Source organism: Triticum urartu, chromosome 2A (genome assembly GCF_056163025.1).
Source record: "Triticum urartu cultivar PI428250 chromosome 2A, HENAU_Tu73, whole genome shotgun sequence".
NCBI classification, from domain to species: domain Eukaryota; kingdom Viridiplantae; phylum Streptophyta; class Magnoliopsida; order Poales; family Poaceae; genus Triticum; species Triticum urartu.
Genome location: NC_141874.1, coordinates 749,861,615 through 750,005,793, shown reverse-complemented (window position 1 = coordinate 750,005,793; position 144,179 = coordinate 749,861,615). Strand labels below are relative to the sequence as shown.

Genomic DNA, 144,179 nt, shown 5'->3' with positions numbered 1-144,179 from the left:
ACTGGGCGTAGCCACACTCGGTTCAACTAAAGTTGGAGAAACTGACACCCGCTAGTCACCTGTGTGCATAGCACGGCGGGTAAAACCAGTCTCGCGTAAGCGTATGCGTAATGTCGGTCCGGGCCGCTTCATCCAACAATACCGCCGAACCAAAGTGTGACATGCTGGCAAGCAGTATGACTTATATCGCCCATAACTCACTTGTGTTCTACTCGTGCATATTACATCAACGCATAAAACCTAGGCTCGGATGCCACTGTTGGGGAACGTAGTAATTTCAAAAAAATTCCTACACACACGCAAGATCATGGTGATGCATAGCAACGCGAGGGGAGAGTGTTGTCCACGTACCCTCGTAGACCGAAAGCGGAAGCGTTAGCACAACGCGGTTGATGTAGTCGTACGTCTTCACGATCCGACCGACCAAGTACCGAACGCACGGCACCTCCGAGTTCTGCACACGTTCAACTCGATGACATCCCTCGAACTCCGATCCAGCCGAGTGTTGAGGGAGAGTTTCGTCAGCACGACAGCGTGGTGACGATGATGATGTTCTACCGACGCAGGGCTTCGCCTAAGCACCACCATGATATGATCGAGGTGGATTATGGTGGAGGAGGGCACCACACACGGCTAAGAGATCAAGAGATCAATTGTTGTGTCTTTGGGGTGCCCCTTCCCCCGTATATAAAGGAGTGGAGGAGGGGGAGGGCCGGCCCTCTCTATGGCGTGCCCTAGGGGAGTCCTACTCCCACCGGGAGTAGGATTCCCCCTTTCCTAGTAGAACTAGGAGCCCTTCCATGTAGTAGGAGTTGGAGGGAAGGAAAGGGAAGGGAAAAGGAGCAGGAAGGAAGGGGGCGCCCCCCCTCCCTAGTCCAATTCGGACCAGCCCATGGGGAGGGGTGCGGCCACCCTTTGAGGCCTTTCTCTCCTTTCCCGTATGGCCCGTTAAGGCCCAATACGAATTCCCATAACTCCCCGGTACTCCCGAAAATACCTGAATCACTCGGAACCTTTCCGATGTGCGAATATAGTCGTCCAATATATCGATCTTTACCTCTCGACCATTTCGAGACTCCTCGTCATGTCCCCGATATCACCCGGGACTCCGAACTCCTTCGGTACATCAAAACACATAAACTCATAATATAACCGTCATCGAACTTTAAGCGTGCGGACCCTACGGGTTCGAGAACTATGTAGACATGACCGAGACACTCTCCTGTCAATAACCAATAGCGGAACCTGGATGCTCATATTGGCTCCTACATATTCCACGAAGATCTTTATCGGTCAAACCGCATAACAACATACGTTGTTCCCTTTGTCATCGGTATGTTACTTGCCCGAGATTCGATCGTTGGTATCTCAATACCTAGTTCAATCTCGTTACCAGCAAGTCTCTTTACTCGTTCCGTAACACATCATCCCGCAACTAACTCATTAGTTGCAATGCTTGCAAGGCTTATAGTGATGTGCATTACCGAGTGGGCCCAGAGATACCTCTCCGACAATCGGAGTGACAAATCCTAATCTCGAAATACGGCAACCTAACAAGTACCTTCGGAGACACCTGTAGAGCACCTTTATAATCACCCAGTTACGTTGTGACGTTTGGTAGCACACAAAGTGTTCCTTCGGTAAACGGGAGTTGCATAATCTCATAGTCATAGGAACATGTATAAGTCATGAAGAAAGCAATGGCAACAAACTAAACGATCAAGTGCTATGCTAACGGAATGGGTCAAGTCAATCACATCATTTTCTAATGATGTGACCCCGTTAATCAAATGACAACTTATGCCTATGGCTAGGAAACTTAACCATCTTTGATTCAACGAGCTAGTCAAGTAGAGGCATACTAGTGACATACTGTTTGTCGATGTATTCACACATGTATTATGTTTCCGGTTAATACAATTCTAGCATGAATAATAAACATTTATCATGATATAAGGAAATAAATAATAACTTTATTATTGACTCTAGGGCATATTTCCTTCATTCCCTAGGAGGGAAGATCTTGATCGCCTCCTAAAATTTGGCTTCAACAAGGTTACTGGTAGTTAATGTGCTTGAGTATGTCGAGTGTAAAAAACCAGTGCTGAAGGGAAAGCCTCTACAAAAGGCCTGGATCAGATTCTCAGGGGTACCAGAGATACCGCATAATGAGTTCCTCATAGTATGGAGTCTGGGATCTCTGGTAGGGAAAACAGAGAAATTGGATATGCCTTTCACACACACTCATGGTATTGCCAGGTTGTTTGTCAGTGTGCTTGATGTGGAGCTTGTGCTAGATTTTATGCAATGGACTTATGAGAGCATCACTTATGATCTCGAGGTGGAGATAGAGGACTACCCTTATGAGGATGTCACTGCCACGATGAAGGATGTTGATATGACCGAGGGCGGAGATGGGGATAGGAACCAGGAGCACGATGGGTCTCGTGAGGCTCGTGATAAAACATCGGTACCTACGGGACAGACTACTCAGACCGCAGTGGTGCCGACACATAAGGAGACAGCCCCTTCGTCCGCCCCGATGGCTTCTCTTAGATTTGGTTCTTTCCAGGCGGCGTCTACGCCGAGCCGTCTTTGGGGAGACCGGGTTGATACTAAGGACATGGATGGATAACTGACTCCACCAGCTCTCTTGACCGAGTTGAGAGGACCGAGCTCTGAGGAGGGACGGTTAGAGAAGCCCTAGGGACAGGAGGTCTTTGGGTCAGCTTCTCCGGCCGCACCACGGAGGGTGTGCTCTTCTTCATAGGTTGAGGCGGTGGGGAAATGTGGGCAGGAGGCCCGCCGATCTTCTTCATCTTCACCACACTCTCTGCCTGCTCGACACTCATCACCTCAGCAGGAGGTTTCCTCCCAGATGATGGTGGGGTTCGCTTCACCGCTTGTTGATGTGGATGGCGTAGCTGGGGGTCGGCCTGAGCACTTGCCGTGGCCCCCACCACCTTCTACTGCAGCTGGGAGTATGGCAGGAGGCCATACACCAGCTAAGATCACCACCAAGGATGTGACCACCTTCGAGGGGATCCAGGACTTGAGGTCTGGTGATAGGCGCATTAGTCACCGGAATCAGGCCCAACCTGATGCAGACGACCTGCAACTAGGGTGTGCTATAAGGGCAGCCAAGCTTCGAGATGTCGAATTAACTACAGGTTATCTATAGAACCACTCCTTGGATCCGTACGTGGTCGTTACTCACTCATGCAGACTCCAGGGAGCTTAGTTATTGGGTGCAAAAGGTGGGAGACGGTAGCACGGGTCTTCAACCGATTTGGATGGCGAGCTAATAATAGGTTAGGTGGTTAGTCATCGTAGCCTATATTTTTTGCCAGCCGTGACATCTTTTTTACTTTTTATTATTTCTGGGCTCTTTTTATGAGCCAGTACCAAACTTGAGACCTTATTTCCGTACTTTTTTTTAATAAATTGGCTGCATGCATCACTCTGATGCAGAGGCCGGATGATATCCTACTTTTCAAAAAAAAATCTATCTTTCTCATAAGATTTAAATTTCAACAAAACGAATCAATGGAGTATCAATCTATTAGGTAGAACTTCAATATGTTTCTGATATAACGTTGCAGAGGATGACTATCTTACCATGATATTTCTTATAGTCTATAATATTGGAAGTTTTCATGGAATATTTTTGTCCAAATATGCAAGGTTTTTAATTTACTGGACTAAACTATTGACGAAGTGTCTTGTATGCTTATGTCTTTATCTTTGCAGGAATTTATGGACCTGAAAAAGAATACGTCAAAGCGTCACTTCCAGAGCATAGGGTGCAGGAGAAGGAGACGCGCGCGGACCTGTGGCTCGGTAATGAGTCAATTACACCATCGGTGCTTAAACTTGGCGAGAAAAATAACTTTAGTACCAAAACTTGCGGCATACATTGAACTGGTGTCACAACTTGGCTCATCGTGCAAATACGGTGCATAACTCGTTTGTATACGCACGCGACGCTAATGAAGCATGACAACATAGCGTCGGGGCCCATTGTCAGTGACCAGGCAGTAGACCAGGCGTGTGGCATGTAATTTTTGCCAAAACACCCTTGAATTTTATTTTTTCGCATAAAAAAACCTTATATGTGCGGGACCCATTGTCAGCGAAAAATCACAAATTATGTTAGATTAAAAATATTGCAAGCACCCTAAAAAAAATATTGCAAGCTCGAGGAATCAAACCGCGACCGCCCGCTAACCTAACCGCGCAGCTAACAAACACACAAGGATACACTTCATGTCCTACAAGGATACCCTGTCATTATATCGTTGCTTTTAACAACATAAACTAAGAATTTTAATTCCAACAAAAAGATGGTGTCACAACTTGGCTCATCGTGCAAATACAGTGCATAACTCGTTTGTATACACATGCGACGCTGATGAAGCATGACAACATGGCGTCAAGGCCCATTGTCAGTGACCAGGTAGTAGACCAAGCGTGTGGCATGTAATTTTTGCCAAAACACCCTTGAATTTTATTTTTTTTCGCATAAAAAACCTTATATGTGCGGGACCCATTGTCAGCGAAAATCACAAATTATGTTAGATTAAAAATATTGCAAGCACCCTAAAAAAATATTGCATGCTCGAGGAATCAAACTGCGACCGCCCGCTAACCTAACCGCGCAGCTAACAAACACACAAGGATACACTTCATGTCCTACAAGGATACCCTGTCATTATATCGTTGCTTTTAACAACATAAACTAAGAATTTTAATTCCAACAAAAAGATGTGGACATGAGAGTTAGAACACGGGACCTGCGGGACACAATCTGACGGGCATGCCACCCCAACAAAGGCAGGCATTTTGTCTTTGCATACGATTGTTACATTTTATTTTTACAACCAACCGCGGTCATGGCGAAAAATGGACTGCAGTTAGTGCGGCCTATTTTTAACATGTGTTTTGTTTTTATTTTCATTTTTAAAATTGTAAAAAATATATGTGAAACCTGGTTATAAATATTATACATATAATTGTAGATGCATATTCCTTTGAGGATCTGCAGGTGACACATTTAGCTCATATATTTTTTCCATAAATATATTTGTATTAATTTATTTTATTTTTAACACACATAAACTTTATCAAAACACATAAAAAACTTGTAAAGCAACATTAAAACAATTCAAGCATGAACTCTTTTATATCCTACATTAATATTTTATTTACAAACTTGTGAAAGTTTGAACTTGTAAGTAAATTTATTTCCATGTATATTATAAAATTAATTTAATATTCTATTTAATATGCAAACAATTTTCAAAATTATACAAACATTTGTATAATTCTTAATCTAATTTTATGGATTCTTTAAAATTAATAGGTGGCCATTTTTTGAATTAGATGAGCATCTTTTTGTGTAATTTATTGTATGTATAAATATATTGTTTATAATTAGGATTTACATATTTTTCACAAATTGTAAAAAATGAAAAAAAAAAGCACAATATGTCGTAGCTCATCTGACAAAAAGGATAACATTCCCAGTAGAGACCAAATGAATGTCGATGCAGTGACCGACTCGTCTTAAATTTTGCCCTAGGTTGAAGGTTCGAACCCCACGGCAGCATATTTTCTGAATTAATAAAATTATCAATTTATGTTGTTTAAGCAAAAGATATAAGATATGTGTATCCACCAAGCCGTCAAATGGTGTAGCCATTGGGTGGCTAGCCGAGCGACTGGATGGTCCAAATGGCCAGTTCGTTTCTTCGTCTTAATTTATGTTATTTTTTCATTTCAATATAAAATTTGTGCTACAGCTGGGTTTCGCACCTGTCAGGGGCTTTCTCGTGCAAAGAAATAAAATTCCGAGGTTGTTTTTGCAAAAACAACATCCCACACGCGCCTACTCTACACTGGGAGGTCACTGACAATGAGCCCCACGCCACACTGTCACGCCTCGTCGGCGTCGCATGCGTATTCAAACGAGTTTTGCACCGTATTTGCACTTTCTAGCCAAGTTGTGACACTAGTTCAATATATGCCACAAGTTTTGGCATTAAAGTGACTTTTCTTGCCAAGTTTAAGCACCGATGGTGTAGTTAACTCCTCGGTAATTTCTGTGAGAGCGGGGGTTGAGAGATGTGCCCCTCATATATTAGGTGGTGGACGAAGGGAGAACAAGATCTAACGGCAGGCGACCGATTTGTGTGACGCGTTGGTCGACCGGCGGCTAGCATTGCCCTTAATAGAAGCCCAAACGAACCGTGTGTATTGAGCTATGTCAACTAGATTCTAATCTTCTTGTGAACTTTGAGTTTGCTAACCACACGTCCAGGTGGTTCTTTCTAATCCTTTTTAGGCTTTATACAATGGGAGATGCTTAGGAAGGTGCTTAGAAAAATAAACTGGATTTTCCTGAAGCACCAGTGCCTATTTCTATACGAGAGACGCTTAGTTAAGCGTCTACCCTGTACAAATAAGCACCGGTGCTTAAAAATCTTGATTTATTTCTCTAAGCACCTCTCCTAAGCATCTCCCATTGTACAAGGCCTTAGGGGTCATTTGGTTGCCAGGCTCCCCCCCCTCCCCCCCCCCCCCTCTCTTGGATCCCTATGTTTTTCCAGGGTCTGAAACCTACGTGGAGATGCTTGCCGGGGAAAACTAGCGCGTCATTTGGACGACCCATTCAACGGAATGTGCTTGTCCGAAACCTGCTCTTTCCCCGGGAAGAGGTCCCACGCCTCGACTCTCGTGGAAAATCTTACCATCGTTTCCCTCGCACAATTTGAACTCGGCTGCCTTGCGCTCCCTGCCTCGCCTGTTGTCGTCCGTCCCACTCCTCTTGACCTCTTCCCCTTCCCTATACCACCAAATGAGCATCAGCAAGGAGGAGACCTCCCCTGTTGAAGACAGGGAATCATATATGCTCTTGAAATTCCCCTGACGGGATTTAGTAATTAACCTGGGCGTTCTCCCCCGGTCACGAAACAAAGCCTTATTGTGTAAAACAAGTTTATTTCCCCAAAAAATAAAAATTTCAACACATTCCTTGGAGTTTAACTAGATAGAAATTCAGAAGTGTTTTCTTCTTAGAAAAATAAAACATGTGTTTTGTTGCTAGAAGATGTGGATTTTGTTGGGACCCATGGTAATCATATGTGTTTGCCTACTGATAATTTTAAGTCGTGTGACCACGAAAAATCCAGTAGAAATCATAAATATTGGATGTTGCATTTTTACATTTTTTGCAAACACCTTTTTTCTGATTTTGCTGCATTTGCAAGAGCACGCCTTTTGTTGTAATAATGAACTTCCGTTGTTGCGCCGATGTTCCAATCTTATTGCAATCATCTAAGATTTTTTATAAAGGTCTAAGCACTCTAGAACACTCCATCAAGTTATGTTGATATTTAACAAAACCATAGATAAGGAAATGTATAAACACACTATAATTAATGTGAATCAATTTGATTCATTTGGTTGATTAGATTAGGTTTATAATAAAGTTCATTGCCAAAAATACTTTATTAAACAACTTAAACTGAATTAATAAAATAAAAATAGCTGTTGTGACAAATGCACTTTTAATTTACCATAAAAATGCATTTTTATGGATAAATATTACAAATGCATTAAAAATATGTATGTTTATATAAAAAACATGACTGCATTATTACTTTTACTAATTATACCTAAAACAATATTTAAGATAGCATAACAAAAGATGTATCAAAAAAACTTTAGACTATATTTAATTATAACATTAGCTATGCCAAAGTAAAAAAGTTTAGTATAAATAGCTAGAAGACCAGGGCCGCTAGCACGACTCGCGCTCCACGACGCACGGGAATTATGCGCTCGGGTGATGATGTCGATGGATCCATCTTTGGTTTGGCTTTGTTCTTGTTATGATACTGCTACCTGTGCTGCGCTGTGATGCGACGGAGATGTGATATGATAGAGCTACCGGTCTTGGGTTTCATTTATGATCTCGTCTTAGCCTTGATTCTTCTTGTTTCTGGATTGACTGATGATCTTTGGGTTGATCTACAATCTACCTTGTCGTTGTGCCTTGATTCATGAACTGCATTGCTAGTTTGCTATACGCTTGCTTGTTCCGTCTGGCCGCGCATGATCTCGCATTGTTGTAGCGGAAGAGCCGCCGCCGGCCTCCATGGCAACCGCTGCGACCCGCCATGGCGCTCCGGGTCTACTCATCCCGCGGCGGCATCAGAGCCTCGTCCCCGTGGCCGCGGGAGTGGCTCCTGATGATGTACGGCAAGCCGGGAGCGCGTGAGGAGAAGGTCTAGGCGGTGCTAGAGCGCGTGAGGACAAGGCCTGATTGCGGGGAGTCGACGGCGACACGTTTCGAGGTGGCCGCCGCTGGTATTTCTTAAATACCAGCAGCTCCAGTGGGTTTCAATCCAGTTAATCGCGTCAGAACACCCTATACTCCCCGCTAATCGATGCCATCAATTCCAAACACGATCGTGGATGCAGCCGCCGTTGGGTGCCCCGCTTGCCATGCGTGGTTGGAGTCGGCGGATACCTCATCTACAGATGCCCCTTCGCCGTGCCGTTCTGGGCCAACCTGCGCATCCCCACTGATGGTGCCTCCATCGGTCGGCCAGCTGCATCGCTCCCCCTGTGTATGCCCCCTTGTAACTCTCTGCTTCTTGCTCTTGTGGCAATGGCCGCTCTATGTAGCGTCCACCCCGGACGCCACAAGCCACGCACAATGGTAGCTTGTCGCCAAAACTACAAGGTTCCGCTGCATCGCTCTAAAATGTCTCCTGTCCCACGAGTCGCGCTGTCCTCTGGTGAACTCGGTCCAACCCTCGCACGGCCGTGGCGCCATTGTCGGGTGGCGGCATGAGAGGGGTGTGGGAGAGACGACCCATAACCATAACCTGTATGAGGAAATGTTACAGGTAGGCACTCATGTGGACGTGGCGTTTCGCAAAGAAGACACGTCCAAAACTACCACCAAGGCTATTTTTGTACCAAAAAAAGAAGAAAAAAACTGGCCTGTCAGCCGGGTACCTCAACTCATGATTCTACTTTGTGGCCTGTTTGTTTGGACATAAACCGAGTCTTGTGACAGCTTCACAACATTTTTAGAGTTATTATGGGACTAAAGTACAAATATTTCGCATACAAACACCAAGTACATGCAGCAATCTTATTTTTGAAAGAGATAAAAAAAGGGCAGCCCGGTGCATGTAGCTCCCGCTTGCGCAGGGTCCGGAAAAGGGTCCGACCACTTTAGATCTATAGTATGCAGCCTAAGCATGCTAAAAATTTAAAAATTCAGGCTTTTGGCAAAAATTGACAAATGTTTTGAGTGCTTGAAATTTCACCATGAAATGACATTCATGGAAGTCATGCCAAAAAAAAACCAGCGCTCCAAAATGCTTTCAAAAAAAGTATTTTTGGAGCATCAAATTTGTTATTTTTACCATAACTTCCACAAATGTCATTTCATGATAAATTTGCAAGCTCTTAAAACATATGTTTGTAAAAAATCAGAATTTTCTATTTTGTCTGTTTCTTTATAGTTCATTAGATTGTATTTGAGCTCAGGATCGGATACTCCGTGTCCGCTAGTAGTCACACAACTCATGAAGATTTTTTCTTCGAACATGAGGTTTTAGCCTCTCTCTTTTTGCGCAAAAAGCTGATAAATTTTATTAGTTAGAGAATAGGGTTACAGTCCGCAGCTATTAAAACTGCAACATCACTTCGGACATCATGTAACCACAAGTTGGTTTGATGCTCCCTCCTCGAGTATTTAGCTACGAAATCTGCAACCCTATTTTAAGTGCGACAAATCTCTTCTAGATTAAGGGCCTGTTCGGATCTCATCCACGATCCAGCTTCTCGAGAAGCCAGCAAGAAGCGACCCGAACGGTTCACCTCCGAGAATCCCGCTCCAGGAGACCGAGCGGCCCTCAGTGTAAATCCATGGAGCAGCATATACCTGGCCATACCTCGGGCCGGGCCAGGGTTTGGGCCGGGCCTAGCCAAGCCCGACACAAAAAACCTAGGCCCGAGCCCGGCCCGGCCGTCGGGCCTGTTTTCTGGGCCCGAGCCCGGCCCGAACACGTAAAAGGCCGTCGGGCTTCGGGCCGGCCCGGCCCGTCCTTCAGAAAAACATGAAAACGATGGGCCCAGGCCCGACCCAGCCCGGCCTTCGGGCTCAAAAATCTAGGCCCGAGCCCGGCACGGGAGCGGCGTCGGGCCGGGCCGGGTCGGGCCGAGCTGCTCATGGCCAGGACTAGAGCAGCAGAAGTGTAGCTTCACGTAAAGGAGGAGGATCCTGTTTTAAGTACTTGCGGGATCGTGTTTGGGAAAAGGTGAAAGGTTGGATGGAGAAACTTTTATCCTCCGCAGGGAAAGAAGTACTAATCAAGGCGGTTGCTCAAGCAATTCCAGTATATTCTATGGCATGCTTCCATCTTCCTCGAGGCCTATGCGAGAGTGTTACTTCGCTAATCAGACAATTCTGATGGGGGAGCAAACAGGGCAAGAGGAAACCTAGCTGGGTGGCTTGGGACGTGATGACATTACCAAAGAACCTTGGAGGCCATGGTTTTCGAGACATGGAGATCTTTAACTTGGCCCTCTTAGCTCGGCAGTCCTGGCGCATGTTGCAAAACCCCTTGTCTTTGAGCGCGAGGATCCTGAAAGCAGTCTACCATCCTGATACAGATATCTTCGGTGCAGCCTTGGGATCACACCCCTCGCAGATTTGGCGAGCCATTCTGGATGTCCGGGACATTATGGTCCAGGGCTTGGTGCGCAGGATCGGAGATGGGAAATCAACCAATATGTGGGAGGACATCTGGCTGCCGAGATCACAGGCGAGAAGGCCGATTGCTTCCTTGATCCCTGATCCACCGAGGAAGGTGGCGGAGCTGATCGACCATACCTCGTCCACCTGGAACGAGAACTTGGTGCGCTCGGTGTTTATACCGATAGACGCTGAGGCCATCTTACAAATTCCTCTATGCACAAGACAGATAGATGACTTTTGGGCTTGGTCCGAGGATCGAAAGGGTATTTTTTCTGTGCGTTCGGCGTATCGGATGATTCAACGGACAAAGCTGGGTCGGGAGGCATGGCTGTACGAGCAAGGAGGCTCCTCCGATTCCCAGGGTGCTGACCAAGGCTGGACTGATCTTTGGCGGATCAGGGTTCCCTCCAAGCTGAAGTTTTTCCTATGGAGGCTCACTAGAAACTCTATTCCCACAGCTGCACTTCTCCACCATAGAAACATGTCATCTTCCAGGGCTTGTTGCCTTTGCGGGGCGGTCGATACTTGGCGACATGCCTTGGTGGACTGCTCGGTCTCGAGGAGCATTTGGGCACTCTCCTAAACTGTTTTGGATAAACTGAGTACTTGCAGAGAGAAAAATCCAAAGAGGTGGTTGTTCGTAATGTATGAAGCTCTCAACTAGGAGGATTTCCTTGCTTTTATGGTCACCCTATGGGCGTTGTGGAGTTCACGAAGAAAGGCCATGTACGAGGATATTTTCCAGACACCCTTTACCATCAACAGCTTTGTTACATCATACATAGCAGAACTAAAATCTCTACAACAGCCTGGCGTGGTCGGAAGATGGCCGCCCCAACGCCGCCCAAACCATTGGATTGCATCTCCGGATGGGCTAGTTAAACTCAATGTAGACGCAGCAGTGGGACGATCGCGTGGAGTCATGGCAGCTGTTTGCAGAGATCGTGATGGTGTTTTCTTGGGAGCATCGGCGGTGGTTTTTCCCAACTTACCAGATCTTGGCATTCTGGAGACGCTTGCCATCTGGGAGGCACTGGCTTTATCTGATGATCTCTACGTTCGAAGGATCCATGTGGCATCAGATTGCAAGGTGGTCGTCGACGATATCCATCAGCATTACAAAGGGAGCTATGGTGCAATTGTGCAGGAGATTTTGCAATATAGATCGTCTTTTGAAACATGTAATATTATTCATGAGTTTAGGAGCTCGAATATCGAGACTTACAAACTGGCAAAGCACGCTTTATCTCTCGGGACTGGCCGCCATGCTTGGTTAGGCCAGCCCAACGAACTTGATTTCGTCCCTGTAAACATTGTGACGATCTAATAAAGCTTTGCAGTTTGTCTAAAAAAAACGTAAAGGAGGAGGAGAAGTTGCTAGTAATTACTGGGAAATGCCCTTCCGAAGTGCCTCGGTGCGAACCGTTTTCTTTCGCTCAAACTGTTTTCCTCGTTACGAGCAACCAAACTGGGCCACAAACTCGCTTCCTGGGCTGCCAGCCCATGATGACGGAGAGGAGGAGCTGGTGGTGGGGCGAACGCATTCTTCTCCAGTCAGAAGCTGGCGGCGGCTGGCTTCTCAGGAAGCTGGCTATTTCATGAAGCTGGACAAAATCCGAACGGACCCTAAGTTCCCGGTCTCCTCTCACCAAGTCCTTCACGTCCTCCACAATGTGTCCCGGCTCGAAAATCTATGTTGCTAGATGATAGTATCGTTACAACTTTCGTACAATCAATCTGTACCTCTTGCCTCTGCATCAGTGTAATGCACAGGGAAAGTATCTGCGGATTAGTGGCCGACGCGGACCTTGTGGAAGACTGGACGACTTAGCTGTCATGGACTCAGGCCAGCGACTGGCGTGATGCCGATCTCCTTCCTCCCCACCTCTTCTTCTCCCTCCTCTCCTCGCCCCCTCCTTGCTCCCTAGCCGATCCTCCTTGTCTCTGCTCGCCTCATCCACTCAATCCTCTCTTTGCTGCCTTCTTTCTCTGTCTCTTCCCTCTCAGATCCCGTTCCCATCTTCTCGATCCAGCCTGATCTAATCCGACGGAGGCCCTCCTGGCCAGATCCGGTTACTCCTCGCCGCCCCCGCCCCGCCCCCCCTCCCCCCCCCACACACACACAACCCACTTTCGTTACTCCCAGCCCTGTATTCCTTCTAGTTCGAGTCAAGCTACAGTAGAATATCAGGATGACTTTAGCTCCTCTTGCCAATGAGATAGAGTGGATCTTAGGAGTGGTCAGGGGGAGAAGATGGAATTTGATGCTGTAGTACATGGGAACATGACCGACTCTTTTTCTTGGGCAGCGGCGCATGGCCCTAACGCGTCTCGGGCGCCATGAAAGCCATAGCTTAGAATTGCCGAGGTATGGGCCGAGACCTCGGCAATGAACGTATGCTATTGCTGGCCAATCTGATTCGTTCTACTAAAGCTCAGGTAACCTTTGTTTCCGAAATCAAATCTTCCAAGGTTCGGTCGGTTGATCTTGTTAATAGGTTTGATGTTGCTAATAGTTTTGTTGTTCCTTCTAGAGGAGCCTCTGGAGGGCTCTGGCTTATGTGGAATGATGAACTCAATGTGTCTGTTCATAGTGTCTCCTTTCATTATATTTTAGCTAATGTAGTTCATCTAGCCTCGGGTGTTCACTTTTGTTTGATTTGTATATATGGTGACCCCTACCATAGGCAGACTAGTGCTATTTGGAGTCAAGTTTCTGCTTTTGTGTATGATAACTTGGGTAAGCCCATGATGTGTATTGGAGACCTTAATGACATCTTGTATGATACAGATGGTTGTAATGGTAGTGTTAATTATTATCGCATGTCTGCTTTTCGTTCCCTTGTTAAAAATTGTGGTTTTTTTTATATTGGTTTTAGTGGTCCTACGCACACTTGGCGTAACAAACAGCATACTGTTAATCCTATTTACAGATGTCTAGACCGATTCCTTGTCAACTCTGACTGGTGTGCGCATTATCCTAATTCTAAAGTGCTCAACTTACCTATTATTCTCAGTGATCATGCGCCCATTCTCGTTTCTACAGACGGTAATTTTCTTAAGCCGAGGCAAACTTGTAAATTTGAAAACTGGTGGTTGCTTGAAAAAGACTTTACTAGCTTTGCAAAATCTGCTTGGAATAATTGCACTTTTACCTCTTTTGCAGCAAAGTCTTCTTCTTTGGCAGGTTCTTTGAAGAAGTGGTGTAAGAAGAAAAAGCCCTTCCAGCAAGAGCTTTTGGAAATTGAGTCCAGTATTAATCAGATTCAGCAGCTTCCAATTCAGCAGCAAAATCACACTTTGGAAAGCTCTCTCACTCTTAGGTATGAACAAACTCTCTCTAAGCTCAATCAATTTTATAAACAGAGAAGTAAGAAGGGTTGGGCCACTGCTGGTGATCGTAATACTAAGTTTTTTCATCAGGCTGTGATCAAAAGAAGAAAAAGAAATACTATTTGTTCCATTAAGGATGAGAATGATGTGCTTCATTTTAAACCTAGTGCTATCACTAATACTTTTGTCAATTATTTTAGATACATCTTCTCTTCGCCAAACAATAACACTGCAAGGCCTTTTCTTAATACTCGTTTGCCTGACAACTCTTTGGATCCTACTTACTTTCTTCCAGATAAACATGAGATTTTGCAGATTCTCAAAGATATGAAGTTGAATGCTTCTCCGGGTCCAGATGGATTTAATGTTGAATTTTATCTGGCAGCATGGGATTGGATTGGCGAGGAAGTTACTCAACTTGTGACTACCTTTTATAAAACTGGTATTTTACCTCCTCATATCAATGACACTAATATTGCTCTCATTCCAAAAAGGTTAGTTCCTCAAGTTCCTATGGATTATCGTCCCATTAGCCTTTGTAATGTTGTCTACAAAATCATTGCGAAATCATTGGCTAATAGGATTAAGCCTCATCTTCCGGACTATATTGATCCGGCACAACAAGCCTTTATTGAGGGTAGAAGAATTAGCGATAACATCATTATTGCTCAAGAGATTACTCACTCATTCCCTCTAAAATCATGGAATCATCATGCTTTCATGCTCAAGATAGATCTTGCTAAAGCTTTTGATCGTCTTGAATGGAGTTTCATTGTGTCTGCTCTTGCACGTAAAGGTCTGCATGGTCATTTCATTAATTTGATTCATGCTTGCATTTCTTCTCCTACTTTCTCTATGCTTATTAATGGGCAGCCTTCTCATAAATTTAAAAGTTTCAGAGGTATTCATCAAGGCTGTCCCATGTCGCCTTATTTGTTTGTTATTGCTATCAATGAATTATCTGTTGCTCTTAATGAAGCTCTAGCTGCTCATCATCTCCAGGGTATTTCACTTGGTCCAGATTGCCCTTCTATTCATTCTCTGTTGTTTGCAGATGATCTGTTGGTTTGTGGTCAAGCCACTATGCAGGAAGCAAATTCTATGGCTCAACTCATCCATCACTTTTGTTATATTTCAGGTCAAACACCAAATTGGGCCAAATCTGCTATTCTTTTTAGTACTCATGTTAGTCAAACCACTATTCAAGAGATTAAGCAAGTTTTTCCTGTTTCTATCATGGATAACAATTTCACCCACCTTGGTCATCCGCTTATTCTTCCTGCTAAAAATAGAACTGCTGCTTACAACTTTGTTATTGATAAATTTCTGAATAAATTGCCTGCTTACAAAGCTAATATGCTCTCTCATGCTGCTAGGCTTGAGCTTATTAGGTCTGTGTTCTCTGCTATTCCTGTGTACTACATGTCTAATATTTTGTTTACCAAGAAGTTTATAGCCAAACTCACTGCTATTATAAGGAAATTTTGGTGGACAGGAATCAGAGAGAATAATTCTAACAAGAGCCTTTGTCTTAGGGCTTGGAAGGACATTTGCAATTCCAAACAGGAAGGTGGTCTTGGCATTAGGAACTTGCAAGCAATTAATGAGGGCTTACTTCTTGCAGCTGCTTGGAGGTTTGCTAAAGACCCTTCCTCCCACCTTCATCTTGTGCTCAAATCTAAATACTTCCATGATGCCTCTATTTGGACTGCTATTTCTACTACTCCAAAATCTGCTTTCTGGTCATCCATTTTAAAAATGTTGCCTAAACTGAAAGATCACTCTTTTTACCAACTCACGCAAGGGAATATCTCTCTTTGGAGTACCCCTTGGTGTTCCCTTTGGGCTTCTGTTCATGACAATCTTATTATTCAGCCTTCAGGATACATATATCCTTCTCTTGTTAAGGACCTTTGGATACCGGGTCAGAAAGTCTAGAACAATGACCTCATTAACTCTCTCTTTCAACAGCCTTTAGCCTCTGTTATCGTTCAAACTGACATTATTCACCAAGATTGCCCGGATATATTATGTTGGGATCTAACTCCTAATGGTACTTGTTCTTCCAAGTCCACTTATAAATTGTGTTTGCGGGATATTCATGCCAATCTAAGAAATACTCCTTCCCAAGTTTCTTTGCAGATGAAAAATCTTCTCAAGTTGATTTGGAAGCAAAAGTTGATGATCCCTAGAGTTCAAACTTTCGCTTGGAGACTCCTTCGGAAAGCTCTTCCCACAGGTTTGAGGGTTGCGCGCTTTTCCGTACATATTTCTCAATATTGTTGCAGATGTGGTCAGCAAGAGGATGAGGTTCACATGTTTTTTCTTTGTGACTTCGCTAGAGCTGCTTGGTTTTCTCATCCTTGGTTCATCAGAACAGATGCTTTAGTTCAGATCTATACCAATATCCATAGTATTATTCTTGCTTTACTTAATATGAACCATCCGCATGCTTCTGTTGTCAACATTCTAAATTTTATGTGGTGTCTTTGGAAAGCGAGGAATGATTATCTTTTTAATAGAAAGAAAGCTACCCCTCACCAAGTTAATATTGCTGCTACTTCTCTATCTAATGATTTCTGTGATCTGCTTAACAGTTCTTCACACCATCAGCCTCAAAACTCCAGTTGTATCTTAACCCATACTAATCAACTTCCCTTGCAGGGACAAACGCTTAAATCAGATCTTCTTATCACGGGACTGAAAGTATATACTGATGCATCTTTTAAGTGCAAAAAAATTCCAGGTTTATTGCAGGGAACAGCAGCCACTGGAGTTGGTATCTACATTTCTTTGCCGCACGATCAGAAGGAAGTCAGCGTGCAGATTCAAGCTTCCACCTCAATTACAAGTACTCCTCTGCAGGCTGAAGCGTTTGCTCTTCTCTTGGCTGCAAAAGTAGCTAAATGTCTCAACATCAGCCAGCCCACCTTCCTCACAGACTGTCTCTCTTTGGCTTCATTTGCGGCTAGTAGAAAGATTACTGAAACTGCTACCCCTTGGACTATCAGGAAAGTTTTAGCTGATTTCTTCTGCTACTCTTCAGACCTTCAAACTAGAGTGTTCCATATTTCCAGGGAAATTAATGGAATTGCTCACAACGTCGCTCATCAGGTTCTTACATCAAATGTAGAACCTGACATATGTTGTTTTGCTTCGGTTCACAGGAACATGGCTTGCCCTGTAGTTTCTCTCCTCTCTAATTTCGAGTTTGAGGGCTTTGTAATTCATGTTGTACGTTGCTATTGAGCTGAGCTGAATGGAAAGTTTGGCGCTTCGTGCGCCTTTTGTTGTTCAAAAAAAAAACAGGGAAAGTATCTAGTGCTCCCAGGCTTTGGGTGCTTCCGGTGCTCCAAATGTCCGAAAACATTTTTAAAATGTTCAAAAAATTCTGAAAAAAGTGCGGCAGATCGACGGAACATCGATGTCTCTTGCCACAAAATTTCAAATCAAAATTCGAAACATTGCTCGAAATACAAAAATGACTAATTTTTGTACATAACATAAGTTGGGCTTTAGTTTTGGCCCATTATCACATTGATGTCAAATTTGTCATTTTTGTATCTCGAGCAATGTTTCAAATTTTGATTTAAAATTTTGTGACAAGAGACATCGATGTTCCGTCGATGCGCTGCATTTTTTCAGTATTTTTTGAGCATTTTAAAAAATGATTTTCGCATCGGAGCACCGGGAGCATCCTAGGCCTGGGAGCACTAGATACTTTCCCGTAATGCACATAGCAAAATCGCCATCGATGCGCATAGCGCTATCGGCATGAAAAGGACATGTCAATTTTGCATTCTTTAACAACACGTGTCAAGTTAATTCAACATCATTGTTGTTTTATTTGACCAATGTGGTGACTGAGACACGACGTGCAGCGTCCCAGCTACACGGTGACCAATTACCTCAAGCAGCGTCGGCGGGGGCAGAGACACGTCGAGCAACAACCCGGTTATATGCTGGCCTATTACCTCAAATGAGCTCGGTGGACAGTAAAACCAGAAAAAACGAAAAAAATCAAAAAAAATTCTTAATTGTTCTTTGGGAAAACATTGACAAAAGTTTTACCTTCTCACAAAATTTCATCCTGAAATCACATTTTTGGAAGTCGTGGCAAAAAACAATTGATGCTCCAAAAGTGTTATTTTCGAAAGCATTTTGGAGTTTTGATTTTTTTTCCACGAGTGAGACAAAAAAATTTGTCGATATTTGCACCAAAAAAGTTCAGGGTTTTTTGAACATTTTTTATTTTCTATTTATCTTAGTGTGCTTGGAGCTCGCGAGCAAGATGACTTTTCAGTTAGTTCCGTTTTCACCCCCTCTTTTACCATTTTCGACAATGACTATCCCATTGAACATAATTCAATCCCTTTTACTCTATTAAATTTAACTTGATGCATATCTTGAGAATGGCGTTCTGGCTCACGGCCTCGATGGAGGCCTTTTCTTTTTAATTCAAAAACTTCAGTTTCAAAATAATCTGATTTTTTTTTGTAGAAGTAAACAATGATGTGTGGCTTATGTGTGAAAAATTTCAGGATGAAATGCGTTAAAATGCGACCTGTACAAAAAAAGACAAATTCATCGTCTGAGATGATGAATAGTATCATGTGTTAAAAAAAACCAGATTTGTCTTTTTTGCACAACCCTCGTTTCAACGTATTTCATCCTGACAATTTACATACTTGTGCACTATGCCTTCGTCTATCTCTGTATTTTTTTCAGAATTTTTTGAAATGTAAAAAATATGAATTTTGAAAATTTTCGAATTTTTGCATTTGGAGGCCTTCATGGAGCTCAGCCTCCAAAAGCAATTTTCAGTATATCTTACCCTTGTACTCCCTCTGTCCCAAAATTCGTGTCTTAGATTTGTCTAAATATGGATGTATCTAGTTACGGTTTAGTGTTAGATACATCCGTATCTAGACAAATCTAAGATAAGAATTTTGGGACGGACGGAACTTAATTTTTTAGCACGGTAACTGAACCCACCCGTCATTGGCTCATTGCACCTGTGGCCGGGAAGTCAAGGATTTTTGTCCTGCGGCTGGTTTCTCCACCTGCTGGACTGCACGCTTAGGTGGTGTTTGGTTATCTAGTCCTATGACTTTTTTTAGTCCCTAGGATTTTTTGAAAAAGACTCTCAAGGAGGTACTTCTAAGGACTTTTAGCAAAAAGTCCCAAAAAAGTCCCACCCTGTTTGGTTTGCTAGGGACTTTATTTAGTCCCAACACCAAAAAGTCCCTGGAACCAAACACCTCCTTAGTCGGTCCTACGGTTTGGCTTCACGTGCCGAACCCCGTTGGTCTCCTCCGGCCCGACGACAAAGGGACACGGTCCGAGAGCACCGACCGCTTTGTCCTATATTCCAGTAAATTCGCTAACACCCTCGTCAACCTGGTGCACTCAGCCCCTAAGAGCATTTCCCGCCGTTGGCCCCTCAAAAGGCATAAAAATTGACGTTTGGGCGCGAGCCGGTGGTAGTATCGGCGCTGGGGCGGTTGGGCATCCAGCCGTCGCCCCCAGGTCGCCCCAGACGCCGATATCGGCCCACTCCTGGCCGCTTTTCGGCCAAATTTCGGCAAAAAATTGCCCGATCTCGGCGAGGAACGGCCCATATTCAGCGTGGTTCGGTGTGTTCGGCGTTGAATTCTCAAGATAATTTTTTTATCACATTGTTCATCATAGAGAATCAAATAGTTCAACAAAATAGTGCAACAACAAATAATTCAATAGAAATTATATAGTTCAAAAAATAAAAACCCATATTTCATCACACGTCGAGCTAGGCGTCGCCCTTGATCCTCCATAGGTGCTCCACCAGATCCTGCTGTAGTTGATGATGCACCTGTGGGTCTCGGATCTCCTGACGCATACTGAGGTAGGCAGTCCGGTTGCCGGTAGCTGGTGATCAACTTCGGCTAGAGGACCCTGCCTGTAATATGGTTTAGTGTCAAACACTGGCTCTTCCTGCTCGCTCTCGATGATCATGGTGTGCAAGATGACACAGCAAGTCATGATCTCCCACATTTGATCTTTCGACCAGGTCTGAGCAGGGTACCGGACTACAGAAAATCGAGATTGGAGCACACCAAATGCCTGCTCGGCATCCTTCCTTCAAGCCTCCTGCACCTTCACAAAGTGGGACTTCTTGCCTCCTGGCACAGCGTTTGAGATAGTCTTCACAAATGTCGACCATCTCGGATAGATGCCATCAGCTAGGTAGTACCCCTTGTTGTACTGCCGCCCATTGACCTCGAAGTTCACCGGAGGAGAATGACCTTCAACAAGCTTGGCAAAGACAGGGGAGCACTGCAGCACGTTGATGTCATTGTGAGTTCCTGGCATACCAAAGAAGGAGTGCCAAATCCAGAGGTCCTGTGTGGCCACCGCCTCAAGTACCACACTGAAACCACCTTTGGTTGTATTGTACATCCCCTGCCAAGCAAATGGGCAGTTTTTCCATTTCCAGTGCATGCAGTTGATGCTTCCAAGCATCCCAGAAAATCCTCTTGCTGCATTCTGTGCTAGGATCCGAGCAGTGTCTGCCGCATTGGGTGTTCGCAAGTATTGCAGTCCAAACACTGCCACCACTGCCCGACAGAAATTGTAGAAACACTCAATGATGGTGGACACGGTCATGCGCCCATAGTCGTCGAGTGAATCACCGGGAGCTCCATATGCAAGCATCCTCATCGCTGTCGTGCACTTCTGGATTGAGGTGAATCCAAGTTTGCCAGTGCAATCCTTCTTGCACATGAAGTACTGTCGAACTCCCGGATGAAATTCACAATCCTGAGGAAAAGCTTTCGGCTCATCCGATAACGGCACCGAAATACTTTGTCTCCATGCAGTGGAGCGTCGGCGAAGTAGTCGGAGTAGAGCATGCAGTAGCCTTCGAGACGATGCCGGTTCTTTGCTTTGATCCGCCCCGGCGCCGAGCCACCTCGCCGCGGCTTTTCAGTGCTCGCCAGCAGGCCGGCGAGGGCGGCGAGGACCATCAGATGTTCCTCTTCCTGGACGTCAGCCTCGGCTTCCTCCTCCAGCAGCGCGGCGAGTGCCACCTCGTCGTCCGAGTCCATTGCCGAGGCAGGCAAATTGCCGAACACCTTGCGGGCGCAGTGGGAGCGCACCGGCCGCTACACTGCCTCTCCGTGGCCGGAACGCTGGAAAAATCGCCGAGCCGGTGGTGGAGAGGCTGCCTCGGCAAAACCTCTGCTCTTTTTCCAGCGGGGAATGGGCAATCTAGCGGTGGTGGGCGGTGGGCGGCGCCGGGATCAGCCGGTTGGCGGCTGAGCGTGCGGGGGGTGGGAGGCGAATCTGAAAAAAGGCTTGACTTTTCGCCTGACGGTGTGGGCCAGACGTGTTTTTCGTTTGCACCGGAGCCCCCGAGACACCCCCCCCCCCCCCCCCCGCGCGCGCAGTGCGCCCGGTTCGGCCTGCGATCGCCCGATCCAAAAACAGGCCGAGCCGGCAGATTTCGGCGTCCTGGAGATGCGACTGGGGCGTTTTTTCGGCGACGGTGCGTAAAAAGTCGCCTGGGGGGCTTGTTGGTGGCGCGGCTGAAGATGCTCTAATAGACGCAATTCTCTGGTGCCCATGGCGACGACGCCGGCCATGACATGGACTACGACAACAAACGGTCGGCACCAAGGCTTCTGGTGAGATCAGGTAGTTTGTACTAATAGCTCATTTTCCTATATTGATAAGAGAAATGGCTTCATGTCTTCTTCCATAGCCTGAACTATCCAACTGATAGATATCTGTACAAGTTTTCAAGTGCCATCTCACTACTTGTGGATGAGTTCAGTAATTGTATCGAACAAAAGCCTGAAGAAGAGAAGCCAACGACATCCCACTACTTGTGGATGCAACCCTGCGCGAAGCACGTGCATAGATTTATCTTGGCCATGATTGGTTCGCATGCACGTACTCCCTCCATTCCGATTTACTCGTTGTGGTTTTAATTCAAATAACGACGAGTAAATCGGAACGAAGGGAGTACATAGCTTGGTTAATTGATTCTGCGATGGGCCGAAAATACAACACACCCTAGAACCACCCTATAGTTTGAATAGTTAGGAGAGTGGTTATACCCACCGTCCATTAGCGGTCGAACCTTGGGCTTGACACCTGTGTCTCATAAGGGCAGAATATTCTTTGAGTGAAAGACAACATTCTTATCGATAGCACACCGAATTCAGTAGGATTGCCATAGGAAACGCCGTGAAACGGAGAAAACAAAATTTGATGAGGCCTGTCCAGCTGAACCCCAGGGTTCATTGGTTGACCAAACGGTCCCAACATATCCTCAATGTCACACATCGGTCGGGACCGGACGCGTGTAGAGCTAAAGTGAAGCACGAAGAATGCTTGCAAACCACGCACGAGCGTTGAGCAGAAACCAACTGCTGACAAAAACCAATTAACATGGCACACGACATATACCCTTCACTATTGGAATTTCCTTATACTCCGTGTGTCTGGCTCTTTACCGAGCGCCAAACCACGGGCACTCGGCAAACGCATATATGCCGAGAGCAACTCTCGAAAAACCACGGGTTCACGGCAACAAGGTAATGTTGCCGATAGTGCATCACGGTGAACAAAGCACAGTCGGCAAACGCAACAGACGCCGAGAGCTCCACACGGCAAAGACTAGCCACGTGGCATCTCTGTTTGCAACTGACGGTTCCGTGACTTGTTGTTATCTATACCGAGAGACATGAAAGACCACTCGGCAAACCACCTGCCATCGAAACATTCTGACCTTAGGCCACCTGTCAGTGAATCATTCAATTTGTTGAATTTTTAAAAAGAATAATATGGCACGTTTTCTTTACCGAGAGCTATCTGGTACTGCTCGGCATCCCACCATTGACTAAAACATTTCAAACCTGACCTGTGGGCCCATGTGTCCCACATGGCAGTGGTACTTTTACAGAGACACGACTGTGCTCGGAAAAGAGTGGCACTACTGGAGTGCCATTCTTTTCCGAGAGGCGCCCTCAGAAAAGAATGGCACTCGACATAGGGGGTGGGACCAGCCTGACAGGTGATCGACACATGGTTGTTTGCTATTCGTTAGCTTTGCCGAGAGTGTATCTGGCAACACATAGGCTCGGCTTAGGTCATGGGACACGCCTATCAGGTGGTCGACACATCACACATGCCAGTTTTCTATTCGTTAGGTTTGAGAGCGGCTCTCGGCAAAGTTGCGCCATGTGGCAGCCGCCATCTCTGTCTGTTGTCCGTAAGTCAGCTTTATTTTGCCGATGGGTATTGTTTGTCGAGTACCCGGCGTTTGGTTCTCGGCAAAGTTTTGTTTGCTTGAGAGGTGTTCGTCGGGTGGTCTTTGTCGAGAACAATTCTCGACAAAGACTTTGTCAAGTGTTTTAGGCCCTTTACTGAGTATTTCTGGCACTCGGTGTAGGGTTTAATTCCTGTAGTGTTTACAGGTTAGACCGGCTTGACAAAATGCACTCGGAAATAATTAAAAAAGGGTAATTTGTGATACATGTTTAATTAAATGAGATAAAACAACTAAAACATCTTAAATGGAGGAACTCTCATAAAATATGACAAAAGATAGAGTACAAAAACTAGATTCAACTCTCGCAAGAATTATGCCGATGATTGTACGAGGATGTGTGTCCTGAGATGAAGTTGTATATTTGAGTAATTATTTGAGTGCAACTAATGCAGTTGGTAATGACTCATGCATGTGTATGATGTGTGAGAGGACACCGTACGTACCCATTATTTTGCATGGTTATTAATTAATGTTCCTAAAGTGTCTGTCACTTGGGTTGGGTACGTGCCTTGGTCGCAAGGAGCCTCTCTCTAGCTCTCTCTTTAAAAAGCTCTAACTTCCAAGACACCCTTTTTTCAGCGGCGGCGCCAGGAAATGAAGACTGGGTATTCATCCAAATATATTTTTTTGTTCTAAATGTAGTATATGAACCAAACAACACAACACTTTCAACACTAGCAGTAGCTACTGGCAGAATCAATACCGACGGCAATGAGCCAATGACCATATGCCAGTACTGCTGCCATATATGCATAATAGTAACAAAATGGCATTGCGGCAATATCTCTAGCATTTAAGAAAGATTACAAACCAGCAAAGGATTTGATGTAGATCAGTAGATGTGGAACCTGTTTTCTTTGCCTTCGAAGCTCTTTCCCACAATGCAAATATGCTAACACCCTTCTTCATCTATGATACAAGGTCAGAAAAAAAAGATCAGCAATCTACCAAAACTGTTATACCCTCTGAAAATTGATAGATTAAAATATCAAAATTGCAATCCAGTAAACTAGTACTGCTAGCAACCTGGTCGTTCTAGCAAACTAGATGTACTAGCAAGTAGCAACCTGATTGTTCCAGCAAACTACATTAAAATACCAAAATTGTAATCTAGCAAACTAGTGTTTGGATCGTTCTAATCTGTACGCCATAGGAAGTTAGGAACTGACTGGGACCTAGGGCCTTAGGGGAAGAGAATTAGAGAACTAAGAGAAGACATCGACAAGGAGAATGGAACCTGGTCGCCCGTCGCCGGCTCCGTTGGCCCTTGGCCGCTGCTTGCAGTACTGGCCACACCGCCGCCGCCGCCGCTCACGCTAGGTTAGGTTGGGGAATGGATTGGGGTCGAACGAATCAATGTAACGAGGTGGTCGGCTGGGCTGTAGGCCTGTAGGCCTGTAGCCGGCATGCTGTGTGGGCTGTCGGCTTGTGGGCCATTGAATGAAGACATCTACTAATTTGTTTGGGCCAAATCTTGGGTATTCACATGAATACAGGTGAATACCCCTGGCGCCGCCGCTGCCTTTTTTATTTTTACTTCTTCTGCCTATTAGCTTTGTCGTAAGTCAAATTTTACAATGTTTGATCAAGTTTATAGAAAACTAGTCATCAAACCCGTGTGCCTGCACGGACTAGAAAAAATGTGTGTTCAAATTCAGGGCACACATATGATGATATTTTGAACGAGAAAGCTAAGTACCTGCCGACTGGTGGTTAGCGACAGGCACGCATGCTTCCATCATCCTTGGTTGTTGTCTCATTTTTTTCAAAAAATTAGCAGCAATAGGAATCGAACCCCGCACCTACAAACTCGCTACAGACTTTGACTATACCTGGTGACCATCTCAGCCAGCCGCATGTTTATGTTTGGAGGTGGGCTAATTTTGTAGATACTTGATTACCGTGAGTAGGCCACTGCTATAGTGCAGCCCTCCATCTATAGTGCAAATCTGGCAAACATAATTTATCATTTTTTTCCCTCTCCAGATCCTTTTGTTCGGCAGATCCAATTTTCTTGCTCTCCTCCCGATCCATTTTTTCCCTCTCCAGATCTTTTTTCGTTCGAGATTTTTTCACGCAAAAATTGGTGTGAACAAGAGAGGATTCAATCCTTGCACCACTAGTGAGCCAACTCAACTAGCCACCACCCGACCTACGATCCCTTTCTTGAACAAAAGAAAGTAAATGGGCTATTTAACTCAAAATTCATAGACCTGATAACTTATGTACCCCGGTCCTAAAAACTTTGTCGGCGAGGGTGGGGGTGGTGGAGTTGTTGAAACATACCACGGTAACTTCTGTGCAAATAACGTGATAACTCAAACATGGCGGACCTGATAACTTATGTACCCCGGTCTTGAAAACTTGGTCGGCGAGGGTGGGGGTGGGGCAAGTCGCTGAAACATGCCATGGTCACTTCTGTGCAAATCACATGATAACTCAAATATGGCGGACCTGATAACTTATGTACCCCGGTCCTGATTACTTGGTCGGCGAGGATGGGGTGGGGCAAGTCGCTGAAACATGCCACGGTAACTTATGTGCAAATAACATGATAACTCGTACATGGTAGACCTGATAACTTTGTCGGAGGGGTCGGGGTGGGGGTGTCGTTGAAACGTATGACGGTAACTTCTATGCAAATAACATGATAACTCACACATCATAAACATGATAAATTATGTACCAGTCCTGGTAACTTTGTCGGAGGGGTTGGCGTGGGGGAGTCGTTGAAACAAACATACCACGATAATTTCTATGCAAATAATATGATAACTCACACATCATAGACATTAAATTATGTACCCAGTCCTGGTAACTTTGTCGGTGGGGTTGGGGTTGGGGGGGAGTCATTGAAACATACCACGGTAACTTGTATGCAAATAACATGATAAGTCACACATCGTAGAAATGATAAATTATGTACCCAATCCTGATAACTTTATCGGCGGGGGTAGGGTGGGAGGAGTTGTTGAATCATACCACGATAACTCTTATGCAAATAACATGATAGCTCACACATCGCAGACTTGATAATTTATGTACCCGACCCTGGTAAATGTGGCGACTGTGGCGAGGGGGGGGGCAACCCTGGTAATTTATGTGTAAATAGCTTGTTAATAGACACATACTAAGCTAATAACTCACATACAAACGTCATTATAATTTTTTGACCTGAATTTTTTTTGTTGAAAAATATACACCCGGTAATTTCTATGTAAAAAGCATGATGATGTATACATCACAGATTTGATAACTAATATCTTACATTTTAAACACCATGGTATCTTTCATCCAAGGGAAAAAAGTTTTTTAAACATTTTCATCAGTAATTTATGTGTTAAATTACCATACTTCCTCATGCCTTAACCTTCTCGTACTGTAGTTATCAGGCTTATCATGGTATACTTATCATGTTGCTCATACCATAGTTATCACGCTGGTCATGCCAAAGTTACCAAGCCAAACTTTTTTTCCTGATATGGCAGAAATAAGAAACGTTCAAATAACATTGTTTATCTACAATAGACAACAACAAAAAGTGCCTTAGTTGGTTATTAGGCTCAATAGGTATTGCATAGACCTAGGTTCGAATCCTCTTTCAAGCACTTTTATTTTATTTTCATATTATGCGGTGAAAAACCAGAAAAAAACACTAGCGATTTACCATGGTTTTTGAGAGAAAGAAAAAAATCAGTGGAAAACGAGCGTGGAAGATAGCGAGTCGTGCGGATCTGTCGCTAACGACCAGTCGACTGGTCGTTAGCACAGTCCTAGTTTGAATGATTAGTGTTAAACATTGTGGTTAGCTATTAGGAAAAATGATTGACTTTAATAGCTCTGGTTCATTTCTTTGTATTGTTTGCATGCATACACTTTTTGAACAGTCGATTGTGTCACAAATCTGTGATATTCATTTTGTGTCATGCCTGAGAACCGCAAACTTATATAAAATATGTAATATATTAATTTTCAAAAGCTTGTGGATGTATTCGTGGGTTATACTGGCGGAAATTCAAAATTCGGTGAATGTATGTTGTGTCATTCTTTTCACAGAATTAAGATGCTCAGCTTATAGTCACGCTCAACAGATAAGATGCTCGGGTTACAGTCGTGCTCGTCACGTCTTTGCTCACAACAACAACCTGCCACTCGGTTTACATTTGCGCTCGGCGTATGTGTCCGCCGACAACTACAACCGGGCTCGGCTTATAGGGTTGCCACGTGGCACTCTCAGCTCGACCCGTGACCTAGATGTAGGCCGATAGCTCCCCACTCGATTTATGAAGTGTCGTTAACGTGGGCTGGCCGTCAGGTGCCTTATTTTTCTGCGGGCTACTCGTTTTAGGTCGACTTGTAGTGTTGTCGAGTCCTTGAAAAAGTACCCACGGCTTATGTCCATACATCGACTGGGTACATGCTGGCGGCGAGTCACCAAGTGTCACAGTCGACGTTGCCGTTGCCGAGATGAATCTAGACTTCGCCGAGCGGTTTGCACACTCGGCATAAAAGCTTTTCCTGCAACGGGAGTTTCGTACATTTTAAACTATATTTTAGGTGTTACGATTATTTAGAATTGAATAATTCATTACTATTTTTCGTGAGCATTCATTACTATTTACATAAAACATAAATGCATTTTTTGTGTGGAGTAGATACAAATATCCATGTGTTTACTGGTGATAATGAGCAGACCCATGCACCATGTTCTATCAGAAAATATGTGATATTCAAGCCAGATATAATGCATGAACAAATTTGGTTGTACAACTAAAAAATTGATAGTGTTGTATTTTTTTCTTAGATTTTTCTGTTAAACTACATCAGATTGATATCATGAGTTTTTAATAATTATTAATAATCAAATTTCTGTATTTATTTGAGGTAAATTGGGGATCTATTATATTATTAAAACGATAGAAAACGAACAGTTGAGATACTATTATATTATTAAAATGATAAAAAAATAACGGTTGAGATACAACAATAGGAAAAGAACCAAAGCAACGGTTGTGATTTGTAGGAAAAAGGTGCCAACCAAATAAATTCCACAATGTCACCAGGTGCAAGGATACTATTTGCCTCCTCTGATCAGGAAGTTATTAATATTTTGGACGTGGCTAGGGAGCGCCGCTGCGTTCGTTCGTTGTTTAGAGCACACTGCCATATATAGTAAGTATGTGTCCTTGTGTCCAGCTGCTAGACTAGAAAAGGAAATTGCTTAGCCACATCGCGCACATGGATACTGCTAGAATCAGCCTAGATCTTGTCCCCACGTGCATTTATTTGGGGTTTAAAAAGTAGTAAAAGCCATAACTTTTGATTCAAACATCGAAATTCAATTCTGTTTTCACTGTCAGGTTTCTCACAACGATTTCTTCAAAACTAGATCCCATATCAGTAGGTTTCGTCAAACTTTTTTTAGAGCAACTTTGGGTGCAATGTAGGCAACTATAGTTTTATATGAAAGCAACTTCTTCTTTTTGGCCAAGTAGGACTAACTATTAGGTTGGTTTGTGTAAAAACGAGAAAATCATAAAAAAAACTTAAGGCTTCTTTAGTGCTATTGTTGGGTTTCGTAGTAATTTCAAAAAAATTCCTACGCACACGCAAGATCATGTGATGCATAGCAACGAGAGGGGAGAGTGCTGTCTACGTACCCACGCAGACCGACTGCGAAAGTGTTGACACAACGTAGAGGAAGTAGTCGTACGTCTTCACGATCCAACCGATCAAGCACCGAAACTACGGCACCTCCGAGTTCGAGCACACGTACAGCTCGATGACGATCCCCGGACTCCAATCCAGCAAAGTGTCGGGGAAGAGTTCCGTCAGCACGACGGCGTGGTGACGATCTTGATGCACTACAGCAGCAGGGCTACGTCTAAACTCCGGTACAGTATTATCAAGGACTATGGTGGTTGGGGCACCGCACACGGCTAAGGAATAGATCATGTGGATCAACTTGTGTGTTTCTGGGGTGCCTCTGCCTCAGTATATAAAGGAGCCAAGGGGGAGGGGGCCGCCGGCCAGGAGGTGGGCGCAGGAGGAGTCCTACTCCTCCCGGGAGTAGGACTCCCCCCAATCCTAGTTGGACTAGGATTCCCCGAGGGGGAAAGAGGGAGAGGGGGGCCGGCCACCTCTCCTAGTCCTAATAGGACTAGGGGAGGGGGGAGGCGCGTGGCCACATTGGGCTGCCCCATTCTCCTTTCCACTAAAGCACATTAAGGCCCATATGGCTCCCGGGGGGTTCCGATAACCTCCCGGTACTCCGGTAAAATCCCGATTTCACCCGGAACACTTCTGATGTCCAAATATAGGCTTCCAATATATCAATCTTTATGTCTCGACCATTTCGAGACTCCTCGTCATGTCCGTGATCACATCCGGGACTCCGAACAACCTTCGGTACATCAAAAATGCATAAACTCATAATATAACTGTCATCGTAACCTTAAGCGTGTGGACCCTACAGGTTCGAAAACAATGTAGACATGACCGAGACACGTCTCCGGTCAATAACCAATAGCGGGACCTGGATGCCCATATTGGCTCCTATATATTCTACGAAGATCTTTATCGGTCAGACCGCATAACAACATACGTTGTTCCCTTTGTCATCGGTATGTTACTTGCCCGAGATTCGATCGTCGGTATTCCAATACCTAGTTCAATCTCGTTACCGGCAAGTCTCTTTACTCGTTCTGTAATACATCATCCCGCAACTAACTCATTTAGTTGCAATGCTTGCAAGGCTTAAGTGATGTGTATTACCGAGAGGGCCCAGAGATACCTCTCCGACAATCGGAGTGACAAAACCTAATCTCGAAATACGCCAACCCAACATGTACCTTTGGAGACACCTGTAGTACTCCTTTATAATCACCCAGTTACGTTGTGACGTTTGGTAGTACCCAAAGTGTTCCTCCGGTAAACGGGAGTTGCATAATCTCATAGTTATAGGAACATGTATAAGTCATGAAGAAAGCAATAGCAACATACTAAACGATCGGGTGCTAAGCTAATGGAATGGGTCATGTCAATCAGATCATTCTCTTAATGATGTGATCCCGTTAATCAAATAACAACTCATTGTTCATGGTTAGGAAACATAACCATCTTTGATTAACGAGCTAGTCAAGTAGAGGCATACTAGTGACACTTTGTTTGTCTATGTATTCACACATGTATTATGTTTCCGGTTAATACAATTCTAGCATGAATAATAAACCTCTATCATGATTATAAGGAAATAAATAATAACTTTATTATTGCCTCTAGGGCATATTTCCTTCAGTCTCCCACTTGCACTAGAGTCAATAATCTAGATTACACCGTAATGATTCTAACACCCATGGAGCCTTGGTGCTGATCATGTTTTGCTCGTGGAAGAGGCTTAGTCAACGGGTCTGCAACATTCAGATCCGTATGTATCTTGCAAATCTCTATGTCTCCCACCTGGACTAGATCCCGGATGGAATTGAAGCGTCTCTTGATGTGCTTGGTTCTCTTGTGAAATCTGGATTCCTTTGCCAAGGCAATTGCATCAGTATTGTCACAAAAGATTTTCATTGGACCCGATGCACTAGGTATGACACCTAGATCGGATATGAACTCCTTCATCCAGACTCCTTCATTTGCTGCTTCCGAAGCAGCTATGTACTCCGCTTCACATGTAGATCCCGCTACGACGCTTTGTTTAGAACTGCACCAACTGACAGCTCCACCGTTTAATGTAAACACGTATCCGGTTTGCGATTTAGAATCGTCCGGATCAGTGTCAAAGCTTGCATCAACGTAACCTTTTACGGTGAGCTCTTTGTCACCTCCCTATACGAGAAACATATCCTTAGTCCTTTTCAGGTATTTCAGGATGTTCTTGACCGCTGTCCAGTGATCCACTCCTGGATTACTTTGGTACCTCCCTGCTAGACTTATAGCAAGGCATACATCAGGTCTGGTACACAGCATTGCATACATGATAGATCCTATCGCTGATGCATAGGGAACATCTTTCATATTCTCTCTATCTTCTGCAGTGGTTGGGCATTGAGTCTTACTCAACTTCACACCTTGTAACACAGGCAAGAATCCTTTCTTTGCTTGATCCATTTTGAACTTCTTCAAAATCTTGTCAAGGTATGTGCTTTGTGAAAGTCCAATTAAGCGTCTTGATCTATCTCTATAGATCTTTATGCCTAATATGTAAGCAGCTTCACCGAGGTCTTTCATTGAAAAACTCTTATTCAAGTATCCCTTTATGCTATCCAGAAATTCTATATCATTTCCAATTAGTAATATGTCATCTACATATAATATCAGAAATGCTACAGAGCTCCCACTCACTTTCTTGTAAATACAGGCTTCTCCGAAAGTCTGTATAAAACCAAATGCTTTGATCACACTATCAAAGAGTTTATTCCAACTCTGAGAGGCTTGCACCAGTCCATAAATGGATCGCTAGAGCTTGCACACTTTGTTAGCTCCCTTTGGATCGACAAAACCTTCCGGTTGCATCATATACAACTCTTCTTCTAGAAATCCATTCAGGAATGCAGTTTTGACATCCATCTGCCAAATTTCATAATCATAAAATGCGGCAATTGCTAACATGATTCGGACAGACTTAAGCATCGCTACGGGTGAGAAGGTCTCATCGTAGTCAATCCCTTGAACTTGCCGAAAACCTTTCGCGAAAAGTCGAGCTTTGTAGACAGTGATATTACCGTCAGCGTCAGTCTTCTTCTTGAAGATCCATTTATTCTCAATTGCTTGCCGATCATCGGGCAAGTCAACCAAAGTCCACACTTTGTTCTCATACATGGATCCCATCTCAGATTTCATGGCTTCAAGCCACTTTGCGGAATCTGGGCCCACCATCGCTTCTTCATAGTTCGTAGGTTCATCATGATCTAGTAGCATGACTTCCAGAACGGGATTACCGTACCACTCTAGTGCGGATCTTGCTCTGGTTGATCTACGAGGTTCAGTAGTATCTTATTCTGAAGTTTCATGATCATTATCATTAGCTTCCTCACTAACTGGTGTAGGTGTCATAGAAACAGTTTTCTGTGATGTACTACTTTCCAATAAGGGAGCAGGTACAGTTACCTCGTCAAGTTCTACTTTCCTCCCACTCACTTCTTTCGAGAGAAACTCCTTCTCTAGAAAGTTTCCGAATTTAGCAACAAAAGTCTTGCCTTCGGATCTGTGATAGAAGGTGTATCCAATAGTTTCCTTTGGATATCCTATGAAGACACATTTCTCCGATTTGGGTTCGAGCTTATCAGGTTGAAGCTTTTTCACATAAGCATCGCAGCCCCAAACTTTCAGAAACGACAACTTTGGTTTCTTGCCAAACCACAGTTCATAAGGCGTCGTCTCAACGGATTTTGATGGTGCCCTATTTAATGTGAATGCCGCCGTCTCTAGAGCGTATCCCCAAAACGATAGCGGTAAATCAGTAAGAGACATCATAGATCGTACCATATCCAGTATAGTACGATTACGACGTTCGGACACACCATTATGCTGAGGTGTTCCGGGTGGCGTGAGTTGTGAAACTAATCCACAATTTTTCAAATGTACACCAAACTCGTAACTCAAATATTCTCCTCCATGATCAGATCGTAGAAACTTTATTTTCTTGTTACGATGATTTTCAACTTCACTCTGAAATTCTTTGAACTTTTCAAATGTTTCAGACTTGTGTTTCATTAAGTAAATATACCCATATCTGCTTAAATCATCTGTGAAGGTGAGAAAATAATGATATCCGCCACGAGCCTCAATATTCATCGGACCACATACATCTGTATGTATGATTTCCAACAAATCTGTTGCTCTCTCCATAGTACCGGAGAACGGCGTTTTGGTCATGTTGCCCATGAGGCACGGTTCGCAAGTACCAAGTGATTCATAATCAAGTGGTTCCAAAAGTCCATCAGAATGGAGTTTCTTCATGCGCTTTACACCGATATGACCTAAACGGCAGCGCCACAAATAAGTTGCACTATCATTATCAACTCTGCATCTTTTGGCTTCAACATTATGAATATGTGTGTTACTACTATCGAGACTCAACAAGAATAGACCATTCTTCAAGGGTGCATGACCATAAAAGATATTACTCATATAAATAGAACAACCATTATTCTCTGATTTAAATGAATAACCGTCTCGCATCAAACAAGATCCAGAAATAATGTTCATGCTTAACGCTGGCACCAAATAACAATTATTTAGGTCTAATACTAATCCCGAAGGTAGATGTAGAGGTAGCGTGCCGACTGCGATCACATCGACTTTGGAACCGTTTCCCACGCGCACCGTCACCTCGTCCTTAACCAATCTTCGCTTGATCCGTAGTGCCTGTTTCGAGTTGCAAATATTAGCAACAGAACCAGTATCAAATACCCAGGTGCTACTGCGAGCATTAGTAAGGTACACATCAATAACATGTATATCACATATACCTTTGTTCACCTTGCCATCCTTCTTATCCGCCAAATACTTGGGGCAGTTCCGCTTCCAGTGACCAGTCTGCTTGCAATAGAAGCACTCAGTTTCAGGCTTAGGTCCAGGTTTGGGTTTCTTCTCTTGAGTAGCAACTTGCTTGCCGTTCTTTTTGAAGTTCCCCTTCTTCTTCTTCCCTTTGCCCTTTTTCTTGAAACTAGTGGTCTTGTTGACCATCAACACTTGATGCTCCTTCTTGATTTCTACCTCCGCAGCTTTCAGCATCGCGAAGAGCTCGGGAATAGTCTTGTTCATCCCTTGCATATTATAGTTCATCACGAAGCTCTTGTAGCTTGGTGGCAGTGATTGAAGAATTCTGTCAATGACGCAATCATCTGGAAGATTAACTCCCAATTGAATCAAGTGATTATTATACCCAGACATTTTGAGTATATGCTCACTGACAGAACTGTTCTCCTCCATCTTGCAGCTATAGAACTTATTGGAGACTTCATATCTCTCAATCCGGGCATTTGCTTGAAATATTAACTTCAACTCCTGGAACATCTCATATGCTCCATGACGTTCAAAACGTCGTTGAAGTCCCGATTCTAAGCCGTAAAGCATGGCACACTGAACTATCGAGTAGTCATCAGCTTTGCTCTGCCAGACGTTCATAACATCCGGCGTTGCTCCAGCAGCAGGCCTGGCACCCAGCGGTGCTTCCAGGACGTAATTCTTCTATGCAGCAATGAGGATAATCCTCAAGTTACGGACCGAGTCCGTGTAATTGCTACCATCATCTTTCAACTTTGCTTTCTCAAGGAACGCATTAAAATTCAACGGAACAACAGCACGAGCCATCTATCTACAATCAAACATAAACAAGCAAGATGCTAATCAGGTATTAAGTTTCATGATAAATTTAAGTTTGGTTAATCAAATTAATTAAAGAACTCCCACTTAGATAGACATCCCTCTAATCTCTAAGTGATTACGTGATCCAAATCAACTAAACCATAACCGATCATCACGTGAGATGGAGTAGTTTTCAATGGTGAACATCGTTATGTTGATCATATCTACTATATGATTCACGCTCGACCTTTCGGTCTCCGTGTTCCGAGGCCATATCTGTATATGCTTGGCTCGTCAAGTATAACCTGAGTATTCCGCGTGTGCAACTGTTTTGCACCCGTTGTATTTGAACGTAGAACCTATCACACCCGATCATCACGTGGTGTCTCAGCACGAAGAACTTTCGCAACGGTGCATACTCAGGGAGAACACTTCTTGATAATTTAGTGAGAGATCATCTTATAATGCTACCGTCAATCAAAGCAAGATAAGATACATAAAAGGATAAAAATCACATGCAATCAATATAAGTGATATGATATGGCCATCATCATCTCGTGCTTGTGATCTCCATCTCCGAAGCACCGTCGTGATCACCATCGTCACCGGCGTGACACCTTGATCTCCATCGTAGCATCATTGTCGTCTCGCCAAGCTTGTGCTTCCACGACTATCACTACCGCTTAGTAATAAAGTAAAGCATTACATCGCAATTTCATTGCATACAATAAAACGACAACCATAAGGCTCCTGCCAGTTGCCGATAACTCGGTTACAGAACATGATCATCTCATACAATAAAATTCAGCATCATGTCTTGACCATATCACATCACAACATGCCCTGCAAAAACAAGTTAGACGTCTTCTACTTTGTTGTTGCAAGTTTTACGTGGCTGCTACGGCCTTAAGCAAGAACCAATCTCACCTACGCATCAAAACCACAACGATAGTTTGTCAAATAGACTCTGTTTTAACCTTCGCAAGGACCGGGCGTAGCCATACTTAGTTCAACTAAAGTTGGAGAGACAGTCGCCCGCAAGCCACCTATGTGCAAAGCACGTCAGGGGAACCGGTCTCGCGTAAGCGTACGCTTAATGTTGGTCCGGGTCGTCTCGTCCAACAATGCCGCTGAACCAAAGTATGACATGCTGGTAGGCAGTATGACTTATATCGCCCACAACTCACTTGTGTTCTACTCGTGCATATAACATCAACATAAATAACCTGGCTCGGATGCCACTGTTGGGTTTCGTAGTAATTTCAAAAAATTTCCTACGCACACGCAAGATCATGTGATGCATAGCAACGAGAGGGGAGAGTGCTGTCTACGTACCCACGCAGACCGACTGCGGAAGCGTTGACACAACGTAGAGGAAGTAGTCGTACGTCTTCACGATCCAACCGATCAAGCACCGAAACTACGGCACCTCCGAGTTCGAGCACACGTACAGCTCGATGACGATCCCCGGACTCCGATCCAGCAAAGTGTCGGGGAAGAGTTCCGTCAGCACGACGGCGTGGTGACGATCTTGATGCACTACAGCAGCAGGGCTACGGCTAAACTCCGCTACAGTATTATTGAGGACTATGGTGGTTGGGGCACCGCACACGGCTAAGGAATAGATCATGTGGATCAACTTGTGTGTTTCTGGGGTGCCTCTACCTCAGTATACAAAGGAGCCAAGGGGGAGGGGGCCGCCGGCCAGGAGGTGGGCGCAGGAGGAGTCCTACTCCTCCCGGGAGTAGGACTTCCCCCCCCCCAATCCTAGTTGGACTAGGATTCCCCGAGGGGGAAAGAGAGAGAGGGGGGGCGGCCACCTCTCCTAGTCCTAATAGGACTAGGGGAGGGAGGAGGCGCGCGGCCACATTGGGCTGCCCCTTTCTCCTTTCCACTAAAGCCCATTAAGGCCCATATGGCTCCTGGGGGGTTCCGGTAACCTCCCGGTACTCCGGTAAAATCCCGATTTCACCCGGAACACTTCCGATGTCCAAATATAGGCTTCCAATATATCAATCTTTATGTCTCGACCATTTCGAGACTCCTCGTCATGTCCGTGATCACATCCGGGACTCCGAACAACCTTCGATACATCAAAATGCATAAACTCATAATATAATTGTCATCGTAACCTTAAGCGTGCGGACCCTACGGGTTCGAGAACAATGTAGACATGACCGAGACACGTCTCCGGTCAATAACCAATAGCGGGACCTGGATGCCCATATTGGCTCCTACATATTCTACGAAGATCTTTATCGGTCAGACCGCATAACAACATACGTTGTTCCCTTTGTCATCGGTATGTTACTTGCCCGAGACTCGATCATCGGTATTCCAATACCTAGTTCAATCTCGTTACCGGCAAGTCTCTTTACTCGTTCTGTAATACATCATCCCGCAACTAACTCATTTAGTTGCAATGCTTGCAAGGCTTAAGTGATGTGTATTACCGAGAGGGCCCAGAGATACCTCTCCGACAATCGGAGTGACAAAACCTAATCTCGAAATACGCCAACCCAACATGTACCTTTGGAGACACCTGTAGTACTCCTTTATAATCACCCAGTTACGTTGTGACGTTTGGTAGTACCCAAAGTGTTCCTCCGGTAAACGGGAGTTGCATAATCTCATAGTTATAGGAACATGTATAAGTCATGAAGAAAGCAATAGCAACATACTAAACGATCGGGTGCTAAGCTAATGGAATGGGTCATGTCAATCAGATCATTCTCTTAATGATGTGATCTCGTTAATCAAATAACAACTCATTGTTCATGGTTAGGAAACATAACCATCTTTGATTAACGAGCTAGTCAAGTAGAGGCATACTAGTGACACTTTGTTTGTCTATGTATTCACACATGTATTATGTTTCCGGTTAATACAATTCTAGCATGAATAATAAACCTCTATCATGATTATAAGGAAATAAATAATAACTTTATTATTGCCTCTAGGGCATATTTCCTTCAGCTATATATAAAGCAACATCGCTACACTATGTGTATCTATGAATTTTGCTATGATTGTCCCAATTTGCGTGTCATGGCTGCTCAATTGCCTATTGTTGATGGTCAGTTGCCTAAAGTTGATATTCAATTGCCTATAAATGTTATAAATTGCCTACTATTGATGCCTAGTTACTGCTATTGGTAATTAGTTGCCTACAATTGCTGCTCTGTTGCCTAACTTTACAAAATTAGTTGCTTACAATATTATGAAGTTATTTATCATTGTTTTTATAAGTTGCCTACAAACACTCTGAAGTGGTTTAGATTCACCATCATGTTGGTCTACCATAACTAGCAATAGCAGACACAGGAGCATCACTAGTAGATGACTTCATAGTATAATAGCAATTTAGAAACAACACAAAATTAGTTGCTTACAATATTATGAAGTTATTTATCATTGTTTTTATAAGTTGCCTAAAACACTCTGAAGTGGTTTACATTCACCATCATGTTGGTCTACCATAACTAGCAATAGCAGACACGGGAGCATCACTGGTAGATGACTTCATAGTATAATAGCAATTTAGAAACAACGGCATACGAGCATGATCAATAGGCAAGTTAGAAGTACCAGTGAGGAAGTTAGGATTGACTTTTTTGAAAAGGAGGAATACACCCGACCTCTGCATCTTGATGCACACAGCCAAATTATGGACAAAATTAACTAGGACACAAAATGTAGTGAAGTTGCCTGCTTTTAGCTCTAAAGTTGCCTCTTGTAGAAGGAAAGTTGATATGACGATGATGTGATATTATCTACCTCTATTTCAAAGTTTCTATGCATTATTAGTTAGTTGCTTATTCTTGGTAATTAGTTATTTTTAATGGAGTGAAGTTGCTTCTATTTGGCATTAAAGTTGCATCATCTAGCATAAAAGTTGCTTTGAATTTTTTTAAAGAAACGTATCCATGTGGTTTCGTTTTGAAGAGCTTTTCGCGACCTGACAAGCCAACTCATGTGTGTTTTCATCATTATATCTGAAGATTTCAATGATTTTTACAGGCAACTCAACTAAAAATTAAGAATTTACATAGGTTTGTGGGCAATTGTCTGATCTGCCAACTTCTGGTTACCCCCTATGCAACTTCTTATCTAACACCCGTGACCTGGCTAGCCAACAACCGCGCACTCAGTAGTGTTGGCGTCTTAGGTCCTCTGATGGAAAACTTTCATAGTATATTAGGCAATTAGGGATCACCCGTAGACAACTTCGTAGCGACGTAGGCAACTTGGTTTCTGAGGTAGACAATTTGGAAACCATGTTAGAAAACTTCCCACTTTACAGTGAGCAACTTTCACATTATGGTAGGCGACTGAACTATGTACAACTTAGTTTTTGATGTATGCAACTTAGCAACCATGGTAACCACCTATTACACTATTGCACACAACTAAGTAGGAGGCTACTCGGCGAAATTCACTTATACATTGGTGCAATTCTTCTAGCATCAAAATTGCTCATGCTTAGAACTAAACTTGCCTCGTCTAACATCAAAGTTGCTTTTGGAAAAACATCAAAACATGTTCATATGGATCTAGTTTTGAAGAGCTTGTCACGAGGAACCCAACTGTGAAAACGGATCATAATTCCGGCACGCGGTTTGAAAGTTATAGCTTTTTGAATTTTTTTGTAGCAGAATTAATGCACGTTATGTCATCGCTGGGTTCACACGAAGGGTCGGACAAGGTGGAGAAAATCAACGTACTACAGTGAAAGAATCTTTTCATATATAGAATGGGTGGATGGGCAATTTTTCAAATCAGGGATCAGTTTGTCGCGTCGTTTGATCTTTGAACGTGCGCTCGGATCAACCGAAAAGTGCAGCTGCACTTTCTAGCATTTAGGTAATATTTTATTCTCGCGAGATTTGTCATAATATGAGCCAGACAACACAATTGTAAGGGAGTGTCTAAACCCCAAGAATCTTGCTATAGGTACGACAAATTTTGGAAGATTCTAGGACGACGGTTAAAAACAGCCACACCACACATGCGTAGGATTAACTTTGCGAGGGGTCAGACGAAAATCGGACAGTACATGTCGTCCGTGGAGCAGTTTCGAAACCACAAAGAAACAATGAGGATTACAGAATTATTTGTTTCTCCTCTTGTGTTCAGAACTTCAGATACGGACAATGATACAACCTAGAACCAAGGACGACAGCGTCGTCCACAACATGAATCTAGCAGCGGGCGAGAGCCATCCAGCAGTGCCGGCATCGGATACCTGAGCCTGACCCTCAGAAGAAGAAGCGGCCTTGCTCTTCTCTTCAAGAACGTCTCTTCTCTTTTGGAGCTGCAGCCGGCACCTCCGCACCGCTTCCCGGAGCGGCATGTGGTACAAGTGGCTGCGGACCTCGACGGTGAGGTCCGCCTCTCTCGGCACCAGGTAGAAGAAGCCGGCGTCCAGGCGGCGGTCCTTGTACCGCGTGGCTGCCTGGTGGATGGTCCTGATGAGGCCCCGGATGGTTTGCCGCTGCTTTTTGTAGGCCTTCCACTTGAACATGCCCACACTCTTGAGATGGTTGTAGACGACCGTCGCCGCCCGCAGGTCCTCCCTGAGCGCTACCTCGCGCCCTAGCGGCGTGGTCCGCAGCATGGCGGCGCCCTCGTCGTCGCATATCCTGTGCATCAGGATATGCGACGACGAGGGCGCCGCCATGCTGCGGACCACGCCGCTAGGGCGCGAGGAATCAAGACGGGGACAAGGAATCAGGATATCCTGATGCCGCGCTCGTCGTCGCATATTCATGGCGGCGCCCTCGTCGTCGCATATCCTCCTTCTCTACAATTTGAATAAGTTTTTTAACACATGGAGATGGCGAGTAGAAGCCGAGAGATGGAGAGAGAGAGCGCCATCGATCGACATGTGAACGTACCTACGGCCACCGCTGACGGTGGGGATCTCTTCCATCTCGATCGATCGCCGGCGACAAAACAAACGCGCGATGCCGGCGATGCTACCATATCATCATCAATCGAGGAAAATTATATATACGTGCACGGTGCTGATCGTATCCGAGAAGGAGCTGGACTCGTATCGGTTAATGACTCCCCAAACTCTGTTTGTCTAATGGTTTATATCCCATATTCCTATCTGAACTCGAACACCCCACCCATCCTGGCCAATAAATTTAATCGATCGGCCACCTAGCGACGGCGCCTAGTATATATATCTACTCGCGCGTATACTCCGGCGACCGATCGAGAAGAAAAGATGGACGTTGCCGTCGCCGCACCTACAACTAATTTTTACGGGCAAGACCTCGTGAGTTTTCAGTCGAAGCTTGGCATTCTCGCTCCGGCCACCTGGCTGTCTCACCCCGCCGACGAGCTTTTAATGCTCGGCATCGACGGCTTGCCTTTCAGCAAGGAGGCTGGCGACACCGACATCGCCCTCGTCGATCGGAGCTTTCTCCATGTCGGACAGGCCGTAGTATCGGCGTCGGACGTCGGCGGCCAAATCGGCGTCGTCACCGGCGTCACCACAACGCTCGACCTCGTGGACCGTGGCGGCGACGCGACAGGGGAAGTCATCGGGGGCCTGCCGCCCTCAGCTGTGCGGCGTGTCAGGGCGCTCAGCCTCGGGGATTACGTCGTGTCTGGGCAAGGGCAGTGGCTGGGCCGCGTGGTTGAGGTGTCCCTGGACGTGGACGTCGTGTTCGACGACGGCGCTATCTGCAGGGTCACGGACGCCGAGTCACCAACCATGCAGTTATGGCCGGCAGAAAGCACACCGGGTCTTCACCGTCAACAGACGAACGTCACCTTCTACCCTGGGCTGAGCGTCGCCTCCGGCGACCCCTCGGTCGTCTTCGGAGGGGCGCGGTGGCTAAGTGGCCACTGGAAGAAAAGGCATGAAGTGGGGATGGTGACCAAGGTGGAGATGGCCGGCGTCCTTGTCCACTGGATCGTGTCCGCCTACGGCCACACGGACGAGCAGTTCCTCCACGGGTCCGCTCCTCCGGCTTACCAAAAACCTGAGAACCTAATGTATTTCTGCTCCGCGTACGAGTGCAGCTGGGGAGTAGGCGACCGTTGCTTCCTCCGAGAAAGCACTGCTGCTTCCCCTAGTTCAGAAATCGATTCTCTTCATGATCCACAACACCAGATTTCACTGCAATCTGAAGAAGAAGAGGTTGAGCCGTCGCCGCCATCGTTAACTGCCGGCCTAGCAACCGCTCCAGTGGACAAGGAGGAGAGATCGTACCGCAAGCAGCTGAGGAAGCCCATGTTGATACGGTATAGGGGGCGGGCACGACGAGGCTACCAGTGGTCGGCACCGCTGCGCACCATGACCGTCTTCCGCACTCGCACCACCGTTAACGTGTTGTGGCAGGACGGCACGCGACAACACGGGGTGCCGTCGACGTCCCTCAACCCCTTCGACATGATGAACGAGCACGAGGTCTTCCCCGGGCAGTATGTCATCGACGCTCGAGATGACGACTTCACCGGGGGATCAACCGTGCGGCGTGTCGGTGTCGTCAGGAACCTAAATTCCAAGGACCACACGGCGCATGTGTCGTGGTTCAAGGCGGCGACTGGAGGGCGGGAGGTGGAACGCGACGACGAGGCCGTTAGTGTGTATGATCTAGGCAGAGACCCTGACCACTCCGTTTTCTATGGGGACGTCGTGGTTCGTACACTATCATCAAACGTGAGTGAAAATAATGCACGGCAACCACAGGTCCTCGATCTTTCATGGGTTGGTCGTGTTGTTGACTTGAGTGACGGCCACATCCATGTCAAATGGGGCGACGACACCACGTCAATGGTAAGCCATCTATTTTTCCTGATATAATTTATCATATAAGCAATGTACCAATGTTTTTTTTCAAGTATAAATTAATTTGTATAATTTTCTATGTTGCATAATCTGTATTTTATTGGTCAAATTCACACATTGATACTCATATATTTTGCATACAGGGTCACTTCATTTTATATGTCAAACTTTGACTTATAATTTTGATCAATAACATATGAGTTATATGTCATAAAAATATACGATTGGAAAGTTCTTTGAAATGTGTTTCAAATGACACATTTTTTGTGGCATATAATTTACTTTTTGTTGGTAAACTTAATGATCAAAGTTAGACATAAAAATATGATGCGGCCTTGTATATATATAGAAAACTAGATGGAGTACGGATGTTTTAGATACGATCTAATAACTGTTTTAATTCTATATATGATTTTTCAGGTATTACCCCATGAGATCACTGTTGCCAGCAAGGAACACTACAGCGAACTGCAGGCTGAAATGGGCGACTGGCTGGAGGAGGACAGCGTTGATAATCATCAAGAATCTGGTGCTGCTGATGTGGTATCTATCTAGAAACATTATGTACATAGCTATCAACTTAACTATGCATCACAAAACCGTATCTTACTAATAATGTGGCAAATAATACATCCTATATATCCAATCACAGGACAATGTTCCAACAGATACTAGGAATATCCAAGGTGCCAGGGTTGAAGACGGTGGCAGTTCTGCTAATGAATCAGATGGCCATGCCGCTACAAGAACAAACCGGTTGGGTGGTGTCATCCAGTCCATGATCCGATCGGTGGTTCAAGTGTTGGCTCGAGCCAAGTTGTTGTATCTTGTCAACCGCACATCGTCGTCAACCTCGGATTTGCCAGCTGCGGGCATGCACAATGTTGTTGAAGTGCCTACGCATGTATCCTTGGGTGGTAGTCACGTACATACTAGCATCGAGGGCGTTGTCACGGAGGTCGTCTTTCCTCCAGTGATAAGAAGCGATGAGACTGGCGACGGTGATGTCAAGTATGCGGTGAGGTCGGGAGAAGCCGCCACTGGTGATGATGACACGTTAAAATTCCCAAACTTTGACGTAGTGCAGAGTCCGCCGGACCACCATTACCTTGACACCATGGAGCAGGTACGTGCGCCAAGACAAGCTGCCCCCCCCCCCCCCCCCCCCCCCCTACTTTCACAGGTGTTTATCATTTTCCAATAGTAGTTTTCTTCATATAATTCATATATAGGATCGGATAAGAGACAAACGTTAACCAGTGCCAGCTCTTTGTTGTTTGCAAATAAATTGCAGGGCAGCAGTAACGGAGGAAAAAGCTTAGGTTAAGACGGTTCAGAAGGAGTGGAAAATACTCGAGGATAGCTTACCAGGTTGGCCTCTCTCTTGTAACCTATTGTTCCATGTAATTAACGTCCATGCATATAAATGCCCCAAGTAATAATGAACTGGCCTTGGCATCGACGATCTACATATTATGCATGCTTGCAGATACCATCTACGTGCGGGCATACGAGGACCGGATGGACCTGCTCCGGGCGGCCATGGTGGGCGCCAGCGGGACGCCGTACCAGCATGGGCTCTTCTTCTTCGACCTGCAGCTGCCGCCCTCCTACCCCGCCGTGCCACCCCAGGTGTATTATCGCTCCTTCGGCCTCCGCCTGAACCCAAACCTATACCCCTCCGGCACAGTGTGCCTCAGTCTGCTAAACACCTTCGGCGGCGAGGGCACCGAGGTCTGGTCGCCGGGGACGTCAAGCATCCTCCAGGTTGTCGTCTCCCTCCAGGCGCTCGTCCTCAACGGCCAGCCTTACTACAACGAGGCCGGCCACGAGACACTGGTCGACACGCCGGAGGGCCGCCGCAATGCACTGCCCTACAGCGAGAATGCCTTTCTGCTTACTCTCCGAACCGCGCTGCACCTGCTTCGTCAGCCGCCGCGAGGCTTCGAAGGGTTCGTCGCGGACCACTTCCGCCAGCGGGGGAGGCACGTGCTCATGGCGTGCGACGCGTACCTGCGGGGATGCATTCATGCCGATGAAGGGGCCATGGAGCTGCCTTGCTCCACTGGCTTCAGGATCGCGCTTGCCAACTTGGTGCCGAGACTCGTGGCCGCCTTCACAAACATGGGCACTCAAGGGTAGCATTTACAAACTACGTATATGTATCATTGTTTTATTATTGATTTATCTCTAGAAGGTGCGGTCTCTGACGAGGAAGACTAGAACATGGAAGACGGACTGGCCCACTTGGGACACAATGCCCTACCGCCTCCCATGACCTACACATCTTCGGAGGAGTCCGTGGCCTGTGTGTAGCCGGCGCCGGTGGACGTGAGGTTGATGATGGACGTGGACGATCCGTCACAGTCCACCTACCACCTCCAGTCCTCCACCCTCGAAAGTTGGACGGGGACGCATAGGACGCACAGCTGACGCTCTGCGTTGTGAGCGGCGCGTTGAGCGTGTGCTCCCTCATAGAGCGTCGGCTGCTCTGCAATGAAGTTTGGGTTCGTGGCGGCCATGGCGGCCCCGACCGCCTTGATTACGAGCTCGTGGTAGACTCGGCCTTTCGTCAGCCGGTGCTACTCGAGGAGGAACATGTTTTACCTCTGCTTCTCTTGCACCTGCCGGAACGCCAACATATATAGGAGTCGGAGCAGGCTGCTCCTCCTCCGCCACAACGGCGTCGTTGTGCGCCTGCGCTTACTCCATGGGCGTAAATATCTAGTGCTAGGGGAGCACCTCACATAAGGTGCTCCCAAAATTCAAAATGCACATTTAAATATTTCAAAAAAATCCAAAAACAATTGTGGATGTTAGCATCACATAAATGTACATTCCCTAAAAATTTCAAATCATAATTCAAAATACACATGGAGAAGCAAAAAAGACAAATCCAGCATGAATGTTTTGTAGAAAATTCCCCGACATTCCCGAAATGACACTTTGGTCCACATCCCATGATTTTTCCTATTCAATCTCAGATCGACGGCCGAGGTCACGTAGGAGCACCTAATGTGAGGTGCTCCAGTGACACAAGATATTCTCCCTAGTCCATGGTTAGCTCGACATACACCAGCGCGGGGTTTGGTGCTGTGTCGTCATCGGAGCCCGTACACTACTGGAAAAGGGCTTATAGGTGAACCAAAATGAGTGTGGGCGAGGCGAGGAACCCGCCACAGCAAAAACTGCCCACCAATACTAATAGTGTAGCTGTGGCAGGCAGAACTCATGAGCAGCCATAGGTATAATCTCCCGGACGGGACTTGTTTGCATAACTCAGCAGTGACGGGCTCTACCTAGCACCTGCCACAGGTAGATGACCAAGCAATGGCGAACGGTGACTAGCATCCGCCACTAGCTATCTTTGCCGGATGTCCAGTTTTGGTAGAACATAGCTGTGGCGGGTCCTATTCACCGCTCGCGAAGGGTAGGTTAAACAACAGTGGCGGGCAGTATTTTATGCTCGCCACAAAATATTTTCCCACGCGGGGATGTTGTCCACGTCACTTAGCAGTGGCGGGCCCTTACTAGCGCCCGCCAGTGATAAGATCGTGTGTAATGCTTGCTCCTGGTTGAGTATAGCTTCCCCTCCCCAATTTCTTCTTCCTCTCCCACAATGCCCTCTTCTTCTTTCTCTTACTCCTCTCATCATTGGTCATTCACCACATCTCTCTCTTCTTAATTTCATCTGATCGATCAGACACGACACCGGAGAGAGACAAGTAGACACGTTTTAGGTGATAATTCTTTTCTAAATTGTACCTCTCCATATATATGCTTAAATATGAGTAGTATGTACCATTGTATGAGCATGCATGCGTAGTTGATTGTTGGTGTGGCGCGGTGGACGTGTTGGATGATTCAACATTCGGTTGATCGCATGCTTTTGTTGAAATTTTTCAGGGAATACAAAGTGCCTAATCTCGTCGAAATGTTGATTAATTTTTGTTTCGTCTAGTTGGTGTAACTTAATATGTCCTTTTTTAGCAAAGGTCATGCCGAATTTTTATATTTTCCATATTCTTAGATCGAATAGTAATCTATTACGTTATGTATGTATGTTGCTGGTTTTGGCATCGAATGATGGATCGTAGTTGGATGTACTCCATACCACGGGCGTCCAATGATTTTGTTAATGGTTTGATGGAGTTCTTATAGTTTGCAGACGAATATGTTAGGATAAGGGATTCGGAGAAAAATATGGTGTACATGTGTTGTTTGCTAGAATGATGTTATGTACACAATTGAATCAAGAGAGTTGCATAAGCACTTGTTGGCTAGTGGTTTCATGCCCAGTTATACGACATGGAAAAGTCATGGTTAGGATGGGATGTCATGTGAAGGAGCGGAACATGATGAGGAACAAGAATGGATGATGGATGGACATGCTGAACAATCTGACGATGATGAAGATGACGAGTCCGGTGAAGAGTCTGACGAAACTAAGGAGGCCGAAGCGGAGGAGGCAATCATCTGGGGCAATTTGGCGGGAATGGTGCATGACCAATACATGCAAGAGTTGATCATGAAAGAGACTAGCACTGAGACAGCTTCTTGTACAGAGGCTACCAAACTAGCGACTCTCGTGAAGAACTCAACAACTACTTTTTACGATGGTAGCAAGGCAAAACACCTGAGTAAGTGTCACGATGAATCTTATGGACATTAAGGCACAAAGCAATAGTACGGACACTTCCGTTGATATGAAATTGAAGTATTTGCATGATGATCTGCCTAAAGGCAATGTGTTGCCAAACAATAATAATGAGGCACGAAAGGTATTGTGTCCTTCTGATATGGAGACGATAAAATACCATGCGTGCAAAAATGACTGTGTCATTTAGTACCCCAACCTAACGAGGTGTCGAACATGCAATTTTCTCCGATTCGAGTGGGGAAATAACAGTCGAGAAGACAAACAAGAAATGATAGGATTCAAAAATGACAATGATGATGACAGAGCACCCGCTAGCGTACTCCTTATAAGGTTCTGTGGTACTTTCCAATCATTCCACGCCTGAAGCATTTGTATACAAACAAGAAGCAGGCAAAGCTTATGCTTTGGCATTCTAAGAGGAAGAAGGATGACGAAGTGATTAAAGACGTTGCAGATGGTCGGCAGTGGAAAGAAATCGATGACGAGTTCCCTCATTTCAGTGGAGATGATAGGAATGTCAGGCTGAGCTAAAGCATGGACGGTAATTCGGGTCAGGTTTGCCACGGGAACTACGCATGTGTTAGGTGCATGGATGAAACTCATTCTCTATATGTTAGGGCCTCTCATAAAACAGTTTACATGGGACAAAGAAGATGGCTGAATAAAAATGATGAATGGAGAAACTGAGAAGATTTGTTTGATAACACAAAAGAAAAGCGAGGGAAGCCACGCAAGAGGAGTGGAATAGAAATCCTAGAAATGTTGAACAACTGGCAAGAGTGTCCGGAGCTTGGAAAAAAACTGAAGAGAGTGGAGCCACTCTTAAAAGTATGGAAAACACGGAGTCCATTTTGGGACTTGAAATATTGGAAGTTTTTCTCCACGCCGCATTGTATTGATGTCATGCATATCGCGAAGAATGTTTGCGAGAGTTTGGTTGCTACCATTTTAAACATCCCAGATAAGACAAAAGATACGGGGAGCTCAAGAAAAGACCTAGAAGCACTTGAAATTAGGTAGGTTTGTGGGCTGACGTGCAGGAAAACGACGTTGGCAAGGCTAAGAAAACAGTGTCAAAATTCAAATCCACTTGGGACGAAGTCACATGACGAGGAGTATGACCAATTCGACGACTACCCCGCAGAAGAAGAACGGGGCACATTTGCACTACAAGTGGATTACAAGTGGCACATTTGGCACCGCCATTTAACCACTTATTCTTTGCAGATGATAGCCTGATGTTTTCAAGAAAAATGGAGTGGGAGTATCAGGGGTGCACCAGTTGTTGGCCATCTATTGTCAAGCTACAGGTCAAGGAATCAACTATGAAAAATCTTCAATATTTTTCAATAAAGCAGTTCCTGAAAATGTAAGGGTGGAAATCAAAGGCTTGCTAAATGTCCCCACAAAACCTTGAGCAAAAAATATTGAGGGATGCCATCGGATGTGGGCTCTTCTAAAAATGGTGCTTTCAAGTATCTCAAAGACCGTTTGTGGAGCAAGGTACAAGGATGGATAGAGAAAACCATGGCAATAACAGGAAAAGAGGTACTTGTCAAAGCAGTCGCACAAGAGGTTCCTGTCTACTCCATGTCTTGTTTTAAACTTTCTAGAGATTTGTGTGAACACTTAAACATGCTGATTCGCAAGAGCACATGAAGCAACCAAAGGATATGGGAGGCCTGGGTTTTAAGGATTTTGAGCTGTTTAACTTAGCCCTGCTTGCTAGGTAGGCTTGGCGGATACTACAGAACCTAGAATCTTTTAGTTCTCGCATACTCAAGGGTGTCTACTTCCCCACAACAACAATACTTGAGCAGTGCTCGGAGGTCATCCAAGCCAAATATGAAGGGCTATTGTCGAAGGAAGGGACATTCTGAAACAAGGCTTGATACGCAGAATTGATGGTGGCTCAACCACCAACATATGGAATGATAATTGGTGGCCTAGGGACGAGATGACGCGACTGTATGGATGTTTGGTAAATAACCCTCATCAAACCGTATCAGAATTGATTGACTCGACCATGGCTAGTTGGGACATGCATCGCATCCAGAAGATAATGCTTCCCATTTATATCCCATCCGTTACCAACATACCGCTCTGTACCAGAGTTGTCTTAGACATTTGGTCTTGGAACTATGAGAAAAAACGGTCATTTCTTGGTCCGGTCAGCTTACAAAATGCTAGTCACAACAAAACAGCGGCGCGAGGACTGGCTTGAAGGAACATCAGGGACATCCAGCACAGCGCAGGAGGTGGAGCAGCGAGCTGCCTTGTTCACATCCGTCGGTCTCGGCGGGCCACCCAGCCGGTTTTTATGTCGAAGAACTGCTCTTCTTGCTCATCGGAGTGGTGCAATTTTTGCCCGGTGTCTGGCCTCGTTTAAATAGAGGGCGAATGGATGGAGCTTGCTCAGAGTTGCGTTTAATGCCGGCCCGCTCGTGAATGAGCGTGTGGATGGAGTAGGTTTCTCGGCCTCCACGCGCGTTTAATGGAGGCGTTTGAATGCGGGGAGGAGGCGTGTTCAGCCGTGCGTGCAGCGCCCTCGACCGGCGCGCCACTCAATGATGGAGTCAGTGAGAGGTTGCGTCTGTCCTGAACCACCTTCAATGTGGAGCGGTGCGCTCTACAGCGGTATGAATGCATACAATGACGACGTATGGGAAGCGCACGCGGGGCAGTAGGGGTTTTTGGTGGGCCTTGACTGTCAGAAGCGGGCATGGGATCGATCCGGACTCACGCAAAGCCCCCCATGTTTGTTTCCAGTTTGCAAGAGAAAACGCGTCTGGACCACTCAGCGGACCGGTACAGACCCGTGTTGGATGGCTTCCGTTGTCCGGACGGATACAGGATGTTTGAGGGTCTGCGTTGGAGATACCTTAGTGCTAGTGTTAGTCTGGCCTTTTCTTTTCTTTTTATTGCGGGGCGTTAGTCTGGCTATCTAAGCCGTTGTATCCGGTTCATGCGCGAGGTGTGAGAAGAAATACAAGAAAAGGCACAAGTGTGTGTGCTGCAAAATCTCTATGTGTATGTGTTTTTTCTCTTCATTGTGTACATGGCGAGAAGTGTAGGTGTGTCCACTGCGTACTCGCATGTGTGTCCGTCGATCCGTGGCTGCTCCATCAGTCTTCGGCTCGGTGGCCACGTACGGCCATGCACGTGCTGCCGGAGGACGTGGCCGGGCGGGGCGTCCGTCGAGGCCAGAGAGCTCGCAAGGCTCGTGTCCTAGCAGGCCTGGCGCGCGCCGGTGTGGCCGGACATGGACGACGGGAGCGCGACCCGGGGAGTGGGCTCCATGGAACGACCGACACGGCGTCTCCACCGCATGCCAGCCCCGCGGCCTCACTGGGCTCCTCTTGGCCATGACCATCCCACTCTGACGCCGTGCTTTCTGCTTTGTAGCAAAGCGGCTACGCATGCAGCGCAGGAGAAGTGGGAGGTAGGCACCACCTGCCATGTCGACCACGGCGTACAAGGTGGCGACGCACGCGTCGTCGTCGTCGACGAGGCGGCAGGAATAGATCGGTAGCGGTTTGGTTTGGTTTGGTTTGATTTGTTTTGTTTAGCTAGCTAGCTCAGCTCTGTTCTTCCTCGTGTCGTGTCACTCTGGAATATGTACTGCAGCGCCTGCCTTTGTCTCCCTCCCAATCAAAGAGAAGGAACTGATGCGTGTGATTAATCAGCAGAGGGACTGCATAATTACTGTTCTCCACTGAAACGATGAGTGTTGTACTGGGTGTCAAACGGTGGATCAAGAGCGGGTGCCAAACATACGAGTGGACGTCCATCAAACGGTGGATCAAGAGCGGCTGCCGGACGTGCCCTGTCACCGGCGAGAGGCTCCGCAGCGCCCAGCCGTGCGCCACATTGTCGAGCAGCTGCTCCTCAGCAACGGGACCTCGCTCCATGAACAAAAAAGCAGCATGCACCGGTGCGCGGTCGATAAGATTGCCTCGGCGTTCGTTCGGCCCTGTACCGGCCGGCGGCGTGCGTCTCGCCGCGGCATTCCTTGTTGCCAGGCTCTCAAGGTCAAGGGGCACGTCCGAGAGTTGATGTATAAACTAGCAAAGGGCACGTGCGTGGCAAAGAAAGAAAAAAAATCATAATCTTCAATGGCGATCATCACATTTTACTGCATCGCCGAGATATACTATCACTCTCAATTTCATGAAATCATGAACAATTTTTCAGACCATGAACATTTTTTTAAACTCGTACACATATTTGAGATCATAATTTTTTTTAATTCGTGAACACTTTTACAATTTTTTGAACTTCTCTTAAATTCATGAACATTTTATATTATTTGCAAATATTTATTAAAATTTTGTGAACATTCTTTTAAACAGATTTCTTGAGTCGCCGAACATTTCTAGAATCGACAAATATATTTTTTGAAATTGGTGAAATAATTTATTAAATTTACGAACATTTGTTTTGATTTAATGAACATTTTTCTATTTAATAAACATTTTTTATTTAATGAACATCTTTTGAAATGCATGAACATTTTTTGAATCAATAAACATTTTAAGAATGAATAAACTATTTTGTAAGTAACGAACAGTTTTTGAATATTTAGGATATCTTTTCATTCATAAACTTTTTTGGATTGGCAAAATTTTGTTCAATTTCATCAACATTTTATAATACACAAAAAAATGAAAATCATGAACATTTTTTGATTTTTCCGAACACTTATTTTCGAATTTTCAAACATCTTATAACTAAGGAAAACAAATATAAATCACGAATATTTTTTAATCCACAAATATTTTATTATTTATGAAAATAATATTTAAATCCTCATCTGTTTTATTTTTTGGAAGTTTTTTGAATTTCCAAATTATTTAAAGTACTAAAAAACAAAAACAAAATTAAAAAACAGCCCGCCCGGACATGCTCCAGCCCAACCGGGCAGGTTGCGTCTTCTCTCAGCACGAAGAGCGCAGTATAGGAGGTCCCTACATCATGGGCCGGGCCAGGCGGGGGTTACCCTATGTGAAACATTTTTTATCACTTATAGATGGCATTGGTGGATAATATTTTGCAACTTTGAGGGCAATTTTCGTAACGTACCGCCCAAAAGGTATTGATATTCGGTCTGTTTGGTTCGGCTGTGGATTTCTAAAAGCAGCTGTGAAAAATCTGTTGTGAAAAAACAGCTGTGGAAAATCTGATGTGAAAAATATGTAGGTCATTTGACAAACCAGCTGATACAGCTTTTTCAGATTTTGGCCCGCATCGGAATCAGATTTTGGAAAGCACGTCCTGGGCTGCTTCCGCTTTTGGTTCAGATTTTGGCAGCGGATTTCTGGAATCGGATTCTGCTGGGTTCGCCCTTTGGTTCAGATTCTGCTGCGCGACAGCGGAATCCGTCGATAAAAGCTGAACCAAACAGGGCCATTGATACATAGCTCATCTTTTCCCATGAACTTGACCTTTAAGGTGAACTGGCTGATGCGTGCAGTTCTACATAGTATCAAAACCGAGAGGTCTTGAATTTAGGACCCGACTGTGCAATTTTCACATTTTTCCCTTTAGCCTGAGCTCTTGGATAAACTGACTGGTGCGTGCAGTTCTACACCGAGGAGCAAAAGAAGGCGACGTACATGGTCCTGAAGCTGGCGAAGCGCAACGTGTACCACCGTGCGTGCCTTGTGGAGGCCAACGCTGTGCTGTGCCTCTTCCACCTCCTCTCCTCGATGGACGCGCCCGTCCAGGACAACGCCATTGCCAGCCTCCTCAACCTCTCAAAGCACATGGTCAGGCAGACCACACTCGTGGAGGCAGGCAGGCTCGGGCTCATCGTTGATGCCGTCAATGTCACGGCCAAGGTCAAGGCGCGGTAGAAGGCGGTGGCCACCCCGTTCTACCTCTCGCCGAACTGCGAGTACTAGGACCAACCGCATCCTGGAGGCCATCCCGAAGTTGGTGCACCTCATGAGGGAGGGCGCCTACCGTGGCTGCAAGAACGCACTGGTGAGCCTCCACGGGGTGCCCCACAGCGTGAGCAACATTGGGAATGCGGTGTCTGCTAGCGCCGTGAGCGTGCTCGCCAACCTCCTTTCCGACGACCGTCAGGACTTTGTGGATGGCTCCGTCGCTCTGCTCGCGACGATTGCCAAGCAGCCGGCCAGCGCGACGGCCAACCTTGCCAGCCCGGAGCTCGTCATGAGCCTCGTCAACTTCCTAGGCGCGTCGGCGTCTTGATCGGGGAAGGACCACTACTGTAGGGTAACGCGGCAGAAAACAAAAAATTTCGGATCTACACACCAGCCCAGGACCACTATGGAGACTGCATACATGGTTTGATCTTTTTCGTTACCGACTTGTAGCGCAGCGGGAAGTAGAGTCAATGACGATCGGCGGTGCAGATCCCCGAAGCTAGGATTTACAACCTCCCAACCGCGAGGATGTATACCCTCATCTGCCCCTCGGACCGCCCTCCGGGAGGTGGTCAGACAGTCCCCCCGACGGTGTCGCGGACAGCCCTTCGGGAGGACCTTTGAAACTCAGACGGTCACACGGGCAGTCCTTCGGGAGGCACTCTCGAACTAATACCGAAACTACGATCTCTCTACAGAGTTGCACACATACGGTGTCATCTATCCGGAAGGGCTTCGCCGTCCAGAACTAGTTCCTGTCGAAACCCAAACAGCCTTTCGGCTCTACGAAATTATTTCGCTGGGAGGGAGAGGGAGAGCCAGATCATGCATGGCATTTGTATGAGAGCAAGAGTGTGTCTTTAGGCAGCCCCCTCCACCCCTATTTATAGGCCAAGCCCAAGGGTGTCTTCTCCAAGAAGCCAAAGGGGATAATACCAAAAGGCCCTCAAGGTGGCTTCTCCAAGAAGCCAAGCAAAAGGCACTTTCACTATTCATGATGACATTTTTCAGCGTCCGTTCGAACTGAAAATATTTATGTGGGCTCAGAACATTTCCAGTACCCACGAAAATAATTTTCAACGCGTTCCGAACCAGTTTCGGTTTAGTGAATTTCATCTGCGAAAAGCAAACAAGAATGCGTTTTCACTACTCATGAAGACAATTTTTCGCGTCCATTAAATCCGAAAATATTTCTGTGGGTCTTAGAATAATTCCAGTACCCACTAAAATGATTTTGGATTCAATTCGAAACAATTTCAGATTAGTGAATTTCATCTGCGAAAAGCAACCAAACCAGTACCGGCAGCTCCGGAACATTTCCGGTTTTTTATCCCGAAAAATTCCCAAAAGTTTCCAGAATAATTCTGGCACCCTCCAAGAATTATCAGGCGTGTCCCGAAACCAATTTGACTTAATGGTATATCCCGAAACAACTTTTCGGTTTTACGAAACTATTTCGCTATTCTCTCTCCGGAACTCTTCCATGTCTCCAAAACTTTTTGGGCAAATTTCTCTAAGACTCCCTGTCTAGTATTCAGCAGATAGATGACCCTTAAGCATGTGACCCTATAAGTTCGGTGAAGCATAGACATGACCGGAACACTTTCTGATCAATGATCAACATCGGAGCCGTGGACACCCATATTGACCCCTATACCCACACGAATGAATATTTGAGTGAACCTCCAGTTGCAATGAGCTATTCTTGTTGCTTCACGATATGTCACAAACACCCGAGGTGAGATTTATTGCATCCCCGTGGACGAACAATTTGTCCACCATGCAAGTTACCTCGTTATCGGTTTTGTTCTCTTTTCTCGTTTCCGTGTTCCGGCATCCCTGTGATCAAATCACACTGTGTATGGCCAGACGATGATGAATATCGTAACACCGAGAGGGCCCGAGAATATCTCTCCATCGTCGGAGGAGCAAATCCCAATCTTGAGCTATCAAGTTACTTGACACACTTTTCCATGAACCTGTAAGCCGCCGTAATAACCACCCATTTATGGATGACGTTTAACAAACCCCAAAGTTCATGAAGCAAGTATGAAGAAACTCGATACTCTCATGGTCTAAGGAATTATGCAAACATTAACCATCTCTGTGTTATCAACCATAAACTTGTGACGAATGAATCTCATAGTATAACATCAATCCGAGTCGATTCAACACAAATGTTCTCTTAACATTGTGCCCTCAAAGTTGCTGGCATTGACATGCCCATGATCAAGAAAACAGAACCATCATGCAACACTTGAGCTAGTCTTAGAGGCCAGACTAAGAATACTTCTTACCGTTTATTATTCCACACGTGCATATGAGTCTTCCTCCGAGCCTCGTGTTATTGCAGACTCGAGAACCATAGCAGTTATAGCATGGAATATAAACATAATTATGAACTTGGATATAAATAATATCATTTATTATTGCCTCTAGGGAATATCTCCTGCAGACTCCCACTTGCACTAGATTTAATAATCTAGTTAATGCTAATGCACTTTACACCTATGTCATACTGGTGTAAAAAATGCTTCGCATGTGGTATAGCCTGATGTCCATCGGATCTGACAACTTCAGCTTCGTGTGTATCTCTGCATATCCTCGCATTTTCATGCTTTCACAAAATTCATATTTTGTGTGGACTTGGCTTTGTATATATGTGAATCATTGGTGGAAACCTGATTCCTCAGACTGAGTTATGGAGCAACTATCTGCAATAGTGTCCCATTGACCAAAGCCTTCTTGGAACCATACTAAGTTCATGAATGAACTATACGATTCAACATCTTTGTCTTTGTCGCTTCTAAAGCGGCAACATACTTCGCCTCTGTTATAGAATTCGCCACAGTAACTTGTTTGGAACAATTTCCAACTAAATGTACCACCATATTGTGTGTTACATAATACCCTCAATTTAAATCGAAAATCGCATGGAGAAATGATGAAGATTGTATCGATGTAACCTTTTACAACAAACTCTTCATGATCTCCGCTTGTGAGAAAACATGTCATTAGTGCTACTTTAGTACTCAATGATCCTTTTTTCACTGTTCTCCCATGATCAGTACTTTTGATCACTTTGGTATCTATACTCACAACAGTTTGGGAGTATTGGACATATCTGGTTGTTTTACATGCCATGGAATACATGATTAATCCAAACACACGAGTTTGTGGAATCTCCCTCATGTATTTTGTTCATCAGTGTTTTGGGACACCGAGTGTTGCAAAAACTCTTTCCATGTGACTTCGGCAAGAATCACTCCATGTCATTCTTAGTGCTAAACGGTTTTAGCATCTTGTCAATATGTACTTTTGCTCAGCCCTATTAGGTAAATCTATCTCCATAGATCATTATGCCTAAAGGCTATTTAGCCCAAGCACTTCATCGAAAAACTATTTTCAAATGAAGTCCTAATTCGTGTCAAGAAATTTATTTCCAATTAACAATGTGTCAAGCACACAAGGTTTTCAGAAATATTATTATGCTCCCACTTACTTTCTTGAAACCACAATCATCTTCGTTACCCATTGATGAAGTCAAACCCCTTTGACCATTCCATCAAAAACAAAGATTCCAACTCCATTTTGCTCTCTTCTGTCCATTGCTGGAACTCTGAAGCTAGCATACTTACTAGCATCCTCTGGACCGACAAAATACTTTGGATTGTATCACATACAAGTCCTAGGTTGTATTTCCCTTTCATGGAAATTCTTTTGTCATCCATGTTTCATATCTCATGTTTTGAAATATGAATTAATTGCTACTTTAACCCGAACCGACTTTAAGCATTGCTACCGTGAGACAATCTCATTGTAGTCAACTCCTTGAACTTGTTATTGCAACAAGTCGAGCTTAATGGATAAACATTTTTATCCGTATCAGTTTATAGTCCCATTACAATCCGTTAGACTCCAAGTCTTTTGGAGGGTTTATCAAGATTTAAATCTTGAATCTTTAATGGAAACTATCTCGGATTATATTGGCATTTAGCCAATTCCGGAGTCAGGGCCCATCAACTCTTCCTTGTGTATCATACGTATACTGTTGTCTAACAACAATATCTTGCTTGCGCACCTGAGAGGTCTGCACGAGCTTTGCCTACGTTGTTCAGCTGCAAGTTCGACCGAAGTCCATACATCTCATGTAGAGGCTTCCGTATCAGTAATAGTAGGAAACTCTGGAATCACTTCCAAGGTTCCTTTCCTTTGACCTGATGACGAAGATACTTGTTATCTCGACGAGTTGCACTGTCCTCCCATTTACCCTTTTACAAGAACTATTCTCTTTAAAAGCATATCGTTTTGTGACAAAAAAACCTTTGCCTCGGTATAGTGGTGGGGGAATACCCAATGACTTGGGATAACTTACAAAAAAGCACTTGTCTGATTTGGAATAGGTTTGTAACCTTTTACACAAGCCCCATGTTCCAAATGTTAAGAAAAGATATAACATGGTTGGGCGTACCATACCATGTCATCATTTCAACAGACCTGATGGAGCTCTTTTCAGTGTAAAAGTCGCAGTCTCTAAAGCATTACTCTCTAAAAGTGATAATGGCAAATTTATTTATGTCATCTTTGATCTTACCATGTCATGAATGGTTTGATTACATCTTCACAGACATTCCACTCATAGTGGTGTTCTGGGAGGTGTAAGTTATGAAACTCTTTTCACCACTCATCAGACATTCACTAAACTTGTAACTCAGATATTCCTTTCTCTAATCAAATTGTAGAAACATAATTTCCTTGTTGCAATAACTTCTACTTCATTTTTGAAAAACCTTTCGATTGATTTCAAAAGATCCAGACTTACGTCTCATCAAGCAAATATCATATATCTATTTGATTCATTTCTGAAGATAGATAAATTCACTACTTGCAACAACATTTATTGAACTACACACATCAAAATGTATGATCACCAATAAGTTTGTTGCTCGTTCCTTATGGCATGTGAACGATATTTCAGCCACTTCACTTTTCGGAGGAAAGTTGCAAGTGTCAGATGATTCAAAAACAAACGACTTCAAAATCCATCATAATGGGATTTTTCCATGCGGGTTTCTCCAATGTGACCAAATGTAGTGCCACACATGTGTGGTATTCTCATAGTCTTGCGACATTTAGCGTCAGTGTTATGGATGTAACATTTTACCATCAATATTCATAACATACATCCCATCTTGGATGGAATCATGGCCCTTCATGTTATTCATAATACTGAACAACAATTGTTCTTTTATGAACAACCCTTTTGCAATAAACATTGTGCAATGGGCTAGAGTGTAAGAAACCCTAAAATGAATTATGAAAGTAAACACAGAGGTAATATATTAATATCATTATTCATAACATACATCTCATTCATAATGAAAGTATGGCCCTTATGTTTATTCATAATACTGAACATCAAAAGTTCTCTTATGAACAACCTTCTTGCAAGATACCTTATGCAAAGGGCTAGAGTGTATAAAGCTCTAAAATGAATTATGAAAGAAAATACATAGGTAATACACCGATGGAAGGTATAGTAACTTTTACTATGTTCCCATCACGTATTAAAACCTCATTCCTGGCTAGTCGTTTTAGGCCATAGTAGCTCTTACATTGGTTCGCAACAGAATGCAATCGAGCGGGTATCTTTGTGATTAACTCACAATACCCAAAAATTAGTGATTAACATGTTTAACCATAATTCCCAAGAACTATATCTTTGACCAGCCTTCTATACATCAAAAACTTGTATGACATTCATACATGAGCTAGATATTCCAGTCATTTTTCTTTCTGCCTTTATACTTCTATAGTTTAACTTTTAGTATTTCTCCTACTCTCAAAAGAAGCACCCAACTTAAGAGTGGCTTTTAGCCCTGGACATCCTAGGGGTGAAAGTCTCACTAACACCCTTTTGGATATTCCCTTTCTCTTTAAGTGGTGGTTTTATTCACCATCGGAACATGACAGGCGTTCTTCTGGATCCCTCTCCTAACAGTCAAATGCCCAGTAAACACTTTACTAATCCTTTGCAAACAAACATTGCTTTGTTTGTATCTGGAAAAAAATTCAGTTCCATGAATATCACATAACTATCCCAAACTTTCGAAGTTTGGGCCTCATGGAAGAAAACATTTTGCACTTCAGCGTAACGAAATTCTAGATTTTGGGTCGAACAAGAGTCTCATCATCCATTGCATTTAGCGGGAGTATACGGAAAGCATGCGATAGGACAAAGTCCTTCTTGGCACTTTTGAGGACAATCCTCATATTACGTTACCAATTGTAAAGTTTTAACCAGATATTTAACAGTTTTTCAATTTTAACAGGAAAGGTGGAAACGCGAGCCATTATTCTACAACTATTTTGCAAGAAACACTTAGACAATGTTCATAATTAATTGCACTGAGAATTAAACATTTTAATTCAACAGTGCGCTCCCACTCAAATCAATATCTCTCATAATCGATTTAGAGTGATTCAAGATCCATATTTCTATTCGATGCCATTGACGGGTTCATCGCTGATGACACGAATTTCAATCGGTAGGCCAACTTGCCGATCACATCTCTATGTGATTCTTGTTCATCTTTCTATGGGCGTGTCCCGAGCTCAGGACTATCCTGCCTGAACGTCAAAGACAACCAAGTGATCTTGCTGTGAGGTCTAACCTCACCCGCCTCATTCCTCTCGATTGGTTCGTGCTCATGTGTACATGGCGCACCCCGAAAAGATACGAATTTTAGACGGTGCTACACTTGGGTGAACACTAACTACTTTGATATTTTAAGTGAGAGATCACCCTAATAAAAAGTGACTACCGCGCAATCAAGAAGGGTGCATCATAAGGGATAAACATCTCAGGCAATTCATAATGCTCCCTCTTTTTCGGTTTATAAGGCTTATCTCATTTTTTTCATTTTTCCGATTTATAAGGCTCATCTCCATCTTCTTTTAAGATTCCAAGGCTCATTAAATCTTTGCATGCAAGAATTAAAAAGGAACTCACCAATGCATGTAATGCTACTACTCATCTAGTGGTCAAGCATGCATGCACTGCAATTAATCCCAATTAATACATCAATTTAGTTTGGATAGTTTTGTAAAGGACGAGATACATTCCTCCACTCATCATACGCCTTGGTTGATGAGATTTTAGATTTGAGCCCTATAAACCGAAAAGGAGGGAGTAGCATGATATGGTATAGCCCTTTATGACGCAGAAGTCTTTCATTCCTTCGTCTTCGGCATTCGCGTCGGTGTTCACCTTCATGAAGATTTGAAGGAAATATGCCCTAGAGGCAATAATAAAGTTATTATTTATTTCCTTATATCATGATAAATGTTTATTATTCATGCTAGAATTGTATTAACCGGAAACATAATACATGTGTGAATACATAGACAAACAGAGTGTCACTAGTATGCCTCTACTTGACTAGCTCGTTAATCGAAGATCGTTATGTTTCCTAACCATGAACAAAATAGTTGTTATTTGATTAACGGGATCACATCATTAGAAGAATGATGTGATTGACATGACCCATTCCATTAGCTTAGCACCCGATCGTTTAGTATGTTGCTATTGCTTTCTTCGTGACTTATACATGTTCCTATGACTATGAGATTATGCAACTCCCGTTTGCCGGAGGAACACTTTGTGTGCTACCAAACGTCACAACATAACTGGGTGATTATAAAGGAGCTCTATAGGTGTCTCCAAAGGTACATGTTGGGTTGGCGTATTTCGAGATTAGGATTTGTCACTCCGAGGTATCTCTGGGCCCTCTCGGTAATGCACATCACACAAGCCTTGCAAGCATTGCAACTAATGAGTTAGTTGCGAGATGATGTATTACGGAAAGAGTAAAGAGACTTGCCGGTAACGAGATTGAATTAGGTATTGAGATACCGACGATCAAATCTCGAGCAAGTAACACACCGATGACAAAGGGAACAACGTATGTTGTTATGCGGTCTGACCGATAAAGATCTTCGTAGAATATGTAGGAGCCAATATGAGCATCCAGGTTCCGCTATTGGTTATTGACCGGAGATGTGTCTCGGTCATGTCTACATTGTTCTCGAACCCGTAGGGTCCACACGCTTAAGGTTTCGATGACAGTTATATTTGTTGGGGTACGTTGCAGAAAACAAAAAATTTCCTACTCGTTTCACCAAGATCCATCTAGGAGTTCATCTAGCAACGAGTCATCGGATGCATCTACATACCTTTGTAGATCGCGTGCGGAAGCGTTCAAAGAACGGTGATGATGTAGTCGAACACGACGTGATCCAAATCACCGATGACCAAGCGCCGAACGGACGGCACCTCCGTGTTCAACACACGTACGGGACAGGAGACGTCTCCTCCTTCTTGATCCAGCAAGGGGAGGAGGAGAGGTTGATGAAGATCCAGCAGCACGACGGCGTGGTGGTGGATGCAGGGCGTCACAGTAGCAGGGCTTCGCCTATACTACGAGGGAGAGACGTAACGGGGAGAGAGGGAGGCACCAAAGCTAAGGTATGAAGTCCTCCCCTCTCCTCAACTATATATAGGGGTGCCAAGGGGGGGTGGCCGGCCCTAGGAGATGGGATCTCCTAGGGGGGCGGCGGCCAAGGGGTGGGGGGCTTGCCCCCCAAGCAAGGGGGCGCCCCCCTTAGGGTTCCCCCCCAACCCTAGGCGCATGGGCCCTTGGGGGGGTGGCGCCCCAGCCCACTTTGGGCTGGGTTCCCTCCCACTTCAGCCCATGGGGCCCTCCGGGATAGGTGGCCCCACCCGGTGGACCCCCGGGACCCTCCCGGTGGTCCCGGTACAATACCGGTGACCCCGAAACTTGTCCCGATGGCCGAAACAACACTTCCTATATATAATTCTTTACCTCCGGACCATTCCGGAACTCCTCGTGACGTCCGGGATCTCATCCGGGACTCCGAACAATATTCGGGTTACTGCATATACATATCTTCACAACCCTAGCGTCACCGAACCTTAAGTGTGTAGACCCTACGGGTTCGGGAGACAAGCAGACATGACCGAGACGACTCTCCGGTCAATAACCAACAGCGGGATCTGGATACCCATGTTGGCTCCCACATGCTCCACGATGATCTCATCGGATGAACCACGATGTCGAGGATTCAATCAACCCCGTATGCAATTCCCTTTGTCAATCGATATGTTACTTGCCCGAGATTCGATCGTCGGTATCCCTATACCTCGTTCAATCTCGTTACCGGCAAGTCACTTTACTCGTACCGTAATGCATGATCCCGTGACCAGACACTTGGTCACTTTGAGCTCATTATGATGATGCATTACCGAGTGGGCCCAGTGATACCTCTCCGTCACACGGAGTGACAAATCCCAGTCTTGATTCATGTCAACCCAACAGACACTTTCGGAGATACCCGTAGTCTACCTTTATAGTCACCCAGTTACGTTGTGACGTTTGGTATACCCAAAGCACTCCTACGGTATCCGGGAGTTACACGATCTCATGGTCTAAGGAAAAGATACTTGACATTGGAAAACTCTAGCAAACGAACTATACGATCTTGTGCTATGTTTAGGATTGGGTCTTGTCCATCACATCATTCTCCTAATGATGTGATCTCGTTATCAATGACATCCAATGTCCATAGTCAGGAAACCATGACTATCTGTTGATCAACGAGCTAGTCAACTAGAGGCTTACTAGGGACATGTTGATGTCTGTTATTCACACATGTATTCGATTTCCGGATAACACAATTGTAGCATGAATAAAGACAATTATCATGAATGAGGAAATATAATAATAATGCTTTTATTATTGCCTCTAGGGCATATTTCCAACAGTCTCCCACTTGCACTAGAGTCAATAATCTAGTTACATTGTGATGAATCGAACACCCATGGAATTCTGGTGTTGATCATGTTTTGCTCTAGGGAGAGGTTTAGTCAACGGATCTGCTACATTCAGGTCCGTATGTACTTTACAAATATCTATGTCTCCATCTTGAACATTTTCACGAATGGAGTTGAAGCGACGCTTGATGTGCCTTGTCTTCTTGTGAAACCTGGGCTCCTTGGCAAGTGCAATAGCTCCAGTGTTGTCACATAAAAGTTTGATTGGCCCCGACGCATTGGGTATGACTCCTAGGTCGGTGATGAACTCCTTCACCCATATTGCTTCATGTGCTGCCTCCGAGGCTGCCATGTACTCCGCTTCACATGTAGATCCCGCCACGACACTTTGCTTGCAACTGCACCAGCTTACTGCCCCACCATTCAAAATATACACATATCCGTTTTGTGACTTAGAGTCATCCAGATCTGTGTCGAAGCTAGCGTCGACGTAACCCTTTACGACGAGCTCTTCGTCACCTCCATAAACGAGAAACATTTCCTTAGTCCTTTTCAGGTATTTCAGGATATTCTTGACCGCTGTCCAGTGTTCCTTGCCGGGATTACTTTGGTACCTTCCTACCAAACTTACGGCAAGGTTTACATCAGGTCTGGTACACAGCATGGCATACATAATAGAACCTATGGCTGATGCATAGGGGATGACGCTCATCTCTTCTATATCTTCTGCCGTGGTCGGACATTGAGCTGAGCTCAGTTTCATACCTTGTAACACAGGCAAGAACCCCTTCTTAGATTGATCCATATTGAAATTCTTCAATATCTTATCAAGGTATGTGCTTTGTGAAAGACCTATGAGGCGTCTCGATCTATCTCTATAGATTTTGATGCCTAATATATAAGCAGCTTCTCCAAGGTCCTTCATTGAAAAACTCTTATTCAAGTAGGCCTTGATGCTTTCCAAGAGTTCTATATCATTTCCCATCAATAGTATGTCATCTACATATAATATGAGAAATGCTACAGAGCTCCCACTCACTTTCTTGTAAACGCAGGCTTCTCCATAAGTCTGCGTAAACCCAAATGCTTTGATCATCTCATCAAAGCGAATGTTCCAACTCCGAGATGCTTGCACCAGCCCATAAATCGAGCGCTGGAGCTTGCACACCTTGTCAGCATTCTTAGGATCGACAAAACCTTCCGGCTGCATCATATACAATTCTTCCTTAAGGAAACCATTAAGGAATGCCGTTTTGACGTCCATTTGCCATATCTCATAATCGTAGAATGCGGCAATTGCTAACATGATTCGGACGGACTTTAGCTTCGCTACCGGTGAGAAAGTCTCATCGTAGTCAACTCCTTGAACTTGTCGATAACCCTTAGCAACAAGTCGAGCTTTATAGATGGTCACATTACCATCTGCGTCTGTCTTCTTCTTAAAGATCCATTTATTTTCTATGGCTCGCCGTTCAACGGGCAAGTCAGTCAAAGTCCATACTTCATTTTCATACATGGATCCTATCTCGGATTTCATGGCTTCTAGCCATTTGTCGGAATCCGGGCCCGCCATCGCTTCTTCATAGTTCGAAGGCTCACCGTTGTCTAACAACATGATTTCCAAGACAGGGTTGCCGTACCACTCTGGTGCGGAACGTGTCCTTGTGGACCTTCGAATTTCAGTAGGAGCTTGATCAGAAGTATCTTGATCATTATCATTAACTTCCTCTCTAGTCGGTGCAGGCACCTCAGGAACATTTTCTTGAGTTGCGCCATTTTCCGGTTCAAGAGGTAATACTTCATCAAGCTCTACCTTCCTCCCACTAACTTCTTTTGAGAGAAACTCTTTCTCTAGAAAGGACCCATTCTTGGCAACAAAGATCTTGCCTTCGGATCTGAGGTAGAAGGTGTACCCAATAGTTTCTTTTGGGTATCCTATGAAGACGCATTTTTCCGACTTGGGTTCGAGCTTTTCAGGTTGAAGTTTCTTGACATAAGCATCACAACCCCAAACTTTTAGAAACGACAGCTTAGGTTTCTTCCCAAACCATAATTCATACGGTGTCGTCTCAACGGATTTCGACGGAGCCCTATTTAAAGTGAATGCAGCAGTCTCTAAAGCATAGCCCCAAAAAGATAGCGGTAAATCGGTAAGAGACATCATAGATCGCACCATATCTAATAGAGTGCGATTATGACGTTCGGACACACCGTTACGCTGAGGTGTTCCAGGCGGCGTGAGTTGTGAAACTATTCCACATTTTCTTAAGTGTGTGCCAAATTCATGACTCAAGTATTCTCCTCCACGATCTGATCGTAGAAACTTGATTTTCCTGTCACGTTGATTTTCAACCTCACTCTGAAATTCCTTGAACTTTTCAAAGGTTTCAGACTTGTGTTTCATTAAGTAGATATACCCATATCTACTCAAGTCATCAGTGAGGGTGAGAACATAATGATAGCCACCGCGAGCCTCAATACTCATTGGACCGCACACATCAGTATGTATGATTTCCAATAAGTTGGTTGCTCGCTCCATTGTTCCTGAGAACGGAGTCTTGGTCATCTTACCCATGAGGCATGGTTCGCATGTGTCAAATGATTCATAATCAAGAGACTCTAAAAGTCCATCTGCATGGAGCTTCTTCATGCGTTTGACACCTATGTGACCAAGGCAGCAGTGCCACAAGTATGTGGGACTATCATTATCAACCTTACATCTTTTGGTACTCACATTATGAACATGTGTAGTATCACGTTCGAGATTCATAAAGAATAAACCATTCACCATAGGAGCATGACCATAAAACATATCTCTCATATAAATAGAACAACCATTATTCTCGGATTTAAATGAGTAGCCATCTCGAATTAAACGAGATCCCGATACAATGTTCATGCTCAAAGCTGGCACTAAATAACAATTATTAAGGTTTAAAACTAATCCCGAAGGTAGATATAGAGGCAGCGTGCCGACGGCGATCACATTGACCTTGGAACCATTCCCGACGCGCATCGTCACCTCGTCCTTTGTCAGTTTCCGCTTATTCCGCAGCCCCTGCTTTGAGTTACAAATGTGAGCAACTGCACCGGTATCAAATACCTAGGAGCTACTACGGACACTAGTAAGGTACACATCAATTACATGTATATCACATATACCTTTTGTTTTGCCGGCCTTCTTGTCTGCTAAGTATTTAGGGCAGTTCCGCTTCCAGTGACCGCTTCCCTTACAATAAAAGCACTCAGTCTCGGGCTTGGGTCCATTCTTTGGCTTCTTCCCGGCAGCTTGCTTGCCGGGCGCGGCAACCTCCTTGCCGTCCTTCTTGAAGTTCTTTTTACCCTTGCCTTTCTTGAACTTAGTGGTTTTATTGACAATCAACACTTGATGTTCCTTCTTGACTTCTACCTCCGCTGATTTCAGCATTGAGAACAACTCAGGAATGGTCTTTTGCATTCCCTGCATGTTGAAGTTCATCACAAAGCTCTTGTAGCTTGGTGGAAGCGACTGGAGGATTCTGTCAATGACCGCATCATCCAGGAGATTAACTCCCAGCTGAGACAAGCGGTTATGCAACCCAGACATAGTGAGTATGTGCTCACTGACAGAACTATTTCCTCCATCTTACAGCTGAAGAACTTATCAGAGACTTCATATCTCTCGATCCGAGCATGAGCTTGAAAAACCATTTTCAGCTCTTCGAACATCTCATATGCTCCATGTCTCTCAAAATGCTTTTGGAGCCCCGGCTCTAAGCTGTAAAGCATGCCGCACTGAACGAGGGAGTAGTCATCAGCACGTGTCTGCCAAGCGTTCATAACGTCTTGGTTCTGTGGGACGAGTGGATCACCTAGCGGTGCTTGTAGGACATAATCTTTCTTGGCAGCTATGAGGATGATCCTCAGGTTCCGGACCCAGTCCGTATAGTTGCTGCCATCGTCTTTCAGCTTGGTTTTCTCTAGGAACGCGTTGAAGTTGAGGACTACGTTGGCCATTTGATCTACAAGACATATTGTAAAAATATTTTAGACTAAGTTCATGATAATCAAGTTCATCTAATCAAATTATTAATGAACTCCCACTTAGATTAGACATCCCTCTAGTCATCTAAGTATTACATGATCCGAGTTAACTAGGTCGTGTCCGATCATCACTTGAGACGGACTAGTCAACATCGGTGAACATCTTCATGTTGATCGTATCTTCTATACGACTCATGCTTGACCTTTCGGTCTTCTGTGTTCCGAGGCCATGTCTGTACATGCTAGGCTCGTCAAGTCAACCTAAGTGTTTGCATGTGTAAATCTGTCTTATACCCGTTGTATGTGAACGTCTGAATAAAACACCCGATCATCACGTGGTGTTTTAAAATAGCGAACTGTCGCAACGGTGCACAGTTAGGGGGAACACTTCTTGAAATTAGTATGAGGGATCATCTTATTTACTACCGTCGTTCTAAGTAAACAAGATGCAAAACATGATAAACATCACATGTAATCAAATAATAAACGTGACATGATATGGCCAATATCACACAGCTCCTTTGATCTCCATCTTGGGGCTCCATGATCATCTTGTCACCGTCTTGACACCATGATCTCCATCATCGTGTCTCCATGAAGTTGCTCGCCAACTATTACTTCTACTACTATGGCTAACGCGTTTAGCAATAAAGTAAAGTAATTTACATGGCGTTTCTCAATGACACGCAGGTCATATAAAAGAATAAAGACAACTCCTATGGCTCCTGCCGGTTGTCATACTCATCGACATGCAAGTCGTGATTCCTATTACAATAGCATGAACATCTCATACATCACATATAGATCATTCATCATTCATCACAACTTTGGCCATATCATATCACAAACCACTTGCTGCAAAAACAAGTTAGACGTCCTCTAATTGTTGTTGCAAGTTTTACGTGGCTGAATTAGGGTTCTAGCAAGAACGTCTTCTTACCTACGTTAAAGCCACAACGTGATTTGTCAACTTCTATTTACCCTTCATAAGGACCCTGTTCATCGAATCTGCTCCAACTAAAGTGGGAGAGACAGACACCCGCCAGCCACCTTATGCAACTAGTGCATGTTAGTCGGTGGAACCGGTCTCACGTAAGCGTACGTGTAAGGTTGGTCCGGGCCGCTTCATCCCACAATACCGCTGAAGCAAGAAAAGACTAGTAGCGGCAAGAAAGTTGACAAATCTACGCCCACAACAAATTGTGTTCTACTCGCGCAAGAAGAACTACGCATAGACCTAGCTCTGATACCACTGTTGGGGTACGTTGCAGAAAACAAAAATTTTCCTACTCGTTTCACCAAGATCCATCTAGGAGTTCATCTAGCAACGAGTCATCAGATGCATCTACATACCTTTGTAGATCGCGTGCGAAAGCGTTCAAAGAACGGTGATGATGTAGTCGAACACGACGTGATCCAAATCACCGATGACCAAGCGCCGAACGGACAGCACCTCCGTGTTCAACACACGTACGGGACGGGAGACGTCTCCTCCTTCTTGATCCAGCAAGGGGAGGAGGAGAGGTTGATGAAGATCCAGCAGCACGACGGCGTGGTGGTGGATGCAGGGCGTCACAGTAGCAGGGCTTCGCCTATACTACGAGGGAGAGACGTAACGGGGAGAGAGGGAGGCGCCAAAGCTAAGGTATGAAGTCCTCCCCTCTCCTCAACTATATATAGGGGTGCCAAGGGGGGGTGGCCGGCCCTAGGAGATGGGATCTCCTAGGGGGGCGGCGGCCAAGGGGTGGGGGGCTTCCCCCCCAAGCAAGGGGTCGCCCCCCTTAGGGTTCCCCCCCAACCCTAGGCGCATGGGCCCTTGGGGGGTGGCGCCCCAGCCCACTTTGGGCTGGGTTCCCTCCCACTTCAGCCCATGGGGCCCTTCGGGATAGGTGGCCCCACCCGGTGGACCCCCGGGACCCTCCCGGTGGTCCCGGTACAATACCAGTGACCCCGAAACTTGTCCCGATGGCCGAAATAGCACTTCCTATATATAATTCTTTACCTCCGGACCATTCCGGAACTCCTCGTGATGTCCGGGATCTCATCCGGGACTCCGAACAATATTCGGGTTACTGCATATACATATCTTCACAACCCTAGCGTCACCGAACCTTAAGTGTGTAGACCCTACGGGTTCGGGAGACAAGCAGACATGACCGAGACGACTCTCCGGTCAATAACCAACAGCGGGATCTGGATACCCATGTTGGCTCCCACATGCTCCACGATGATCTCATCGGATGAACCACGATGTCGAGGATTCAATCAACCCCGTATGCAATTCCCTTTGTCAATCGATATGTTACTTGCCCGAGATTCGATCGTCGGTATCCCTATACCTCGTTCAATCTCGTTACCGGCAAGTCACTTTACTCGTACCGTAATGCATGATCCCGTGACCAGACACTTGGTCACTTTGAGCTCATTATGATGATGCATTACCGAGTGGGCCCAGTGATACCTCTCCGTCACACGGAGTGACAAATCCCAGTCTTGATTCATGTCAACCCAACAGACACTTTCGGAGATACCCGTAGTCTACCTTTATAGTCACCCAGTTACGTTGTGACGTTTGGTATACCCAAAGCACTCCTACGGTATCCGGGAGTTACACGATCTCATGGTCTAAGGAAAAGATACTTGACATTGGAAAACTCTAGCAAACGAACTATACGATCTTGTGCTATGTTTAGGATTGGGTCTTGTCCATCACATCATCTCCTAATGATGTGATCTCATTATCAATGACATCCAATGTCCATAGTCAGGAAACCATGACTATCTGTTGATCAACGAGCTAGTCAACTAGAGGCTTACTAGGGACATGTTGGTGTCTGTTATTCACACATGTATTACGATTTCCGGATAACACAATTGTAGCATGAATAAAGACAATTATCATGAATGAGGAAATATAATAATAATGCTTTTATTATTGCCTCTAGGGCATATTTCCAACAATATTATGAGTTTATGAGTTTTGATGTACCGAAGTTAGTTCGGAGTCCCGGATGTGATCACGGACATAATGAGGAGTCTCGAAATGGTCGAGACATAAAGATTGATATATTGGACAGCTATATTCAAAACCGGAAGTATTCCGGGTGATTTCGGAGAAAACTGGAGAGCCAGAGGGTTACCGGAACCCTACCGGGAGAAGTAATGGGCCATATGGGCCTTAGTGGAGAGAGAGGGGCAGCCAGGGTGGGCCGCGCGCCTCCTCCCCCCTGGTCCGAATTGGACTAGGAGAGGGGGGCGGCGCCCCCCTTTCCTTCTCCCTCCCCACTTCCTTCCCCCTCCTAGTAGGAGTCCTACTCCTACTAGGAGGAGGACTCCTCCTAGCGCGCCAATAGGGGCCGGCCGGCCTCCTCCCCTTGCTCCTTTATATACGGGGGTAGGGGGCACCCCTAGACACACAAGTTGATCCACGTGATCATATTCTTAGCCGTGTGCGGTGCCCCCTTCCACCATAATCCTCGATAATATTGTAGCGGTGCTTAGGCGAAGCCCTGCGATGGTAGTACATCAAGATCGTCACCACGCCGTCGTGCTGACGGAACTCTACCCCGACACTTTGCTGGATCGGAGTCCGGGGATCGTCATCGAGCTGAACGTGTGCTAGAACTCGGAGGTGCCGTAGTTTCGATGCTTGATCGGTCAGGCCGTGAAGACGTACGACTACATCAACCGCGTTGTGCTAACGCTTCCGCTGTCGGTCTACAAGGGAACGTAGATCACACTCTTTCCTCGTTGCTATGCATCACCATGATCTTGCGTGTGCGTAGGAAATTTTTTGAAATTACTACGTTTCCCAACAGTGGTATCAGAGCCTAGGTTTTATGTGTTGATGTTATATGCACGAGTAGAACACAAGTGAGTTGTGGGCGATATAAGTCATACTGCTTACCAGCATGTCATACTTTGGTTCGGCGGTATTGTTGGACGAAGCGGTCCGGACCGACATTACGCGTACGCTTACGCGAGACCGGTTCTCCCGACGTGCTTTGCACAAAGGTGGCTAGCGGGTGACAGTTTCTCCAACTTTAGTTGAACCGAGTGTGGCTACGCCCGGTCCTTGCGAAGGTTAAAACAGCACCAACTTGACAAACTATCGTTGTGGTTTTGATGCGTAGGTAAGATTGGTTCTTGCTTAAGCCCGTAGCAGCCACGTAAAACTTGCAACAACAAAGTAGAGGACGTCTAACTTGTTTTTGCAGGGCATGTTGTGATGTGATATGGTCAAGACATGATGCTAAATTTTATTGTATGAGATGATCATGTTTTGTAACCAAGTTATCAGCAACTGGCAGGAGCCATATGGTTGTCGCTTTATTGTATGCAATGCAATTGCGTTGTAATGCTTTACTTTATCACTAAGCGGTAGCGATAGTCGTGGAAGCATAAGATTGGCGAGACGACAATGATGCTACGATGGTGATCAAGGTGTCGCGCCGGTGACGATGGTGATCACGATGGTGCTTCGAAGATGGAGATCACAAGCACAAGATGATGATGGCCATATCATATCACTTATATTGATTGCATGTGATGTTTATCTTTTATGCATCTTATCTTGCTTTGGTTGACGGTAGCATTTTAAGATGATCTCTCACTAATTATCAAGAAGTGTTCTCCCTGAGTATGCACCGTTACGAAAGTTCTTCGTGCTGAGACACCACGTGATGATCGGGTGTGATAGGCTCTACGTTCAAATACAATGGGTGCAAAACAGTTGCACACGCGGAATACTCAGGTTATACTTGACGAGCCAAGCATATACAGATATGGCCTCGAAACACGGAGACCGAAAGGTCGAGCGTGAATCATATAGTAGATATGATCAACATAGTGATGTTCACCAATGAAACTGCTCCATCTCACATGATGATCGGACATGGTTTAGTTGATTTGGATCACGTAATCACTTAGAGGATTAGAGGGATGTCTATCTAAGTGGGAGTTCTTAAGTAATATGATTAATTGAACTTAAATTTATCATGAACTTAGTCCTGGTAGTATTTTGCAAATTATGTTGTAGATCAATAGCTCGCGTTGTTGCTTCCCTGTGTTTATTTTGATATGTTCTAGAGAAAATTGTGTTGAAAAATGTTAGTAGCAATGATGCGGATTGGATCCGTGATCTGAGGTTTATCCTCATTGCTGCACAGAAGAATTATGTCCTTGATGCACCGCTAGGTGACAGACCTATTGCAGGAGCAGATGCAGACGTTATGAACGTTTGGCTAGCTCAATATGATGACTACTTGATAGTTTAGTGCACCATGCTTAACGGCTTAGAATCGAGACTTCAAAGACGTTTTGAACGTCATGGAACATATGAGATGTTCGAGGAGTTGAAGTTAATATTTCAAGCAAATACCCGAGTTGAGAGATATGAAGTCTCCAACAAGTTCTATAGCTAAAAGATGGAGGAGAATCGCTCAACTAGTGAGCATGTTCTCAGATTGTCTGGGTACTACAATTACTTGAATCAAGTGGGAGTTAATCTTCCAGATAAAATAGTGATTGACAGAATTCTCTAGTCACCATCACCAAGTTAGTAGAACTTCGTGATGAACTATGATATGCAAGGGATAACGGAAACGATTCCCAAGCTCTTCGTAATGCTGAAATTGACGAAGGTAGAAATCGAGAAAAAACATCAAGTGTTGATGGTAGACAAGACCACTAGTTTCAAGAAAAGGGCAGAGGGAAGAAGGGGAACTTCAAGAAGAACAATAAGCAAGTTGCTGCTCAGGTGAAGAAGCCCAAGTCTGGTCCTAAGCCTAAGACTAAGTGCTTCTACTGCAAAGGGACTGGTCACTGGAAGCGGAACTACCCGAAGTGATTGGTGGATAAGAAGGATGGCAAAGTGAACATAAGTATATTTGATATACATGTTATTGATGTGTACTTTACTAGTGTTTATAGCAACCCCTCAGCATTTGATACTAGTTCAGTTGCTAAGATTAGTAACTCGAAATGGGAGTTGCAGAATAAACACAGACTAGTTAAGGGTGAAGTGACGATGTGTGTTGGAAGTGGTTCCAAGTTTGATATGATCATCATCGCACACTCCCTATAATTTCGGGATTAGTGTTGAACCTAAATAAGTGTTATTTGGTGTTTGCGTTGAGCATGAATATGATTTGATCATGTTTATTGTAATACAGTTATTCATTTAAGTAAGAGAATAAATTGTTGTTCTGTTTACATGAATAAAACCTTATATGGTTACACACCCAATGAAAATAGTTCGTTGGATCTCGATCGTAGTGATACACATAATCATAATATTGAAACCAAAAGATGCAAAGTTAATAATGATAGTGCAACTTATTTGTGGCACTGCTGTTTAGGTCATATTGGTGTAAAGCGCATGAAGAAACTCCATGCTGGTGGGCTTTTAGAATCACTTGATTATGAATCAGTTGATGCTTGCGAACCATGCCTCATGGGCAAGATGACTAAGACTCTGTTCTTCGGAACAATTGAGCGAGCAACAGATTTGTTGGAAATCATACATAATGATGTATGTGGTCTGATGAATATTGAGGCTCGCGACAGGTATCATTATTTTCTGATCTTCACATATGATTTGAGCAGATATGAGTATATCTACTTGATGAAACATAAGTCTGAAACATTTGAAAAGTTCAAAGAATTTCAGAGTGAAGTGAAAATCATCGTAACAAGAAAATAAAGTTTCTACGATCTGATCGTAGAGAAGAGTATTTGAGTTACGAGTTTGGCCTTCAGTTAAAAGCAATGTGAAATAGTTTCACTACTCACGCCACCTGGCACACCACAATGTAATGGTGTGTCCGAACGTCATAACCGTACTTTATTAGATATGGTGCGATCTATGATGTCTCTTACCGATCTACCACTATAGTTTTGGGGTTATGCATTAGAGACAGCTGCATTCACGTTAAATAGGGCACCATCTAAATCCGTTGAAACAACACCGTATGAACTATTGTTTGGCAAGAAACCTAAGTTGTCGTTTCTTAAAGTTTGAGGTTGCAATTCTTATGTGAAAAAGTTTCAACCTGATAAGCTCAAACCCAAATCGGAGAAGTGCGTCTTCATAGGATACCCAAAAGAAAATGTTGGGTACACCTTCTATCACAGATCTGAAGGCAAGATATTCGTTGCTTTGAATGGATCCTTTCTAGAGAAGGAATTTCTCTCGAAAGAAGTGAGTGGGAGGAAAGTAGAACTTGATGAGGTAACTGTACCTGCTCCCTTATTGGAAAGTAGTTCATCACAGAAATCTGTTCCTGTGACTACTAGACCGATTAGTGAGGAAGCTAATGATGATGATCATGTAACTTCAGATCAAGTTACTACCGAACCTCGTAGGTAAAACCAAAGTGAGATCCGCACCAGAGTGGTACGGTAAACCAGTTCTGGAGGTCATGTTACTTGACCATGACGAGCCTACAAACTATGAGGAAGCGATGATGAGCCCAAATTCCACAAAATGGCTTGAGGCCATGAAATCTGAGATGAGATCCATGTATGAGAGCAAAGTATGGACTTTGATTGACTTGCCCAATGATCGGCGAGCCATTGAGATTAAATGGATCTTCAAGAGGAAGACCGACGCTGATAGTAGTGTTACTATCTACAAAGCTAGAATTGTCGCAAAAAGGTTTTCGACAAGTTCAAGGTGTTGACTACGATGAGAGTTTCTCACTCGTATCTATGCTTAAGTCTGTCCGAATCATGTTAGCAATTGCCGCATTTTATGAAATCCGGCAAATGGATAAACAAAACTGCATTCCTTAATGGATTTATTTGTATATGATACAACCAGAAGGTTTTGTCAATCCTAAAGGTGCTAACAAAATGTGCAAGCTCCAAGCGATCCATCTATGAACTGGTGCAAGAATCTCGGAGTTGGAATATGCGCTTTGATGAGATGATCAAAGCATATGGTTTTATACAGACTTGCGGTGAAGCCTGTATTTACAAGAAAGTGAGTGGGAGCACTACAGAATTTCTGATAAGTATATGTGAATGACATATTGTTGATCGGAAATAATGTAGAATTATTCTGCAAAGCATAAAGGAGTGTTTTGAAAGAAGTTTTTCAAAGAAAAACCTCGGTGAAGCTGCTTACATATTGAGCATCAAGATCTATAGAGATAGATCAAGACGCTTGATAAGTTTTTTTCAATGAGTACATACCTTGACAAGATTTTGAAGTAGTTCAAAATGGAACAGTCAAAGAAAGAGTTCTTGCCTGTGTTACAAGGTGTGAAATTGAGTAAGACTCAAAACCCGACCACGGCAGAAGATAGAAAGAGAATGAAAGTCATTCCCTATGCCTCAGCCATAGGTTCTATAAAGTATGCCATGCTGTGTACCAGAACTATTGTATACCCTACACTGTTGTTGGCAAGGAAGTACAAAAGTGATCTAGGAAGTAGATCACTGGACAGCGGTCAAAATTATCCTTAGTGGAATAAGGATATGTTTCTCGATTATGGACGTGACAAAAGGTTCGTCATAAAGGGTTACGTCGATGCAAGTTTTGACACAGATCTGGATGACTCTAAGTCTCGATCTAGATACATATTGAAAGTGGGAGCAATTAGCTAGAGTAGCTCCATGCAGAGCATTGTAGACATAGAATTCGCAAAATACTTACGAATCTGTATGTGACAGACCCGTTGACTAAAATTATCTCACAAGCAAAACATGATCACACCTTAGTACTCTTTGGGTGTTAATCACATAAACGATGTGAACTAGATTACTGACTCTAGTAAACCCTTTGGGTATAGGTCACATGACGATGTGAACTATGGGTATTAATCCCATGGTGATGTGAACTATTAGTGTTGAATCACATGGTGATGTGAACTGGATTATTGACTCTAGTGCAAGTGGGAGACTGAAGGAAATATGCCCTAGAGGCAATAATAAAGTTATTATTTATTTCCTTATATCATGATAAATGTTTATTATTCATGCTAGAATTGTATTAACCGGAAACATAATACATGTGTGAATACATAGACAAACAGAGTGTCACTAGTATGCCTCTACTTGACTAGCTCGTTAATCGAAGATGGTTATGTTTCCTAACCATGAACAAAACAGTTGTTATTTGATTAACGGGATCACATCATTAGAAGAATGATGTGATTGACATGACCCATTCCATTAGCTTAGCACCCGATCGTTTAGTATGTTGCTATTGCTTTCTTCATGACTTATACATGTTCCTATGACTATGAGATTATGCAACTCCCGTTTGCCGGAGGAACACTTTGTGTGCTACCAAACGTCACAACGTAACTGGCTGATTATAAAGGAGCTCTACAGGTGTCTCCAAAGGTACATGTTGGGTTGGCGTATTTCGAGATTAGGATTTGTCACTCCGATTGTCGGAGAGGTATCTCTGGGCCCTCTCGGTAATGCACATCACACAAGCCTTGCAAGCATTGCAACTAATGAGTTAGTTGCGAGATGATGTATTACGGAACGAGTAAAGAGACTTGCCGGTAACGAGATTGAATTAGGTATTGAGATACAGACGATCAAATCTCGGGCAAGTAACATACCGATGACAAAGGGAACAACGTATGTTGTTATGCGGTCTGACCGATAAAGATCTTCGTAGAATATGTAGGAGCCAATATGAGCATCCAGGTTCCGCTATTGGTTATTGACCGGAGATGTGTCTTGGTCATGTCTACATTGTTCTCAAACCCGTAGGGTCCGCACACTTAAGGTTTCGATGATAGTTATATTATGAGTTTATGAGTTTTGATGTACCGAAGTTAGTTCGGAGTCCCGGATGTGATCACGGACATAACGAGGAGTCTCGAAATGGTCGAGACATAAAGATTGATATATTGCACGGCTATATTCGTACACCGGAAGTATTCCGGGTGATTTCGGAGAAAACCGGAGAGCCAGAGGGTTACCGGAACCCTACTGGGAGAAGTAATGGGCCATATGGGCCTTAGTGGAGAGAGAGAGGGGGGCAGCCAGGGTGGGCCGCGTGCCTCCTCCCCCCTGGTCCGAATTGGACTAGGAGAGGGGGGCGGCGCCCCCCTTTCCTTCTCCCTCCCCACTTCCTTCCCCCTCCTAGTAGGAGTCCTACTCCTACTAGGAGGAGCACTCCTCCTGGCGCGCCAATAGGGGCCGGCCGGCCTCCTCCCCTTGCTCCTTTATATACGGGGGCAGGGGCACCCCTAGACACACAAGTTGATCCACGTGATCATATTCTTAGCCGTGTGCGGTGCCCCATTCCACCATAATCCTCGATAATATTGTAGCGGTGCTTAGGCGAAGCCCTGCGACGGTAGTACATCAAGATCGTCACCACGCCGTCGTGCTGATGGAACTCTACCCCGACACTTTGCTGGATCGGAGTCCGGGGATCGTCATCGAGCTGAACGTGTGCTAGAACTCGGAGGTGTCGTAGTTTCGGTGCTTGATCGGTCGGGCCGTGAAGACGTACGACTACATCAACCGCGTTGTGCTAACGCTTCCGCTGTCGGTCTACAAGGGTACGTAGATCACACTCTTTCCTCGTTGCTATGCATCACCATGATCTTGCGTGTGCGTAGGATTTTTTTTGAAATTACTATGTTCCCCAACAAGATTGCCACCACCTTGTCGATGCACCAGATAATATTGCTATCTCTATAGCTAATAAAATAAGTGCATTACTTAAGGTTGACACGCAGGTCATTTAAGTGACAATCATATGGCTCCAGCCATCATGATGAATCATGAAACGCAGGTCATGTTAATTACATTATATAGTTATCTCATCCATAATCAAATTATTATGAGCACTGCTATACCACATCACATGCATATGCAAACCCTCCTACAAAACCAAGTTAGACGCCTCTAATCGGTTCATGCAAAAACTTGTTTTTCGTGGCTTCTAAGGCTTCGAAACAAATCGAAGCTACCAACGTCCATCATCAAGTATGATAATTCAAGTCGCTAGATTAACTTTGCGGGGTGTATGAAGCACGAGATAATAAAATCTCGAACCCCATACTAAACTTCGTCATACACATGACCCCCGTGCAGATCATATCTGCATTGCCCTTTCGTTTGCGAAACATCCATCTTTCTTTAACTATGGTGGAACCTAAAGAACTGTTAGCACTTCGTTGATCTGTCAATCAGCATACTCAGGAGCAGCATGAAAGGATGGCAGATTGCCAGAACTTTGTGAGATTCCACCATGCCGTCAAGATCAGGATTATACAAATTCAAGGGAAGCAACAAGAACATCGGGTAACAGATTTCATCAGCTACCCGCACAAATAATTTTTAGTAATAGAACTCATCTATTACCTAATTATATTGTGCAACACCCATACATCTCTATGTATTCCAGATCGCAACCTGCATATACGCATAGCACGGCTCATGATGCCACTGTAGGGTAACACAGCTGAAAACAAAAAAATTCGGACCTACGCACCAGCCCAGGACCACTATGGGGACTGCATACATGGTTTGATCTTTTTCGTTACCGACTTGTAGCACAGCAGGAAGTAGAGTCGATGAAGATCGGCGGTGCAGATCCCCGCAGCTAGGATTTACAACCTCCCAACCGCGAGGATGTATACCCTAATCTGTCCCTCGGACAGCCCTCCGGGAGGTGGTCGGACAGTCCCCCGGACGGTGTCGCGAACAGCCCTTTGGGAGGACCTTTGAAACTCGGACGGTCACACGGAGAGCCCTTCGGGAGGCACTCTCGAACTAAGACCGAAACTACGATCTCTCTATAGAGTTGCACACATACGGTGTCATCTATCTGGCAGGGCTTCGCCGTCCAGAACTAGTTCCTGCCGGAACCTAGACAATCTTTCGACTCTACGAAACTATTTCGATGGGAGGGAGAAAGAGAGCCAGATCATGCATGGCATTTGTATGAGAGCAAGAGTGTGTCTTTAGGCAGCCCCTCCACCCCTATTTATAGGCCAAGCCCAAGGGTGTCTTCTCCAAGAAGCCAAAGGGGATAATACCAAAAGGCCCTCAAGGTGGCTTCTTCAAGAAACCAAGCAAAAAGCACTTTCACTATTCACGATGACATTTTTCAGCGTCCGTTCGAACTGAAAATATTTATGTGGGCTCAGGACATTTCCAGTACCCACTAAAATAATTTTCAACGCGTTCCGAACCAATTTCGGTTTAGTGAATTTCATCTGCGAAAAGCAAACAAGAATGCGTTTTCACTATTCATGAAGACAATTTTTCGCGTCCATTAAATCCAAAAATATTTCTGTGGGTCTTAGAATAATTACATTACCCACTAAAATGATTTTGGATTCATTCCGAAACAATTTCAGATTAGTGAATTTCATCTGCAAAAAACAACCAAACCGGTATCGGCAGCTCCGGAACATTTCCGGTTTTTTATCCCGAAAAATTCCCAGAAGTTTCCAGAATAATTCTGGCACACTCCAAGAATTATCAGGCGTGTCCCGAAACCAATTTGACTTAATGGTATATCCCGAAACAACTTTTCGGTTTTATGAAACTATTTCGCTATTCTCTCTCCGGAACTCTTCCACGTCTCCGAAACTTTCTGGGCAAATTTCTCTCAGACTCCCTGTCTAGTATTCAGCAGATAGATGACCCTTAAGCATGTGACCCTATAGGTTCGGTGAAGCATAGACATGACCGGAACACTTTCTGATCAATGATCAACATCGGAGCCGTGGACACCCATATTGACCCCTATACTCACACGAATGAATATTCGAGTGAACCTCCAGTTGCAGTGGGCTATTCATGTTGCTTCGCGATATGTCACAAACACCCGAGGTGAGATTTATTGCATCCCTGTGGACGAACAATTTGTCCACCATGCAAGTTACCTCATTACCGGTTTTGTTCTCTTTTCTCGTTTTCATATTCCGGCATCCCTGTGATCAAATCACACTGTGTCTGGCCAGACGATGATGGATACCGTAACACCGAGAGGGCCCGAGAATATCTCTCCATCGTCGGAGGAGAAAATCCCAATCTTGAGCTATCAAATTACTTGACACACTTTTCCATGAACCCGTAAGCCGCAGTAATAGCCACCCATTTACGGATGACGTTTAATGATACGTCTCCAACGTATCTATAATTTTTGATTGCTCCATGCTATATTATCTACTTTTTTGGGTAATATTGGGCTTTATTTTCTACTTTTATATTATTTTTGGGACTAACCTATTAACCGGAGGCCCAGCCCAGATTTGTTGTTTTATGCCTATTTCAGTGTTTCGAAGAAAAGGAATATCAAACGGTGTCGAAACGGAACGAAATCAACTGGAGAAGTTATTTTTGGAACGAAAGCCACTGGATAGACTTGGACTCCATGTCAGGAGATACGGGAGGTGCTCACGAGGGTGGGGGCGCCCCCCTCCCCTCCTAGGGCACGCCCCCCTGCCTCGTGGGACCCCCGTAGCTCCTCCGACGTACCTCCTGCACCCATATATACCTACGTAACCTAAAACTTCCAGAACGGAGATTAGATCGGGAGTTCCGCCGCCAGAAGCCTCCGTAGCCACCGAAAACCAATCTAGACCCGTTCCAGCACCCTGCCGGAGAGGGCAATCCTTCTCCGGTGGTCATCTTCATCATCCCGGTGCTCTCCATGACGAGGAGGGAGTAGTTCTCCCTCGGGGCTGAGGGTATGTACCAGTAGCTATGTGTTTGATCTCTCTCTCTCTCTCGTGTTCTTGATTTGGCACGATTTTGATGTATCGCGAGCTTTGCTATTATAGTTGGATCTTATGTTTCTCCTCCCCCTCTTCTCTCTTGTAATGAATTGAGTTTCTCCTTTGAAGTAATCTTATCGGATTGAGTCTTTAAAGATTTGAGAACACTTGATGTATGTGTTGCCGTGCGTATCTGTGGTGATAATGGGATATCACGTGATTCACTTGATGTATGTTTTGGTGATCAACTTGCGGGTTCCGTCCATGAACCTATGCATAGGGGTTGGCACACGTTTTCGTCGTGATTCTCCGGTAGAAACTTTGGGGCACTCTTTGAGGTCCTTTGTGTTGGTTGAATAGATGAATCTGAGATTGTGTGATGCATATCGTATAATCATACCCACGGAAACTTTTCTTAAATTCATGAACATTTTATATTATTTGCAAATATTTATTAAAAATTTGTGAACATTCGCTTAAACAGATTTCTTGAATCGGCGAACATTTCTAGAATTGACAAATATATTTTTGGAAATTGGTGAAATAATTTATTAAATTTACAAAGATTTGTTTTGATTTAATGAACATTTTTCTATTTAATAAACATTTTTTATTTAATGAACATCTTTTAAAATGCATGAACATTTTTTGAATCAGCAAACATTTTAAGAATGAATAAACTATTTTGTAAGTAACGAACAGTTTTTGAATATTCAGGATATCTATTCATTCATAAACTTTTTTGGATTGGCAAAATTTTGTTCAATTTCATCAACATTTTATAATACACAAAAAAAATTGAAAATCATGAACATTTTTTGATTTTCCGAACACTTATTTTCGAATTTTCAAACATCTTATAACTAAGGAAAACAAATATAAATCACGAATATTTTTTAATCCACAAATATTTTATTATTTATGAAAATAATATTTCAAAATTCTCATTTGTTTTATTTTTTGGGAGTTTTTTGAATTTCCAAATTATTTAAAGTAAAAAAATAAAAATAAAAATAAAAAACAAATTTAAAAAACAGCCCGCCCGGACATGCTCCAGCCCAACCGGGCAGGTTGCGTCTTCTCTCAGCACGAAGAGCGCAGTATAGGAGGTCCCTACATCATGGGCCAGCCCAGCCGGGGGTTACCCTATGTGAAACATTTTTTATCACTTATAGATGGCATTAGTGGGTAATATTTTGCAACTTTGGGGGCAATTTTCGTGACGTACCGCCCAATAGGTATTGATAATACATAGCTCATCTTTCCCCATGAACTTGACCTTTAAGGTGAACTGGCTGATGCGTGCAGTTCTACATAGTATCAAAACCGAGAGGTCTTGAATTTAGGACCCGGCTGCGCAATTTTCACATTTTTTTCCATTAGCCTGAGCTCTTGGATAAACTGACTGGTGCATGCAGTTCTACACCGAGGAGCAAAAGAAGGCGACGTACATGGTCCTGAAGCTGGCGAAGCGCAACGTGTACCAGCGTGCCTTGTGGAGGCCAACGCCATGTTGTGCCTCTTCCACCTCCTTTCCTCGACGGACGCGTCCGTCCAGGACAACGCCATTGCCAGCCTCCTCAACCTCTCAAAGCACATGATCGGGCAAAGCACGCTCGTGGAGGCGGGCAGGCTCGGGCTCATCGTTGATGTCTTCAATGTCGCGGCCAAGGTCAAGGCGCGGCAGAAGGCGGTGGCCATCCCGTTCTACCTCTCGCCGAACAGCGAGTACTAGGACCAACCGCATCCTAGAGGCCATCCCGAAGTTGGTGCACCTCATGAGGGAGGGCGCCTACCGCGGCCGCAAGAACGCACTGGTGAGCCTCCACGGGGTGCTCCACAGCGCGAGCAACATTGGGAAGGCCGTGTCCGCTAGCGCCGTGAGCGTGCTCGCCAACCTCCTTTCCGACGACCGTCAGGACTTTGTGGATGGCTCTGTCGCTCTGCTCGCGACGATTGCCGAGCAGCCGGCCGGTGCGACGGCCAACCTTGCCAGCTCGGACCTCGTCAACTTCCTAGGCGCGTCGGCGTCTCGATCGGGAAGGACCACTACATGGCGTTGTTGGCCTCGATGTGCTGGCACAGAGGGGATAAGGTCATCGCCCTGATGGGAAAGATGACTAGGCTGATGTCCGCGCTATACGCGATCATCGCCCACGCCATCCCTCTGACTCACTTTGCAAAAAGAAAAACTCTAGTACATGTGTATTCCTGCTATTTAAGCCACATGTCCGGTCAACGCCACGTTGTCCCACAACAGCGCCACGTATGCTAATACGTACACAAAAACATATCAAGGATCGTATGTGAACCTCTCTAGCAAGTTTAGTGATTGTATTTTGTGTATTTTGAAGTAGAGGGACCAAAGTGAGTTCCAAAACAATTTTAGTGACCTTTTGTGAATTTTCCCATCCATAAATACTCGTTGATTCCGTGGTTGTTGTTGTTGATTCAATTAAAAATTTCGGTTAAGTCCTAAGGAAGCCCCTAAAGAAAAACAAACTGCAACCAAGCCAGAGAGCGTCCTCTGATCGGCTGCCACCTCTACGACTGTTGGCTCTCGTGTACCGTCTCCATCATATGTTGACCCAACCGATAAATGGGCCCATATGTCGGTGAGTGGGTAAAGAAACTTGGAGTGCGCCATCACTTGCTTTTTAACAGCCCACCACCCCGTCGCATCCTTTTCTCGTTCCAATCCACCTCATTCACTCTGCACTGGAGCAACAAGACGCGCAGGAGAGTCGCCGGAGGCAGAGAGCAAAATAAAATTGATAGTTTATACTAAACTTTTATATTTATTTATTTTTATTTTTATCTTACTATTGTATTAAAGAGTATAACTTTAATTTTAGTTGGTATAGTTAATCACATAATTTAGTAGGTATTGTTAATCGGTGTTCATCGTTGTGAGTTGTAATATATATGAGCGGTCACTTTGTTTATGCTAAATTTGAATTAAGTGATGTGCCATAAGTTATTTTTGAATTTATTTTGTGACAATTGAAAACAAACTACATAGTGCGCAACTACATATATGTCTGTATATGCATATGTTCATGTATACTTTATTTTCATTAAATATCATGTGAGAGGTTTCTAAAGAATAATGTCTGGTTAATATTTTAATAGTGATTTCTAGTGTATTATTAGGTTTGCATACTTATAGAACCCTGTAGAGTATAATTTGTTCCATTTGCAATGTGTTCCAAATTAGATACCGCAATAAATTCAACAAATGCATGGTACTGAAAATAATCACTGACAAATGAAGCATATCGGCAATTCAGCTATGCTTACAAAATTTATTTATTTAGTATGATCATCTAGACACTTGGTTCCATCTGGTGTATATAAGAGATTTACAAGGGTGGTGTAAATTAGATGGAGTAGGTGCCTATTTATAAAATGCTTTCGGTGAGGGCTAAGAGAAGAAAAGTTTAGACGGATTTGCCTCGCCATGGATAAAATGATAGTTCACTCATTCTCTCGAGGCCTTTGAGCACCTTGGGTGGAGTAGAAGCCATTACATGCAATTGTAATCAGTTTAGTAGATTATAGACATAATGCATGTATAACATGATCCAAACGTATACTATGTTTGTCATGAATATTTGATTGACCATTACACATGCATGTGCTTGTGTTTATGTGTCATCGCTGCTTTGAGAGATGCTACTAGTGAACCTAAGAACCCCGGTCCAATTCCCTCCGTGACAAACTCTTCAACCTACTTTCACATCTACTTCATTTTCTGCAATTTATTATTTCAAAAGTAAAAAATAACTCTGACACATTATCTGCAATTAGCAAAGCTAGTGACACAGATAACCTCACAAGAACCGTTCAGTGCACAAGTGGGTTCTTAATTTGTTCTGAGGTGCTGCTTGACTAAGGCTAGGGGTGTTGGCTTGACAGATTGATATCTTTGTCTCTCAACTGAGAGGTCGCTTGATGCAAACCCGTTCACTTGGAAGCCCAACAACTACTGCCAAGCGTGAATCCTTTGAGTAGAACCGGCTTCCTCTCCCTCCGAACCGGGGTGGGTAAAGCTCAGTACCAATGCGGGCAATCATCTTTATATCTTGCCAGCAACTGCTTGTCATGATGACTTCAAAGCTGAGCTATCGGCAGTAATGGAGGGTATGGCCCTTGCAAATCAGGGGCTCCTTACCAATCGTCGTTGAGTCTGATTACTTGCAACAGTGAATCTTTCCGTGAGAAACAACATGGGTTGATTTCGCTATGCCTACTTAGCGCATGAAATTTAACTGTTACGGAGAGGAGGCCATGACACTTGTATTACTCATAAGACATATTCCAACTTTACTAGTGATGTGGTGTAGCTATGTTAACTAGATTCTAATCCTGCTCATTGTGTAATACAATTATACAAGTTGATTTTCCCGCAAAGTAAAAAGTTCAACACCTTCCTCAGGGTCAACTAGATAGAAAGTCGGAAGTGTTTTCTTCTTAGAAAATTATAAATCATGTGTGTTGTTGCTAGAAGACGTGGACGTTGTTGGGACCCGTGGCAATCATATGTTGTTGCCTCTATATTTTAAGTGGTACGTACAGTATATGATAACGAAGGACCCAGTAGCAATCACAAGTTTCTTGTGTCCAATTGTTGCATTTGCAAGAGTGCAGCTTTGATGCTGCAATAATGAACTTCTGTTGTTGTCTGATGTTCGGATCCTATTGCAAGCATAAGCTCACCAATCACAAGACAATTAATCATCGACGAGCCAAAATTTAGACATGGCTTGCATCTCTACAAAATAGATGCGGGAAAGCTGAGTTAGATAGTGAAGTATTACCTACTGTGCCTCATGTGAAGCTAAACAGTAAAGAAACCAAAACTGCGCAATTGCAAGTGTCGATAAGATGGAAGCAAGCTCTTGGCAAAAGGAGAAGTAACATGAGCACAGGTGAACAAACTGCAGCAACCAGTCCCTGGTTAATTTGCAGTGTGACAGGGTCGCTGTTTCTTCACTACTCCTGCAAGCTGCTCTTGATATGCAGCCACAATTGACATCCAAAGAAAGCAAGAGAAAAATGGCATACGCCCTGATAACGGAGAAACATCTGGTACAATCAATGGGACTTCAGGATGAACAATCAGTATGAAATTCAGAGACGCGCTGCATAACGAATTCGTGAGATGAAACGACATGTGCAAGGCCAGATCAAAATGAAGCTACCAAAGCTTATCTTAAAAACAAATCTTCATACTCAGATAAAAGCCTACAAGTATCTACATATACTGTAAATGACAATTAACAGAGCTTACGTTCGGTGCTTAAGTTCCCCATCTCAACAATCCGATAATCCACAACAGACCAAGCGTTCACCAATATGAAATTCAGATTACCTCAACATCAACATTCAGCAATGAACTGGAATCTACTACTAGCAGTAATCCTATAAAATTCAGCTGAGTATCGCCATCAAGCAAGGTCGCCTAACCTATACAGAGTCGCGCTGGTGGCCAAACTTACGGATGCACACCTCCACGTTGCCATCCTCTGTGCCTGGCAAGTCCTTGGGGACCAGCAGGAAGACCTTTTCCTTCTCCCCCAGCCCGTGCCGCAGCGATGTGTTCCGCGCCGTCGACTGCATCTGCAGCCAGGGCCGTCTGCCGCCGTTGCCTACCGGCGTCTTCAGCTCATACACAAACTCCTGCTCACGGGCGTTCTCAGGGCGGATGCAGATCATGGACAGAGCAATGCCACGGCCCTCGCTGAAGCTGTCGAGGAAGAACAGCTCGCCGTCGTCGCGGCTCTGGAAGATGGTCGACGTGAAGGCAGAGGCCCGGAAGTTCTCATCATAGTGAAACCTGATTGTGTCCCAGTGGTGGCGGAGGGTGAGGTGGGACGTGAGTGCGACAGCCCGGCTGGCGAAGCCGCATTGGGGGACAGGGCAGAAGATAGGCTCGTGGCGGCAGGTCTGCTCATGCTCGCGCATCTCGTGGTGCGGAAGGAAGGCCTCACAGGCATGCACTTTGTTGCGGCAGGAGAAGCGGATGCGGCCTAGGAACTCCTCGACGACGCGGTTGCGCCCATAGCCATTGCCGCTGCCGCAGCAGCTGCATCGGTTGTCCCCGACTTCTTCGTGGCACCTCGAGCAGGTGACGTGGGCGAAGGGGCACTGCACGCACACCATGTATCAAGAACAAGGCTGAGTTGATTATGACCGCAATGATAAATAAAACTGTGCTACAGCTGCAAATGAAAGTCACCTGGTAGACCGGCGGCGAGAGCATGCGGCGGCAGGCCTTGCAGGTGAAGAGGCGGTCGTAGTCATCGATCCGGACGCTGAACTCGCCGGTGCGCCCGTGCTCACCCAGCTCCTTGTTCGCGTGTGGCCTCCAGGCAGGCCTCCGCCCGTGCCGGTCGAGGTCGTCCGACCCGCGGCTGCGGCTCAGATCGTCGGCATCGTCGTCGCTGGGCGGCCTCTGCGACCACGACCGGCAGGGCGACGGCGAGTGCGAGAGCGACCGGTAGGTCGACGGGGACGGCAGCGGCGAGGGCGACCGGTAGGGCGACGGCGAAGGGGAGTAGACCGACGGCGACCCACGACGGCGCCTGGGGCTACCGTCCGCCTCGCTCGGCGACGTGCGGAGGCGCTTCCCTCCGCCGCTCCCGCTGTAGCTCATCTCCGGCGTCCCCGCGGGTTGCGCGCCGGGGCACGTCCCTGCAGACCGCGACGGCGCCGCGGGACAACGGTACAGAAATCAATCAACACACTACAAATCCCACTACCGAATTGTGACGGAGTATTCGAGGGGCGGGGATTGGACGGGGCCTTCTTACCTGAGCTCGAGGACGACGGATCTGGCGGCGGCAGGGGGCTCGGCTCTCGCCCGCCCGTGGCCGAGGGCAGGCGCGGCTCGGGGAGAGGAGGAGCGGCGGCGGCCGTGGGGGCGGGCGGCGCGAGGCAAACCCTCGCCGGCGGCGCGGAGTCGGGGGACGAGAGGAGAGGGGATCGGAGCGGGCGAGCGGTGGGGGTTTCTGCCCTGCTCTTTATTTTTCTTTCGGCTGCCTAGTCGGTGCCGGAGGCGGCCCACTCCGAGACTCCGACTACAACACTTCCTGCGTGGCCCGTTTAGCCCAGACAATGCCCCTTTTTCCGCTCTTGCCTTTCTTTCTTTTTCTTTTTTTTTTTTAGGATCGCTCTTGCCTTTCTAGGGAAAAACAGTTGTTGTGCCATAGGGGGTCCCTAAAAAAAAAGTTTGCGTGTCAGAGTTGACCCATAAATAGTCGGAAATGCTAACTGGCGACCGTCAGCCAGGGGGGATTTGGCAGCGAATGCCCTCCCTGCCGTCGCACGAATCTTGGAGCAGAACCGACGCTACATAGGATCAGTGGGATGGTTCGTTGCGCGGCTGCTTTATAGCGAACGGGTGTGTATTATTTTTCTTCCAAAAAATCACGAGGCGAGGTGGGGGGTCGAACCCACGGCCTCCAGTGCGCAAGGCCCTTTTATGGGTTTAACTGCCACATATATTTTCAGTCCCAAAAATCCGATGGCAGTTTTGTTTTTTGCAGCATGACATTTTTTTAAGAGGATGGCGTTTTTCAATTTTAATGGCATGGCAGTTTTTACTACTAAGTGCATGGTATTTTTTATTAACAATGTGATGGCATTTTTTATAAAGAGGATGTCATTTTTTATAAAGAGGGTGGCATTTTTTATTTCGAGAGATGGCATGTTTATTTATTTAAGAAATGAGATTTTTTATAATAAGAAATTGCATTTTTATTTTAAGAGATGACATTTTTAATTTTAAGAGATGGCATTTTTTAATATTAAGAGAAGGCATTTTTATTATTAAGAGATGGGGTCTTTTTATTTTTAAGAGATGACATTTTTAATATTTAAGAGATGGCATATTTATTATTTAAGGGATGGCATTTTTATTATTAAGAGATGGAATTTATTATTATTAAGAGACGGCATTTTATATTAAAGATGGTATTTTTTTTATTAAGAGAAGGCATTTTTATCCCGAGGAATGACAGTTTTTAAAGCTTTTAGCATAGCATTTTTCATTTGTGTACTTCATACAATGTTTTCTTAATCATACTTACTTGTGTATTTTATGAAATTTAGAGAGATGGCATTTCTTTTATATAGTAGCCTGACACTTTTTTTCATAAGTTAGTTTGTGGCAACTTTTAGTGTCTTTTTATTGATGACATTTTTCGGAAAAGAAGGTTAATTGGGACACTGGCCCAAACACGGCGTCGCGCTGGAGGCAGCGAGCGAACCAGGCGAAAACGTTGGCTGGAGGGTGCCTCCCCTAGCTAACCAATCGTTCGCGAGAGGCAACCCCCAAGCTGATGATCGCCAGATAAGGGCGTCCTTTTCCGTCTATATAAAAAAGGCCCTTTTTCTGCTCTTGCCTTTCTAGTGAAAAACAGTTGTTGTGTCAAAGTTGACCCATAAATTGTTACATCAGTTTTTTTATTTGAGGTAATAGTTTCGTATTTAAAAGTATTTGTAACATGAGTAACGTGTGCACAAATTCTAAAATATTAGACTCCTCAAATGTCATTTTATTTATGAAATTACTCGATTTTCTTTGGACAAAAGAACAAATGCTCCGGGTCATGGACTCAGAGTAACATGTCTTTGAAGTTAAAGGAATCGAATGCCTGATTTTGTTAACGAAACAAAGCATCACAACTAACATATGGACAACGCCAAATAGTCATTTACAATAGCATGTGTGGAGGACAAACTCCATATGAAAGATTTACTTGCGACAGAAGTCTAACGTAGATGTTCTTGTTCTTTAGTAAAAATATGTCGTCTACAGCTTTGTCATATTCTCATTGTGTTTTGGTGTCGTTTTCTTTTCCATTCATTTTTGCGATGGGAGACAACGGCCAACCATGTGGCATATATTACGAACCACCGCGATGGTAGGATTTCTAATGTATTTCACTTGAAATTTCATATATTTTTGCACAAACACTCGGAGAGCTGCATGTATGCGCCAGTTTCATGTTTTGGCCTTGGAATAGATTTAGAAGTATGTTAGAAACGTTTGTCGAGTTGTTGAGTTTGGAATTTGATGACAAAGAACTGGCGATTGCATGTACTTTGCAAGATGATATCGAAACATTAGAAATTAGTTGATTTGTTGGCATTTGTAGGAAAATCACTTTGTAGTCTGCCTCGCTTGTTCGACAAAATGGCCTTGGGCAAGAGTGCTTCAAAATCCTATTGGGAGTGGATGAATGCATCCTGTTTAATCGTGTGCTCAACTATGTGACCCAACTTTGCTCAACTGGTGTGGGACTTGCCATCAGCGGATGCTCTTAGTAAAAGGGGACCAGATTGGCTACTGTTGCTTTTACACAAACTAAAAGGGGACCAGATTGGCTACTGTTGCTTTTACACAAACTAAAAGGGGACCAGATTGGCTACTGTTGCTTTTACACAAACTAAACGAGACCCAACGACTGCTACTGCTCATGGCTTTGGCGTGTATGGCACATTCATAATGAACTGATGAGAAGCCTTTGATTTGAGTTGAGGTGTCGAAATGGTTCCTCTGCAATCAAGTATTCCCTCCTTCTCATAATATAAGAACATTTTTCAAGCTTGGGACGGAGGGTGTACTTCCCACTTTTCACACGCCCATGCAATCAAAGAAAATTTGTCGACCATGACCGAGGGCAAAAAAGAAGTTGACGTACAAGGCAGGTGCACTGCCGATTTAATTAAGAAAGAGAAACAAAACAGTGGCCAAGTTTATATGTGAAACCAGGCCAAAAAACCGTACAACACACGATTGATTAAGGGACAATCGTGCAAACACCCAACAATGCCGACACCGGCCAAACCCAACTCCACCTCCAACATGCCCATAACCTGAAAATGTGTGGGCGCATGCAAACAAGTCTTTTTTCCGACCATTGAAAAAGCCGTTGAGAAGTATTATGGATGGTTCAAGCTTCAAAGAAATGCATGCGTAGAGGTTTTAAAGCACCACAACTATCTTATGAACGAAACCAAATAGAAACGACAAATCATTTACAGATAGCATGGTGTGGAGGAAAACCTCCATACGAAAGCTTCACTTGTGACGGAAGATAGAGGTAGGAGGTGGAGCGTCTTCGTCTTGCACGGAGCTTCGGTGGTGGCGTCAAGTCATATCTGGTCGACAGGTGCTACGCTTTGTCATGTCTGTTTGGCAAGTGCTGCGCACGACAGATCTTCTAGAATCTTCGGGTACATGGCGTCACATCTTATCATTTTCGTTTTATCCACCTCTTGATTTTTTTATTATATATGAATGGAATACAATTGTTGTTTCACAGTTTATTAATAGTTCCATATTAAGTTCAAGATATACATTATTTGTATGATGACTAAGGTGTGTACAAATTCTAAAATATTAGACTCCTCAAATGTCATTTTGTTTATGAAATTACTCGGTTTTCTTTGGATAAGATTATCAATGCTCCAACTCATGGACTCAGAGTAACGTGTATACAAGTTAAAGGAATTGAGTAGTACCTTTTTTTTTTGCGGGTGAGTAGTACCTGGTTTTTTAACAACGCAAAGCATCACAGCAATTGTATGACCGAAACCAAATAGAAACGGCAAGTCATTTACAGATAACATAGCTAGAATGGTGTGGAGGAAAAAAAACTCCATAGAAAAACTTCACTTGCAAAATAAGTTTAATGTAGGTGTTCTTGTTCTGTACTCAAATTATGTCATCCACCGTGCCTTGTCATAATATCATTGTGTTTTGGTGTTTTGTCTTAATCTTATTGTGTTTTGACTTGTTGGCATTTGTAGGAAAATCACTTTGCATCCTCCCTTGCTTCTTCGACAAAATGACCGTGTGCCCAACCCAATTATGTGACTCGATTTTTTCCTAAAAACATAAAAGTGGTCCTCGATTGAGGCATCTTGTCTTATTTGATGGGCCCATGTTTTAGTCTCTACAACTAGAGGTTACGCGCGCTTTGTTGCGCCGTTCTTCGGTTTTGAAATTAATTGTATTTTTCTCCCAAAGCTAATTATGACAATTTACATCATGTGTGTACTACAGAGGCGGTTTGCATAAGCACGGACCCTGCGGGCGCTATTAGGGTAGCTGTGTAGGCTGGTCCGTCCGGTTTTAGAAGGTTTTGCTTTTTCGTTTGTTCTTTTCTCTAACGGTTTCTTTCATGTTTTTTCTTGTTTGATTTTAGATATTTTTTTATTAATGAACAGTTTTTGAAATTCAAAAATGATTTAAAATTTTGAATAAATTCCTTACTCGTGAAGATTTTTTGTATTCATGACCATTTTTAAAAAATTGTGCACAATTATAAACTTGTGAAAAAATTAGATTCATGGATATTTCTTCATATTTTTGAAGATTTTTTAAATTAAGTACAATGATTAAATTCAAGAAAGTTTTTAAAGTTTGTATGAAAATTTAAGAAAAAATTGAATGTTTTTATTTTATCTTAAAGTGTTTTAATGGAATGTCGGCTATTTGAGACCCACGACCCGCCCATACCCTTACATGCAGGGTCCACTTCGAGGAAAAAAAGTGAAGCTTTGTTAGGGCATCTCCAACGCTGACCCGCAAACCAGGCACCGCATCCGTCTGCAAATTGGGGGAACCAGTCCGCCTACATAGATGCGCGGGCCGACCATCCAAAGCTATCTGCATACATTTTAAATCTAGTTTCAACTAAGTGGATGAATTTCATCAAACACGATAGAATTTATCAAAGTTTAGATGTAAAATAGCACAAATCATCCATACATGGCATGCAAATAAGTTTATACAATAATTGTTCAAATTCAACGAGGTTAACCGAATGTTCAACAAGTGTTTCATGGATGGATCATGTTGTTCCACATATACTGCCCCTTGAGCTTCATCCAACGATGTATGTGCGTGAATGGTCTGCACTCTGCTTTGTGGTACATCACAACAACATGTAAAGCAACACTGAGTGAATGAATGAATGAATCAACAAGTTGAGAAAGAAGAAGCAATTTTTACGATCTTCTGATTGCCGCGTGCAATGGCCACATTGCCTCTATCCGATCAACCGCGCCATAAAACTTCATGACGGAGTTTTGGATGGTGTATGATTGATACGCTAACGACTTCACATTGCGTTCATGAATGATGTGTATGTCAATGGTCGTAATGTGCTTTTGCGCATGAAACGGACCATGCACGCGCTACCAAAAGAGCCCTCTTCTGGTCCTGCCTATGAAGTCTGCAAATAAGGCCAACCCGGATCGCACAACAACTCATTCACCATGGTCAAGTACTCCACCATCCTTCTTACTCTAAAAAAACAATAGGAAGTTCGAAAATACACTCAAAAGGATTTGACCGAACACATGTCGTGCATGATGTCCGCCATGGACGTCGGTTGCATACATATGGGTGGTGGCTGCGGACGTTCGGCAATGGCGTCAAAGGAGGGGTTGCAGATGCAAAGTAAGGAAGGACAGCAGAGTGAAAGAGAATGGGGTCGGGGAGGGGGTTTGAGTTGGTCGGAGTTGGCCGGGGTTGTCGGAGTCCTACGTGGACGTGGTCCGAAATCCGGTGAAACCCCCAATTTGCTTTCAATTTACAGGAAAAAGCTCGTCCGGGCCGGTCGATAGATGCAGGCCTGTGTTGGATGATAAAACATGTCCAATCCACGCGGTTGCGGGTGAAGCTTAGTAATTGTAAGGATTTTTTTTATCTCAGAAGCCACATGTCCAAATGAAACTCCTCTCAAAATCTTGTGCCCCTGTTTCCGCCAACCCCGCCCATAGTTTAGTTGAGAGGATCCATGTTGCGTGTATCTTATGAGAGCGTGCGAGTACAGGGATGGTTTGTGGCAGCATGTGCTTAGATTCATGGTTTGTTTGTACTATATTTTTTATTTTGCTCAAAACAAGTGACGACTCAGTAGCACTCTTGGACTGGAAGCAAAGTCTTATTCCTCCATCGTACAAGCAAACGACCGTACGTGTCAGCGCGCCCACGCCCACACACGGCTCAGATCAGATCAGATCAGAATGTACATTGCCAAAGAAAAAAAGTAAGTAAAATGCGGTAAGCCCAAATTCAGAAGTCCGACGAGCTAGGCGAGCGGCGCCGGCGAGGTGATGCACACCAGCCCAGCTAGATGGCGGCGTCGTCCCAGGTGGCGGCCCAGTTGGTGGCGCTGCCGACGCGGGGCATGGAGTTGATCTTGGTGAATGCGTCGACCTTGAAGTTGGCGCCGCACATGACGCCCTCGCTGTCCACGCGCGGGAACGCCTTGAGCCGGTTCATGGGGTGCTCGAAGCTCTTGAGCCCGCCCTCGCTGTGGAACATGCACCCGGGCGGGAACGGCGCGTACGACCGCCCGCACCCGGCCTTGGCCACGCCGCGGTCGTCGCAGATCACCACCGACCCGTCCGCCGCCACGCCCCAGTGCAGCGGCACCCCGCCGTCCGTGCTCTGCGCCGCGAACACCGCCGCCCCCGACCCCGACCTGCCGCGGTTGTCGAAGACGACGAAGGCGAAGGAGCCGGACAGGTCCTTCACCACCTGGTCCGCCGGGTAGGGGCCCCGGTCGCGCAGGGTGCGGTAGGCCTCGATCACCAGCAGCGCCTCGTTGGTGGAGCGGCCGGTGAGGCCGTACTGCCGCATCAGCGCGCTCAGGTTGTCCAGCGTGCCCATGAAGACGCAGTAGATGTCGTCCAGCCCGCAGAACATCCTGCGCACACAGAAATTCTTAGTCTCCAGGCATTGTTGTTGGGAGCGATTTGGGTGATGAGAGATGGTGTGGTTACCTCTGGTAGCCGGCGGCGGCGAGGTTGCGGGGCTGCGCGGCGACGCAGGCGAGGGCGGCGCCGCCGCCGAAGGAGGTGGAGAAGGCGTCGGAGGGGTGGGCGGCGTGGAAGTCGCGGAGGATCTCGTCGGGGTTCTTGGGCTTGGCGGTGCTGCCGCGCGGGCTGTTGAGCTCCTGCGGCGCGTGCGCCACCTGCTTCTGGAAGATGGCCAACATGTTCACAGATCAAACTAGTACTTGTTTCTTGCTCGAGCTGGAGCTGCTGTTGCTCTGGAGGCGACAGGAGGAGAGGAGGACGGGAATGGCGAATGGAATGGAGGTTGAGGATGGAGATGGGCGCCTGTTTTATAGCGATTTGGGATGGCACGAGCCGGAAATATCGGGTTGATCGGGAGTCAGTGCTGGTGATGATGATGTGAAGGACGGAATGGGTTGAGTTTGGATAAAGATTGCTCACCGGGGTGAGGTAGCGGGGATAAGATCATCACGTACTACTCCGGTACTAGTTTAGTTTACCCGGCAGCTAACCGTGACGTGACAGCAGTAGCAACGAGTGCTACTTCCTTCCCCGGTTGGGTTCCCCCAGCCCCAGGAGAGGAGGCGATGATGGCGCAATCCGGTGGGTGGGTGGGTGCGCTCGCAAGTCGCAAGTCGCAAGTTGCAGCATCTTGTCGACGGTTTCGCCAATCTTAGCAAGTGATGAAGTAAATTACACTGCAGATCGTTACTCTGTCTCTGCAAGTGATGAAGCAAATTACACGGTTTCGCCAATCTTACCAAGTTGCAGCCCCAGTAGTATTTTTTTTATGAAAAAGACCAAAATCTGTTATAAAAATTGACTAATGTAAAAAACTTCAAACATGGTAAAAAAAATGTGGTTTCTGAACCATCGAATGATCACTACCGTCGACAGAACGCAGCATTGTTGTCGTTGCTACCCCACTAGAGCTGCCATGGCTTGGTTGATGTCAGCTGTGAACTTTTCATCCATGTATCCCTAAGAACCAGCCTCCTTCTTTAGTAAGTCATCATTGTTGAACGCTTGAATTAATCTGAAGCACCCAACACTAGATCTTATACTCGTGGTTGCACAACCAGAAACCATAACCTCGTTGCCATAAGAAAATGACACGAGTCTACGCTAGAGTTGTCGACTCCTTACCGACAACTTGAGGATGTCCGAAGTTCGGATGACCAGCTCAAAGATGCCAACCGTCTATAGTCCTCGCAACGAGGACTAAAATACCCAGACTTCAACTGCTAGCCCAAGTCCAGACACTAGAATTTTCCTCTCCGGCATGGGACGTCGGAGCCGAGGGGGAGACAGATCCATGGCCTTGCTAGAGAGAATGAGTTATTAGAGCATGTACATCTCGGCGCCTCAACCCCGCCTCATCCGTCTGGGCGGGCCACCCGGTCATTGTCCAGTCATGATTTTTTGACCCAGACGGTCCCTTAAACGCCCGGGTTAACCGGCAATCCTCATATCCAATCCAAATATGAGAGGGATATAGGGGCACCCGAGCGTGCCCGCCACGTCGGACCCAGCCCACACTGGCCCACCCTGACCTCACATAATTTTCTTCTCATCTGCTCGCCGGACCAAACCCTAACCACTTCACTCTCCTCCCCTCCACTCCCCTCCGCCACCCAAACTCGTTTCCGACTCCTTCCGTCCGTCTCCGGCATGGCGGGCAGCGAATCCGAGTCCTTCACCTCCAGATCCGTCGACCCCAAGCTCATCCCACGCGCCCTCGAGGAGGAGATAGCCGTCCGGCTTGCGCTCCGCCGCGCCCGAGAGGAGACCCGTGCACCGCTGCACTCGGACTCCTTCCACCGGGAATCCATTGCGTCCGCCCAAAATGGTGCATGGATTCGGCGCTAGGCCAACTGTAGTTGCCTCGCCGGAGGACGTGCGGTCCTTCGGGCGTCCAAACACGCTGGCGGACGCGCAACCCCTCTGTTGGTGCGCCGAGCATCGCGACACACCATGGGGCTCGTTCGACGAGAACATGGCACGACGTGCCCACTGTGTACAGCACTGGGCGTTGGAGGCGGCGGTAGCCCTCGTGGCGGTGGACGTCGGCGAGGCGGAGTCGCATTCTTTGGCTCCCCGTATGGCGCATCAGTCCGGGCCCCGCAACCGCATCATGTGGACGTCAACGGCTCGTCTCCGGATGGGTCTGTCATCGATCTGACGTCCACCGGCACCCAACGAGTTCCGGGCTCCGGCGAGGAAGAGTAGGGCATGGGAGGCGGCGGCGCCTTGTGTCCCGTGAGCCGGCTCGTGTCCCATGTCCTACTCTACCTTGCCGGTGACCGGACCAACACTCTGAGGGGCGTAGCCAGCCGCCGAACATGGCCCTGACGGAGCTAGGCGGGCAGGGAGCGGAACCGGATGCAGCTCTACTCAAAGATTGTTGCGTTACCTGTAATAATATAGATTTAAGGTTTCTAATTTAAGGTATAAAGATGTGGGATGCATTTTTTAGGTGTGATCGGTCATGCGAGTGAGGGAGGAAAAAAACTAAACGTAATTTATAGATCATTTATTCGACGGATTATTCTGCTATATACACGTACTGAGAGCAACTCCAATGGGAGGACCCATTTTGTCCGTTTGGGTCATCCGGACAGAAAACTTGGCCCAACGGGACGACCCAAACGGACATCCGTATCCGCCTGCTGTCCGTCCCCGACCCAAACCTGACCCAAATCTGGGAACAAATGGGTACGAAGCGGACGCTCTCGTCCACCGCTGTCGCCCGCTCGTGTCCGCCCCTGGTCCCATATGTCAGCGATTGCAACGCCCGTAGCAAGGCCACCGGTGCTGGTCTCCACCGCGCGCTCGGCCGCTCCTCCGCACCGCAGCAAGGCCACTGGCGCAGGTCGCCGACGCGCACTCGGCCGCTCCTCCGCGTCGCAGCGAGGCCGTCGGCACAGGTCGCCGACGCGCTCTCAGCCGCTCCCCCGCGTCGCAGCGAGGCCGTCGGCACAGGTCGCCGACGCGCGCTCGGCCGCTCCCCCGCGCCACCGCGAGGCCACCGGAGCAGGTCGCCCCGGCGCTTGTGTTGGAAATATGCCCTAGAGGCAATAATAAATTGATTATTATTATATTTCCTTGTTCATGATAATCGTTTATTATCCATGCTAGAATTGTATTGATAGGAAACTCAGATACATGTGTGGATACATAGACAACACCATGTCCCTAGTAAGCCTCTAGTTGACTAGCTCGTTGATCAATAGATGGTTACGGTTTCCTGACCATGGACATTGGATGTCGTTGATAACGGGATCACATCATTAGGAGAATGATGTGATGGACAAGACCCGATCCTAAGCATAGCACTAGATCGTGTAGTTCGTATGCTAAAGATTTTCTAATGTCAAGTATCATTTCCTCAGACCATGAGATTGTGCAACTCCCGGATACCGTAGGGGTGCTTTGGGTGTGCCAAACGTCACAACGTAACTGGGTGGCTATAAAGGTACACTACGGGTATCTCTGAAAGTGTCTGTTGGGTTGGCACGAATCGAGACTGGGATTTGTCACTCCGTGTGACGGAGAGGTATCTCTGGGCCCACTCGGTAGGACATCATCATAATGTGCACAATGTGATCAAGGAGTTGATCACGGGATGATGTGTTACGGAACGAGTAAAGAGACTTGCCGGTAACGAGATTGAACAAGGTATCGGGATACCGACGATCGAATCTCGGGCAAGTATCGTACCGCTAGACAAAGGGAATTGTATACGGGATTGATTAAGTCCTTGACATCGTGGTTCATCCGATGAGATCATCGTGGAACATGTGGGAACCAACATGGGTATCCAGATCCCGCTGTTGGTTATTGACCGGAGAACGTCTCGGTCATGTCTGCATGGTTCCCGAACCCGTAGGGTCTACACACTTAAGGTTCGGTGACGCTAGGGTTGTAGGGATATGTATATGCAGTAACCCGAATGTTGTTCGGAGTCCCGGATGAGATCCCGGACGTCACGAGGAGTTCCGGAATGGTCCGGAGGTAAAGAATTATATATAGGAAGTGCTATTTCGGTCATCGGGACAAGTTTCGGGGTCACCCGTATTGTACCGGGACCACCGAAAGAGTCCCGGGGGTCCACCGGGTGGGGCCACCTATCCCGGAGGGCCCCATGGGCTGAAGTGGGAAGGGATCCAGCCCAAAATGGGCTGGGGCGCCACTTCCCCTAGGGCCCATGCGCCTAGGGTGGGGGAAACCCTAAAGGAAGAGTCCTAGGGGGGAAGGCACCTCCTAGGTGCCTTGGGGAGGAGGGTTTCCTCCCCTTGGCCGCACCCCCCTAGGAGATTGGATCTCCTAGGGCCGGCGCCCCCCTAGGCCCCCTATATATAGTGGGGGGAAGGGAGGACCTCATACCCTTGCCTTTGGTGCCTCCCTCTCCCTCTCCAACACCTCCTCCTCCTCCATAGTGCTTGGCGAAGCCCTGCCGGAGTACTGCAGCTCCACCACCACCACGCCGTCGTGCTGCTGCTGGAGCCATCTTCCTCAACCTCTCCTTCCCCCTTGCTGGATCAAGAAGGAGGAGACGTCGCTGCTCCGTACGTGTGTTGAACGCGGAGGTGCCGTCCGTTCGGCGCTAGGATCATCGGTGATTTGGATCACGACGAGTACGACTCCATCAACCCCGTTCTCTTGAACGCTTCCGCGCGCGATCTACAAGGGTATGTAGATCCACTCCTTCCTCGTTGCTAGATGACTCCATAGATTGATCTTGGTGACACGTAGGAAAATTTTGAATTTATGCTACATTACCCAACAGTGGCATCATGAGCTAGGTCTATGCGTAGTTTCTATGCACGAGTAGAACACAAAGTAGTTGTGGGCGTTGATTTTGTTCAATATGCTTACCGTTACTAGTCCAATCTTGATTCGGCGGCATTGTGGGATGAAGCGGCCCGGACCAACCTTACACGTATGCTTACGTGAGACCGGTTCCACCGACTGACATGCACTAGTTGCATTAGGTGGCTGGCGGGTGTCTGTCTCTCCCACTTTAGTCGGATCGGATTCGATGAAAAGGGTCCTTATGAAGGGTAAATAGCAATTGGCATATCACGTTGTGGTCTTTGCGTAGGTAAGAAACGTTCTTGCTAGAAACCCATAGCAGCCACGTAAAACATGCAAACAACAATTAGAGGACGTCTAACTTGTTTTTGCAGGGTATGCTATGTGATGTGATATGCCAAAGGATGTGATGAATGATACATGTGATGTATGAGATTGATCATGTTCTTGTAATAGGAATCACGACTTGCATGTCGATGAGTATGACAACCGGCAGGAGCCATAGGAGTTGTCTTAATTTATTTATGACCTGCGTGTCAACATAAACGTCATGTAATTACTTTACTTTATTGCTAACCGTTAGCTGTAGTAGTAGAAGTAATAGTTGGCGAGACAACTTCATAAAGACACGATGATGGAGATCATGATGATGGAGATCATGGTGTCATGCCGGTGACGATGATGATCACGGAGCCCCGAAGATGGAGATCTAGAGGAGCAAAGTGATGATGGCCATATCATGTCACTATTTGATTGCATGTGATGTTTATCATGTTTATACATCTTATTTGCTTAGAACGACGGTAGTAAATAAGATGATCCCTCATTAAAATTTCAAGAAAGTGTTCCTCCTAACTGTGCACCGTTGCGACAGTTCGTTGTTTCGAAGCACCACGTGATGATCGGGTGTGATAGATTCTTACATTCACATACAATGGGTGTAAGACAGATTTACACACGCGAAACACTTAGGTTGACTTGACGAGCCTAGCATGTACAGACATGGCCTCGGAACACAAGAGACCGAAAGGTCGAGCATGAGTCGTATGGTAGATACGATCAACATGAAGATGTTCACCGATGTTGACTAGTCCGTCTCACGTGATGATCGGACACGGCCTAGTTGACTCGGATCATGTAATCACTTAGATGACTAGAGGGATGTCTATCTGAGTGGGAGTTCATAAGATGAACTTAATTATCCTGAACATAGTCAAAAGGTCTTCGCAAATTATGTCATAGCTCGCGCTTCAGTTCTACTGTTTAGATATGTTCCTAGAGAAAATTTAGTTGAAAGTTGATAGTAGCAATTATGCGGACTAGGTCCGTAAACTGAGGATTGTCCTCATTGCTTCATAGAAGGCTTATGTCCTTAATGCACCGCTCAGTGTGCTGAACCTCGAACGTCGTCTGTGGATGTTGCGAACATCTGACATACACATTTTGATAACTACGTAATAGTTCAGTTAAACGGTTTAGAATTGAGGCACCGAAGACGGTTTTGAAACGTCGCAAAACATATGAGATGTTTTGAGGGCTGAAATTGGGATTTCAGGCTCGTGCCCACGTCAAGAGGTATAAGACCTCCGACGATTTTCTTAGCCTACAAACTAAGGGAGAAAAGCTCAATTGTTGAGCTTGTGCTCAGATTGTCTGAGTACAACAATCATTTGAATCGAGTGGGAGTTGATCTTCCAGATGAGATAGTGATGTTTCTCCGAAGTCATTACCACCAAGCTGCTAGAGCTTCGTGATGAACTATAATATTATCAGGGACATATATGATGATCCTTGAGATATTCGCGATGTTTGACACCACAAAAGTAGAGATCAAGAAGGAGCATCAATTGTTGATGGTTGGTGAAACCACTAGTTTCAAGAAGGGCAAGGGCACGAAGGGATACTTCATGAAACGGCAATTCAGCTGCTGCTCTAGTGAAGAAACCCAAGGTTGAACCCAAACCCGAGACTAAGTGCTTCTGTAATAAGGGGAACAGCCACTGGAGCAGAATTACCCTAGATACTTGGTAGATGAGAAGGCTGGCAAGGTCGATAGAAGTATATTGGATATACATTGTGTTGATGTGTACTTTACTAGTACTCCTAGTAGCACCAGGGTATTAGATACCGGTTCGGTTGCTAAGTGTTAGTAACTCGAAATAAAAGCTACGGAATGAACGGAGACTAGCTAAAGGTGAGCTGACGATATGTGTTGGAAGTGTTTCCAATGTTGATACGATCAAGCATCACACGCTCCCTCTACCATCAAGATTGGTGTTAAACCTAAATAATTGTTATTTGGTGTTTGCGTTGAGCATAGACATGATTGGATTATGTCTATCGCGATACGGTTATTCATTTAAGGAGAATAATGGTTACTCTGTTTATTTGAATAATACCTTCAATGGTCTTACGCCTAAAATGAATGGTTTATTGAATCTCGATCGTAGTGATACACATGTTCATGCCAAAAGATATAGGATAGTAATGATAGTACCACCTACTTGTGGCACTGCCACTTAAGTCATATCGGTATAAAACGCATGAAGAAGCTCCATGTTGATGGATCTTTGGACTCACTCATTTTTGAAAGGATTGAGACATGCGAACTATGTCTATTGGTGTATACGCATGAAGAAACTCCATGCAAATGGACCGTTTGGACTCACTTGATTTTGAATCACTTGAGACATGCAAATCATACCACATGGGCAAGATGACTGAAAGCCTCATTTTCAGTAAAATGGAACTAGAAAGCAACTTGTTGGAAGTAATACATTTTGATGTGTGCAGTCCAATGAGTGCTGAGGCATGTAGTGGATATCGTTATGTTCTTACTTCACAGATGATTTGAGTAGATGTTGAGTATATTTACTTGATGAATCACGAGTCTGAATTATTGAAAGGTTCAAATAATTTCAGGGTGAAGTTGAAAGATCGTCGTGACAAGAGGATAAAATATCTATGATATGATCATAGAGATGAATATCTGAATTACGAGTTTGGCACAGAATTAAGACATTGTGGAAATTGTTTCACAACTAATACAGCCTGGAACACCATAGTGTGATGGTGTGTCCGAACATCATAACTGCACCCTATTGGATATGATGCATACCATGATGTCTCTTATCGAATTACCACGATAGTTTATGGGTTAGGCATTAAAGACAACCACATTCACTTTAAAAGGGGCACCACGTAATTCCGATGAGATGACACTGTATGAACTATGGTTTAGGGAAACCTAAGCTGTCATTTCTTAAAAGTTTGGGGCTGCGACACTTATGTGAAAAAGATTCAGGCTGATAAGCTCGAACCCAAAGCGGATAAATGCATCTTCATAGGACACCCAAAACAGTTGGGTATACCTCCTGTCTCAGAACCGAAAGCAATAAGGGATTGTTTCTAGAATCGGGTCCTTTCTCGAGGAAAAGTTTCTCTCGAAAGAATTGAGTGGGAGGATGGTGGAGACTTGATGAGGTTATTGAACCGTCTCTTCAACTAGTGTGTGGCAGAGCACAGGAAGTTGTTCCTGTGGCACCTACACCAATTGAAGTGGAAGCTTATGATAGTGATCATGAAACTTCAGATCAAGTCACTACCAAACCTCGTGGGATGTCAAGGATGCGTACTACTTCAGAGTGGTACGTGATCCTGTCTTGGAAGTCATGTTGCTAGACAACAATGAACCTACGAGCTATGGAGAAGCGGTGGTGGGCCTGGATTCCGATAAATGGCTCGAGGCCATATAATCCGAGAGAGGATCCATGTATGAAAACAAAGTGTGGACTTTGGAAGAACTACTTGATGGTCGTAAGGCTGTTAGGTACAGATGGATTTTAAAAGGAAGACGGACAATGATGGTAAGTATCACCATTAAGAAAGCTCGACTTGTCGTTAAGATGTTTTCCGACAAGTTCAAGGAGTTGACTACGATGAGACTTTCTCACTCGTAGCGATGCTAAGAGTCTGTTGGAATTATATTAGCGATTACTGCATTATTTATGAAATCTTGCAGATAGGATGTCAAAACATTGTTTCCTCGACGTTTTTTGAGGAAAGGTTGTATGTGATACAAACCGGAAGGTTTTGTCAATCCTGAAAGATGCTAATAAGTATGCGAAGCTCCAGCAATCCTTCTAGGGACTGGAGTAAGCATCTCGGAGTTGGAATGTATGCTTTGATGATGATCAAAGATTTTGGGTTTATACAAAGTTTATGAGAAACTTGTATTTCCAAAGAAGTGAGTGGGAGCACTATAGAATTTCTGATAAGTATATGTTGACATATTGTTGATCAGAAATGACGTAGAATTTCTGGAAAGCATATAGGGTTATTTGGAAAGTATTTTTCAATGGAAAGCCTGGATTAAGCTACTTGAACGTTGAGCATCAAGATCTATAAGGATAGATCAAAACGCTTAATGGTACTTTCAAATGAGCACATTCCTTGACATGATCTTGAAGGTGTTCAAGATGGATCAGTCAAAGAAGGAGTTCTTGCCTGAGTTGTAAGGTATGAAGTTAAGACTTAAAGCTCGACCACGGCAGAATAGAGAGAAAGGACGAAGGTCGTCCCCTATGCTTAAGACATAGGCTCTACAGTATGCTATGCTGTGTACCGCACCTGAAGTGTGCCTTGCCATGAGTCAGTCAAGGGGTACAAGAGTGATCCAAGAATGGATCACAGGACAGCGGTCAAAGTTATCCTTAGTAACTAGTGGACTAAGGAATTTTCTCGATTATGGAGGTGGTAAAAGAGTTCGTCGTAAAGGGTTACACCGATGCAAGCTTTGACACTAATCCAGATTATTCTCAGTAGTAAAACTGGATTCGTATAGTAGAACAGTTATTTGGAATAGCTCCAAATAGAGCGTGGTAGCTGCATCTAGGAGATGACATAGAGATTTGTAAAGCACACAAGGATCTGAAAGGTTCAGACCCGTTGACTATAACCTCTCTCACAAGCATAACATGATCAAACCCAGAACTCATCGAGTGTTAATCACATGGTAAATGTGAACTAGATTATTGACTCTAGTAAACTCTTTGGGTGTTAGTCACATGGGGATGTGACCTTGAGTGTTAATCACATATCGATGTGAACTAGATTATTGACTCTAGTGCAAGTGGGAGACTGTTGGAAATATGCCCTAGAGGCAATAATAAATTGATTATTATTATATTTCTTTGTTCATGATAATCGTTTATTATCCATGCTAGAATTGTATTGATAGGAAACTCAGATACATGTGTGGATACATAGACAACACCATGTCCCTAGTAAGCCTCTAGTTGACTAGCTCGTTGATCAATAGATGGTTACGGTTTCCTGACCATGGACATTGGATGTCGTTGATAACGGGATCACATCATTAGGAGAATGATGTGATGGACAAGACCCGATCCTAAGCATAGCACTAGATCGTGTAGTTCGTATGCTAAAGCTTTTCTAATGTCAAGTATCATTTCCTCAGACCATGAGATTGTGCAACTCCCGGATACCGTAGGGGTGCTTTGGGTGTGCCAAACGTCACAACGTAACTGGGTGGCTATAAAGGTACACTACGGGTATCTCCGAAAGTGTCTGTTGGGTTGGCACGAATCGAGACTGGGATTTGTCACTCCGTGTGACGGAGAGGTATCTCTGGGCCCACTCGGTAGGACATCATCATAATGTGCACAATGTGATCAAGGAGTTGATCACGGGATGATGTGTTACGGAACGAGTAAAGAGACTTGCCGGTAACGAGATTGAACAAGGTATCGGGATACCGACGATCGAATCTCGGGCAAGTATCGTACCGCTAGACAAAGGGAATTGTATACGGGATTGATTAAGTCCTTGACATCGTGGTTCATCCGATGAGATCATCGTGGAACATGTGGGAACCAACATGGGTATCCAGATCCCGCTGTTGGTTATTGACCGGAGAACGTCTCGGTCATGTCTGCATGGTTCCCGAACCCGTAGGGTCTACACACTTAAGGTTCGGTGACGCTAGGGTTGTAGGGATATGTATATGCAGTAACCCGAATGTTGTTCGAAGTCCCGGATGAGATCCCGGACGTCACGAGGAGTTCCGGAATGGTCCGGAGGTAAAGAATTATATATAGGAAGTGCTATTTCGGTCATCGGGACAAGTTTCGGGGTCACCCGTATTGTACCGGGACCACCGGAAGAGTCCTGGGAGTCCACCGGGTGGGGCCACCTATCCCGGAGGGCCCCATGGGCTGAAGTGGGAAGGGATCCAGCCCAAAATGGGCTGGGGCGCCACTTCCCCTAGGGCCCATGCGCCTAGGGTGGGGGAAACCCTAAAGGAAGAGTCCTAGGAGGGGAAGGCACCTCCTAGGTGCCTTGGGGAGGAGGGTTTCCTCCCCTTGGCCGCACCCCCCTAGGAGATTGGATCTCCTAGGGCCGGCGCCCCCCCCCCCTAGGCCCCCTATATATAGTGGGGGGAAGGGAGGACCTCATACCCTTGCCTTTGGTGCCTCCCTCTCCCTCTCCAACACCTCCTCCTCCTCCATAGTGCTTGGCGAAGCCCTGCCGGAGTACTGCAGCTCCACCACCACCACGCCGTCGTGCTGCTGCTGGAGCCATCTTCCTCAACCTCTCCTTCCCCCTTGCTGGATCAAGAAGGAGGAGACGTCGCTGCTCCGTACGTGTGTTGAACGCGGAGGTGCCGTCCGTTCGGCGCTAGGATCATCGGTGATTTGGATCACGACGAGTACGACTCCATCAACCCCGTTCTCTTGAACGCTTCCGCGCGCGATCTACAAGGGTATGTAGATCCACTCCTCCCTCGTTGCTAGATGACTCCATAGATTGATCTTGGTGACACGTAGGAAAATTTTGAATTTATGCTACATTACCCAACAGCTTGACCGCTCCTCCACGCCCCAGCGAGGCCACCGGCACAGGGCTCCTCCGCGCGCTCCCGCTGGGGCTCGAGGCCTGGACGGCGGCGCGAGCAGAGGATGGCTGCAGCAGAGGCGCGAGCAGAGAAAAATCTCGCGGGGGAGGGGATCCGCGAGGAGGAGAGGAGGGACGGCGCGAGGGAGAGAGGAGGGGGCGGGCGGCGCGGAGAGTTTGGGTCGACGTGCGTTGGATACAAGGCTTGTCCGCCCCATGTCCACTAGGCGGACAGGTGATCGAAACGGACACGAAACGGACCGTTTGAATCCTTGCGTTGGAGTTGCTCTAACAACTTAAAAAAAAACCTCCAGAGTACCAGTAAGAGAAGCGTTGCACATCACACGCCCCCAGTTTGATTAATTATCGAAACTACTCTTCACAGCTTCCACGTGATGGAAACGGAGGAGTCGCGGCAATTACCGCCGGCGCTGCGGAGGAAACGCCAAATGGAGCCCGCGGGCAGGCCGCCAGCCGCCGTCGGTTTCGTCCGGCGCCAGCGGTTTACGAAACGAACTGCCAGTGTTATCACGGCACCGGCTGCGTCTTCCACGGCACGTCGCCGTCCTGGCGTGTCACCCAACCGCGGGCTTCCTCTCGTCCGTCCGTCCGTCCGCCGCTCCGCTCCGGCCGTTGGGCCGCGTCGCGTGCGCCCGGCGTGCCACGTACTGCTCGCGTTTTTTTTTGAGCAAAACGTACTGCTCACGTGCACTGTCCCTCACGTCGTCCCCACCGTACTGGACAAAGCTTGCCGGACCGGATGGTGGGTGCCGCTGACATGGATGGCCCACCGTCGTCGAGTGCGGTCCGCGGGCCCGAAAGCGCGTGATCCAAGGCTGGGTGGGTGGGGGATGGATAAGGGCGGCACGGCGGCATGGTCGCTGGGGACACGTCACCGGCGCGTCGGACCTGCCACGATCCGTGGATAAGGTGGTAGCGCAGGCACGTACCAGCCGTGTCCGTTGGGCGCGCCAGTCACGGCCGGGCACGTCGTCGCGGTCACGTGTCCGGCGCGACAACGAGTCAGCCTTTTGGTTTTACTATTCGTTGCTTTGATTTTGTTTCTTTGGATTTTGTTTGCTTGGCTGCGGCTGCAGTGGACTACGTGCAATGAAACGCGCACGGGTAAGGCCAACTCCACCGTTCCCCGAAAAAAAAAGGCCAACTCCACCGCGCGATCCCAAACGAACGTCCGGATTGATCGGATTTTGTTCCTTTAGGGCGCCGATGGGTTCGCCTGTGTCCGGCTTTATCAGATGGGTTGTGCGTGCGCCCGCCGCGCGGCCGCACCCCAAATTATGTCTGGGGTGGACGTGAATAAAAAAATATAAAAACTAGAATGAAATAACTAAAAAAATAAATAAAGACATTTTAAAAAAAACATAAAACATATATAGGGGCGGCCACAAAACGGCCCAGTTTTCACGGCCACTTAAAGGACCCAGTTTCATAATTAACATATAAAAACAAAATAAAAAAAAGCTTCCCGCGCGCTCCTGCCGCGCCTGTCGGTGCCGTGGCCGTCGCCGTCTTCACTGGCCGCCGGTGTCGTCGTCGTCGCTGACGAGATCGACGTAGGCCGACGGCGTCCACAGGTGGGCCGGCGGTGCATGGTAGACGGGGGCGGGCTGGACGGCCGAAGGTGCCTGCACCACCTCCTCCCGTGGCGACGCCTCCCGCTCCGGTGACCGCGGCGGAATGGGGCACCAGTTCACGCCCATGCCGGCGGCCATCTCCGGAGCAGTGCAGGACCAGCCCCACCCCTGGGCCAGCAGCTGCTGGAACGCAGCCACCGGCTCCTCCTCCTCGGGGATGGCTACCTCGCCGGCGGCAGAGCGGGCCGTCATCTCCTCCAGGTTCTCCCATTGCCGCTCATCGTGCGTGTACATGGAGTCCTCCGTGACACGCGCCATGAGACGGGCCTCCTCCTCCTCCGTCATGCGAGGAGGTGGTGGTGGCGATGGAGATGGCGACGGCGACGGCGTGGGCGTGACGCCGCGCACCCGCCTACGACTGTGCTCCTGGGGAGCAGGCGCTGCGCGCTCCTGTCTTGGCCGCCGCGGCCCCGTCGAGGTGCCGGCGAAGAACGACGCACGCCTGGTGTCGTGCTCGTCACGAAACTAGGTGTCCCAGAGCCCGAAGTCGGGGGCGTATCTGGGGTCGTAGAAGAGGTCGTCGGAGAGGAGGCGGCGGCGACGCTCGATCTCCTTGTCGCGCGCACGGCCGCTCGTCGGGACCGGCGGGATCGGGACCCGGTCGGCGGAGAGATGCCAGTTATTGAGGAGATGGACGTCGCTCCAGGGGAGCGGCGTCCTCGTCTCCTAATAACGGCGGCACACCGATGAGCGGACGTAATGTCGGTCGCGCTCGCCGGCGGACGTGGGCACGATGGAGAAGACGGGTGGCGCGGGGGGCCCGGCGTGGTGGCGATGGCAAGCCGCAGCGGCGTCCCGATGAGGAACCAGCCTCGCGGTCGTGCTTGCCTTTGCGGCCCATGGCTGCGGCCGGCCGGCCGGCGAGGTGTTGGGTGGGGTTTGGGACTGGGGCTGTCGGGTTTTGAAGAGGCCGCGGGATGACGTGGGGAGTGTGGACGATGATCCGTCCACGCTTCCCACTTAAAGAAGGACGACGACTGTTCGACGTGCGGATGACAGGTGGGGCCGCCCGCTCGTGTGCATTGATATGGGCGGGTGGGAGGTAGGTGGCCGCCTGCCACGCGGCCCCGACGCGGACGAGGCGCGCGTTCGTTTGGTGTCCGTCGTGACCCAAACTCAATGCAAGTTTACGCTTGAAATGGGTCGGCCCGGACACAAAATGAACAAGATGGGTACGGGCCGTCGCGCACTGGGCCGCCTCTTTTGTCCATTTTATCCTAAATTAACGGGGCCGGATAAAATAGGGTCGCGTGATGAAGTTGGCCTAAACAGTGTGGAGTGAAGTAGTACTGCGGGCTAAGGTGCGCTGCGGGGGTGCTATTGGATCGAGAGGAGTGACTCGGCCTGTCGGTGGCTCGAATCTTGGCACACAAATGCAGGGTACGTACTAGTACGTTCCACGTTAATGTTCGTGCAATGGGACCAACTCACTGACTGCCTGGCTCACCGGCCAACAGCAACAGGCGAGCATTGGTTTGCTGAATATTGGAATTGTCAAATATTAGCAATATCAAGACTCGTCAAATAGTATTGACAACTTTATGTGAGATACACGAAATAACTTATAACCAACTAAGTATAGTACTATTTAGCGCAATGCCAAATTTTAGCACCAAACCAATTATGCTCTTGGTGCTCCAATCTGGATGGATAATTTACCACAGGTAACCCAACGTGCACCATCAGCCTGTCCGCATATTCTGGAATCGAACTATTCAAACATTTTGTCCTCCAGCGAATATCATTAAATATATTCAAATTGATCATTCGTTCGAAATCACACAAACCAGCATCAAAATAGTGAGGCTTTTGAGGAGTCCGGGCGTCCGCCATGTCGGACTCCAATAACACAGACCCACCTAGAACCCATTTCTCTCTCTCTTTGCGTCTTCTCTTGCTTAACCGCATTCACTCTAGCAGACTAGCCTCCCACCTATTTGCATTCATGGAGAAACAGCAACCAAGAGGGTGCAACTATTCTCAGCTCGAGCTCAAATCAACCTGCATGAATAGCAAAATCAAAAAAAAATCAAAAAAATCTGATTGTTTTGTGCGAAACATCGACAAATTTTTTGAGTGTTTCCAAAATTTCATCATGAAATCACATCCGCGAAAAGGGTGGCAAAAAATAATCATGATCCAAAAATGTCATTTTTAAAGCATTTTAAAGTGCTGATTTTTGTAGTTATTGCGACTTCCATGAATGTCATGTTTTACATCTCTTAAAACATTTGTTAAAGTTTATCACACTAAAAATTCAGATATTTTGTTTTTCATCAGGTTTTTTCGAAACTGTTCACCCGAGCTCATTTGAGCTTGGGAGTAGAAGGACACTTTTGCAACCAAGAAGCCTACTTTGCTTTAAAGTCAAGCAAACTTTCTCCTCGCCAAACCATACCAGCACAATTCTCATCCACTCTCAATCCACTAGTCGCCACACATCACCACAACTCTGCCGCCGTGATGGCCAAGAAGCCAGACACTGAGAAGTGGTAGCTAGCTCCCGACTCCACATTCGGGGGCAGCTCCCTAAACTGCTTGCCGCTTTGGGTGTTGGGGGAGAAGGTGGAGATGTTTGAGGAGGAGGCCACCCTCATTTTCAAGGAGGAGGAGGAGGAGTATTGTCATTATGCACTAGAGGTTGCGAAGAGGGATCCAACCCTCGATGAGCATCCAGATTGGAATACCAAAACACGCTTCGTTGTGTGGGATATTTAGCACGACGACATGTTGGCCCCCTATGATGAGGAGGATAGACCTCGATCACACAACTCATATCGACGACCACTTGCTCCAAATCGGACGACGACGGCTCGAGCGATGACGCCTGAGAGAGCACCCCTATGAAGTCAACTCCAACACCTCACCTAGTGTTAGTTAGGAGAGTTGTGTTACTATCGCATTGGATGCTAATTTTAGTTTTAATCCGAGAAAGGAACCGACCACCTGAAGAGGCACACCGAGACAACTACCAATAAAGCTCAATATATATTCACATGACACTCTGCCTCTTTTACATTTTTTTATATTTGTTTCTTAAATTTTTAGATTTGTCCATATATTTTTAGATCTTTTTGTATTTTTTTGAATTTTTAAAACGCAGAAGGTCCACAAGGCCAAATACTACCCATAAAATCGAAACACCGCAGTGGATGGCAAGGTAACCGTAGTCGCGCACTGGCAGGATCAATTGTGCTTCTCTCAAATTGTTTTTTTCTTTGTCAGTTTTTTCTAGTTTTTATTTTTCTTTTCTTTTTTCAATTTTGTGTTTTTGAAATATGAGAACAATTTCCAAATAAGTAATTTTGAAATCATGAACATTTTTGCAAACATCATTCAAATTCATGAACGTTTTTGGAATTGTGATTTTTTTTAAAATCATGAACATTTTTGGAATTAATGAAATTTTTTTGAAAACCATGAACACTTTTTGAAACCACGAATTAATATTTTTTGAGTTGGCGAACATTTTTTGAATTCGTATTTTTTTACAAATGCGCAAACATTGGTTGAAAATCTCGAACATTTTAACAAATTCATGGACATTTTTTAATTCATTTTTTTTGCAAATTCGAAAACATTATTTGAAATCGATCGTGAACATTTGTACAAATACACGAACATTTTTTGTAATCATGAAGAGTTTCAAAATCATAACATTTTATAAATTCTTGAAGTGTTTTTGAAATCATGATTTATTTTCATATCATTAAGATTTTTAAATTTGTGAACATTTTTTGGATACCTGGAACATTTTTGAAATATCGGAAGGAATTTCAAATTCATGAACAAAATTTGTAATCTGAGAACATTTTTAAAATTTGTGAACTTTTTGAGGTTCAAGATATTTTTGAAATCCAATAATGCTTTTGTAATCCAATAACATATTTTCAAAATCTAGGATTTCTTTTATAATTTTAAACATTATTTTGAAAATCAGAGCTATTATTGAAATCCTGGATGTCTAATAAAGAAGAAAAAAACTGAACATAAAAAAAATACAACAACAACAAAGCCTTTAGTCCCAAATAAGTTGGGGTCGGCTAGAGGTGAAACCCATAAAATTTCGCGACCAACTCATGGCTGTGACACATGAATAGCAAGCTTTCACGCACCCTTGTCCATAACTAGTTCTTTGGTTATACCCCAATCCTTCAGGTCTCTTTTAACGGACTCCTTCCATGTCAAATTCGGTCTATCCCACCCTTTTTTGATATTTTCCGCACACTTTAGCCCTCCGCTATGCACTGAAGCTTCTGAAGGCCTGCGTCGAATATGTCCAAGCCATCTTAGACGATGTTGGAGAAAAAACAGGCGAGTCCCGCCCCGAAATGGGTCGGCCCAAAGCACGTGCCAGGCCGATCCCCGAGCTGGGGCCTTCGGTTTATGTTGGCGTGCCAGCCCATATGCTTACTGGTAGCAACAGAAGTTGCCTCCAAAAAAAAAAAGGAAAAAGTGACGGGGTGGCCGGCGAGCCTGCTTTCGGTGGAGTGGAGTGGAGCGGAGCGGAGAGCGAGCCTCCACTGTCGGCGGCGCTGTCGCCGTCGCCGTTGCGGTCGAGGGTTCGCGCGCGCGCGCGGTGGCGTTCTAATCTGGCCCTGCTGGGCTCTGGTGGCAGTGTTTAATTCGCCGGCGGCGGCCTCTGGTGGCGGACGAGGAGGGGGGAGGGAGATGGCGGCAGCGGCGCCGTGCGCCGCGCGGAGGTCGTTCAGGGAGTCGCTCAAGGTGCTGGAGGCCGACATCCAGCACGCCAACAACCTGTGAGTACCCCCCCTCCCTCCCGCGAGAGAATCCCCTTCCTCAATTTCTTCAGTCTAGGGTGTGCTGTTTCCGACTGAATCCGTCTGTCCCCGGTGCTCTGCCGCAGGGCGTCGGACTTTTCGCGGGACTACGACGGGGCGTGCCTGCAGATGCGCATGTCCTACATGCCCCGCTGCGAACATTTTCCTCTTCCTCCTGCAGCGGACCGACTGCAGCATCGCCGGCGCCCCCGGCCTCCTCAGGATCCCCATCTACAAGGTACCTCTCTTCTGTCTCCGGGCCTGTGCTTCTCTTCCAGAATTTGTGCCATATATATTGTGCTGACAGTGCTCGTTGTGGCTGTGTTCTTACCGAATCTTGCCTCTGCTTCCATTGTCTCTGCAGGTTTATGTGGACGGCACCACAACCATTTGTCCACCCACGAAAGGAAACCCAGCACCAAGGAATTCTTTCTACGGTAACTAAACAAACGTCCTGCAGAAACTGAATAATAAGTACAGCCTTTGCGGTTAGGACCTGTGAACTGAAAATTTCCCATGTCTGTCTGTCTACCGCAGCTGTGACATTTCCCTCCCTTGTGCAACTGGAACACGGGATCAGCGACACCGACGACCCGAGGCAGAGGGTGGTGTGCTCGGAGAGGTACAGGAGGAGAGACGGCGAGGGGGAGGATAGCAAGAGGCCGGTCTCCAAGATAGAAGAGGAGTGTGGGATCCGCGTGGAGTTAAACAGCAGGGCTGTGCTGCATCCACGACATGTGCATCGAGTGCTACAGCCAATGGTGAGTGAGAACAGGAACCTGACCCTCGCGTATTTTTTTGTTTTGTTTTGTTTCTCTGCCATGTTTGTTCAGTTCAACTTCAACCAACGAGTAATTAAGCTGGCATGACCATCATTTATGGAAAATATGCAGCAACCTCTGCATCTGCTCACCAGCTTCGTCCTTGGTTCCTACAAGGCCTCACCTTCTTACAAGTTAGGTTCTTAGCAGCCTGCTTCCGGTCCCGTCATGCTGGAGCATGCGCCGCCTGCCCCCGTCGCCCCAGAGCCCGCACAAGACTCAAAAGGATGCAACGCGTTAGCTAGGTTCGAATTGATTGATATGTAGTTTTGCTTTCAAAATTTCTTATGTTAATCATTGAACACTACCAAATCAAAATCTAATAAAAACATGATGAGAAATACTAAAGATTGTTTAAAAACTGAATTTAGCATTTAATACATGTATCCCGCAAATGCACTAACGACCTTGGTAGCTTCCCCATATAAATATGTGAGAAGAGAGGATGTAGGTCGAGAGGCAATGAGGGACAGTTGGAGTGAAATGTGATGCAGCAGCTCAGCTGTAAACAGGTGCTGCAAGGCTAGCTTCACGAGCACATTCAGATGACCTGGTGCACAAAATAGTATGTAACATGGCAGCACATAATGACAAAATATACATGGGAGCGAGGTCAATATATACCATGGCCTACTATCCATATGTTCCTTAAAGGTCAACCACATCTCAGAGAAACTAGCTAGGGAGGGAAATGAAACATGAACTGGTCATTCATTCGAACTCCCCAATGTCCTTCTGTCCGGCAAGGATCCTTGAGATCTGGAGGCCCCGGCTGAAGGCCTGGTTGAAGAGCAACCGTGTCTGGAACTCTGAGACAAAGGGAAACCACGACAAGAAGCCGATGGGAAGGAAGAGGATGAGACCCATGATGTTGTCATATGCCCTCCCTAGCTCCTGGATGGAGTCCCACAGTATAGTCCTCTCGATCATTGGAGCGCATGCTTGCCCAATCTGCGAAGAAGGAAGGGAGGCTCAACATAAGTATGCATGCATGCTACTAGAGTTTGCTTCTGATCAATAATAAGTTTTTCAATCCGTTAACTAGTAGAGAATTAATTAATTAATTAGTCAGTGTTGTTTTCTGGTTCTGTGCTTGTTCGCACGCTCATGAGCAGGTAGACTTTTTGTTGTTGTTGCATATACATACAAATTAAAGCTCGCAATTAATAGTAGATAAATAGAGGGTTTTACTCACCAGAAGAATACACCAACCAGTTGGTAGGAACCCGAGAGTACAAGCCAATACATCCGTAATTGTTAGGCCGCCTATAGCAAATAGGACCGCCATCACAGTGACAAAGCCAAGAAAGAGAATGCCCTTCAGGATGCGGAACATAAGCTGAAGATCTGTCCCAAATTTCTGCCGTCCTATTGAAACCATCTGAAGAGAATTGAGGTACAACATCCAGATCCAGATGTTATGCATCCATCGGAGGCAGGTAACTGGTCAAAATTAAACGAAATGCCAAAGCCTTACCTTCAATACTACTAGAACCGTCAGCATAACCAGCCATGACAACCCATACACCTAGAGGTGGATCGACAGGAAATGAAAAGTACATCCATTAGGATACACTGCAACCAGGCTGTATGCACTAGTACAAATTGATTAAAGCACATCTTAATTATGTAGAGAAAGTACCAGAATGCTTGTGCTGTGGCGCGCAATTTTGAGATGATACACAATACCATACTGGTAGATCAAGAAACGAAGAGACATGAGGATTTCCAAGATGAGAGCACGAATGCTGGTTTTCCTGAGGTGCGCTTGCTCACTTCTCCACCAAGCCTCCCAGCTTTGTTCCCCAGACATACCGATACCCCCACGGTTACCCATCCACTTCCTCCAATCTGTCCAGTCATCAACCGTCTTCTGCCACTCAAAGCATGATGGATTGAAGATAAATGGTGCAAACAGCCAAGATGCCACCATGAACCATATGGAGAAGGTGACAAATAGGTACAAGCTCGTGCTGGTGCGGTACGATCTTCCATAGGCTAGATATACAACCAGAAGTATCAACAGCTCAAGTCCTTTAACAAAGTGGCTTCGGGAGTACATGCGATAATTTTCAGCAAACTTTGCATGGTACACAACAAACCCACGTCCTGTAGGTATGTATTTGGCGCCACCATGGAGAATTGTCCGCCCGTAGTAGTGTGTTTTGGTGCCAAGCTGGAATGTGAAGAACACAGAGGCCAACTGAAGCTGCATGATGATGAACTCTCCTAATGCTGTGCGAAATCCCTTCTCTAAGCCCACTTCCATGACCATTGGGAGGACAAGCAGCAAACCAAGCTGGAAAACTGACTGTGAAGCGAGTACATTTTGAAGAGGCTCGATATTCTCCTGAATACGTGGATCCAGCAAAATAGACTTTTCCAGACCACTCAAGACGAGATATAACCTCCCATACAAAAATACATAGACTGTAAGTACAGTAACCTGAAAGGAGGAACTATGGAGTCAGTATCCCAAAATACATATATGCAGAATGAACACATAATACGTGTTGTCCTGTTGAGACCATGGCCATATTATCTGTAAAATTCATGGATAATAACTGAAATCCTGAGAGTGACCATTTTAAGGAAATCGTATTAATGATGCCAAACATTGTTGATTTTCATTCAAATGATGATATTGCTGCTTAACCATTTTAACATACTGGTGCATGATGATACAAATGGCTTGAACTTCGATCATCTCCACCTAATTCTCCTGTTTTCTTTCACAGGATTTTTTTAATCTATAAATAACTCTCATAATTTGGATTTTAAATAAATATTCACCACGATTCTCTCCTAGCTACCTACGGTCCAATAAAAAAATGCATCAGAAAGGAGATAGCGTAGGCATTACTTAGAGAAAATGTTCCTCCTTGATATCTTAAGTTAATGTATTCTTACCATGCTACTGAAATAAAAGCCAACTGTAGTGAAGTAGAAAGATAGCATTCTGTAGAAGTCAAATCTGCGTCCAAGACGATAGATGTCACGACTCAATGTTTGTTCACCATTGCCATTGGCAACCTTAGCTTCAAAGCTTGAAATTTGGTTCATTCCCACATCACGTCCTTTACCAACTTGCATGTACTCATGATGTGTGATATTTCCTCCTCTCATTGTTGAATTAAAACCTAAGAAACATGAAATTCAGTAAATGCATTTTCAGTAAGGGATGACTGTAAAATGTTTGCAAGAGATGTAGACTTACCTGAAAATATATCTTCGCTTAAATTTATAGTCTTGGAAGCTTTACTTATGCCACCCCTAGTAATATGGAAGAGTCTATCAAAAATATCAGGATGGCCATAATGGAACCGAACCCTGCAGTGGTACATTACAATGAGTTAGAGGGACACAAAGCCTCATGATCAAAAGAAAATGCGCATCTTGCATACATAAATAAACATACAAACATGAGAAAGGATTGAACAAAACTATTTAACAATATGACAAAAAGTTTAGTGATCCTTGCTTTCATCTCGTAATACTGTTAGTTGCCTTTGTACATAGTACGATTGTCTAACATGGTCTGACATATTTGTGCAACAATTTACCAAACGATCTTGAATTTCTTTCTTTACCCACCCACTAAACCTTCATATTCCCTAAATTCATGATAGTCTACTTGACATAAGTTGACGAGATCACAGCAAGTAAATAAAGATTACCAGGCTTCCCAGCAAATTGTCAGGACTGGGCGGACCATCTTAGCAACTACAAGTAAATCAAAGATTCTAGAGTATCTCTGGCCACATACAAAGTGTCACTTTATGAAAACATGGTTTTATTATAAATTTCAGCAAAGTTGCAATTCGTGGTTAGAACAAAAGTACATATTAGCTACAAATTGTGGAACTTGAATTGTAATGGTTTTAAGGGGATACCAATCACAGTTAGCTCTTCTCTTTTGTCTAACCATAACTAGCAATGCTTTAACTCTTTATATCAGACTTACATTCTCCTTCAAAATAAATCCAATGTTCTTGCCCTCTTTGTAGCACATTATACTATTTTTCTAGACTACAACTATATTTGACAGATTAGGAATGTAGTGTAGAGCATGTACATAATTTATTATACTTTATAAATGTTTAAGACTTAAAGTATCTAAAGGAAGTTATTTTTGGCACGAATTCCTCGCAAGATAAATCTGAAATAAATTAAAAATACTCCCATGGTCATGGACTTGTGGTTTGACCAAAACGGTAGTGGAACTGACGGCCAACTCGAAAAAAATCTATTAAAAAGCTTGGATTAATAGTTCTATACGAAAATAAAAACAATGGTACATACTTGAGAGGATTTGCCAGAACTCGCTGTCCAATCGTAACAAAGCTGGTCTCTTGATTTGACATAAACCAAGCAAGTGATGAAACACTAGATAGAAAAAAAGGTTACTTACAGAAAAATATATCATAAATGGGATGAACAAGATGATATTGGACAGAACTTTGGATAGATGGATATACCTTCCAGTAAAAATATGCTCCCGGAGACCTAATATAGTGGGTTTGCTCTTTCCATATTTGTCACTCTCGAACTCCTCCAGCACATTTCTCATTTTAAATGCCTCTTCAAGGTAATTATCCTACAAGTAAAGAGGCAATAGTTACCAGTAATTTATTACCATTGTCCTGTTAATTTAAATATCTAGGAATAGTTTAGGACCTTTAGGTTAGTTCTAACTGACTCCACATGGTTTCCCTATGACTCCTACATGCATATATTGACCATCTGGGCCACAATTCAGGTTATCGTTGTTTCTCTCTGCAACTAGCATGGTATTGGTATTGTAACCAGCATTGGGCTCAAGACTTAGATGTCACAGTTTAAGAGAATGTTCTCTATAGTTGCATGTGAACATGATTTTTAGTGTTTTTGGGCAGAGAAGAGTGTGCGGCAGCAAATGAACACGATCCAGTAGTACAATTGGATAGTGAGACTGTTTTGAGGTGTGTTTTGAGAATGTCGACCAAGTGTAGTTAGCTGTACCCAGTTTTTACCCCAAAATTCACAAATGGCTGATGGATCTGAGTGAAGATGCCAAGGATTCATAGGAGTGAACCAAGTCACAGCTGCAGACCACATAAGCCTACATTGTTGACCTGGCTGGGCCTTCTTCGACAAACAAAGCTGATAAACTGGTTGACTCATGGGAACACGCACAATGTGAAAACGGAAACTGTACCTGATTCATATCAATGACCTGGAGTGCTTCTCCCCTGGTGAATATTATGGCATGATTTTGATTTTCAGGTTTTCCCTCTCCAATATTTGTGGGTTTGCCAGGAAGCTTGATGCGGTAAATTTCCTAAATCAAGTTTAGCACAAAATATAAAAATGTCACTGAACTAAAGATGCATATGCAACAGATGGTGAGATGCTGCTTTACATGAGTTTTCTGACTGTATACAACAACCAGTGAGTAAAATATGATGAGAAACTACTACCCACATACTCCCTCCGTCCCATAATGTAAGACGCTTTTTGACACTACACTAGTGTCAAAAAACATCTTACATTATGGGACGGAGGGAGTACAAGTGTAATTTTTGTTTAAAAATATTATCTAGAAAAGGAACATAAAAAATGAAGTATTCTATGTTTAATTAGAAAAAAAGGCGGTAAAGATTTTGTGCAAATGATGTTAAGTGAAAATATTTATCTTTATATTCAGCAAGTACCTCATCATACTTCTCACCCACTCCTTTGACAAGAACAGAATAATAAGTCTTCTCTGTCATTCCATCTTTATTCGGAGCTTCTACCTCGTCAATATAAGCAATCCGCAATGACGGGTACCTGTGCATTTTAAATATCAGATGGATTGTAGTAACCTTAATATTTAAGAGAAATGAATGTGTTAGATTTTGTACATCATCATGAGGTTAAGGATGTTCAGATAGCGTGCTTTCTCTTTGGAATCCTTGGATACTTTTTGCATGCCATAGACTTGGCAAGAGACAACATAGGTGAATTTGATATCAGCAATGGCCAGGTCCATATCTGCAACGGACTCACCATCTTGATAGGAAGGATCTGTTCTGCGATCCAATTTAGCTGCAACATACTAATGGACTCAAAAACATATGCAGATTTGCAAAGAATGGAATGAAAATCATGGGCATATTCGGAAAAAGTGAAAAATAAATCATGGAGAAAAAAAGTTAATCTGACCAATACCATTTTTATCTTGACTACATTGAATCTCAAGCGCCTTCCTGTAGTACATCATTCCTCTCACTAGCACAATAAAACAGAGAGTTAGATAACAAGATAGATGTTCGTTCATTCAACACAAGAGAGTTAGTGACTTTACCAGTTCTGGTGAGTGTCTGTCCCCTATAAGATGCCCAGAGTGAGATCTCATCCATCCTTGCTTTAAGGAACTCATCCTTTGGTTCTAGTTTTGCACGCTCAGTAGAGTTAGTGACTTTGCCAGTTCTGGCGGTTTGTCCCCTATAAGATGCCCAGCGTGAGATCTCATCCAGCATTGATTTACGGGACTCCTCATCCTTAGGTTTTATGCGCTCAAAAAAATTCTTCCATTCATCTGTCAGCATGCAATAGTTCATTGTGAGCATTTACTGACAGCAGAAGATAATCAACATACACAACTGTGAGATAAATGACCTGGATATATTTTCTGTAAATAGAAAAGGATGGATATCCCATCCTCATTTTTTTTATGAAGATCTTCTGTCGAAAAGAGCACCTCCTCTTTGAAGTATGGAGTTAGAACACTGATGTGAAAACAGAAATGCTGTTAATTGGATATTCTCCAGCAAAAAATAATCGTAGAGCAGCACGATCAAAGCGTCAGAAGAAACAAAACTAACAGAGAAATCTATAGGTGAGTTCACCTAACAGTTCAAAAGGAAATTAACTACGTGCCAAGAAACAAAAAAGGATTGGTGAAAGCATAAGGTAGAGGGCTAGCAAGTTGGGTCTCTTACCTGAAGGACATCATGCTGCTGACCTGTGGAGCCCTTGGCATCTTCATAAATAGTGAGTTTGCAAAGAATGTCATCCTGCGCCGAGCTTCCAAGTTTATTGGTACATAAATTGCAGATTCTTTAGTTGTCAGCAACAATCGAAGCCTAACACACTGTTAACACAGAATTCCAATAGATAATGAGGACACCACTATTTGTAAACTTCTAGAAATTACTGCTATGGAAATAAGTTGCTAAAAAGATAAATGACCTTTTCCCTCCAAGCTTCATCCTTTATCGAGTCCAGATTTATATTTGCAAACAGTTGACTCTCTCTGTTCTCATCCTTCAAAATACTGGGATTTGCAAGAAAGTTGGTTGTCATAACTTATTCCTGAAGGTGCACATTTCGGCAATCAGCATAGTTCTTACCCTTGTCCGTTCTTCATGATATCTTGTGTGATGATTTCCATTGTATCTTGTAATAGATTGGCAATCTGTGTCATTTTTACTGTGTCATTCCCCTCTTGCTCAATATCCTGTAAATCGATTGAACAGTTTTTGTAGTGTTGAAATGAAAATATTGTATGAAAAATATATCTTGCTAAGAAATCAAAAGAATGTTACTTATCAGTACCAATAGTAGACCTAGCAGCTTATTGAATTTATCGCTTAGCAGATGAAGTTCATCCAATCGGAAATCTCTCACAAGTGACCGGTTATGTATGCTCTCTTCAAGATTCTCACGTATTTGATCAACAACTCTGTATCCATGAAACAATGGAATAGTAAATCAATTAGTTAGCGACATAAGCACATACTAAATTAGTTTCTTTTGAAGAAACACGTTATGCCTTACTTCATATCACTTGTTGCTTCTATAAGGCTGTACAGAATATCTAACAATGTCTCGTAGCACTCTATTACGGCATAATAGGTGTATGGATCCTGTTTTATCCTCCTTAGTAGTTCTTCATCCCTTTTCTTGACACTCTTTGCGATATCAAGTGCCATTGGAATCTAAGACATCATAGTTATGAGCAAGTATTACCTCAGAGAAAATCGAGTGGTAAACAAGTGAATAATTAAATGAGCGTACCTTGCTAGCGAGAAGGAAAGGAGGCCACTGAGTAACGCTAGTGTCACCCACAGATGATGGAACAACCAATAAATCTTTCTCGCTTAGAAGCAAACACAAAACAATTTTAGAAGCATGTCAACAAAAAGAAAAGAAAGACCAACATCAACAACAAAAGCATGTTAACAAAAAGAAAACACTAACAGCAACAACAAACCTATTGCTTATTAAGTCTTCCTCTCGCAAAGAGCTGATGAATGCATTCCATATGTAAGAGAACTTCTTTTCCATATGTGAAGTCAGGTCATCCTGGTGAAAAGATTTTACACAAATATCAGACGAGACAATTAATCAGCTACTGTGTCAGCCAAAAAGAATGTCTGAAAAACGATTTCTAACAAAGTTCAGAAAATTTGAACCTGCCCATGTCTCTTTGGTTCACTACGATGTGTAGGCACAAGATTTTTACCAAAAGCTTTTGGGATTGCCTCGAATCTTGATCTTAACATCCCAAGGGTTCGGATCTGCAGGAAGGTAAACATTCTGCAAGCTTTACTAGCAGTAGGTAAAACATCAACACTCCCAAGGGTAAAAATAGACATGGTACGAACCTCTCCCAAGCGGCTGAAGGCACCATTTACTCCGCCACATACTGTGGAAAAAATAGCATACCATATTTGCGTATCCATGAAGTATACCTATAGGAAGAATTAAGATTATCAGCCTGGTATTTACCCCCCCCCCCCCCCCCTTCCCACACACACAACACATGAATTGATACATACCATGACAACTGGTGCCCATATAGTAAAAACAACACCTAAATTATGCTGCACTGTGAAAAAGTAGCATCCTATCAGTGTTTGAAACCTTATGTAATGAATTACATTTGATAAAGCACCACTACAACATAATCTTACAGTATGGAAAGAACTCGTGCCAGATGTATCTCCCCCGTCCCAAAAACATAATTGTCTTGGTAGGTCCAACTAGAGGAGAAATCTGCCAACAGTGATCACAACACAAAATAATGTCAGTACACTTTCAGTATTTGAAGCTGCTTAAGAGAAAAAAAAAGCAAGGTCACTGGGGGACAAGAAAGAAATAAGCAACTGAAGGCGTTTAGGATTTGCACTTAATTGATACGGCCCAACATGGGTATATATAGAACACGGAGGAGGGCAACATATGCGAAAAGCCAAAGATTACAATAAATATGAATCATGATACATTAATCAAGTTGGTTAGCATCCATGTTGCCGACTGTAGGAGATGTCCGTGCATGTCCCATGCACTATGACGTCTAACACCCCTCCCCCCCCCCCTACCCCACCGCAGTCGGAGCGGGAGTAGCATGGGAAATGTTTTTTAATTGAATATCCAATGGACCAATTTCTATCTAACCAATCTGAGTTTTTTAATTAGTTAGTGTTCAAAGATAAAAAGTGTTAGACTGCTGACTTTCTATAAGAGGACATCTGTTTTGAAACGGATGGAACACAAATTTGAGTAAAGTGCAAAACAAACTAAAAACTGCTGGATTATTTTGAGCAAATACTAGCCATTACATCATAAATTTGCTTAGCAAACAATCATAAATCCAATGTGATACTTGAACTAGTAAAAATGTTATTATAGTGGCTAGATTATACCAACCTCAACATAATAACTGAAGGCGAGCTTGCATATAAGCAATAGAATCCAGAATGTTGTGTACCTATTTTACGAAGAAAAGTGTTTAGTTTTAGGCAAAGGTGGTAAGAGGGAGAGGGAGGGGGAGGGAGAGGGAGAGGGAGGGAGAGGGAGAGGGAAAGGGAGAGAGAGTTACTTAAGAAGTGAACATGTGTCCTCATACATGCCTCGGGCAACATATAATTTTGGCTGATTAGTAAAAAACATGTCAGAACCGAGCACTAGAATCAATTTGACTAAGAAGTCAAGTAGATAGATCTAATCAAATATACCTGCGTCCACCACAAAAGAAATCTAACAATGTGAGCATTTGAACGCTCCAGTTTCCTTCGAATTGGTAGAAATATGAAAAACAAGGCACTGAAAATGTTCGGCAACATGTAAAGAGCAACTGCAACATTATAAATTGATTGACTCTGGAAATTGCCGATCCAGTTGCTGAAGAACTTGATAAGGCCTGTGGGATTTTGAATAGAACTTGTGTACGTCACTGGAAGAATTATCAACCAGCCAATCGCTACAACAAATTTCAGAACATGCCGTATCATCTGCGAGCAAACTAGGCTCCTCCAAGCCTTCCAGTTAAGAACTATCTCAAGTGTTGCTGAAAAAGTTTAAGAGATCAGTAATTTCGAATTCTATCAGAAGCCAAAAGGAAATTAAGCAAGGACTGCTTGAAATTGAAATAAAACAACTACGCAAGGTTCTGAGATTCTTGAAGTTCCTGAGACTAAAATTGCATCTGTACCTTGAAGGAAGTTTAGAAATGCAGCTGTTATGAATATTGTCATAACATCTCTGAAAACAGTTGGTTCGAATATAGCAGAAAGTGATCCAGAAGGGCTCCATGCAATAATTACCATGGCCTAGAAGGAAGAAGAAAACATGATATGGCAAATAAATAAACATGACATGTTTTAATTCAATGATGAAGCCCATACCTGGAAAGCTAATATGAAAAAAGCCCACATCCGATCAAAACTTCTGAAGAGATGCAAAAATGTACGAACTTCAACAAAATTTGTTTTGGACATCCTCCTCCTGCTGATCGAATGACCACGTTGCTTCATATGGCATACATCTAAAGTTAGTTCTATGCTATCAAATGTACTTAGATTTCTTTCAGAAAAACACATATGAACTATCAAATGCAAATGCATACATGTCCCATCGGAAATTAAGATTACATGTTGAATGCAACTGCATACATGTCTTCACTGGACATCTAGATTTCATGTATGTTCGTTGAAAAAAGGGATATATATCATGTGGGGCCAGCATTACTGTCAGCACCCTAGGCCCAAGGGGGGTGCAGTTGCATCACCTCAAACCCAGAAGGGTGCAGGTGAGCCCAAGGCTTACTGTCGTAGAAATTTATCCCAAGTTGGCACAATTGCTTTCCTCTCACGGCAAGTAAGTTGTTTAGATTGATTCGCTTATACTGAGTTTGTTGGATCAGTTTAATAGGGTTGGCTCCTATGCAAAGGATGAGGTGATTGAAAAATGCAAGGTTCACCCCTTTTGGATCTTCAAGAGATAAACAGAAACCGGAATCAATCTGATCATCTCCACAATCCCTATTTCTACCTCTGTCGCCATTAGGGCACCGCCCAAACCCCAAGGGTGTGCAGCTACATGCCTACATCTCCCCTCTCCCACTACTAACTTATCCAATCCACATCATGTGATGTTTTGAACATGCTTTCCATTTTGTTCATTTTCTTTGGACAACTCTCAGTTCTTTCCCACCATTTTACTAAATTCCCACATCCTCAGTAGGTATATTGCATGCTACATTTGGCTTAGTTCTCCCCAGTGAATTGAAAGATGATATAAAAATAGAGTACAATCATTTTTCAAAATCATCAGAATCTTATATAATCAACTGCATTACCACTGTTTTTGTATCCCTGCCCTCTTCCTCACTATGCATGGCGAGTTTATGTCTACAATTAGCAATTTCACTTACTGGAATTCATTTCGTTGCTAATACTTTGGAACAATGTTTTTTTGTGTGTTTCCTTATATTCCACTTTTCGCTAATGTTTTTGTACGTATCATCCTTTCACGTTTACTTTTGTTTGCCCCTGGAGCAGTTTGAGGCTTTGAGGAGCCACAAACTACCCAGTTCCCAGGCGTATCACAAATCTAACCAAAATATATTTTTTTTCATTATAAACGATACAATTCAACAGAAGCTTTGAGGAACCTAATTAAAACCATGTAAGTAAATAATTTTTCACATTTCTAGGAAATTAAACAAAGAGTTTATCATGAATTCGTTAAACCCCTAATAATTTATCACAAATCCTAAGAAGTTCAAAGAATTGAGTATGATAATAAATAGTATATGTTGTACAAAAAATATGCAAAGGATTAGTCAATACACAATACCTTGATATTATTATTAGTTTTCGTAGGACTCGTGAAAAAGTCAGAGGCTTGATTCATTGGCCACCCAAGCTGTTTGAAGCATTTCTTTGACCTGAATGTGTGGAGGAAACAATGACTAGTAAGAAGTGATTTCTTAGATCCTACTGATAGGTAAAGCACAATGATGAATTATCAAGAGTGACTTACCAAAAATATTCATTCAGGTCATCATAGTTTCTCCACCTTGAGTGGCTGACAGTACCATGCTTACCCATTACAGCTTCCTTTCATACCAAATGAACATTAAACGAGTAAGCATAACAAACAACATTTAGCAAGGAACATTATACAAGACACCCGAGTACATACATTGTAAATAACATTGTAGATGGGTTGGATAACCAGCTGTAGAAATGCATCATCACTCCCCTCTCGTTGGAAGGGTGGTTCAAAAAATCCTTCTCTTCTATCAGATATTATGTCATATAAATCCCTTGCCATCTACATCATGAATATAGGGTGAAAAAGATTGGTCAAGAAATCTGTGTATGTTTAGGAAATGCCCAGGACATTAGCCTTGGGATCTGTTTGTGAGAAAAATGTGAAGCTCTAACATAAGTGTTGCATAAAGCTTCATTTTCTAAAGTATATCTGAAAAGTGTCATTCATAACAAAGTAATAACACATATGTTGTAAAAACATCAACAAACAAAAAAAGACATACATATTGTTTGTCAAGTCATCTAGTATTATTTTGTGTGCTTCATTGTTACGTAGTTCTCTTGGAGTCTATGCTCATCCGTAATGTTTTCCATGCATTACACCATTTACACATGGTAAAATTTATTTTCTTTTCTAGTGGCCTTGAAATGTGCTAAAAATGTGTAGACTGCTGAATTTACAAAAAACAGACATAGCAAATTGTTCTTTGTTTGGTATAGATATTGCCTGAAATAATTAGCCCATGACAATCATCTTCCTCACAAAACCTCATCATGTGCATTTCCTGGTACTCATGTTAATCTCTCTTTTTCATGGGAGTGATAGCCGACCAGAATCCATTTGCATACCTCAGAAGTAAGAAGTTAATTTGTTGTTCTCAGGATTCTACAGTATCATGAAACCGTTGACCCTTGGAATTCTATCAAAAGACACTTCTTCTTCACATGGTTATATAATCACTGCTACACGAATAGGTATGTGAAGTTCACCCATACTCACTCAAAAGCTGAAATAGCTCTATAACAAAAATATTTGACATTTACTGCCTTCTTAGCGTTACGGTCACTCTGCATGTTTAAAAAGAAATTGAACATACTAGATTTTCAATAAATCTGCAACAAAGTGCGACGAAAAAGTTCCCATGTGAGGGGTATGTATCAAAAGAAGATATCTTAGATGCAAGAATAAAATTACCACTTACATGGTGGAAGATATAACAAAGGCATTCCGGCATAAAGCGAACATTAGAAGCTTCACCCCAAATCAGCAAATACAACCCTATGTAAAGAAGTTCTGGTTGTTGTGTGGACTCATCACGTGGAATTCTGCATGGAAATTATTCACAGTTAACGAGGGTAATTTTGAGCACCATGTGTGCAATAAAATGTTATATTATTTACTTGATGTTTGACTCCAAATGCAGATATCGGCACCATGAAATGTAATTTTGAAAAACTTTCTTCATCAAGCGATCAATTGTATTGCGATGTATCTGCAAGGCATATTAGAAGGTCATGAATCAATTTAATATGGACACTAATAGGAGCAGGAATCCAGTTGCAAGAGGGATTCAGCAAAATGAGTTGATCCAGCATAAGTGACAGAAAGAGGTTCACAGAAAGATTTACCATGTGAATTTGTCTTTCACCCTGGTGGACATTATCAATTCCTCTCATATCCATGTTAGCAAGCAGCAAAATCAAATGTTCCTTTTGATTCTCCACGTTACCTTTCTACAACAATAAAGCAGAACATAGTATGAAAATCTGAAACAAGTAACAGAACTCCTTGGTGCCTAACCACCCAGCACAGAGTCTAGAACCTAAATCCAAGTATTAGTTAATTTCCACCTGAAATCCAAATGTTTGCCAGAGCCAATCAAGCAAGTCATTAACAACAGGCCCTTCTATCTCTTGAGGCACACTAGTCGGATCTGGCCTTGGCATTGGAAGATTCTGTGTCCAGCGAAGAAGCTCCACTGCTGCTTTTATCTGCAGTTCTCACACACACAAGATAATCATTCAGGCTACATGTGGTATAAAAGAAGTCAATGCAAATGAAATTTATACTACATAACCTGACCTCAGGTATTTCCATTACAGGTTGTGTGGGACCGGAAGTAATATTGAGGGGTAATATGTTGTAATGTGAAAAGGAAGCTTTCTTCTTTTCAACCCCTTCTGCGTACTCATCAAACTGCAAAACACATACATATTCCAGGTTGTAATAACGTTTCATGATGTGCAAATAAGCCATGAAGTTGAAATAATAATATGATCCCAATTATTTGCAGTCATTGAATGTCGAACCTTGGTGTCAGGCCCAGGCTGAGGTGACACCGTTTTTAGCACGTCGTATAGGACGGATGCAGTCTGATAGTATTGGCCCATCTCGTCCCTACGTGTCATACATACAGAGAAGGTGAGAACATAGCTTAAGGATGACTTTTATTTAATTACTTTTACAAATAACTTGTTAATGCAATGCAATGCTCAGGCTTACGGCTTTCTGTCTTGAAAACCCTCCAGATATTTCTTACAATACTGCTCATAGAACCTCTGAATCTCTCTTGCATCAGTCGACGCAAGCTTGCGGTGTGTCTCCTTTTCATCCTGTGAAATAACAAGCAACAAACATGTTTCAAGACGAGCTGCAAACAATCCACAATGGCTATATTAAGATTTATATTATTGTTACAATTGTTTGTACATCAAAGCACTTTGTTTCAGATTATTTGTTTTTCAGAAAGAGAAATTAGACGACTCCTCACTCAACAAAATTCCGCGGGAACTAACATAGGCTAATGGTTTCAGCATGCTATATTCCAAGTCGGTGGAGGCATGCATCATCTAATCGAGTACGGAGACAAGCTATTGCCAGTAATTCTGAGTCATCTGTGATACAACCAAGACCGATGTTGGTGTTGGTGTTGGTGTTGGTGTTGTTGTTGTTGTTGTTGTTGTTGTTGTTGTTGTTGTTGAGACATTGTTGCGCGTTAATGGACTACCGGTCATGAATATTTACGTGCCAAAAGTACTTCAATTTTGGTATACTCCTATATATTATATAACAAGAAGGTCGAGGGTTTTGTTGCGACGGCCTGTAAAAGATGCAGCTACAGGACCTTTACGTGCGTATCAAGATAAGCACATATGAGATCCTTTATGTGCACGTGATTGCTTTGGTAGGCATGTGATGCACCAAGGAGAAGAAGGGTCCGAATCTTTTTCTAATAACTTGTTCCATTCCATGCAATGCAAGGAGAAGAATCCCAACGTGACAGATGAAAGATTAAGTTCCTATGTGATTTATTTATTTTCCCTTAAGCAGGGGAATAGTAATTTATTTTATTTTTGAAAAGGAGGGCTCCAGGCAGAGGAATAAATACAAGAGCATAACAAGCAACCATTTGTTTGTTTATAAAAAGAAATGCTGCATTTCAACAAAATTACTTGGCCGGCCGGACGAATTTATCATGACACCAAGAGATGATTAATCCTCTGCTTTTGCAGCAAGTAATTTGGTTACACATACCTTTTCCAGCCTATGCAGCAGATAGGTTTTGAACTGCCGAACTCCGCGCCCGCTCGAGATCGGATCCATGTTCTGCACCTTCTCGAGTGCGGTAAAACGGCCTTGTGTAATGTAAGACAAGTCAATCAGTCAGGTGGAAAACAAAACAGAGGAGCAAATTGTACATGCAGAGCTACATGGACAAAGTTTAGTACTAGCGTGGAAGTGAGGCAACCACATATTCTGAACTAAATTAAGTTTTTTATATGACATGGTCGGTTTACTTATACTTCATCTTATTTTTTGAATTTTCTCAAGGGTAATTTTCCTACAGTTGGTGTTATAACTTGTATGGTTGACATGATAAAAAATTATTCTGAATAAACTTCATCTTAGACAAAAAGGAAATGATAACGAAAGGATCATCTTGTTTGGAGCACTCCTTGGACGCATGCATGCAGTACTCGTGTAGCCAGGTGGGAGCAGAGATAGATCGGTAGGAAGCAGAGCATGCAAGTGCAGAGTAATAATCGATAACAGTGTACTGACAGAGGTATGCGACGCGCGGGTTCTCGTCCTCGATGGCGTTGGCGGCGCGGAGGATGGGGACGATGGGCGCGAGGGAGGAGGGCACCAGCTCGCTCTCCTCCTCCTCGCCGGAGAAGCCCTCCGTCCGCATGGTGATGGCCCGCGACAGGTTCCGCGGCCCCATCGACAGCTGCCGCTGCGGCCGAGACGGCCCGGCGGCGCCGCCGCCCGACGCCATGGACATGCACTGTGGCTGCGACGGTGGTCGAGCGGAGAGAATGCAGAGCTAGCGAGGGTGGCGGTGGTCAGGTGCGGGTGGTGGTGGGGGTGGTGAGGAAGAAGGGAAGGGAAGGGAGCCGAGGGAGGCAAGGCATCGTCCTTTTTTCTCTCTTCTTCTCGAGGGAGGGAACCGAGTGTGTGTGTGTGTATGAGTGTGGACTGTGGAGTTGGCTTTTTCGCTTTGGCTTTCGGGGCGGGCGGCAGCTTCCTTGTTCTGTTGGGAGGGAATGGGATGGCCGCGCAGGGAAGCAAGGAATTCAACTCGAACTACTGAAGCGCTGGCTGACAGGTGGGGCCTGGTCCTGTCTTTTTGTCCTCCTCTCTTCCCTTCTTCTAATCTAATTTAATTGGTGGTGTTGTGCTCCTGCTACACACCATCCAGCTAAATGCCCGTAAGATATGTTCCCGTACTGGAGATGTTAACTGATCCAACAAGATAAACATCCAATCGGCCCCCGAGAATTGAGATCTCTTCCTCTGGAATATTCAATACTTCCTTCAACTCCATACACAGAGCTCTTGCCTTAGAGCAAACCACCAGAGCATGGAACATGCTTTCATCTTCTATCCCACAGATAGAGCATATACCCAAAGTAGCCTGATGGTGCGTAACTTTATTTGCAACTCATGTTGGGTGATAATCACACACCAACTGCCGCACCTTGATACTGAAATAGTCGGTTGTGTCATGTTAGATTCATTTTTCGTTGAAAGGCAAAGACATGGTGCTAAGCTGGTGTCTTGGTCTTGTTACAACTCATGCTGACCGAATATTACACATTAAGTGCTTCACTTTGATACTAGAATAGCCGTGGTAGCGGTTGGTTGTGTCGTTCTAAGCTCTTTTTTCTTTTCTTTGAAGGGCCAAGATGATACAATTGAAAATAGTTCACGCACAACATATGCATGATGTGGATCATCAAACCTGACGGTCTAGTCCGGACGTCTGAAATCGCACCGACGGGCTCCAAATTGAGGGAGTTCGGATGTCTCTCACATCAGACTCGGACTCCCACACATGAACCGGCTTGTACCGAGGGAAGAAAAGAGCTAGCTCATGGCGATGGCGCACGAGAGTGATACGAAGTTCGCAGCTGCGGGCGTGCAGCCAGAGTTTCCTTCTTCCTCTGGAATCTGAACATTGCAGCCTGCTTTTTTCTTTCACGTATGTTTTCAGTGGAAGCCAAAAAAAAAACGTTTTTGCTGAAAGAATTGCTCGCCTTGGGCCACTTTCCAGATCAGGCCAAATGTAGGGGGATGTGTGGGTGGAAAGGTCAGTTCTCTCTAGCCCATATAGGTAAACTGCTCATACCCATACTAATGGGAAAGCCCCCCAGCCGAATATTGTATTTCTTTTAGGGTTTTTCGGATAGTGAGTACTTGGGCCATTTTCATGTTCCTGAAAAAGGAACACTTAAGACATCTTCAATGACCCTTTAAAATAAAAAGGACATCTTCAACGTGAAAACATTTGGACAGGCATTTAGAGAAAATATCATAAATTTGAAAAATCTGTCCGTGTACTAGCCCTCTGTTACAACGGTGGACGCTACTTATAGGCACTAAGAAAATCGGATACTACATTGATTGTTTTATTTATCTTGTGTGGTGAAATGGAAAAGCAAGTGTTCAATTCCTCTTCCTGCTTCGGCGCCGCACCTGCCCACCGACCAGGAAATAGGGGAGCACCTATTTGACGCATTCTGCGGCAAAAGACGTCCCTTCGCACAGAATGTGCCTGACTGGGCCGGCCCATTGGGCTTGAACTCGCGCAAGCGGTAGGGCAAAAAATGCGCAAATATAAACCAGCACATGAGCTGGAATTCAAACTACAGACCTCCAGTTTGTACACACATCATGCTAGTCAGCACAACTACATAGCATTCCAGACAAATGTGTGGCGCGACGTGAAAAGAACTAAAAACAGCGGCGTAAACTGAGCGTTACTTAAAAAATTGCAAACACTTTTTTTAATTTATGAATACTTTTTGACAAACGCAAACTATTTTTAAATTTCTGAACATCTTTAGAACAGCAAAGAAAATTTAAATTCCAGAAAATTTCTTAAATTTGTAAACAAAGTTGAAAAGTGGTACATCTTTTGAAATTATGAACAATTTTCTACTCCCTCCATTCCAAAATATAGTGCGCCCACGCTTCCCGAGATCGAACTTTGACCATAAATTTAACGAACGAGACCGACTGCGGCGGAAGAAAAAGTTACATAATTAAAAACTTCTTTTGAATACGAATTCACTGATATAACTCTTGTTTCCGCCGCAATAAGTCTTGATAGTTAAATTTACGGTTAAAGTTGAAGCACGAGGATAGAGGAAGCACTATACTGTGGAATGGAGGGAGTATAATGTGAACATTTTTTAAAAATTTCATAACATTTTTCTTAAACATGATTTTTTTTTGAAATTCCAGAACATTTTTTTGAAAACGCAAATATTTTTTAAATTGGAGCACAAATTTAGCGGCCACAGCTTTTGAAATGCAGAACATAATTTTGAATCTGAGAACAATTGGAAAATCCCAAAGATTTTTTGTATATAACAAAAAATTGAAAAGTGAAACATTTTTAAAAATTTTCAGAACATTTTTCTTAAACGTGAACAAATTTTGAATTTCCAGAACATTTTTTTGAAAACGCAAATATTTTTGAAATTGGAGCACAAATTTAGCGGGCACAGCTTTTGAAATGGGAACATAATTTTGAATCTGAGAACAATTGGAAAATCCCGAAGACTTTTTGTATATAACAAAAAATTGAAAAGGGAAACATTTTATAAAACTTCAAACATTTTTCATAAAGTGCGAACAATTTTTGAAATTCCAGCACATATTTAAAAATGCAAATATTTTTGAAAACTTCAAACAATTTTCGTAAAACATGAATTTTTTTTGTAAACACAAATATTTCTTAAATTCCAGAACAAAATTTGAAAACGGGTACAGCTTCTGAAATGCAAAACAAAATTTTGAATCTGAGAACAATTTGAAAATCCTGAATTTTTTTTGTATACGTGATTTTTTTTTGTAAGCGTGGTTTTGTTGAAACTTCAAACATTTTTTAAAATACTGAACAAAATTTGGGAAAGCAAACAAAAATTGAATGTTTGGAACAATTTTGAAATTGTACAATTGAAAGAAACAAAAAAGAAGAAAAGAAACAAGAAACAAGAAAAGAGAAAAGAGAAAGAAAAACCGATTGAGGAACCTTCTAGAAGGTTCCCAAAACCTGTAAAAACCAGCTAGGAATCTTCTGGAAGGTTCCGAAAAGCAGAACTGCGAGCTATACATACAGCCGGTCCAATTGATCGCGCGCTTGTGCGTTTGGTGACCCTTTGAGGCAGAGAGCGTCAAATAGGTTTTTCCAGGAAATCGATCATGCCGACCTCTCCTAGCGTTGCGCGTGCCCTGAACCAGCTTTGGTTGGGCCTATTTGGCAGCGTATAAATCTTTTATTTGTTTTTTCCTAATTAACTCAAGGATATCTAAAAAGGTTTCTCATAAAATCCATAAACCGTTGTTTTGAAAGAAAATAAATCGAATACTAATCATTTTCATATAAACTCATTTTTTTTGTCCTGCACAACCTTCTTACTTCTTTGTAAGATGAGGACTTTTTTCTGTGCACCAGCACGTTATTCCAAACATTATTTTATATGAGCACATTCGTAAAAGGTTTATTTGCAAAATTGGTTTTTGAAAGAAAAAACTTGAAACAAGTTACATGTTACTATTATTCACTATCCAAACAACCGCTTAGTAAGGCTACACTGTTTGAGTACAGATTACATGTGGGCCTTTTTTTTTGGCTCACGGGGTTCTGGAAACTTCGAATTATATAATAATTCTAGAATCTACTCAATATATATATATATATATATATATATATATATATATATAATAATTATAGAAATACAATAGAGATGTATGTTAAAACAAAGCACTCCTCCGTAAACATTTATAAGAGCATTTAGATCAATAGTGGTCTAAACGCTCTTATAAAAGTTTACTGAGGGAGTACTACTACAAATCAGAAGAATCCTATAAACTTGAGTCTTGGGTGATTGGTTAATAATTAAAGAAGTACTTGGATACTTATAAACATGTTTTTTTAGAAACATAAACATGGTTAAACCAAAGGTAAAGAACATGAAAATGTGCATTTGGGATCTTATTATGCCACTGCAGAGCCTACTTATTTGTGCTTTGTATATAGGATTTTTTTTAGATAATTCTTGTTTTTCCCACATGAATCAGAGGTCAGCTGACTTTTTTTCCCTTTTTCTTTTGGCCCCTTTTGCTCCGTTTCGAGAACCAAACCAGCAGGTCAATTTCCCATTTCTGGCTAACAATCACCCGCTGAATACCATTATTACGAGATAAGGAAATACTAAGACAATAGCAAGAGAGAAATAAACTAGTATGCTAAGAGTTTAGACCAAATAAGGATTCAACAACGGCGACTGGTTCTGGGACTTAATTAAGGGCATTTGCACATAGACTTTTTGGCTATTATCGATAAGATCTAACCGGCTCTAGCATGGGAGCAGTGACAACGACACGTCGGCTCTAGCATGAGAGCGGTAACAACGATAACAACGACACATCCATGACTGACGACATTGGTCTTTTGATGGTTCGAAGACCTCGGTGTAATTTTTATTATAGTTCAAGGTGTTTTGTACTTTTTATATGAATTTTTATAATAAATTTCTTTTTTTTGAAAAAATTACACTAGCCAGAAAGTAAGGAAGCTAAACGTTAACACTTAACAGCCATCTAGCAGGCTCAAAAGGATTAGAGAGTACTCAGGATTAGCTAGCCAGAAAATCACCTCACTTTACAACCCTTAGCTTTGCTTCGGTTCAGTTTCATTCACGGTGTTGGTGAAATTCTTGCATTCCGGGAGGAGCCGAGATTACTCAGCCATAGTGTGCGCGGGCGGTGCGCGGAGGAGGTGGCGGCGGAGCACCCGGAGCACGTCCACGAGACCAACGACGCCCACCAGCTCCTCTCCCTCCGGCTCGTCGTCCAGCACCCACACCTGCGTCACGCGGTGCGCGACCGCCTGCGCCATCACCGCCACCAGCGAGCTGCCCCGCCGGCACGCGATGACCCCCTTCGTCCACCGCGCCGAGAATTTGGCTTGTCGACCCGTGCTCGTGAAAGCCGAGATGACGTTCTTCTCGTCGTCGTCCTCGCCGTCGGACGAAGAGGAGGAGGATGCGCTCGACGAGGAGGACGAAGAGGAAGAGGACGGGCACGATAAGTGGCGGCCGCCGGCGTTGAGCAGGTCCAGCACGCCGTGCAGGTTGCGGCTGCGGAGGCGGGGCCCGAGGGCGGCTTCTCGCGGGGCGCGGGCAGAGTCGACCAAGGACATGGGCGAGAGCGCGGCGGTGGGTGCGTCGAGGGAGGAGCAGATCGTCAACGGCGAGATCTCGCCGACCAGGCAGCGTCCGGACACCACGGCGACGGAGGCGTGCGTCGCCAGGGCAGCGCGAAGGAGCGGCTCGACGGCGAAGAGCGCGTCGTGGCCCGGAGCGACGGCGAGGGCCGGCCGCACGGCGCCGAGGTCGGAGACGGAGCGCAAGGCGATGTGCGAGAAGAGCGCGACGGAGCCGAGGAAGAAGCGCACCACGTCCTCCACAGTGAGCCAGCACATCGACTCTGCTTCTAGCTGCGCCGGCCGGTGCCGGTTGTCGCGGATGGGCACCACGAGGCTCTGCGCGCCGCCCAGCAGTGCGTCAACCGCTTCCAGCACGCTGCACACAAGCAAACAAGCTAATCTCATTAAGAAAGAGCTGGCGGATCAGCGGACATGTACGTGCCGGCCCAAGGGAGGGACGCGTGCGGGCCACCAACCTCGCGTCGGGCTCCACGCGGCGGACGGGCGGCGCCCCGGCTGCTGCGAGGAGGTCGGCGAGCGTGGCCTGGCCGCTGCCGTCGTCGGCGCAGAGGAAGAGGAGCACGTCGGCCATGCGCAGCCTGCCCGCCACGGCCGCCCCCGCCTGGCCGTCCCACACGGCGACGGCGGCGCCCGGCGCCCCGTCGGCCTCGAGCTCGGCGACGGCGCGGGCCACGGTGGACGAGGGCGGCAGCCACCTGATCGGCGGCTTGCCGATGCAGAGGTCGGACACCTCGCTCTCCAGCAGAAACCCCGCCACCATGTACGCACTCACGCACGCGGACCGACGGCGCCGAGTGATCTCCGGCCGGAGCTGCACGCAAAATGTTGAGCGCAGATTATATGCACGCACGCAAACAACACACGACGTGTCGTGTTTCGAGAAACGACATCGATCATGCGTACGCAGCGTGTGTGATCGATGCTGCTCCTTCACTTCACTTTCTCCCCTGAAACCTGGTCAGTTTTCTTTTCGCGGCCGGGGAGAAAACTGGTCACTTCAAAGTGTACAGCGCTACTTTTCAAAAGGCAAAACAGACACGCGAACCAACCGGTGGTTGGATGGTTAGAAAAACAGTGGTATTCTCGGCCCATTGGCGTTTAAATCCTGGTGCTCGTGTTATTTTTCTATTTATTTCAGAATTTACCGCGATGCGTGTTTAGTGGAAGAAGACGTTTCCGTCGCCTACGAGGCGTCTATGGTGACTTCGTCAATATAAGATTATATGTCGACTAAGTCACTCGAAGATACTTATACGGGTAGGATTTGCGGGTGTGTTAAAAAAACAGACGAAAAGGCAATTAAAAAGTTGCTCCCATGCTGTACCTCCCAAACATGAGACCCTGTGCCAAATTAAAATTAGGTCCCATGGGTGAAAAAGCCTAAAAAAATGTGTTCTTATGTTTGCACACTTGTTTCAAGAATCACCCCTTACCAATTGTGTACGTCGCAGATGGCAAGTTTAGTTAGCCAACATGACAAATTCGTCTTAGTTCAGGGGCTATTTGGTTTGAGACTAAGTTTGAATCAACTTAGGTGGGTGTTTGGTTCAAGCTACACTAAGGTCCCACATCCCACACACTCAAAAAGTGTGGTAAGATTCTTTTAAGCTTGCCAACTTATGGCTCTTATTTCAAAGAACTAACCTTATATAAGTTTGCCAACATTGTATGGAATTGCTATGCTTGAAACTAGACAACCTCTCATGTTTTTCAGAAAATTGCCGGTCTTGCAAACAAAACCGTTCGCTAAGGGTAACCCACCCAGCGAACCATCCCTCAACCATGCACGTCTGTGAGCCTCTAAGTTGGGCCAAATAAAGCCATTTTTCTATTACACATTGCCAAAACAAAAAAAAGGGTATGAGCAACATTTTAGAAAGCTACAACAACATAAAAAATTCCATGATGCACGTAATTAAAATGTTGTCATGTTCAAAATGATTAGGTGTTGTACATTAAAAAACATGATTTACAGAAAAAAATCGGATAAAAATTGACACAATGAAATTTAGATAAAATAACATGGACAATGCCATCCCACTGCCCCATTGTTGAAAATAAGAGCATAACTTTGAACCAATTGCCATGTGACCATCCGTGATAAAAATATCATCCTATTAATAAAAATGCCATGTACTTAGGATAAGAACGCCATAGGCCCAATAATAAAAACGTCATCCTCTTAATAAGAAACATGCCATCCACTTATTTTTTTAAAAATGCCATGTTATTAATACTAAAAATACCATGCTATAAAAATGCCATGTTATTATTAATAATAAATAAAAACTCATAGATTTGCTCAGAAAAGCAAATTTACAAAAATGGGGCAAGTCTAGTAAAACTACCATGATCTAAAAAATGAGAAACAAATCACAATTCCCATATATTTGTGGTGCTACAGTAGAAAAATTTGCCACAAGTTCAAAAATAAATGTTGTGGTATCTACAAAAGATAAAAAATGGTATGAGAAAATAATTTTACGTGCTATGTATTATAAATTGGCATGATGCACACCCAAAAAACAGCCATGATGCTAAAAAACCGATGTTAATGGCAAAATGTGTGTAAGTTTGACATCATGGCAAGAAATAGTGCAAAAAAGCAACTTTGTGCTTTTGAGAAGGCATAAAATGATATGTCGATAAAAATGTAAAAAATAGTATGCATAAAATAATTTACCAAGGTGTGTTAAAAAATAAAAATGGCATGCTAAGTTTAATAAGTTTGTCATGTTCCGAAATAATAAAGTTGCCATGGTGTAAATAATAAAAATATCATGCTACATATAATAAAATTGCCATGGTCTAGTTAATAAAAATGGCATGGTCTAACAATTTAGATTGACATGGTCTTAAAAATAAAAATGCCATGCTACCTATACGAGAATTTTGCTAAAAAAACATTATATGCCATGATAACTCTATGAATTTCCCATGTCTAAAACATTATTTTCACATGTGGACATTAAGAAACATTCTAGGAATTTGCCATGTTAAAACATTATTTCCCATGTGAACATTGTTTGCACATGTGAGCTTGCCATAGACCTAGTACAAAAATTTGCCAAAGAAAAATAAAAGATTTGCATCCAAATCTTCATGAGTTGATACTATGTCAAAACAAACTAATTGCTTAAAAATCATTCCAACAAGAACTTATTGATGCCTAATAGTTTTACCATGCCACTTCACACAAAAAAATGACATGTGACCAAATACAAATTTCTCTAAAAAACATGTTTTAGGTGTTTTTGAATTTGCCATATGATTTTTCTGCCATGTTTTGAATTTTCCATATGATTCCTTTTTCCGGCAATTTGCCCATACCACCTCACGCAAAGATGCCATGTAACCAATACAATTTCCTCTAAAACGCCATGTTTTGATTTTGCCTTATGAATTTTCTATATCATGTTTTTGAATTTGTCATATGATTTAGTTTTCAAAATTTTCCATGGCACTTCCAAAAAAAATGCGATGTGGACAATACCAATTTGCAGCGTGGCCTGGCTGCCATCATCGACCCAGAGGAAGAGGAGCACGTCGGTCATTCCCGACTAGCCGTCCTACACTGTAGCGGCCACGTCTACGCCCCGGGCGCCAAACTCGGCGACAATGGACCAGGGTAGCAACCACTTGAGCGGCGGCTTGCCGATGCAGAGGTCGGACACATCATGCGCCAACAGAAACCTCATCATCATATATGCCCGCAACGACGACTACCGATAGCGCCGCAGTGGCTTAAATCTAGCCTGAGTGGTCGACGGAGCTGCAAATCAAGGGGCAAAAATACAAAACACGGCCTGGTGTGTTTCGAGAAACAAAATTGATCATGTGTACCTCTAAATTAACGTTTCTAACAGCCAAGAAACAGTTAAAGGTGCTCTTAAACCACAAGAACAATTTTAGTTTTGCAAGCCCTAACTAATATTGTTGTTGTTGTTGTTGTTGTTGTTGTTGTTGTTGTTGTTGTTGTTGTTGTTGTTGTTGTTGTTGTTGTTGTTGTTGTTGTGGCTTTTAAACCACCTTGTTCTCTTTTGACCTTTCCTTTCAAGACCCACCTCCCGAACTTTGCAAGTAGTGTTATTTACTCATTAAAGAGCTACCACATTTTAGGAATTCTACCCCACTCCTACGTTGCACCCCTAGCTCAAATACTCTTATTCGCCTTTACCTCTTTTAAATTCAAATCCTCTTCAAGCTTTGCAAAACTTGCTGGATACTTTATTGGAGCTTTGAAATATATGTCACAGAGGCCACATCTAAAATTTCAGCCCATTTTGAATTTATTTGGTCCTCCAAATAAATTCCTTTCCATCTTATTTCTATTTTGTATGGCCGGAAAATGGAAAATCAATCCAAACTAACCCTAGTCGGCCAAATGGCTTTCTTCCACAAACCCAACAGCCACCAGCATAGCAGGACATCCCAACTTGCTCACCTACCCCCACGCAAGGCCTAGCCCACACACCTAACATGTTCACTATCATCTTCCTCTTCGAGAGAGGAGACGAACACGCAAACGCCGTGCACACCTCCTCGCCGATGTCACCACCCACTGGCCCGTAGCCCCTGGCCTCCATAAAGACCCGACGACGTCAAAACCTATCCACCTACCCTTCCATTCTCCCTCGTTACCCAAGGTAGGCCGCTTCCATCCCCTTTCTTCCTCTCCACGAAAATAGAGAGCACACCGAGAGCGCGACTATGGCGCCATCGTGACAAACGACCACTCCAGCCCATGTCATTAAGCTATGCTGCCGGAGTTTTCTATATGGGAAACATCCTTTGTCTATCCACTCTGGAATCTAAACATTGCAACCTACTTTTGTCTTTCAAATTTGTTTCCAGTGCGATTAAAAAAAGGTTTGTTTTCAATGGAAGGAAAAACATTTAAAAAAAAGAATTGCTCGCCTTGGGCCACTTTTAAGAACGCGCCAAATATCAAGGGATGTGTGGGTGGAGAGCGCAACTCTCTCTGGAAACAATGAATGGGAAAGCCCATGAGAAAGGCCAACCAGCCAAATATTGTACTTCTTTTAGGGTTGTTTGGATAGCAAGTACTACTTGGGCCATTTTCATGTCGTAGAAAAAAGAACACATGCACACGCGGCTAGGTTTTATTTTAAAAGGCTTTTAGGGAAATAGAAAAAATCATAAATATAAAAATACATCTGAGAGCCCTCTGTTTCAACGGTAGACTCTACTCATAGGCGCTAAGAAAATCATTCGCTACACTAGTCGTTTTATCTTGCATGGTGGAAAAAAAATCTAAGTGCTTGGTTGGTTCGATGGACAAATCGGCCATCGACCAAGAAAAGGATTCTGGCGTCCTCTCCAAGTATCGCACATTGGGCATGCCCTTAGACAACCAACTTTTGTTGTGCTTGTTTAGCAATGTTTAAATCTTTTATTTTGTTTTGCCTGTGTAAGTGCATCAGTGTCCTTCGTGATTTTGAAGTACTAACGACAAAAATGGTTAAGGGGCTAATGTGTTTGGGAGTATACATAGGAGAAAGTCCCTGGAAGTTTGGTTTAACTGCCGTCGACGACACCTAAAATGTATGAAATACATTGGAGATTTTAGTACGCCCTTATGAAGAATGAGTCAAAGACTAGGAATGCGAAGACTTAGTCTTTTGGTAGTTCTTTTTCTTCTGGATTGAGTTATAGGGAACACTTACTGTTAAGAGGGGTCTCGGTGATACGAAGACATTATTTATGAAGTGATGCTCAACCCAAACCTATTTCTTCAAAAATACTGTCTTCGTATCTTCTGACTTTGAAAATCTCATATGGTGCAGTCATTTTCTTCAGTTTCAAAGAGGAAGTTCTTCAGGAGGCTATAGTCAATGTTCTAAGAAACCATCAATGTGGTTCTCCTACCGCAAAGAATTTGAGAGTTTAAATTTTCGACCTTTGACGAGCTGGTTGGCGGCCACCACCTGCCAACGGTCATATCATGACCTTGGGTTGCGACCCCGATCATTAGCTGGTTAGCTGCTCCAAGTTATTGCATGGCAGGTGTTGCTTAGAACAACCCATCCTCCTGAAGCATTTGAGAGAATCCTAGTTAGGAAAAACTCCAAATACACAAAAACAAAGTGATTAAACATCACTGAAAAAGGAAATACTAGTAGTTTTTTCGGGGTTTGTAAATATCTCGGGAAAGAAAATACCACTCTAGTTTTAAGCTGCGTTTTGAGGATCATGCCCGTGTCTAAAATGTCATGTTATGTGAGCTGGAGAGCCTAGCTGTAGGGGCCGAGGGAGCAGCAGGCCTGTGTGGCTGTGGCATTCTACACCGGAGATTGTTATCCTTGTTGCATTGACTAGTACTCCAGTCTTGTTGGCGTGGAAGTTTTTGTCTCGTTCCCTCGATATTCCAGGACATGCATGAGGTGCGTGTTTGACGGGCTTGAACCGATCGCTGTAGTTTGATATAGCCGTAGGCTGTGCATGCCGACATGCCCGCCGTGGCGTGAAGCGACCGGAAGGTGACTAGTGACTACGATCGGTGCACCAGCTTCTGCCACAGAGCAGGAAGATGATATTCTGCAGAAACCACGTATAAATTCACCATTGGTCACGGTTCACGGCAAAGGTAAACAGCTCCAATGGCCGCTGCTGCATCATCATCCGCCCGCATTCCTCCTCTCATCATAGTTCTGGTGCTAGTGCTATCCGCCGTCTCGGCCTCATCTTCTTCCTCGAGTCCGGCAAATGGCACCGGCAGCGACGCAGACCTCGCTGCCCTGCTGGCTTTCAAAGCCCAGCTTTCCGACCCCGCCGGCATCCTTGCCAACAGCTGGGTAGCCAATAGGTCCTTCTGCCACTGGGCCGGTGTCACCTGCAGCCGCCGTCGCCGGCGTGTTACATCCCTGTCGTTGCCGGGCACTTCCCTCCTCGGCTCCCTGGCGCCTCACGTAGGTAACCTTTCTTTCCTCTCCGTTCTCAACCTTGCAAAAACCGGCCTCATCGGCTCCATCCCACCTGAACTTGGCAAGCTACGCCGGCTTCGATATCTCTCTCTCTCTCTATTGGAATAGCCTTTCGAATGATATTCCTCCTGTCCTTGGGAACCTTACAAGGCTCGAGTTCCTCCATCTAGGTCACAACCAACTCTCAGGTCAGATCCCTCGTGACCTACTGTTGTATATGCAGAATCTTAGAAAATTTTCTTTACAAACAAATTATTTAAGTGGCCCAATATCACCTTATATGTTCAACAACACACCTTCCTTGAGGTACATCCGTCTTGGAAACAACAGCTTATCGGGTCCTATACCTAACAATATTGCCTCCCTCTCCAAACTTGAGTTCTTGAGTCTGCAATTCAATCAACTCAGCGGCATAGTTCCACAAGCCATTTACAACATGTCCAAGTTGCGAATCATGCTACTTCCAATCAATAACCTAACTGGACAAATTCCGGATAATCAAAGCTTCAGCCTGCCAATGTTGGGAGAAATTTCCCTCACTGTAAATAAAATTTCCGGGCGGTTTCCTTTAGGGCTTGCATCATGCCAGTACCTTGAAACAATTTCTCTGTCTATAAATTGTTTTATGGATGTTGTGCCAACATGGTTAGCCAAATTGCCGCATCTCCAGTGGATTCCCTTGGGTACTAACAACCTTGTTGGCTCAATCCCAACCGAGCTTAGCAATCTCACCAATCTTAATATCCTGGAGCTCTCTCATGCCAACCTGAAAGGGGAAATCCCGCCACAAGTAGGTCTAATGCAAGAACTCTCGACTTTAAATTTTGAAAAGAATCAACTAAAAGGTACAATTCCACCTTCCCTTGGCAATTTGTCCAAATTGTCCTATCTATATTTGGACAGAAATCACTTTTCTGGCCAAGTACCCACAACACTTGGGAGAATTGCAACTTTGAAAAGGCTTCTTCTATCTAAGAATAAATTAGAGGGGAATATGGACTTCTTGCTTGCTCTCTCCAACTGCCGACAACTCCAGGACCTTGTAATACCGAATAATTATTTCACGGGTACCCTGCCAGACCATATGGGAAACCTCTCTACACAATTAATCACTTTTCGTGCAGGTTACAATAAGTTAACCGGTGGAATTCCAGCTACTCTCTCAAACTTAAGCAGTCTGAACTGGATAGATCTTTCCAACAACCTACTAACGAAGGAAATGCCACACTCCATCACTACAATGGAAAACCTTGTGTTACTCGATATCTCAATGAATGAATTGTTAGGCACTATCCCAAGTCAAATTGGTATGTTCAAGAGTCTTGAGCGATTGTTTTTGCAGAAAAATAAATTCTTTGGCTCTATACCAGATAGCATTGGCAACCTTAGCAGGCTACAATACATTGACATATCCAATAACCAGTTCATTTCTGCACTACCTACAAGTGTATTCCACCTAGATGAACTTATCAAATTAAATCTTTCTCACAATTCCTTTGGTGGTGTGCTTCCAGATGATGTTAGCATGCTAAGCCAAATCGATCAAATAGACCTTTCTTCCAACTTCTTGGATGGGAAGATTCCTGGATCAATCGGGGAATTTAAAATGCTAACCTACCTCAATCATTCATGTAATTTGTTTGAAGGCCCAATTCCAAACCAACTTAATAATCTAACTAGCTTAGAATTAT

The 144,179-nt window shown here is 44.6% G+C and overlaps 5 protein-coding genes, 1 long non-coding RNA gene and 5 pseudogenes across 9 annotated transcripts in view; 6 read left to right on the top strand and 5 right to left on the bottom strand.

The window, feature by feature from the left end:
- Positions 1-13,885: 13,885 nt before the first annotated feature.
- Positions 13,886-17,362, top strand: LOC147987716 (uncharacterized; annotated as a pseudogene).
- A 22,520-nt stretch (positions 17,363-39,882) lies between these two features.
- Positions 39,883-40,380, bottom strand: LOC147987715 (uncharacterized). Its single transcript, XM_087540420.1, has one exon. It carries the CDS (start codon positions 40,357-40,359, stop codon positions 39,883-39,885), a length of 477 nt encoding a protein of 158 aa, XP_087396546.1. The 5' UTR covers positions 40,360-40,380.
- Positions 40,381-40,977: 597 nt separating this feature from the next.
- Positions 40,978-44,691, top strand: LOC125534531 (putative ubiquitin-conjugating enzyme E2 23; annotated as a pseudogene).
- Positions 44,692-50,932: 6,241 nt separating this feature from the next.
- LOC125538398 (U-box domain-containing protein 19-like) lies at positions 50,933-82,957 on the top strand (annotated as a pseudogene).
- A 2,914-nt stretch (positions 82,958-85,871) lies between these two features.
- LOC125540324 (E3 ubiquitin-protein ligase SINA-like 2) lies at positions 85,872-87,697 on the bottom strand. The gene is made up of 3 exons (XM_048703933.2): positions 87,498-87,697; positions 86,924-87,378; positions 85,872-86,832 (listed from the first exon to the last, which is right to left on the bottom strand). The coding sequence occupies exons 2-3, from the start codon at positions 87,338-87,340 to the stop codon at positions 86,152-86,154; spliced, it is 1,098 nt and encodes a 365-aa protein (XP_048559890.1). The 5' UTR covers positions 87,341-87,378; positions 87,498-87,697; the 3' UTR covers positions 85,872-86,151.
- Positions 87,698-93,628: 5,931 nt separating this feature from the next.
- On the bottom strand, positions 93,629-94,818 carry LOC125540325 (stem-specific protein TSJT1). The gene is made up of 2 exons (XM_048703934.2): positions 94,492-94,818; positions 93,629-94,415 (listed from the first exon to the last, which is right to left on the bottom strand). The coding sequence occupies exons 1-2, from the start codon at positions 94,704-94,706 to the stop codon at positions 93,836-93,838; spliced, it is 795 nt and encodes a 264-aa protein (XP_048559891.1). The 5' UTR covers positions 94,707-94,818; the 3' UTR covers positions 93,629-93,835.
- Positions 94,819-112,294: 17,476 nt separating this feature from the next.
- LOC147987714 (E3 ubiquitin-protein ligase AIRP2-like) lies at positions 112,295-113,437 on the top strand (annotated as a pseudogene). The gene is made up of 4 exons (XR_015617708.1): positions 112,295-112,651; positions 112,759-112,910; positions 113,037-113,109; positions 113,210-113,437. The product of XR_015617708.1 is annotated as an E3 ubiquitin-protein ligase AIRP2-like (transcript).
- A 535-nt stretch (positions 113,438-113,972) lies between these two features.
- Positions 113,973-130,285, bottom strand: LOC125540327 (putative callose synthase 6). Its single transcript, XM_048703935.2, has 42 exons — positions 129,865-130,285; positions 129,337-129,437; positions 128,305-128,414; positions 128,112-128,199; positions 127,885-127,998; positions 127,653-127,793; positions 127,431-127,535; positions 127,203-127,294; positions 127,004-127,127; positions 125,950-126,081; positions 125,788-125,864; positions 125,602-125,692; positions 124,149-124,271; positions 123,956-124,073; positions 123,480-123,811; positions 123,344-123,396; positions 123,172-123,232; positions 122,436-122,517; positions 122,301-122,350; positions 122,127-122,213; positions 121,935-122,039; positions 121,733-121,824; positions 121,537-121,618; positions 121,297-121,457; positions 121,075-121,201; positions 120,870-120,976; positions 120,709-120,793; positions 120,459-120,610; positions 120,136-120,245; positions 119,822-120,055; positions 119,686-119,745; positions 119,379-119,562; positions 119,187-119,304; positions 118,691-118,813; positions 117,972-118,090; positions 117,796-117,879; positions 116,711-116,823; positions 116,404-116,633; positions 115,136-115,939; positions 114,971-115,021; positions 114,689-114,874; positions 113,973-114,444 (listed from the first exon to the last, which is right to left on the bottom strand). The coding sequence occupies exons 1-42, from the start codon at positions 130,085-130,087 to the stop codon at positions 114,205-114,207; spliced, it is 5,871 nt and encodes a 1,956-aa protein (XP_048559892.1). The 5' UTR covers positions 130,088-130,285; the 3' UTR covers positions 113,973-114,204.
- LOC125540331 (uncharacterized) lies at positions 127,188-128,896 on the top strand. 2 transcript variants are annotated; one of them, XR_015617709.1, is made up of 4 exons: positions 127,188-127,837; positions 127,905-128,022; positions 128,096-128,223; positions 128,616-128,896. It is a non-coding gene; the product is annotated as an uncharacterized LOC125540331 (long non-coding RNA). The 2 variants fall into 2 exon arrangements; XR_007297276.2 differs by lacking the exon at positions 127,188-127,837 and having other exon boundaries at positions 127,874-128,022.
- A 4,536-nt stretch (positions 130,286-134,821) lies between the features above and the next one.
- LOC125540330 (CBS domain-containing protein CBSX5-like) lies at positions 134,822-136,518 on the bottom strand. The gene is made up of 2 exons (XM_048703939.2): positions 136,000-136,518; positions 134,822-135,899 (listed from the first exon to the last, which is right to left on the bottom strand). Exons 1-2 carry the CDS (start codon positions 136,302-136,304, stop codon positions 135,056-135,058), a joined length of 1,149 nt encoding a protein of 382 aa, XP_048559896.1. The 5' UTR covers positions 136,305-136,518; the 3' UTR covers positions 134,822-135,055.
- A 5,646-nt stretch (positions 136,519-142,164) lies between these two features.
- LOC125540328 (uncharacterized) overlaps positions 142,165-144,179 on the top strand; it is a 3,832-nt pseudogene continuing 1,817 nt past the window's right edge. Inside the window, exon 1 of the transcript XR_015617707.1 lies at positions 142,165-144,179. This exon is cut by the window's right edge and continues 924 nt beyond it. The product of XR_015617707.1 is annotated as an uncharacterized LOC125540328 (transcript).

Bases quoted from the DNA above. Each gene is read 5' to 3' on its own strand.
- LOC147987715 (XM_087540420.1), bottom strand. From the start codon at position 40,359: ATGCTGCGGACCACGCCGCTAGGGCGCGAGGTAGCGCTCAGGGAGGAC.
- LOC125540324 (XM_048703933.2), bottom strand. From the start codon at position 87,340: ATGAGCTACAGCGGGAGCGGCGGAGGGAAGCGCCTCCGCACGTCGCCG. The intron at 86,833-86,923 runs GTGACTTTCATT...GTGTGCGTGCAG, and splicing joins TCTCGCCGCCGGTCTACCAG to TGCCCCTTCGCCCACGTCAC.
- LOC125540325 (XM_048703934.2), bottom strand. From the start codon at position 94,706: ATGTTGGCCATCTTCCAGAAGCAGGTGGCGCACGCGCCGCAGGAGCTC. The intron at 94,416-94,491 runs GTAACCACACCA...CTGTGTGCGCAG, and splicing joins GCCGCCGCCGGCTACCAGAG to GATGTTCTGCGGGCTGGACG.
- LOC125540327 (XM_048703935.2), bottom strand. From the start codon at position 130,087: ATGTCCATGGCGTCGGGCGGCGGCGCCGCCGGGCCGTCTCGGCCGCAG. The intron at 120,246-120,458 runs GTAAGAGACCCA...TTTTCACATCAG, and splicing joins AGCAGCATGATGTCCTTCAG to TGTTCTAACTCCATACTTCA. The intron at 119,746-119,821 runs GTAAAGTCACTA...TTATTGTGCTAG, and splicing joins ACAGACACTCACCAGAACTG to TGAGAGGAATGATGTACTAC.
- LOC125540330 (XM_048703939.2), bottom strand. From the start codon at position 136,304: ATGGTGGCGGGGTTTCTGCTGGAGAGCGAGGTGTCCGACCTCTGCATC. The intron at 135,900-135,999 runs GTTGGTGGCCCG...GCTTGTGTGCAG, and splicing joins CGCGTGGAGCCCGACGCGAG to CGTGCTGGAAGCGGTTGACG.